Genomic DNA, 144,179 nt, shown 5'->3' on the forward strand with positions numbered 1-144,179 from the left:
AGCTTCTACTTTAGAAGAAAATAAAGAGTGAAAAAAGAGACTATGTGCATATAACAACCTATAGTTCAAGTCATCCGTGATCAAGCCAATCAGAGATTATCAGCAATTTCAATATGCCTTATTTTTAATGCTAATAGATTATAAGGCTAAATTTGATGATTTTTCTCTATGTATGAGTCATGGGAGTGGGTATTTTTACTCTACTAACCTATTTTTATAAGTAAGAAAACTAATTTAGATAAGTAACATGAGAATGTAATGTCAACTTTACACAGACGCAGACTAAACTCAGGTCTTCTCATCCCTAATTCACACCTAATTCCTTCTCAGAACTGGAGCCTTTGGGGTGAATCTGGTATGTGTGTGTGTGTTAGTCACTCAGTTGTGTCCAACTCTTTGTGACCCCATGGACTGTAGTCCACCAGGCTCCTCTGTCCCTGGAATTCTCCAGGCAAGAATACTGGAGTGGGTTGCCACTCCTTTCTCCAAGGGATCTTCCCCACCCAGGGATCAAACCCAGGTCTCCTGCATTGCAGGCAGATTCTTTACCATCTGAGCCACCAGGAAAGCCCCAAATCTAGAATAGCACGATGCTTTTGTTATTTAAGTCATCAGCCTAAAAGAATACTCGCCCATCCTGGAACTCTCACTGGGTTGATGACTACTAGCTAACTGAACTTCCGACATCACCACTAGGTGCTCATTTTTTAGCTAACATTGTGAAACTTCCTGCCATCCTGAAAAATTGTCTTCTTCCTGTTCCTTGAAAGAGCATTCAGTGCAGCTCAAAGCAATGTATATTTGGGTCTTATGGCTCTCTATTCTGATGGCATTCTATTCCCTGGACCATATACAAAGGATCAGTTTCTCTCCCTACCCCACAACTTGCCTTCTGTTCCCCAGCTCACATAGGAAGTGGACATAAGATCAGGAAGCATCTGAATACTTTTTAATATTTGTTTTTAAGCCTCAAACCAGCATCACATTTTGCAGTTGGGCTAAAGGTTCATGTTAGTGTCACTAAGTCACATCTGACTCTTTTTTGACCTCATAGGCTATAGCCTGCCAGGCTCCTCTGTCCATGGAAAATTTGAGTGGGTTGGAAGAATACTTGAGTGGGTTGCCATTTCTTTCTCCAGAAAGTGAAAGTCACTCAGTCGTGTCTGAGCTTTTGCAACCCCATGGATTATTCAGTCCACAGAATTCTCCAGGTCAGAATACTGGAATGGGTAAACTATCCCTTCTCCAGAGGATCTTCCCAACCAACCCAGGGATTGAACCAAGGTCTCCCGCATTGCAGGCGGATTCTTTATCAGCCCCAAAGTTCATTCAGTTCAGTTCAGTTGCTCAGTGGTGTCCGACTCTGCCACCCCATGAACCACAGCACGTCAGGCCTCCCTGTCCATCACCAACTCCAGGAGTTCACCCAAACCCATGTCCATCGAGTCGATGATGCCATCCAACCATCTCATCCTCTATCATCCGCTTCTCCTCTTGCCCTCAATTTTTCCCAGCATCAGGGTCTTTGCAACGATTCAGCTCTCCGCATTAGGTGGCCAAAGTATTGGAGTTTCAGCTTCAACATCAGTCCTTCCAATGAACACCCAGGACTGATCTCCTTCAGGATGGACTGGTTGGATTTCTTTGCAGTCCAAGGGACTCTCAAGAGTCCGCTCCAACACTACAGTTCAGAAGTATCAATTTGTCGGCACTCGGCTTTCTTTATAGTCCAACACTCACATCCATACATGACCACTGGAAAAACCATAGCCTTGACTAGACGGACCTTTATTGGCAAAGTAATGTCTCTGCTTTTCAATATGCTGTCTAGCATGAGTGCAGTGGCTGCGACGGGCACGAGTGTGGCCGAGAGGAGCTACCCTGGGCCGGAGGTCAGGGGCGGCAGCCAAGGTTCATCAGTTTAGTTCAGTTCAGTCGCTCAGTCGTGTCCGACTCTTTGCGACCCCGTGAATTGCAGCACGAGGGCCTCCCTGTCCATCACCAACTCCTGGAGTTCACTCAAACTCAGATCAATTGAGTCAGTGATGCCATCCAGCCATCTCATCCTCTGTCGTCCCCTTCTCCTCCTGCCTCCAATCCCTCCCAGCATCAGAGTCTTTTCCAATGAGTCAACTCTTCACATGAGGTGGCCAAAGTACTGGAGTTTCAACTTTAGCATCATTCCTTCCAAAGAAATCCCAGGACTCATCTCTTCTAGAATGGACTGGTTGGATCTCCTTGCAGTCCAAGGGACTCTCAAGAGTCTTCTCCAACACCACAGTTCAAAAGCATCAATTCTTCGGTGCTCAACTTCCTTCACAGTCCAACTCTCACATCCATACATGACCACTGGAAAAACCATAGCCTTGACTAGACGGACCTTTGTTGGCAAAGTAATGTCTCTGCTTTCTAATATGCTATCTAGGTTGGTCATAACTTTCCTTCCAAGGAGTAAGCCTCTTTTAATTTCACGGCTGCAGTCACCATCTGCACTGATTTTGGAGCCCCAAAAAATAAAGTCTGACACTGTTTCCACTGTTTCTCCATTTATTTCCCATGAAGTGATGGGACCAGATGCCATAATCTTCGTTTTCTGAATGTTGAGCTTTAAGCCAACTTTTTCACTCTCCTCTTTCATTTTCATCAAGAGGCTTTTTAGTTCCTCTTCACTTTCTGCCATAAGGATGGTGTCATCTGCATATCTGAGGTTATTGATATTTCTCCTGGCAATCTTGATTCCAGCTTGTGCTTCTTCCAGCCCAGTATTTCTCATGGTGTACTCTGCACAGAAGTTTAATAAGCAGGGTGACAATATACAGCCTTGAAGTACTCCTTTTCCTGTTTGGAACCAGTCTGTCGTTCCATGTCCAGTTCTAACTGTTGCTTCCTGACCTGCATACAGGTTTCTCAAGAGGCAGGTTAGGTAGTCTGATATTCCCATCTCTTTCAGAATTTTCCACAGTTTATTGTGATCTACACAGTCAAAGGCTTTAGCATAGTCAATAAAGCAGGAATAGATGTTTTTCTGGCACTCTCTTGTTTTTTCCGTGATCCAGCAGATGTTGGCAAGTTGATCTCTGGTTCCTCTGCCTCTTCTAAAACCAGCTGGAACATCAGGAAGTTCACTGTTCATATATTGCTGAAGCCTGGCTTGGAGAATTTTAAGTATTACTTTACTAGCATGTGAGATGAGTGCAATTGTGTGGTAGTTTGAGTATTCTTTGGCATTGCTTTTCTTTGGAATTGGAATGAAAACTGACCTTTTCCAGTCCTGTGGCCACTGCTGAGGTTTCCAAATTTACTGGCATTTTGAATGCAGCACTTTCACAGCATCATCTTTCAGGATTTGAAACAGCTCAACTGGAATTCCATCACCTCCACTAGTTGTTCGTAGTGATGCTTTCTAAGGCCCACTTGACTTCACATTCCAGGATGTCTGGCTCTAGGTGAGTGATCATACCATCATGATTATCTTGGTCATGAAGATCTTTTTTGTACAGTTTTCCAGTGTATTCTTGCCACCTATTCTTAATTTCTTCTTCTGTTATTTCCATACCATTTCTGTCCTTTATCGAGCCCATCTTTGCATGAAATGTTCCCTTGGTATCTCTAATTTTCTTGAAGAGATCTCTAGTCTTTCCCATTCTGTTGTTTGCCTCTATTTCTTTGCATTGATTGCTGAGGAAGACTTTCTTATCTTTTCTTGGAACTCTGCATTCAGATGCCTATATCTTTCCTTTTCTCCTTCGCTTTTCGCTTCTCTTCTTTTCACAGCTATTTGTAAGGCCTCTCCAGACAGCCATTTTGCTTTTTTACATTTCTTTTCCATGGGGATGGTCTTAATCCCTGTCTCCTGTACGATGTCACAAACCTAGTCCATAGTTCATCAGGCACTCTATCTATCAGATCTAGTCCCTTAAATCTATTTCTCATTTCCACTGTATAATCATAAGGGATTTGATTTAGGTCGTACCTGAATGGTCTAGTGGTTTTCCCTACTTTCTTCAATTTGAGTCTGAATTTGGCAATAAGGAGTTCATGATCTGAGCCATAGTCAGCTCCTGGTCTTGTTTTTGTTGACTGTATAGAGCTTCTCCATCTTTGGCTGCAAAGAATATAATCAATCTGATTTCGGTGTTGACCATCTGGTGATGTCCATGTGTAGAGTCTTCTCTTGTGTTGTTGGAAGAGGGTGTTTGCTATGACCAGTGTGTTCTCTTGGCAAAACTCTATTACCCTTTGCCCTGCTTCATTCCGTATTCCAAGGCCAAATTTCATATTTCATATTCCATATGAAATTCCATATTCCTTGGAATTTCATATTCCAAGGCCAAATTTCAAATTTCACCAAGGTTCATAGTGAACATTATTTCAGTCTTTATAAAATGAGTAAAGCTGTTTCCACTAGGTGGCTGTCTTTACCAAGAACTGTAAGAGCCATGCCCACTGGTAGCAATTTGCAAATTTTAAAGCCTACCTTTTACAGAGAGCTATATACAGAGCCATTTAGTAGATCTAATAATGCAAAGCTTCTATGACTCCGTTTTTTTAGCCCCCACTTTGGAAAAAGTCAGTAAATGTTAAAAACATGATATGCTTTTTAAAAAATACAGAAATTTTGTTTGTTGCTAGTTGAAATTTTTTTCTTTTTTCTAATTGAACCTAAGATACTGTGTAAATTTTAGGTGAAAGTGAAATCCCTCAGTTGTGTCTGACTCTTTGTGACTCTATGGACTGTAGCCCACCATTCTTCTTTGTCCACGGGATTTTCTAGGCAAGAATACTAGAGTGAGTTGCCATTTCCTTCTTCAGGGGATCTTCCCAACCCAGGAATTGAACTGGGGTCTCCTGCTTTTCAGGTGGATTCTTTACCGGATGGGCCACAGGGGAAGCCCAAGAATACTGGAGTGGGTAGGCTTTCCCTTCTCCAGGGGATCTTCATGACCCAGGAATCGAATCGGGGTCTCCTGCACTGCAGGGAGATTCTTTACCAACTGAAGTATCAGGGAAGCCCACCAGGGAATCCCAAATTTAAGGTGTTCAGGTCAATTTGTTATATTGATATACTGTAATACAATTGCCATTGTAGCAACAAGTTAGCACCTCTATCACATTATGTAATTATCATTTCTTTTTAGTGGTTGGATCAGTTAAATTCCAGTCTCTTAGCAAGTTCAATAATTATAATACAATATTGTATCTGTATTTACCAGACTGTGCTAATGCATAGATTTCCAGAACTTGTTTACTATTCATTGCAAGTTTGTAGACTTAAACAACAGCTGAAAATTTTCTTAAGCAAATAAGGGATTTTACCCAGAATAAGCACTGAGAGACATATATAAATGTTTTCTCTATGTAATGTTGTTCATATTCTCTGATCAAAAAATACTTGTTGATTATAGAAATTAAGTGTTTGGTATTTGGGAGAAAAGATTGGCTATTGCCATTTATAGTTGACATTCGTTTTAAGTTTCCCACCTCCCAGCCCGGTCAATAAAGATACTTTTAAGTTAAAACATAATCAATTGAGCCAAATTTATCATATGCTCAAATTTCTACACTGATCATCAGTGAGACTGTTTGTTCCCCGTCACATGCTTTGCTATTGATTAGTATTTGATTTGTTATTTGATTAGGCTAAAAATTGTGTGCCTTGTAAACTTCTTACTGAACTATAACTAAAAAGAAGTACACAAGTTGTAAGTGTATGTTCAATGAAAGTGAAAGTGTCCCACTCTCTGTGACCCCATGGAATGGATCTCCAGGGGAATCTTCCCAACCCAAGGATCAAACCCAGGTCTCCTGCACTGCAGACTGGTTCTTTACCAGCTGAGCCACAAGGGAAGCCCAAGAATACTGGCGTGGGTAGCCTATCCCTTCTCCAGCGGATTTTCCCGACCCAGGAATTGAACTGGATCTCCTACATTACAGGCAGATTCTTTACCAACTGAGCTATCAAGGGTATACTCGATCAATTTTCACAAAGTGAAATGAATATAAATGTTTTTGTTTAACTGTAGATTTTATCTTTTTAGATTTTGTTTGCTATTTGTTTGGTTATACCCGAATTATCAGCTCCTGGATCAAGAAATAGAACACTACAGCCACCCAGAAGCCATTCATTCTCCCTGCTGGTCACCTGCCCACAATGGTGACCATAACTCTGACTTCCAATGCTATATATGACTCTTGCCTGTTTTTAAAGCTTACATGAGTCTTCTCAATTCTTTTGCTTCCCACTGTGCTTGTGGGTCTCATCCATGTTGTTTCCACTGCTGTATATCACAACTTTTTATTCATTCTGTTATTAATGGATACATATGTATTATGCCCAAGTCGCAAAATCTCCCAGTGACCACCAGGGAGCCGATATCCAACGCAAAAGCAAGAGAGTTTTTATTACCAGGCTCGAGCTGGGGCTCCCACCGATACCAATGCAGCGGCTATAGGGAGGATCCCCGGGTTTTGGATTACATTGCTTATATAGGAAGTATACATGGGGAAAAAGGATTTTTAGGTAGGGGAATGTCTGATTGGTCACTTTCTTTCGAAGGGTTGTGTGTTGGTTCTTGATTGGTCCCTATTGTCTAGGCAGACCACAAGTTCCTGAGCGTTAAGTCAGGAGATTTTGGTCTGGGGTCCGATGGGCTCGTGGGTGGTGGGGTGATTTCCAAAGACTCTTTTCCCGGAATCTTACAAAATGGAGTAGCTTAGATTCTTCACTCCCCCCTTCTCTAGGATCCAGGACAGACCCAATCATGGGTCTGGGGTCAGCTCTATATTGTCTCGCGCTAAGGGGACCGTTGCAAGGCCGTATATTGGGATCTGCGCACCATGAGCTGCACCGCGTTGATGCGGCTTTTAATGAAGGCCACCAGTGTGTTTAGTAAGCATGGCCTGAGGGTGAGTAGCAGTAACAAGATAATCAGGGGTCCCACCAAGGAGGATATGAGAGTTGTGAACCAGGGGGATGAGTTGAACCAGGATTCAAACCAATTTTGAGACATTTCTCTTTCTCTTTTTCTCTGACTCAGCCCTTCTCTTATCTTGGCCAGGGACTCCCTGACTAGCCCCCGAGTGATTCACATAAAAACAACGTTCTTCCCCTAACGCAGCACACAGGCCCCTGAGAGACTTCATACTCAAGATACTTTTTGGAAACTGGGGCGGAGGTCTCTTTCTTCTGTAACTTCTTCCTCCTGTGCGTGGGCGTAGGCCTGCCTAGCAGAGCAGAAGTCTCTCTCTACCTGATCTAAGCTGGGGTTTTCCACATCTGAAACCAGCTTCTACCCTCGTAGTAACAGCAATTTAGTTGGCCCCTCTCAGAGATGAAATAGACAAGGGCCAAACAGGAGACCTAACAGGATGGTCATCTCTGGTCCCCAGAAACAGAAGGCAACATTTGGGGTGAGGGTTGCAGGGTTTGTGACCCTCTCTGATTGGTTGGTGATGAGGCAACAGAGCTGTGCTCCATGAATCTTGTGTTCAGTCTGAAGTTACCATCCTCCACCTGGGTGGGGGCTCAAAGACATTGTTATGCATATTTCTTTGAGTAGGAACCAGGACTCTGTCTGGAGGCTGTACCAACCTTTGTGCCAGTTGCCTAATCTTATAAAAAGTAAGGTTACTAGCTTCCAGCAGACATTGTTTTGAGAATGGTGGTATCTAAGCCTGACACGACTCAGAAAACTCAAGTGTTTAGCAATACAAGGTCTAATCTGAAAGTACACCCATAGCATCACCTAGTTATTTCCCAGGATATCTGAACCATAGCTACTCTATTTTGACTTTTAATTGTAAACTGTTCCTTAATAGCCAAAGCAGATTTCACCGTTAGTGATGTCAGTGTTTCTCTAGATACGAGAAGATGCAAGAATTGGGACTCATAAAATCTTCTCCTGAAAATAGCTAACTATCTGAAGCCTGTTCTGCCAGTATTTCCCAGAGCACAGAGTGCCTCATCCTGATTTTCACCCTGAACTCCTTTCAGGTCGTTGAAAGTCAGCAGTTGCAGCGGCCATGATTTAATCTAGGTAGATGTAGATGCCTAGTGTCAGTCTTCAGTTGGCACAGCCCCTTTTGCTCATAAACTTGACCATGATTATGAGGGGGGCATATCATGACCATTTTATCCCATGGTGCTAAGAATGTCCATTCTCAGGTTTGGCAAAGATTCTGTTGACAGGCCACTCAATGTGCTGTTACTTGACTAGGCCATAAAACAGCATCCAAAATTCTCTGGACCACCTGTCTTACTAGCTTCTTGGTCCAGGAAAATATTCCCTCTTGTTGCTTCTTGCCATATCTAGAGTTACACTGTTACCATCATCGATCTCATATGGGACTATATATTATTCTATTAGAGGCCTCACACACATATTTGACAGTGTAAGAAACAGCAATTTTGTAAAACAGGTGAAATACAAATAACATAGCCAGCAGTATTAGTAAAGTCACAAGTAAGACTTATGTTAAGAACTTCCATTAGATGTAGCCCAGTATATCTCAGGTCATCTGCACAGTGACCTGAATATGACTATAATTTTTTTAAGTTAATTTTCTCAGGGCCAACCAGTTAAGCGTCTGCTAGTAGAGAAATTTGCCAAGGTAACCCAGAACTAGACACAGGTAATTGGCCACAAACCCAACAATTGGATTGATTTTTAAATCTAGCATAGGATCAGGCCTATGATAGAAGAGCATTTGACTTATATGCAAAGGTCTAAGAAGTCAAGAAAACATAAATGATCATACGAATCAGGTCCCGCATCTCGGGGAAGCTGTCTCCCTCTGATGTCGTCGTCTTCTCATCCTGGTGTCGTGTAGTTTCTCCTGATTAAAAAGTCCTTCCATCCATGTTGGAGACAGTCCCTTAAATCATGTCTTTTTCCAGTCCTGGTTGCAGGTCATGAGGCATCTGACCTTCATCCAAAGACAGATTAAGGAGATAAGCTTCAGAAACAAACTTAGGGTGTTCTTCAAGAATTCAGTTAAATTTTACATTAACATCACATAACAGCAAAGAACTGTCTAAGAGATGAGTCTTACTAGATGCAGACCTCCATTAACAAACTGGTATTTAACATTTTGAAATATCTTTTTCTCCTTAAAGTTACCCTTATTTTTATTAAATATAACCAAATTAAGGCTAGTTTGTTTGCAAAATAGGTCTGTTCTCACTGATTTTGGTCTGATGATTTTTATAACCATAATTGATTATAGGCTTTTTATTTTGCTGAAACATTTATAGAGTCTCAGACTGAACTTTTAAAATAAAACAGGGCTGGGAAACGCACACCAAAGGCTTATCACAGATTTTGCCTAACAAATCTAGGTGAATTCTTCCCTTTTTAAGGTCTCAAAAATTTCTTGAGATTTTTGTACCCATGAGATAACCTTCCTAACTCATTTGAATTAGTTTGAGAGGAAGATTTTCCCTACTCCCTGAAAACATAAGATTCAAATCCATAATTTTTCAGATAGAAACCATAAAAGTTATAAGCATATTCACTGGTTCATTCAGTCCTTTTGTTAACTTTTGTGAAGTCATCAGGTTTTCCATTAGAATACCAGGACATATCAGAATGTTAAAAACCCCATATAATTTCTAGGATATCTGTATTAGTAATTTTACCATACCTTATAACATGAGCGGATTTATTACTCATTTGATAATCTTTTCCATGTAATTTAACCAAGTAAACACAGTTTAATATCTCTCTTTGGGATGTTCCAGGGGCCCTCTGAAGCACCCCAAAGTTAGTTAGAGATCAAAAGAATTTCAAAAGAGTTCTATTTAGGAAGCTTTACCAAAAAGATCAATTAAAAGGGTTTAGAACATTTGGTCAGATTTAGTCAGTGTTGATGGGTGTATCAGTTAGCTTGTTGATATGTCACAATAGGCCTAAATACCAAGGCTCAAGGTCTAGTGAAAGTCAGCTCCGCCATCTTGGACCTAGTTGACTCTAATTTCCTTGTTGACAAACTTGTAACAGATATAATATTTAACTTATATTAAACCTAGGTACAAGGAAAATGTTCTACTTAACGTCAATTACTCTAAGACATGTCTATATTAGATAGGTCAACAAACAAACATTAATATCAGGTATTTAACACTGAATATTTCCCAGTTCACATGAACCTGGAATTTATTGTTTAATTTAGAATTACTTGATTTGTAAGTGCTTACCTTTTTTAAGCCAAATAAATAGAGCTCGTATACAAATTAACCTCAAAAATATTACCCAGAGACTGAGACATACCAAGACATATTTAGACAGACAAGATCTAGCTTCAAGTCTTTTTTCCCTTTTTCCTCAGTGTCAGGAGTTAGAGATGGTCTAGATAAGTGTTCCTGAGAGCCCTGGTCTCGAGGCACAGGGAAAGAAAATCAAGTTCTGATAAAATGGCGGCCAGACAAAGCAAAATGGCCATCAAAAATCACAACACAGAACACAGAGTTAAAACATATACATATAAACCTGGCTGTCCTCATCAAAGTGAAAGTGAAGTCGCTCAGTTGTATCCGACTGTTTGCGACCCATGGACTGTAGCCCACCAAGCCTTTCCGTCCATGGGATTCTTTAGGCAAGAATACTGGAGTGGGTTGCCATTTCCTTCTCCAGGGGATCTTCTCGGCCCAGGAATCGAACCCAGGTCTCCCATATTGCAGGCAGACACTTTAACCTCGGCTCCACCAGGGAAGCCCTTAAATACAAAAATATAGTCTCTTAGAAAACCTCCTATAGAGACACAGAACTTCAGATCTAAGTACTAACATCAAAGATTTCAAGGGAGGAAAGGAAGCCAGGTTAAAAGAAGAAGGGGGAGGAGGCAGGAGAGGGGGGCAAAAGGGGTGGCCTTACAGACGTCCCCTGCCACCTACAGATACCCACGCGTTACGGGACTTTTCCCTGGGCCTCCAGAGAAGAGAGGACTGGAACTCGGCCCTACCAGAAATCAGAACCAGAATTCGAGTTCTCTGCCAAGAGAAGGGGATCAGTCTCCAATCCTCAGCTCAAGCCCTTTGATCAGTTTCCTGCATCCAGGACCGGGGGACTAGAAAAACAGGGAAGGATAGGAAGGGTTAAGGAGAGGAAAGAGAGAGGGAAGGGGAGAGAGATCAATAAAGCCTCTTGTTCCTTACCGGTCGGGGCACTCTGGCCAGTTGTCCACGTCAGGAGGAGACCAGGGACAAAAGGGTCCCAGTTGCAGCCGCTGGGTCTGGTACGTTGGCAGGCAAGCTGGCCCCTGAGTACCCCGAGTGGTCAGGATGTCAGTCTCAGCAAAGAAGAATCCCACCAGAGTCACCATTTGTTGCAGGAAGAGGGACCCCTTCCAGGGCCCGAAACTGGGCTCTTGTCTAACTCTCAGAAATGAATTGTCCAAGGAGACACATGTGCTGACAAAGCAAGAGATTTTATTGGGAAAGGGCACCCGGGTGGAGAGCAGCAGGGTAAGGAAACCCAGGAGAACTGCTCTGCCGCGTGGCTCGCAATGTCGGGTTTTATGGTGGGTAGACCTTTCCCGAACTCTTCCGGTTGGTGGAGGCTTATTAGTTCCGTATTCCTTATCAGGATCTCCTGTCATAAAACAACTCATGCGAATGGTTACTATGGTGCCTGGCCAGGGTGGGCGGTTTCAGTCAGTGTGCTTCCCCTAACAACTCCCCCCTGCAAGATGGGGTATAGCGGCGCCGTTGGTTCAGGTTCCTTGGGATTCTTCGGGTTCTTTCCTACATGTGTCGCCAACACCTGAGCAGTAGAAAATCCCTGTTGAGGTAAAAAAGGTTTTACCCAGGAGTGGGGCGCAATATGATATTTTCTCATACTATGATATAGGGAACTTGGTCAGGGTGTCCGATCTGCGGTCGGAAGATGATATCTAGGACTCGGTGTACAGTTACCGAGTCAAAGGTGCCTTCTGAGGGCCAGCCTACATGGAAGGTTGGCCATTCTGGGCTGCAAAAAGTGATTAATTTATTCCTTTTAATTTCTACACTGAGGTCATGAGCGTGCATCTTGACCTCCTTAAAATTATCAGTAACCAAGGATAGAGCTGTGGGGCTAGAATGGCGTTGCCCCATCGTCCCTGGATCAGTCAGATGTTGTTAAATTAACACAGACAATACGAACAGCCACACACACAGACAGAGAGACAGGAGAAATACACCTCCAGGAGTCCGGAGGCAAAACCGAAAGACGTCGGCCTCCCGCCGTTCAGCGTGTGCGACCCACTATCATCTACAGAGAACAGGGGCACTCTGTCCCCCTCGCCGGGGTCGGGGACGTCTCCCAACGACCCCCACCAGTGACTCGTCGGCGCGTCCGCCTGAGTCGTATACCGGTCTCAGAAAATAGGCCCTGTCAGAAACGAAAAGAAAGACAGAAAAAAGCTTACCGGCTGCAGATGATTCTCCGGATCGGTCTTCCCGTGGAGCCGGTGGGAGATCCCAGACGAGCCCCCAAATGTTATGCTCAAGTCGAGAAATCTCCCAATGACCACCAGGGAGCCAATATCCGATGCAAAAGCAAGAGAGTTTTTATTACCAAGCTCGAGCTGGTGCTCCCACTGATACCTTCACAGCAGCCATAGGGAGGAGCCCCGGGTTTTGGATTACATTGCTTATATAGGGAGTATACATGGGAAAAAAAAAAGGATTTCTAGGTAGGGGAACATCTGATTGGTCACTTTCTTTCGAAGGTTGTGTGTTGGTTCTTGATTGGTCCCTATTGTCTAGCTAGACCACAAGTTCCTGAGCGTTCAGTTCAGTTTAGTCGCTCAGTCGTGTCCAACTCTTTGCAACCCCATGAATCGCAGCACACCAGGCCTCCCTGTCCATCACCAACTCCCGGAGTTCACTCAGGCTCACGTCCATCGAGTCCGTGATGCCATCCAGCCATCTCATCCTCTGTCACCCCCTTCTCCTCCTGCCCCCCATCCCTCCCAGCATCAGAGACTTTTCCAATGAGTCAACTCTTCGCATGAGGTGGCCAAAGTACTGGAGCTTCAGCTTTAGCATCATTCCTTCCAAAGAAATCCAAGGGCTGATCTCTTTCAGAATGGACTGGTTGGATCTCCTTGCAGTCCAAAGGACTCTCAAGAGTCTTCTCCAACACCACAGTTCAAAAGCATCAATTCTTCGGCACTCAGCCTTCTTCACAGTCCAACTCTCACATCCATACATGACCACTGGAAAAACCATACCCTTGACTAGATGGACCTTAGTCGGCAAAGTAATGTCTCTGCTTTTGAATATGCTATCTAGGTTGGTCATAACTTTTCTTCCAAGGAGTAAGCGTCTTTTAATTTCACGGCTGCAGTCACCATCTGCAGTGATTTTGGAGCCCCAAAAAATAAAGTCTGACACTGTTTCCACTGTTTCTCCATTTATTTCCCATGAAGTGATGGGACCAGATGCCATGATCTTCGTTTTCTGAATGTTGAGCTTTAAGCCAACTTTTTCACTCTCCTCTTTCACTTTCATCAAGAGGCTTTTTAGTTCTTCTTCACTTTCTGCCATAAGGGTGGTGTCATCTGCATGTCTGAGGTTATTGAGATTTCTCTTGGCAATCTTGGTTCCAGCTTGTGTTTCTTCCAGTCCAGCGTTTCTCATGATGTACCCTGCATAGAAGTTAAATCAGCAGGGTGACAATATATAGCCTTGAGGTACTCCTTTTCCTATTTGGAACCAGTCTGTTGTTCCATGTCCAGTTCTAACTGTTGCTTCCTGATCTGCATACAGATTTCTCAAGAGGCAGGTCAGGTGGTCTGATATTCCCATCTCTTTCAGAATTTTCCACAGTTGATTGTGATCCACACAGTCAAAGGCTTTGGCATAGTCAATAAAGCAGAAACAGATGTTTTCCTGGAACTCTCTTGCTTTTTCCATGATCAAGTGGATGTTGGCAATTTGATCTCTGGTTCCTCTGCCTTTTCTAAAACCAGCTTGAACATCAGGAATTTCACGGTTCACGTATTGCTGAAGCCTGGCTTGGAGAATTTTAAGTATTACTTTACTAGTACATCATGTGAGATGAGTGCAATTGTGTGGTAGTTTTAGCATTCTTTTGCATTTCCTTTCTTTGGAATTGGAATGAAAACTGACCTTTTCCAGTCCTGTGGCCACTGCTGAGTTTTCCAAATTTGCTGGCATATTGAGTGCAGGACTTTCACAGCATCATCTGTCAGGATTTGAAACAGCTCAACTGGAATTCCATCACCTCCACTAGCTTTGTTCGTAGTGATGCCTTTTAAGGCCCACTTGACTTCACATTCCAAGATGTCTGGCTCTAGATGAGTGATCACACCATCATGATTATCTGGGTCGTGAAGATCTTTTTTGTACAGTTCTTCTGTGTATTCTTGCCACCTCTTCTTAATATCTTCTGCTTCTGTTAGGTCCCTACCATTTCTGTCCTTTATCGAGCCCATCTTTGCATGAAATGTTCCGTTGGTATCTCTAATTTTCAGGTCAGGAGGTTTTGGTCTGGGGTCCGATTGGCTCATGGGTGGTGGGGTGAGATCAGAGGATTTCCAAAGGCTCTTTTCCCGGAACCTTACAAAATGGAGTTTTTCTGTTAACAAAATGGAGTAGCTTAGATTCTTCAGCATGTTTTTCTGTTTGAAACTATAATGACTAGAGCTTCTATTCAGTTCTTGAATGACAATGCATTTCTTGGGGTAAGTATCTACCTAATCTACCTAGAAGTGAGATTTGCATATGTCATGGGATTTGCATGCATTCAGCTTTGAAAGACAATGCCAGTTTACTAAAATGGTTGTGCTAATCTACACTCTCACCAGCAAGATATAAGAGCTTCCATGTTCTAGTTCCTCCCCAGCACTTGGTAGTTAGTCGTTTTATAGTGTAGCCATTCTGATGGGTGATCTCATTGTGATTTTAAACTACATTTCCTAATGAAATTATGTATATGCTTATGGATTAAGAATGTCCCAATCTTTTTTTTTCATTTCTCTATAGTTTTTTATATCGTTTTATTTTATTTATTTTTGGCTGTGCTGGGTCTTCGTTGCTGCAGAAAACGGGGACTACTCTCTGGATGTAGTGCACGGGCTTCTCGTTGCGGTTACGTCTCCAGCTACCAGAGCCCAGGCTCTGGGCACAGGGGCCTCAGTAAGTTGCAGAACTCGGGCTCAGTAGTCTGATGTGCAGGCTCTGGAGCATAGGCTCAACAGTCGTGGCAAATGGGCATAGTTGCTCTGCAGCACGTGGGATCCTCCCAGGTCAGGGGCGGAACCCGTGTCTCCCACACTGGCAGGTGGACTCCTCATCACTGAGCCAACAGGGAAGCCCTATTGTCATTTTAAACATTAATTTGCATAAGTTCTTTATACACCTGAGGCTTGTCGAATCAGTGGTCAGATACAAATATATCGTAATCATCTCTTCCCATTCTAGGGTTTAACTTTTTACTGTCTCAATAATCATTGATGAACACAATCCAATTTGTCATTTTTTTTTTTTCTTTATGGTTGACACATTCTTGGAGTCCTGGTTTTAAAATTCTTTGCCTATTCCAAATTCATTAATATATTGTTCTATGATTTCTTCTTGGAGATTTATTATTTAACTATTTATATTTAGATACAATCTATCTGCAGTTGCTTTTTGTGTATGCTGCCACGAAGGGACAAAAACTCAGTTTTTCACATAGATGTCAAGTTGTCCCCACACCATTTATTAAAATGACCATCATTTCACTATTGTACAATAATTTTGTCTTTGTCACAAACAAACTATATATATCGTTGTTGTTGTTGTTGTTCAGTCGCTAAGTCATGTCCAACTCTCTGCAGCCCCATGGACTGCAGCATAACAAGCTCCCCTGTCTTTCAGTATCTCCCAGAGTTGGCTCAGATTCACATCCATTGAGTCAGTGAGTCTATCTTAACCCTCCCAGCCTCTGTCATCCCCTTCTCCTCCTGCCCTTAGTCTTTTCCAGCACCAGGGTCTTTTCCAATGAGTCAGCTCTTTGCATCAGGTGGCCAAAGTATTGGAGCTTCAGCTTCAGCATCAGTCCTTCCAATGAATATTCAGGATTGATAGCCTTCAGGATTGACTGGTTGGATCTCCTGGCAGTCCAAGGGACTCTCAAGTCTTCTCCAGCACACAATTCAAAAGCATCAATTCTTTGACTCTTGTGTATGTGTGTGTATCTGTAGACATGTATGTATATATAATACATACATTAGGTATATATGTGTGTATATTTCTGGACTTTCTATTCTCTTTCATCTTTCTATTTTTCTCTCCTTGGGCCCATTATCTTCATTATTGTAACAATAAAACAAGTCTTGATAACTGGTAGTGTAAGTCCCCAAGCCTTGTTTTTCTTCTTCTAGGTTCTATTGACTGCTCTTGGTCATTTACATTTGCAGATAAATTTTAGAATCAACTTGTCAATTACTACAGAGAGAATAAAAACAGCTACTGGGATTGTTTTTGGAATTGGATTAAATCAATAAGTCCGTTTGGGAGAAAATTGACATCTTTGGTGGCTTTATTTTTTTTTTTAACTTTTATTTTAAATTGGAGTATAGCCAATTAACAATATTGTGATAGTTTCAGGTTAACAGCAAAGGAATTCAGCCATACATATACATATATCCATTCTCCCTCAAACTATCCTTCCATCCAGCCTGCCACATAACATTGAGCAGAGTTCCATGTCCTATAAGGTAGATCCTTGTTGGTTACCCATTCTAACGATAGCAGTGTGTACATGTCCATCCCAAACTCCCTAACATATCCCTTTTCCCTATCCTTCTCCCAGGCAATTATGTTCACACTCTAATTCTGTGAGTCTCTTTCTGTTTTGTAAGTAAGTTTATTTGTATCATTTCTTTTCAGATTCTACATATTAGTGATGCTAAATGATGTTTCTCCTTCTCTGTCTGACTTGTTTCACTCAGTATGACAATCTCTAGGTCCATCCATGTTGCTGCAGATGGCATTATTTCATTCTCTGTAATGGCTGAGTAATATTCCATTATATATATATATAAATATATATATATATATATATATAACTCAGCGGTGGCCACAGGACTGGAAAAGGTCAGTTTTCATTCCAATCCCAAAGAAAGGCAATGCCAAAGAATGATCAAACTACTGCACAATTGCACTTATCTCACATGCTAGTAAAGTAATGCCCCAAATTCTCCAAGCCAGGCTTCAGCAATACGTGAACTGTGAACTTCCAGATGTTCAAGCTGGTTTTAGAAAAGGCAGAGGAACCAGAGATCAAATTGCCAACATCCGCTGGATCATCGAAAAAGCAAGAGAGTTCCAGGAAAACATCTATTTCTGCTTTATTAACTATGCCAAAGCCTTTGACTGTGTGGATCACAATCAACTGTGGAAAATTCTGAAAGAGATGGGAATATGAGAACACCTGACCTGCCTCTTGAGAAACCTATATGCAGGTCAGGAAGGAATAGTTAGAACTGGACATGGAACAACAGACTGGTTCCAAATAGGAAAAGGAGTACCTCAAGGCTGTATACTGTCACCCTGCTGATTTAACTTCTATGCAGAGTACATCATGAGAAACGCTGGGCTGGAAGAAGCACAAGCTGGAATCAAGATTGCCAGGAGAAATCTCAATAACCTCAGATATGCAGATGACACCACCCTTATGGCAGAAAGTGAAGAAGAACTAAAAAGCCTCTTGATGAGAGTGAAAGAAGAGAGTGAAAAAGTTGGCTTAAAGCTCAACATTCAGAAAACAAAGATCATGGTATCCAGTTGCATCACTTCATGGGAAATAGATGGGGAAACAGTGGAAACAGTGTCAGACTTTATTTTTTGGGGCTCCAAAATCAGTGCAGATGGTGATTGCAGCCATGAAATTAAAAGACGCTTACTCCTTGGAAGGAAAGTTATGACCAACCTAGATGGTATATTCAAAAGCAGAGACATTACTTTGCCGACTAAGGTCCGTCTAGTCAAGGGTATGGTTTTTCCTGTGGTCATATATAGATGTGAGAGTTGGACTGTGAAGAAAGCTAAGCACCGAAAAATTGATGCTTTGAACTGTGGTGTTGGAGAAGACTCTTGAGAGTCCCTTGGACTGCAAGGAGATCCAACCAGTCCTTCCTAAAGGAGATGGTGTTCATTGGAAGGACAGATGTTGAAGCTGAGACTCCAGTACTTTGGCCATCTGATGTGAAGAGCTGACTCATTGGAAAAGACCCTGCTGCTGGGAAAGATTAAGGGCAGGAGGAGAAAGGGACGACAGAGGATGAGATGGTTGGATGGCATCACCGACTCAGTGGATATGGGTTTGGTGGACTCTGGGAGTTGGTGATGGACAGGGAGGCCTGGTGTGCTGCAGTTTGTTGGGTCGCAAAGAGTCAGACATGACTGAGCAACTGAACCAAATTGAACTAAATATGTCAATGTATTTGTAAACAAAAACTACATCTCCCATGGATATATGTAAGGCTGAATCCCTTTACTATTCACCTGAAACTGTCACATTGTTTGTTAATCAGCTATACCGCCAATACAAAATAAAGTAAAAAGTAAATCTTGCTGCGATTTATGTCAGCGTATTCTGCTTATGTTTTCTTCTAGGAAAACCCAACCTTACACTTGGGTCTTCCGTCCATTGTGAGTTTGTTTGTTTGTTTGGGGTGTTGGGGAGTATTCTGGTTTCATTCTTTTACATGTAACTCTGTAATGGCATAGGGCTTCCCTGAAAATTCAGTTGATAAAGAATCTGCCTGCAATGTGAGTGACCTGGGTTTGATTCCTGGGGTTGGAAAGATCCACTGGAGAAGGGATAGGCTACCCACTCCAGTATTCTTGGGCTTCCCTTGTGGCTCAGCTGGTAAAGAATCTGCCTGCAATGTGAGAGAGCTGGGTTTGATCCCTGGGTTAGGAAGATCCCCTGGAGAAGGGAAAGGCTACCCACTCCAGTATTCTGGCCTGGAGAATTCCATGGACTAGTCCATGGTGTTGAAAAGAGTCAGACGTGACTGAGTGACTTTCACTTTCACTGTAATGGCATATATGGGAAAAGGATCTAAAGAGAGTGGATATATGTGTGTATATATGTGTGTGTGTGTGTGTGTGTATATGTATATATATAACTGATTCACTTTGCTGTACACCTGAAACTAACACAACATTGTAAATAAACTGTTCCAGTTTTTTAAAGTTTTTAAAGAAAAAACTATATCTCCCAGAATTCCCTTCCCTGATTGCTTTGCTTTTTGGTGGGAGAGAGACACAGGAGACTCTTTTTTTGGCCTGAGACTTGGAGGCAGAAGTGAAGCAGTCATATTTTTCATGTTCAAAATTACAGAGCAGGCATTGATAGAGCTCATGCACAATACCACTTATCCCTTGGCTCATTTTGTTGGGGTGGAAACAGCAGTTCAGCCTGTGATTACTCTAACTTCCTCTGAATCCTCTTCCAGCTTCTCTGACTCCTCAGCAGTGGGCACCAGTATCTCCTACAGGATGCCCACATCATCAAGGTTAGAGGCAGAGAGAGCTGAGTTCACACCTGTGCTCATGTGTTCCAGCTTGTCCTTGTTCTACCCACTTACAGACATCCTCCCTTCTCCCATAGAGATTTCAAGGTCCAGCACGAGACACAAAGACAACAGCTTTACAGAGACTCTTTAATCAGCTTCCACATCATGTAAGGTCAAATTTCTATAACAAATCTCACATATATACACATAAACATAGATACACATGTGTGTATATACAATATGTGTGTTATTCATCATCTTAGTGATTCTGCTTTTCTGATTGATCCCTGATTGATACATTCTTATAAATTGAGTCTTCCAATTCATGAACATGATATTGACTTCTATTAATTTGATCATTTTAAATTTCTTTGAATAATGATTTGTGATTTTATTTATATTTTATTATTTAGTTTTGGCTGCACTTATTTATCTTGATCTTTGTTGCTGCACACAGGGTTTCTCCAGTATGGCAAGCAGGGGCTACCCTTCGTTGCAATGCATGGGTTTCTCATTGAGGTGACTTTTCTTGTTGCAGAGCATGGGCTCATTAGTTGTGGCCCATGGGCCTAGCTGCCCTACAGCATATGGAATCTTCCTGGATCAGGGATCTAACTTGCGTGCCCGGCATTGGCAGGCGCATTCCCAACCCCTGGACCACCAAGGAAGCCCTGATTTGTATTTTTCAATTAAGGTCAATTCAGTTCACTTTTTTTTTTTTTCTATTTAAAGTAAGTTAGAAGTGTTCCATCTTTTTCTCTTCCCTGGAAGAGTTGTATAAAATAGTATGTCTTTGTTAAATATTTGGGAGAATTCACCCATAAGGCCATGTGGGCCTAAAGACTTCTTTATTGGAAGGTTTTAAATGATCGAATCAACTTGTTTAGATGTGAGACTATACAACATGTGTTGTACACATCATCTTATTATATTTTTAATGTTTATAAGATCTGTAGGAATTTATTTTATTCCTGATATTTAAATTTTGTGTTTTCTCTCTTTTTTCCCTTGATTTATCTTGATAGAAGTCTGTCAAATTTACTAGTCTTTTCAAAGGTCCAACTATTTTTTAATGTGATTCATTTATGATAAAATAACTTTGCTTCTAGGATTACCAGTGGCCCATGCTTTCTCCAATTCAGGACAATACTTGTCAGCATCTCATATAAACTCTATATTGTCACACCCCATGGTCACATCCCTGTTCTCATCTTACTCATTTCTGACATAGCAGATATTTCTAAAACTAACCTTTTTTCCTTACTTCCTTATCTATTTCTCTCCAATCTCACTCGGTGTTTTTTTCCCTCTTCAAAGCTGCCTGGGGCTGCTGGTCTCTCATCCCTTCATCTGTATGCTTTCTCGGTGAGTCGTTTCAGCCCATCATGTGCTGCTGACTCACAAATCTGTATCTGCAGTCCTACGTCTCTCTGGAGCCTTGGTCTTTTACAAACAACTGCACCCTTGGTATCTCTCCGCAGATATCAGATACCTATATCACATCTAACATACCCCATATATCTCTTGACGTCGTCTCCCAACTTAGTTCTATGTGTTAAGAAACACCAGAATTCACAGAGTTGCTGAGATTCCAAGCTTGATTCAAAAGATCTAACTTTTTGCTCTGTTGGTTTTCTCTATTGTGCATTAGTTATATATTTAATTATTTCTGCTCTTATCTTTATGTACTCTTCTACTTTTATAGATTTGTTTTGCTGTTTTTTTCTAATTTTTCAAGATAAATATTTAGATTGTTCATTTTCAGTCTTTCTTTTCTGATTATGCATTTAACATTATATATTTCCCTATAAGCAGTTTAGTAGTAGCCGTGGATAGTAACATGTAATATTTTCATTATCAGTCAATTCAAAATACTTACTAGTTTCCATTATGATTTTCATTTGATCCATGATTTATTTAGAATTATATTGTTTAATTTCTTAAAGTAGGGGTTTCTGTAGTTAACAGTTTCTTATTTCTAATTGAATTCACTATGGTCAAAGAAAACACTATTTTATTTCAAACCTTTGAAATTTTTATAAGGTAAGCTTTATAATCCAGCATATGGTCAGTTTTGATAAGTGTTCCAAATGCATTTGAAATGAATGTGTGTTATTTGAAATTTTTATAAGGTAAGCTTTATAATCCAGCATATGGTCAGTTTTGATAAGTGTTCCAAATGCATTCGAAATGAATGTGTGTTATTTGAAATTTTTATAAGGTAAGCTTTATAATCCAGCATATGGTCAGTTTTGATAAGTGTTCCAAATGCATTCGAAATGAATGTGTGTTACGTTGTCATGTGTGAAGTTCTGTGTATGTTAGTTGTTTTGTTAATCATATTATATACTTACTGATATTGTGTCTGCTTGTTCTAACCAATATTAAGAGATCCCTGTTAAGGTATTTCACTGTGACTATGGATTTTGCTGTTTTGCATTTTAGTTCTGTCAAATTTTTGCTTCAGATAATTTGAAGCCATCTTATTGAGTATACATAAATCTAAAATTATATTTTCCTGAAGGATTCACCTCTTTAAAATTATTAACTGTTTCTCTTTATTCCTAGTAAAGTTTCTTGCTGTAATGTGTTCTTGTCTGATATTGATATAGCTACATCAGTTTTCTTTTCATTAATTATTTTTAATTCTTTTAATTTCACATTTTCTGTGTTCTTATATCAAGGTGTATTTCTTTTAAGCAGCATATAATTGGATTTTGCTTCCTATCCAATATGACAATCTTTTCACTGGAACCTTAAGTTCATTTATATTTAATGTAATTAAATGTACTCTTAATAATTAATACATAATATAATGATGTCTTCTATTTTATAACTTATCATATCCAACATACCCCATATATCTCTTGACGTAGTCTCCCAACTTAGTTCTATGCTCTCCTCATCTTAAGAAACACCAGAATTCACATAGTTGCTGAAATTCCAAGGTGCTTCAAAAGATCTAACTTTTTGCTCTGTTGGTTTTCTCTATTGTGCGTTAGTTATATATTTAATTATTTCTGCTCTTATCTTTATGTACTTTTCTACTTTTGTAGGTTTGTTTTGCTGTTTTATATAACACCCAGATGGTTTTATCTTTCATTTCTTATTTTCGTTTGGTTTAGTCAAGCAATGCTATATTATTTTTAGTATTAAATAACACTATATTTTCCATCTATTAGTTATTTATACTTTTAAGCTATTCTTTTAGTGGTTAGCCTAAATATTGTGATTTATTACAGTATGCACTAGTTCCTTAGGGCTGCCATAATAAAGTACTACAACCTAGACGGCTTAAAACAAAAAAATGTATTCTGTCATCGTTCTGGAGTCTAGAAGTCTAAAAACGAAGGTGCCAGAAGGGTTGATTCTTTCTGAAGGCTCTGAGGGAGAACTATTCCACGCCTCTCCTCTAGATTCTGCTGATAGCCAGCAATCCTTGGCATTCCTTGCTTTGTAGATATATCATTCCAATCTTTACCTTCATCCTCATATGACATTCTTCTCATGGCTCTGGGTCTTCACATGGCTGTTTTCTTACAAGGATACTGTACTAGGACAGGATTCTACCGACTCCAGTATGGCCTTATCTCTGTTCCACTCATAGTTCTCCAATGACCCTATGTCCAAATAAGATCACAGTCTGAGTATCTGCAGTGAGCATTTCAACATATCTTTTTGGAGAAACACAATTCAGCCCAGAACACAGCCTAAAGATTAATTATTACTTTTATTATTTCCCTGACAATGCTAAGCCTTTAGAACACTTTAACTCAATCTACCATTTCCTGTCTGTTGTATTATTGTTACCATGGATTTAATTCCACATGTTTTCAATTGTAAACAACATCGCTATTGTTTTATACACTCATAATCCATTCATTTATCCATGTGCTTAGCTTTTTCACTGCCTTCCACTTTTTTCTTGCATTTTCTTTCCCATCTTGGAGCGTTTGTTTTTTCCCTTAGTCTGATGGAACTATAGTTATATATGTTTTACACCTATGTACTATGTCCTATAGGTTCAGCAGTACGTGAACCGTGAACTTCCAGATGTTCAAGCTGGTTTTAGAAAAGGCAGAGGAATCAGAGGTCAAATTGCCAACATCCACTGGATCATCAAAAAAGCAGGAGTTCCAGAAAAACATCTATTTCTGCTTTATTGACTATGCCAAAGCCTTTGACTGTGTGGATCACAATAAACAGTGGAAAATTCTGAAAGAGATGGGAATACCAGACCACCTAACCTGCCTCTTGAGAAATCTTTATGCAGGTCAGGAAGCAACAGTTAGAACTGGACATGGAACAACAGACTGGTTCCAAATAGGAAAAGGAGTACGTCAAGGCTGTATATTGTCACCCTGCTTATTTAACTTCTATGCAGAGTTTATCATGAGAAACGCTGGGATGGAAGAAGCACAAGCTGGAATCAAGATTGCTGGGAGAAATCTCAATAACCTCAGATATGCAGATGACACCACCCTTATGGCAGAAAGTGAAGAGGAAACTAAAGAGCCTCTTGATGAAAGTGAAAGAGGAGAGTGAAAAAGTTGGCTTAAAGCTCAACATTCAGAAAACGAAGATCATGGTATCCAGTCGCATCACTTCATGGCAAATAGATGGGGAAACAGTAGAAACAGTGTCAGACTTTATTTTGGGGGGCTCCAAAATCAGTGCAGATGATGATTTCAGCCATGAAATTAAAAGACGCTTACTCCTTGGAAGGAAAGTTATAACCAACCTAGATAGCATATTCAAAAGCAGAGACATTACTTTGCCCACAAAGGTTCGTCTAGTCAAGGCTATGGTTTTTCCAGTGGTCATGTATGGATGTGAGAGTTGGACTGTGAAGAAAGCTGAGCGCCGAAGAATTGATGCTTTTGAACTGTGGTGTTGGAGAAGACGCTTGAGAGTCCCTTGGACTGCAAGGAGATCCAACCAGTCCATCCTAAAGATCAGTCCTGGGTATTCTTTGGAAGGAATGATGCTAAAGCTGAAACTCCAGTACTTTGGCCACCTCATGTGAAGAGTTGACTCATTGGAAAACACTCTGATGCTGGGAGAGATTGGGGGCAGGAGGAGAAAAGGACGACAGAGGATGAGATGGGTGGATGGCATCATGGACTCGATGGACGTGAGTTTGAGTGAACTCCGGAGGTTGGTGATGGACAGGGAGGCCTGGCGTGCTGCAATTTATGGGGTCGCAAAGAGTCGGACACGACTGAGTGATTGAACTGACTATGTCCTATTTATTACTGGTGAAATTATCCTTCTCTCTTTAAAAAAAAAAAAAAAAATCTTTTTATTTGGCTGCACCAGAGCAAGACCTTTAGTTGCAGCATGTGGGATCTAGTTCCCTAACCAGGGAACTAGATTGAACCCGGCCCCTGCCTTGGGAGCATGGAGTTTTAGCCCCTGAACCACCAGAGAAGTCTCCTGTCCTTTTCTTAATCTAGTTCTTCCTTCTTTTTCTCTATTTTTATGACTATATTTATCAATACTATATTAAAAATTTTTACTAGTATCTATAATTCTGAATCACCTGTCTGATCCTGTCTGATTTTCCCCTTATGTTTTTGGTTATTGCGTCCTTTGTATTGGCATGCCTAATACTCTTAGTTGATGGTCAGACATTGTGTTGAGAAGTTGTAAAAATTCTGGATGATGAGGCACTCTCTAGAGAGTTCATGGTTTCCTCAGCTAGGCAGGCTGAGTTAGGACTGATCTCCTTAATCCAATCACACGTTACCATGTTAATTCACTTCAGTCGTGTCTGACTCTTTGTGACCCAAAGGACTGTAGCCTGCCAGGCTCCTCTGACCATGGGATTCTCCAGGCTGAAGTGGGTTGCCATGCCCTTCTCCAGGGGATCTTCCCAACCCAGGGATGGAACCCACGTATCTTATGTCTCCTGCACTGGCAGGCGGGTTCTTTACCACTAGTGCCAGCTGATGCTGCAGTTTTACTAAAGCTCTTCCTTCATCACTCCCACCTGAGGGCACAGCCTGCTTTTGTTGTTCAGTCGCTCATTCCTGTCCTACTCTGTGACCCCACAGACTGCAGCACACCGGGCTTCCCTGTCCTTCACCACCTTCCAGATCTTGCTCAAATTCATGTCCCTTGAGTCGCTGAAGCCGTCCAACCATCTCATCCTCTGTCTCCTCCTTTTCCTCCTGCCCTCAAACTGAGGCCCAGCATCAGTGTCTTTTCCAATGAGTTGGTTCTTAGCATCAGGTGGCCAAAGTATTGGAGCTTCAGCTTCAATATCAGTCCTTCCATGTCTATTCAGCATTGAATTCCAAACCAAATTTCCATTAATTTCATTGACTGGTTTGATCTCCTTGCTGTCCAAGGGACTCTCAAGAGTCTTCTCCAGCACCACAGTTTGAAAGCATCAATTCTTCAGTGCCCAGCCTTCTTTATGGTCCAGCTCTCACATGTGTACATGACTACTGGAAAAACCATAGCTTTGACCACATGGACCTTTGTCAGCAAAGTGACATCTCTGCTTTTTAATATGTTGTCTAGGTGTGTCATAGATTTTCTTCCAAGGAGTGTCTTTTAATTTCATGGCTGCAGTGACTGTCCACATTGATTCTGGAGCCCAAGAAAATAAAATCTGCCACTGTTTCCATTTTTTCCCCATCTATTTGCCATGAAGTGATGAGACCGAAAGCCTTGATCTTCATTTTTTGAATGTTGAGTTTTAAGCCAGCTTTTTTTACTCTCCTCTTTGACCTCCATCAAGAGGCTCTTTAGTTCCTCTTCACTTTCTGCCATTAAAGTGGTATCATCTGCATATCTGAGGTTGCTGATATTTCTCCCGGGAATCTTGACTCTAGTTTGTGATTCATCCAGCCCAGCCTTTCACATGATGTACTCTGCATATAAGTAAAGTAAACAGGGTGACAATATACAGGCTTGACGTACTCCTTTTCCTATTTGGAACCAGTCTGTTGTTCCATGTCCGGTTCTAACTGTTGCTTCCTGACCTGCATACAGTTTTCTCAGGAGGCAGGTCAGGTGGTCTGGTATTCCCATCTCTTTAAGAATTTTCCACATTTTGTCATGATCCACAGAGTCAAATGATTTAGCATAGTCAGTGAAGTAGAAGGACATGTTTTTCTGAAATTCCCTAGCTTTTTCTATGATCCAGTGATGCTGGCAATTTGATCTCTGGCTCCTCTACTTTTTCTAAATCCATCTTGTACATCTGGAAGTTCTTGGTTCACATACTGTTGAAACCTAGCTTGGAGGATTTTGAGCATTACCTCGCTAGCATGTGAAATATATATCAAGAATGTGCCCTCCTCTTCTCCTGTGAGAACAATAAAATCACCATGATTGCTGAACAGTCATCAACAGGAGGATATTGGAACCTACCAAAAAAAGATACCCCAGGTCCAAGGACAAAAAAGTCACAACGAGATGGTAGGGGAGCCGCAATCAGGTTAAAATCAAACCCCAAACTCGCCAGAGACTTTTGGAGAGCACAGACAAAACCATGGGCACACCAGGATCCAGGGGAAAGGAGCAGTGACCCCCACAAGAGACTGAGCCAGACCTGCCTGAGTGTTTGAGAGTCTCCTGCAGAGGCGTGGGTCAGCAGTGGCCTGCTGCTGGGACAGGGGCACTGGCAGCAGCAGTCCTGGGAGGCACAGCTTGTGGCATAAGGCCTCCTGGAGGAAGCTGCCATTAGCCCCACCATAGGGCCTGCAGATCTACCATAGAGCTGCCAGGCAAGCAATTCACAAAGTGGACAACAATCATACCAAAGGGAGTTCTCACACTGTTGGCAAGGTTCTAGGCACCACATCAGACTTCTCAACCTGGGGATCCGGCAAAGGGACTGGGAATCCCCAGGGAATCGGACTTGGAACGTTGGCAAAATTTGATTACAGAACTTCCACAGGACTGGGAGAAACTTAGCCACCCATCAGAGCTCCCTCTAAAAGCTTGGGTAGTTCCCCAGAGTCCCTCCTCCATGACTTGAACTCTAATCCTTGACTGCTGAGTAGCCTAGGGCAGTCAGAAACTCCACTCTGCTTTTCGGAAACCGTCTGCCCAGCTTCTTAGCCTCCTATACTTCACAGCTTCAGAATTCAACAAAATGCTTTAAAAACAAAAAAAAAAACCCTGACCAGTTGGATTCCGTTTTCTGCCCCTTCCAGCTCTAACTTGTTTCTTTAGATGCACAGGATTACCAAATACTCAGATGGTTGGTTTCTCAGCCTTGCAGCAGCTGTTCTTTGCCCAAGACTTTTATTGCACATTCAGCCACATTCCCTGAGACCAGAATTGTGAAATATCCCTTGGAAAAACATATCTGCACAATGTCAGTTCAACTATCCATGGTTTTTCCCTCTCCAGAATCTTGACCTCTCAAGTTCTAAGTTGGCTTACCAGCTTTCCCAATACCCATAAAAAGATTTTATTTGTTGTTGCTATTTTATCCAACTTCTCTCTAGTTGTTCTAAAAGAATGCATTTTTTGATGTATGGCAAAAACCATCACAATATTGTAAAGTAATTATCCTTCAATTAAAACTAATTTAAAAAAAATTAAATGTAAGAGAAATGAAGTTAAAAAAGAGCAATCAATTCTATCAATAGAAATTCTATGAAATAAATTACAATAAAATTGTGCCATAAAAAGAAAGAATGCATGCTTTCTGCCAAAGTTACTCTGTCATGCTAGAAGTAGAAGCTCCAACCAGAGTTTAAGAGCTTCCCCTTCAGTGAAGCTACGGATTATGCTTTAGAAAGTTAGATTGCTCAATAAGAGAGTGTTACTCTCTCTCTTTTTAAAATCAGATATATGATGGTCTCTAAATTTAATTAACTATATAGTAATTAGTGTGTCCTTTGGCAAAATGTGAATTTAAATTAATTAAGACAAATATTCATTGGACTATTTTCTCAAGAAACAAGAAAAATAAATATACAAAATAAAAATAAACGTAATTAATAAAGGACATTGAAAGCAAACTTTATTCAAGATCGAAGCAAAAAGAGAATTTGGCAAGGTTTTCACGGAAATGGAAAATAAATAAATTATACAGTTGGTACTCAATCGGTGTTTAAAAGAAAAAGCAAAATGTTAATTTTATTCATGTTGGTATAAATAAACTAAAATATTTATAAAACAAAAATAGAATACTTTTGAAAGTGTTATACCTTAGTAAACTAATAACAGAGGTTTCTTTTTTTACCTCAGGGATATAGAATTGAATTAATATTACTTTCATGGCAAGTTATCATTATCCATCTAAGTTAAGCCTAATTAACATTTTTAATGTATTTATTCTCTTTTTCCCTTATTTCTGTCCCCAGTCTCCAATTCTATTTTCTTTCTACATCATAAGCTCTTTCCCTCATGTATTAATATAATGTATGGCCTTATGGTCTACTTTCCATACATGTATTGTCCTTGAAAATATGTGGTACTATTTTGTGTATTTCTTAAATTACAAACACGAAACTATGCTATCAGCTGCACTCTTTCTCAGCTTTTGTACAGTCTTGTTTATGAGGTCTATCCATGTTGCCCCATGAAAATTCAGTTCATTCCTTCTGGTCACCACATCATATTCAATCGTATGCTTATATATTTTCTTTATCCATTCCCTTATAAAGGACACGTAAGTTGTCTCCAGCTCTTGGCTACCATGAACAACTGCAGAGAACATCCTGAGCATGTCGATTTGTGCATTAGGTAAAAACTCCTGAAAGGAACTGCTACATCATAGCATATACACATATTTAACTTTATTGAATATTGACAGTCCACTCTCTAGAACAGCAGCATTGTACCACCCCACCATAAACAGTTTCCTAGTATTTCCACCTGCTCCTAATATTATCTGATGATCTAATGAGTATACATCAATCTCTCATCTTAATTCACATCGTAAATGTCAGCCTTTCCCCCAATCATTAATCAATAAAAGCTATTTTAATTAGAATTCCAGAATTTTTGAGGAAACAAACATTTTCATAGCCCGCCAGCTTCCTCTGTCCATGAGATTCTCCAGGAATGACTGGAGTGGGTTGCCATGCCCTCCTCCAGGGGATCTTCCCAAACCAAGACTCAGGAGACTCATGTCTCCTGAGTCTCTTACATTGGCAAGTGGGTTCTTTATCACTAGCGCCACCTGAGAAGCCCCAATATATATGTAGAAAAATTAATTCCACATATAGAAAAATCAGTTTTATAAAAGAAAAGAGAAGAAAGTTAACCTATAAGATATGAAAGTATATTACACAGTTACAATAATAAAAACAGCTGCTTCTATTGCAGGAATAGACCATTGAAAGAGAACAGAAATTAAAAAACAGACCATGGGTATATGGGAATTTTGAAAATAATAATAACAAGAACATATGGAAGATAATATTGTCACAATTCTTCCTTTCATTTTGGCCCTTGTCATAGTTTCACTGGGCTTCCCTTGTAGCTCAGTTGGCAAAGAATCTGCCTGCAGTGCAGGAGACCCAGGTTTGATCCCTGGGTTGGGAAGATCCCCTGGAGAAGGAAATGACAACCCAATCCAGTATCCTTGCCTGGAAAATCTCATGGACAGAGGAGCCTGGTGGGCTGCAGTCCATGGGGTCATCACAAAGAGTCAGGCGCGACTGAGCAACTAACACTTACTTACTTACTTATAGTTTCACTGGGGCTTTCCAGATGGCTCAGTGGTAAAGACTCTGCCCACCAATGCAGGAGCCACAGGAGACGTGGGTTCCATCCCTGGGTCAGGAAGATCCCTTGGAGGAGGAAATAACAACCCACTCCAGTATTCTTGCCTGGGAAATCCTGCAGAGGAACCTGGCAGGCTACACTCCATGGGGTCACAAAGAGTCAGACATAACTGAGTGACTAACGCTTTCACTTTCTTTCACTGATTTGGCCATAGGACTTGCTTTGGTCAATGGAACGTGAGTGAGTGTGACATGAGCAGAGGCTTTACATGTGTTTCATGGCTTGGCTTCTCTTGTATATCTGCCACCTGCCATGAAACACACACACACAGATGATACACATATCATAGAAAGAGCTAACACAAATAGTAATAACCAATACTTACTATAGACTTTTTATTTACCAGGTACTGTTCTAAGTGCTTTAGCTGTAACAACACAATTAATTACTTACCCCAGTCACCTCATGAGGTAAGTGCTATTATTATCATCATTTTACAGAAGAGGCAGCTGAAACATAGAACTTGCATAAGATAATAGAATGAAATCGGAATTCTAGGTAATACCACAATACAGTGGGGGAAATGGATTATTTAATACATGCTATTGGGAAAATAGTTTATCCTATTAATTTTGATAATAATTTCACATCAATTTTTAAAAAGGTAAATTTGATATTGATCAAAGGCCTAAGTGTGAAATGCTAACAGAATGAAGGAGTATATTTCTATGATCTTTGAGAGTAGAAAAACTTGTTTAAAAAGGCCCCAAAAGCACAAATCTTAAAGTAAAAATGAAAGGATCTGACTACATTAAAATAAAGGATTTTTAAAAATAAGAAAACCATAGAAAAGTTAAACACCCAGGGATCCCATTTGCAGAAGATATTCGTAATATCAACAACAAGGTTTTACCAACTAGGCCAGTGGTCAGCAAGCTTTTCCTGTAAAAACCCAGATACTCAATATTTTAGGTTTTGGAAATCAGACTGTTGCAACTACTCAATTCTGTTATGGTAAGAGAATCCCATGGACAGAGGAGCCTGGCAGGCTACAGTCCATAGGGTCGCAACGAGTCAGACACGACTGAAGCAAGTTAGCATGCACGCACGCACAAAAGCAACCACAGACAAGCCATAAATGAGGGGACATGACTGTGCCCCAGTAAAAACTGAACAAGTCCCATATGATATCAGCAGTGCAAGAGGATTCTGGTTTCCGGTTTCTCCATATCATTCCCACATCGAACTTTCTACTTCTGTCATTCTGATCAATATAAAGTGGTAAGTCTGTTGTTTTAAATTTTCTAGTAACCACATTTTAAAAGTAAAATAGAAACTGGGTAAATTAATTTTAATGATAAATGTTCTTTAACCTAATATATCAAAATATTTTCATTTTAACATGTAATATTAATGAAATACATTTATGCAGATGTATTTTAGGTTTATGGCACATATCAATTCAAACTAGCTAAGGGCAACCTTAGAAGAAACTCACTGTAAAGTCAGAATTTCTAATTTCTATTACCCTGGATCCCTGAATGACCATGTGGGGAAAAAAATCCTTCCCTCCATACAGCCTGTGTATATTAGTCACTCAGTTGTGTCTGACTCTTTGCGATCCTATGAAATATAGCCCACCAAGGCTTCTCCGTCCATGGAATTCTCCAGGCAAGAATACTGGAGTGGATTGCCATTCCTTTCTCCACCATACAGCCTAATCACATAGAATTTATGTATGTAAGAAATAAATTTCTATTAAGCCACTGCAATTTTGGTTGTTTTGTATCCCTGATGAATATAGAAATTAGAACATGGAAGTTGGGTGTTGTAAAAGAAAATCTAAATTGTATGGCATTGGCTTAAACGTGGAGAGGTAGTGAGGAAAATACTACCATTTGGGGGGAGTGGATATCCCATTCATGTAATGGTGGGATCCCTGGTGGCTCAGATGGTAAAGAATCTGCCTGCAATGCAGGAGACCTGGGTTTGAACCCTAGGTCAGGAAGATCCCCTGGAGAAAGGAATGGCTACCCACTCCAGTATTCTGGCTTGGATAATTCCACGGACGAGGAGCCTGGTGGGTTACAGTCCATGGGGTTGCAAAGAGAAGGACACAACTGAGCAACTAACATACACACACATAAGCAATAGCAAAATATTTGGCAAACTACTGTCTGAGATACCTTGAAAGACAAACCAGGTATCTATGAGGTCCACAGCTTAGGGGAAGGCATTGGGAAAACAAAAAGTTAACTGAATGTTACAGTTCTCACTGATTATATTTAGCGAATTATTAGAAAACAAAATGATCTCAGGTAAAAATTAGCTAATTTCAAGCAGAAATAAAAATGAATAAAAAGAACCCAGAATATGGGGCCTAGGAGGGTTACAAAAGCTAGACAGAAGGAAATAGGATTGAGGAAACTCTTATGGAACCAAGGTAAGACTTGGCCAGGTAGCAGAGAATCAATTAAGATGGTGGTTCTCCTTTCTAAGTCTTATGGCCTTAATGTAGCTATACTTATATTAAGAGAAAGAGGCATGGTATCAAGGAAGCAGAAACTAAATTAAGGTTGAGAATTATGTCTACGAAAGAATTGGCTGTGCTTACAAGCCCAAGCAATTGACTAGAAGCAAATTGGCCAGAAACCTGCAATGTTTTGGAAGGAATTATTTGTCTAGAACCAAAAACAGAGTTAAAAATAGAATCTACTAAAAATGCATTGAAGGAGAGCTTCCCAGATGGCTCAGTGGCTAAGAATCTGCCTACCAAGCAGGAGACATGGGTTCAATTCCTGGGTCAGGAAGATCCCCTGGAGAAGGAAATGGCAACCCACTCCAGTATTCTCGCCTGGGATCACAAAAGAGCCAGACACTTAGCAACTAAAAACCAACAGCAAAAAGCATTGACTCTTCTAGTCTTCAACCTTACAGTCTTCAAGTTTACATAGCTGCAAGCAGGCAGAGAAAACTACGTAATCCCCAAAAAATGTTTACTCCTCAACTGCCTCTTCAACTACAGCTGTGAAGGAGGTCTGTGTCTGTGTGTCCTCATCTTTTCTTGTAAGGACTTAAGTGATTGTATTTAAAGTGAAAGGTGAAAGTGAAGTCGCTCAGTCATGTCCAACTCTTTGCGATCCCATGACCATGGGATTCTCCAGGCAAGAATGCTGGAGTGGGTTGCCATTTCCTTCTCCAGAGGATCTTCTGGACACAGGGATCGAATCCAGTTCTCCTGCACTGCAGGCAGAATCTACTGTCTGAGCCACCTATCCTAATCCAATATGACCTCAACTTAATCACATTAGCAAAGACCCTATTTCCAAATTAGGTCACATTCTGAGGTTGAAACTGGACATGAGTTTCGAGGGGACAATATCAGTATAGTCTGTCATCTGGTTCCCCTGAACTCACATCCATCCTGTGTACAAAATACATTCACCCATCCCACAGTCCCCCAAAGTCTTAACTCACTGCAACATTAAGTCTAAATCCAAAATATTGTCAACTCATAATGATTCCAAATCTTGTCATCTAAATCAGATATGGGTGACACTCTGGGTATGGTCCATCATGGGACAAAATCCTTTTCTGTCCACAGATCTATGAAACTAGAAAACAAACTGTCTGCTTTCAAAATACAATGATGGAACAGTCATGGGGTAGAAATTCCCATTCCTAAACTAGGGGAAAAAAATACGTTAGGAGTATACAGATTACCTCTCTAAAACAGTTCACCACCCAGAAAGACAAATTATATTAGGTTTCAAGGCTTAAGAATAATCCTCTGTTGGCTTGACGTTCTGTACTCTCAGCCCTCTTAGGTGGCAGCCCCACCCTCGCTGGCCTCTGCATTCACAGCTCTGCTCTCAGAGGCATTCTTCCTTCATTCATCCCGTCTCTGTCCCCTTCTGTCCAGGCTGGCAGTGTTTCTGTTGGTGCAAAATTCTCCAAAACTTTGTCGGTCTTCCATGAGTGTCAAGAGAATCCAGCAAACACAAGGGTTCCTGGATAACCTTGTCTCTATTGCTGGTTGCTGCTGATATGGTTGATAAGATCCATAAGTCACAGACACCTGATTGCCATAGGAAAGTGTTGTCCACTCACACCCTTGGCCCTATTCCAGAGTATGCTATCTGGGTAGACTAAGAATTTTCCAATTCATCATTTGCAGGTTCTGTTTTCCTTAACCTTTTATGTCTCAAATTTACATCTTCTCTTATTTTGTGTGTGTGCATGCTAAGTCATTTCAGTTGTGTCTGACTCTTTGTGACCCTATGGACTGTAGCCCACCAGGCTCCTCTATCCATGGGATTCTCCAGGCAAGAATAATGAAGTGAGTTGCCATGCCCTCCTCCAGGCGATCTTCCTGACCCAGGGATCAAACTCGTGTCTCCTGCATTACAGGCAGGTTCTTTACCTGCTGAGCCACCCGGGAAGCCCCTCTTTTATTTTCTGTAAGTGAAAAGGCGAAACCAGTCTCCACTTTCTACATGTTGCTTGGAAATCTACTCATGTTCACCTCTTTTTTAAAAATTTTTTTATTTTTCTTTTTAAAAATTTTCTTTATTTATTCTTTTCTGGCTGTGCTGGGTCTTTGTTGCTGCACGGGTTTTTCCTCTAGTTGCAAGTGGGGGCTACCATCTATTTGCAGTGTGCAGACTTCTCATTGCTGTGACTTCTCTTGCTGCGGAGCACAGGCTCTAGGGCATGCGAGCTCCCATAATTGCAGCTCCTGTGCTCTTGAGTGTAAGCTCAGTTGTTGCGGTGCACCAGCTTAGTCACCCCATGGCAAGTGGGATCCTCTCAGACCAGGGACAGAACCCACGTCTCCTGCGCTGACAAGCAGACTTTTCACCACTAAGCCACCAGAGTAGCCCCAAGTTCATCTCTTATAAATTATTTTCACTCAATAGCAGAACATAATTCAGCCAAGTTTGTTGTTGCTTTATTATAAGGATTACCTTTCCTATAGTGTTCAATAACACATTCCTCATTTACGTCCAGGACCTCACCAGAACTATTCCATAATTCATGTTTCTAATAACATTCTGTTAGTGACATCTGTATGCCCTAAGAGAAGAGAAGCTTTCTCTATAGGGTTCTCTTCCTTTTGGACATTCATCAGAATTATGTTTTACTTCTTTTTCTACCAACCATCTCTTCAAGGCTATCTAGGCTTTTTTCTAAGATGCACGTAAAAATTCTTCCAGCCTCAAAAATGCTGGAAGTGAAATCATATAGTCTTTGTCTTTTTGTGACTGGCTTATTTCACTTAGCATCATGTCCTCAAAATTCATCCCTGTCATAGCATATGACAGGTTTCCTTTTTTGAAAACTGAATGGTATTCTCTTGTATGTAAATACCACATTTTGTTTATCCATGCATCTGGTCATGAACATTTGGGTTGCTTCCTCCTCTTGGCTATTGTGAATATTGCTGCTATGAACATAGGTGTGCAAATATCTGTTCAAGACCCTGCTGTCAAGTCTTCTGTGCATAGGCCCAGGAGTAGAATTCCAGGATCACATTGTAATTCAATTTAAAACTTTTTGAGGAAATGTCATACTGTTTTCCTTAGCAGTTACACCATTTTACAGTCACACCAGCAGTGCACAAGGGTTCTAATTCTTCACGTCCTCACCAACACTTCTTATTTTGGTTTTTGCTTTTGGGGTTTGATAGTAATCATCGTTATCTGCTGCATGGCGAAATCATGATGGTGTGATCACTCACCTAGAGCCAGACATCCTGGAATGCGGAGTCAAGTGGGCCTTAGGAAGCATCACTACAAACAAAGCTAGTGGAGGTGATGGAATTCCAGTTGAGCTATTTCAAATCCTAAAAGATGATGCTGTGAAATGCTGCACTCAATATGCCAGCAAATTGGGAAAACTCAGCAGTGGCCACAGGACTGGAAAAGGTCAGTTTTCATTCCAATCCCTAAGAAAGGCAATGCCAAAGAATGTTCAAACTACCACACAATTGCACTCTTCTCATATGCTAGTAAAGTAATGCTCAAAATTCTCCAAGCCAGGCTTCAGCAATACATGAACCTTGAACTTCCAGATGTTCAAGCTGGTTTTAGAAAAGGCAGAGGAACCAGAGATCAAATTGCCAACATCCGCTGGATCATCGAAAAAGCAAGAGAGTTCCAGAAAAACTGACAATTCCAAAGCCTTTGACTATGTGGGTCACAATAAACAGTGGAAAATTCTGAAAGAGATGGGAATACCAGACCACCTGACCTGCCTCTTGAGAAACCTGTATGCAGGTCAGGAAGCAACAGTTAGAACTGGACACGGAACAACAGACTGGTTCCAAATAGGAAAAGGAGTACGTCAAGGCTGTATACTGTCACCCTGCTTATTTAACTTCTATGCACAGTACATCATGAGAAAAGCTGGGCTGGAAGAAACACAAGCTGGAATCAAGATTGTCGGGAGAAATATCAATAACCTCAGATATGCAGATGACACCATCCTTAAGGCAGAAAGTGAAGAGGAGCTAAAAAGCCTCTTGATGAAAGTGAAAGAGGAGAGTGAAAAAGTTGGCTTAAAGCTCAACATTCAGAAAACGAAGATCATGGCATCCAGTTGCATCACTTCATGGCAAATAGATGGGGAAACAGTGGAAACAGTGTCAGACTTTTTTTGAGGGGGCTCCAAAGTCACTGCAGATGGTGATTGCAGCCATGAAATTAAAAGATGCTTACTCCTTGGAAGGAAAGTTATGACCAACCTAAATAGCACATTAAAAAGCAGAGATATTAATTTGCCAGCAAAGGACCATCTAGTCAAGGCTATGGTTTTTCCAGTGGTCATGTATGGATGTGAGAATTGGACCATAAAGAAAGCTGAGTGCCGAAGACTTGATGCTTTTGAACTGTGGTGTTAGAGAAGACTCTTGAGACTCCTTTGGACTGCAAGGAGATCCAACCAGTCCATCCTAAAGGAGATCAGTCCTGGGTGTTCTTTGGAAGGACTGATGCCGAAGCTGAAACTACAGTACTCTGGCACCTCATGCGAAGAGTTGACTCATTGGAAAAGACTCTGATGCTGGGAGGGATTTGGGGCAGGAGGAGAAGGGGAGGACAGAGGATGAGATGGCTGGATGGCATCACCGACTCGATGCACATGAGTTTGCGTGAACTCCGGGGGTTGGTGATGGACAGGGAGGCCTGGCATGCTGCTATTCATGGGGTTGCAAAGATTTGGACATGAGTGAGTGACTGAACTGAACTATGGCAGAAAGTGAAGAAGAACTAAAGAGCCTCTTGATGAAAGTGAAAGAGGAGAGTGAAAAAGTTGGCTTAAAGCTTAACATTCAGAAAATGAAGACCATGGCATCTGGTCCCATCACTTCATGGGAAATAGATGGGGAAACAGTGGAAACAGTGGCTGACTTTATGTTTTGGGGCTCCAAAATCACTGCAGATGGTGACTGCAGTTATGAAATTAAAAAATACTTAATCCTTGGAAGGAAAGTTATGACCAACCTAGACAGCATATTAAAAACCAGACACATTACATTGCCAGCAAAGGTTTGTCTAATCAAGGCTATGGTTTTTCCAGTGGTCATGTATGGATGTGAGAATTGGTCTATAAAGAAAGCTGAGTGCCGAAGAATTGATGCTTTTGAGCTGTGGTGTTTGAGAAAACTCTTGAGAGTCCCTTGGACTGCAAGGAGATCCAACTGGTCCATCCTAAGGGAGATCAGTCTTGAGTGTTTATTGGAAGGACTGATGTTGAAGCTGAAACTCCAATACTTTGGCCATCTGATGCGAAGAACTGACTCATTTGGAAAGACCCTCATGCTGGAAAAGATTGAAGGCAGGAGGTGAAGGGAATGACAGAGGGTGAGATGGCTAGATGGCATCACCAACTCAATGGACATGAGTTTGAGTAAACTCCTGGAGTTGGTGATGGACAGGGAGGCCTGGCGTGCTGTATTCCATGGGGTAACAAAGAGTCAGACACGACTGAGCGACTGAACTGAATTGAATCATCCTTATCAGGGTGTGGTAATATCTTGCTGTGGTTTTGATTTGCATTTCCTTAACAGAAATTTAGAAATTCTGTATTTTTTAAAAATGGCGACTAATATTTCTTTGCGATACCACTTACACTCACTATATAGAAAAATTAATCAGACAATGAAAGTCGCTCAGTCGTGTCCAACTCTTTGTGACCCCATGAACTTTACAGTCCATAGAGTTCTCCAGGCCAGAATAATGGAGTGGGTAGCCTTTCCCTTCTCCACAGGATTTTCCCAACCCAGGGATCAAACCCAGGTCTCCCCCACTGCAGTTGGGTTCTTTACCAGCTGAGCCATAAATACTGAATACTGAATACCCAAGAATACTGAAGTAGGTAGTCTATCCCTTCTCCAGTGGATCCTCCTAATCCAGGAATTGAACTGGGATCTCCTGCATTGCAGGCAGATTCTTTACCAACTGAGCTTAGGGAAGCCCAGTCCTACAATACCAAGGGTTAATGAGGACAGAGATTTTAAAAAGTCCTACACTTTCCTGGTAGCCACGTACGTTATAAACAATCTCTTTGGAAAACAATTTGGCTTTATTCTGTAAAATGAGCATTTGCTGCCTATGACTGAGCGACTGCTCTCATGGGTAGTCCATTTCTACTCCTGCAGTGTTTTTCAAACCTTTTGTCACCACTCATTTGCGTGTTCTGTGATCACTTAACTGGGAGTCATAACTAGCATTTTTGTAAACATTGAAGAGGTAAATATCATTTCATTATTTTGTGAAACTTTTGTTTTATATACATGAGCATGTTTACTGGTTGAATACAGCAATCACCTTTCTTATGCTATGAATAGTGGTCAGAAAGTTCAAACACTTCTCATTTTGCACGTATGCACCAGGAGAATGGATACAAATGTTTGCAGCAGTACTTTAGAACAAAACTTGGAAACAAATCAAATAACCAGTAGACTTGTAAGTCTGTGGTATACTCACAAGACAACTCTATAAAACAATAATGACTGCTTGAGACTTACAAGCATCACAAGTGAAAAAAGACCTCACAGACTGATACTTTCAGAAAGCTCAAGAACAAGTAAAGGTGAACAATATGCTGCTGAGGAATACACACATAGTAAGGGATTAATAACTACAAATTAATAATTAGAGAATAAGAAAATTAGGGAATACACTTGGTAAGTAGATGATGGCAGCCCACTCCAGTACTCTTGCCTGGAAAATCCCATGGACGGAGGAGCCTGGTAGGCTGCAGTCCATGGGGTTGCTAAGAGTCAGACACGACTGAGCGACTTCACTTTCACTTTTCACTTTCATGCACTGGAGAAGGAAATGGCAACCCACTCCAGCGTTCTTGCCTGGAGAATCCCAGGAACTGGGGAGCCTGGTGGGAGGCCGTCTATGGGGGTCACACACAGTCAGACACGACTGAAGTGACTTAGCAGCAGCAGCAGCAGCAGCAAGTAGATGAAACATGGAAGAAAAATGATAGATTCAATACCATTGGTGGTGTACCAGTTCTTTAGGCGGATTCACAGATACTTATCATTATGCAGCATATTTTAAATCTATACTTATCATGTGCATATATAATTATGTAATTTACACATTTATAAAAATGCCCCCATCCACGTAAAGCCTCTACCTTTTAGCACAATAGTGAGTTGATGATCCCAAACAAACGAACACACACTGAATTTGAAAAAAAAAAAAAATGTTAAGAAGTTAAGACAACACAGGCAGGAGGCAAGCTGGGGAAGATGCTTGTCTGCATGCCAAGGGTCACATGTACCCGTTTAGGTAACCATTTGTTGTTGTTCAGTTGCTAAGCCCTGTCCAACTCTGTGCAACCCCAGGACTTCAGCAGGACAGGCTCCTCTGTCCTCCACTATTTCTGGAGTTTGCTCAAACTCATGTCCATTGAGTTGGTGATGCTATCTATCACATCTTCTGCCGCCACCTTATCCTTTTGCTTCAATTTTTCCCAGCTTCAGGGTCTTTTCCACATGTATGTAACCATAGTTTTAAACAGTTTCTTAAGACCAGGGCATAGGTTAGGAAATGATCATGAACAGCTGTTATCACTCACTACCTTAGGCGTGAGAGTTAATTATGTGCTTTTCTTGCTTTCACGGCAAAAAGAAAAGAAATCACAATTCATTAAACTTTGTCAGCGATGTGTATACCCAGTATATCCACACTTCAGCCAAGTCAGCATAATATATAGACTCGTGATGGGTCCTTTAGTCCTAAGCTATTAACTATGGAAAGAGTAATTCATGTAAGCCATACCTCTCAATTATCTAGAATTGGAACAAACTTTCAGTGCTTTCCTAATTTTCTTCACATTATCTTGGGGCAACTCATCCAAACTTCCCATCAAGCAACTCATTCATTTCTGAGAAGTGGCTCACAGAAAACAAAACGGCAGTTGCGGGGAAGGGAAGAGACAGTGGCAGGGAGAAACCTCCAGGACAAAGGGGTTGTGGGAGCTGAAAACATGGAAAATGTCCACAGTAAGAAGTCCAAAATAACATCCAAAATTGGGGGGAAACTCTCAAAGGTTCTTTTCTGTGCAATAAGGAAATTCAGATTAAGAAATCCATTTTTTAATAAAGACATTAAGCAAAACATTCAACTTCAGCAAAACCCACCACAAAGATGGCGATGGGACGAAGCCCCTACTCCACCCGCGGCCAGCGGCGCTCGCCTCACATTTCCCACAAACCCCTCGGCGCGGCCCGCTGGCCAAAACCTGGCCGGCCTGCCTAGCACCACCGCGCACGCGCGGCGCGACGTCACGTGCGCTCCCAGGGCTCAGCGGAGCTGGCGGGAGGGGCCTTGCCAGTTTCCGCCGCCGCGTCGCTTCTGAGCTCGAGCGGCGGGTTCTCGGTGCCTCCGCCGCGGCGGAGCAGTCGGGGGTCGCGAGGCCGATCGAGGGATGCGAGGTGGCGCGGCCATGGGACTGCGCCGAGCCCGGTGACAGCAGGGAGCCGAGAGGCCCGGGCCCTGAGCGCGTCTCCTCCGGGGAGCCTCGCCCTCCTGCTCGCGGGGCCGGGGCTCCTGCTGCCGTTGCTGGCGCTGCTGCTGGCGGCGGCGGCGGCGGCCAGAATAATGTCGGGCCGCCGCTGCGCCGGCGGGGGCGCGGCCTGCGCGGGCGCGGCGGCCGAGGCAGTGGAGCCGGCCGCCCGCGAGCTGTTCGAGGCTTGCCGCAACGGGGACGTGGAGCGAGTTAAGAGGCTGGTGACGCCCGAGAAGGTGAACAGCCGCGACACGGCGGGCAGGAAGTCCACCCCGCTCCACTTCGCCGCAGGTAAGCGGGACCAGCGCCGCCTTGCCTCGCCCAGACCCCACCTGCGCACCCGGGTTTGCAGGCCCGAAACCAGACACTGCACCTCTCCCCCCCGGCCTTTCCCCCTGGGACTCCGGTCCCGGTTCTCTTGATGTCGTCGAATGGGAGGTGAGCAGTTCCCTGGGGTTTAGGGGGTGAGTGTGCCACAGTCACTGGGAGTTGTTATTGTTTGTTTGGGTTTTTTTGCTTTGTTTTGTTTCGACAATACCTGTACCCACTTCCGGTCTTAGAACCCTAAAAGGCCTCTACAGGCTAGAAGGAGTAGGGGACGAGGTAAACCTTGTGAATTTTAAAGGCCAGTTATCTCCCAAACCTATCTTTCTTGCACTTTCCACTATAACTCTTAAAAGTCCTTTGTGTTACGTTCTTGAGGCTTTTGTCAAAGGCAGGGATGTAATTTAGGAGGATCAGCTTAATGGCCCATTGACACATTAGCATTAATGGGTTTACGTGGGTAGCACTCATTGGCAAGTTTCTGGAGACGGACTGGAAATAGTCAAGTTTGGAAGAACTGAGGTCTGACTTAGGCTGGGTGCGGGATGCGTGAGGGTAGTCTCTGCCAGACACAAGTTGGGATGGAAAGTAGTATAATGCCAGCAAAGATGGTGCAGGGACTCTAGCTTGGGTCTAGATTTTAAATCGGAAGTAATCTCGCCTCATCCTGAGATTTAGATCGTTTGAATTACACACATACACACATATTTTTATATATGTTTACTAGGTTCATTTTATGATAGGTGTATTAAGTTTAATTGAAGAATATAAAAACTAGAGATGGGACACAGCTTATTTCTATGAAGCATTTATACTTTTCTCTTGGTAGGATTGTGATTGCACTCTGGAATGATGAGCCGAGAAACATAAGAAAGATTTCCTTGTTCACAAGCATTGCTTTTACGCTTTCAGTGGGAAATGTGTTCATCTTAACCTGTACCTGATTTAGAATGTAAACATTACTGGGTTCTCCGTCAATTACAAATTTGTTGGGTTCCCATTGAGGAGCTTTGGAGAAGGTTTGGAGGACCGTTGGTGGGAGAACTAGAAACAGCCTGTGGGCAGTGGAAAGGGATGACAAGAATACTAAAGTCTCATCTCACGTTTAGCTAGTTTTGCCTAAAATTTTGATGATCACCGCTGTCTCTGACTTGAATTGTCCTGCTTGTCCGTGTAGTCAACATTTAAGCAACTGATTTGGGAAACTGTCATAACCGACTGATACATAATCCAAAGGGTAGTGTTACTCAGATTCTGTTTGCTTGATCTGTGGGATAAAAATAACCAAAGAAGATCTTAGTTGCTACCTTTCAAGAATTTGTTGTATTAATGAGTTCATATCTGAAAATAGTAATATTTAGAGACTTAAGGTTATGGATTAGCTTCCTATTGACCTTGTTCCTCCCAGCCATCCCACCGTGAGCTCTGTCCCAACATCAAAGCACTTTTTACCAAACTGAAGTGGAAAACTTTGTGGTTTGTTCAAACTGAAATGGAAAACTTATTTTAGGAATCAGTTACGCCTCACAATTTACCCAAATTATCAGGTACAGGTTATAAGATTAAGAATTTGAGATATAAAAGTAATAAAAATTACTAATAGTCTATATTAAACCAGAGTTGTAAAGCTCTGCATTTAAACCCAGGTGTATAAGAAATTTTAATTAACTCTGTAAATTCAATCTGAGTTATTACTTAAGATTAATGAGAGAGAACCTTGCTCAAATTTTTAAATAAATGCATCCAGCTGCATTTTTTCTTAATATGTGGAGAATATATTTCATAAACTCTTTGTAGGTAGTGAGTTATTATGTTAACATGCACGTCAGCATGTCATTGGAAGTTCAGTGTAGGTGGGATTATGTAACAGCCTGACGGAGCAGTGTCCTGTGTTTGTACATTATAGGGTAAGCTGTAGGGGAACATTTTTTTTTTTAAGCCAATTAAAACTTGGACATTTTATGGGAGGTGGGTAGGTATGATTTTGTCTTTTTGTTTCAATTCCAAGGAACAGGAATGAGAGATCGGTGCAAAGGAAAATGAATCACGATAGAACAGTTTAGAAAATTTGGTCTGTATTTTCATCTTAAATATTTAGTTCAGTTAAAGAATAATTGCTAGCCCTAAAGGAGTTAAGTTCTTGTGTCAAATGGAAAAAATAATCAGATAAACAGTAACTTTTATATTATCAGACTAGATTCCATTTCTTAAGTAAGTATGCTTCAAGAAGTCACTGCTTGTCAGAAGTTTCCTCTTCAATCCCCCTGCCACCAGCCCCTTACCTATCCCCTCCCCTCCACACACACACAGGATGTGAATGAGTTTTTTGTGACATATTACAAAACTTGTAGAGGCAAGTTGGTGGTAGGAAAGCTGCAGCTCTAATTTTGCTAAAAGCAGTAACATCTGAAATTCTTGACAGTATAATCCCCTAGAAAACAAGCAGGTTTCAGTAAAGGAGATTGCGTCTCTGAACTTGCTTCTGAAAAAATGAAGAGGGCCAGAATCTTTGGGAGAAGGTCATCTTTTTGTCCATCATAGCCAAAGAAAGAAATACACAGCATTCTCAAGAATCTTAGAACAGAACAGAATTTTCTGGCTTGAGAATCTTAAATATGTTTTAAGATGTGCAGAGAATTGTTCAATGGAAAAAAAATGTAAAATAACATTCAGTTCAAAGAATTCAGGTATAGAGATGGTAGAAAGAGATGATATATATGTATGGATATAGTTGTAGTTGGAGAAGACAAGTTGAAAAATAACTTGCATTGTTAGAGTTCTAGTTAAACAAAGTAAGCTTTGTTTTGTACTTAGTATGTTACTTTTCTGTATTTATAGTATGCTACTCAGCCATGTACTTTGGGCTAGTCAGACTTCAGTTGCTACATTCAATTATGTATAAAGTATGCATATGAATTGCATATAAGGTTTCCCACTCCCCCACACCAAGTGTGAACTAGAGCACCTGGAATTTATTTTACAATCAGAAACCTACTTATTCTAGAGAGAAAAGAAGACTAAGGCTAAACAATGTTGCTATCCACATATGTGGAAGAAGTCAAGTAGACAAAGTGAGAGGATATGACTTGTGTGGCCTTTGCAGTCAAAGCTAGGGGCTAGTAGGTGAAAGGTTACAAGGAGTCAGACTGCCTTTAACAATCTACTGAACTGTGGGATTGTCTGGGAGCCTCCTTACAGTGGTTGAATTGGGCCCTTTGAGAGGTGTGGAAAGGATTTCTGTCTAGGGAAGGCAATTGGACTGGTAGGTCAGAATCTGACTTGTATAAGAAAGTGAGATGATTTCTCCAGTTGAAGATGTTAATAACTTAGCTGCCAAGGGGCTTCCCTGGTGGTTCAGATGGTAAAGAATCCGCCTGCAATGCAGGAGACTCAGGTTCAATCCCTGGCGGGGGAAGATCCTCTGGAGAAGGGAACAGCTACACACTGCAGTATTCTTGCCTGGAAAATTCTGTGGAGAGAGGAGCCTGGCAGGCTACAGTCCATGGGGTTGTAGAGTCAGACACACTGAGCAACTGACACTTTTACTTTCAGCTGCGAAAGACATAATAGCTTTTGTGATTACCACTGATAGCCTTTCCCAAAGTGGTGCTATTGAAGCCGTCCATTAATGTTGCAAAAGAATTTCCTTCTTTTGGCTGTAGGCCAACATCATAATTATGGGAGATCCACAAAAGGTACCCCCCTTTCTTACCTTGGGCTAGAATTATAGACTGTTTTCTGCTGTGGGGGATAATTAAATCCTGTATCAGTAGAAAACCCCTGTATCAAAGACCAGTCTATTTCAGACTTCAGATTTTTTTTTTTTTTTTTACTACCGGATCTCTTGTTATAGTATATTATCAAGACTTGAGTTACATTTTTTTCCTCAGCTGTTGGTGGATTTACAGATAGGCAGTAGACTTCAGTAGCAACCACTTTGGAGTACTTGTTTCAATATTTCTGCATTCAGATTGTTAGACTTTCATCACCCCAGAGGCCATGGCATCCTTTCCAAAGTTTCTCCTACTCTGACCAGACTATTTGTCCCAAGTTGAACTAAACAAAGCCTTCTCCTGTGTATTCCTCATTCTCAATAAATACGTGCAGGAAGTACTTCTTTCTGGATCTTAAAGTTATTAGTAAAGTAAAGTTATTAGTAAAGTTATTAGGTGGGTACAAAAGTAATTGTGGTTTTGGGCCATGAAATTTAAATCATAACTAGGCTCAAACACATGTCTATGAATAAAAATAGGAACCATTTCAATCAACACATTTTTGCCAGTGAGAAATGTTTATTCCTGTAGTGTAAAAATCCATACTTAGGGGTTTGATGAGCTTTGGGAAAGCATTTTCTGCCTCCTGCTGGAAAGTTGTTGAGATGCTTGAAGAAGTGGTAATCAGTTGGCGAGAGATCAGTGAATATGGCGGATGAGGCAAACTTTGTCGCCCAGTTCATTCAACTTTTGAAGTGTTGGTTGTGTGAGGTGCGGTCAGGCGTTGTCACGGAGAAGAATTGTACCCTTTCAATTGACCAGTGCCGGCTGCAGGCATTGCAGTTTTTGGTGCATCTCATTGATTTGATGAGCATACTTCCCAGATGTGATGGTTTCAGAAAGCTGTAGTGGATTAGATGGGCAGCAGACCATGAAACTGACCATGACTTTTTTGGGGGCGCAAGTTTGGCTTTGGGAAGTGCTTTGGAGCTTCTTCTCAGTCCAATCATTGAGCTGGTCATCTCCGGTTCTTATATAAAATCCACTTTTTCAGTCTGATTGAGAAATGGTTCTTTGTTTTTGAGTAGAGTAAGAGAAGAAAACTCCTCACGGTGATGGGTTGTTCTCTTTATTTGCGGTCAGCTCATGAGGCACCCACTTTTTTTTTCATCTTTCTGATTTGCTTCAAATACCAAACAACCGTAGAATGGTTGACGTTGAGTTGTTTGGCAACTTTTTGCGTAGTTGTGAAAGGATCAGCTTCGATGATTGCTCTTACTTGGTCGTTGTCGACTTCTGATGGCTGGCCACTACGCTCCTCATCTTCAAGGCTCTGGTCTCCTTAGCAAAATTTCTTGAACCACCACTGCACTGTAGTTCTTGGGCCAAAGGCATTGTTGATGTTTTGAGCTGTCCCCACTGCTTTATGACCCAGACCCATGTTGAACTTGAATAAAAAAATTACTCAAATTAGTTTTTTGTCTAGCATCATTTCTGTAGTCTAAAGTAAATATAAAATAACCAGCAAGTAGTAAGTCATTAGCAAAAAAAATAAAAGAAGACATGTGCATTAAAATGATGTATAACATAACCACATTTATTTAAGAATGTATACCACTATCAAATGGCTAAGTTCAACAATGTAAAACTGCAATTACTTTTGAACCAATCTAATAATAGTAAATGAGAAGTATAAAATGATAGCCTTTAAAAAATCTGACAAGAGTCCTGGCTGTGTAAGTCAAGCTGAAGGCTGCTTGACTAACATTCCCATCTTCTGGATCACAGGAGCCTTCTCTCTTTCATGGCATTTGTTGATATTTTCTGTTTTTTTAATGTTTCCTCCTGACAAAGCTCTGTGTGATGCCTTGGGTTGGCAACATATAACTGTCATTGCATATTGGACCAGCTGTATCATCAGTGGCTCATTCTATCTTCAGGCTGTAAAAAGGGAGAGATGGGGGCTCTGAGTGAAATTTCCTGAATCTTAAGTTGGTTTCTCTGTAGCGACTTCCAGTGCTTCACAACTTTTTGGAAGCCATTCAGATGAAAGCATTTCCAGTATAGCAGGAAAATATGATACTGTTAACAGGAGTCATGGTTTGCAAGACAGTTCCTGGGACTGCAGAAACTGATGGCACCTGGATGGTAATGAAACAAAAGGGAAATTGAATAGACTACTTTCTTAGTTGTCACAAATCATCAACTTCATATTTTCTGTGGAGGTTGTTTGCTTACTGTTCCAGCCAAAGTATCAGCTATACACTAAATAAATGTTTATCAAGTCCTCCTATATATCCAGTACGGGCCTTGTCCAGTGAACAGAAATGAACAGGACATCTTGCTAGCCGTTTTATTGATCAGCAGGTTGAGTTTCCAAGTAAGCCTGTTTTGTCTCACTGTCAGGGCTCTATAGTGGATTCACACTCAATGTATGATTTCATCAGGATTTTCATGTTTGAAGATGAGTGCTGTTACATAATTGTAAAATAAAATCGCAGTGTAACCTGAGCAGCTATAACCACTGACTGTAGGCTTCTGATTCCTTTGTAAAGAGATCCTTAGGATACGGAGCTGGGTATCGACTCTTAAGGATATTCCTATTCATGTTTTACCTGGCCAGTGAGAGCGTGATCAGAACATACTTTGCAAAACTGTTTTTCTTCAAAAAATGAGTACATAACAGAAATGCTTTGAATTATTCTTGAGACTGTAAGAATGGGGATTGTATCAGGGATTAGTTCTTAGAGTTTGGGAAGCCACTAAAATCTAAAGGTTTCACCAAACTTCCAAAAGTAGATTTTAAAATTTGAAATAGCTCCCTACTGACCCCTTCTAAATAATTCCTTTCAAGAAGTGACTTCAAACACTCTAAATCTCAGACTCTTATCTACTCTCAGAATAGCAGCATGACCTCTATACACATATTATAGTCTTTACACTGTGACTTGGAAAACATGCTGATCTCTCTGTCAGCCTCCAGATGGGTTTCAGACCTCTTAATGGCTAGGAAATCATGTTGATACAGTTGTTGAGGTGAAAGTCCTCATCCGTGTCTTGGACTGTTGGTAATTATGTGGATAAAATCACCTTAACCCTTTCTCCCCATATCTCCTCCCTAGCTAAAACTTCAGTTTCAGTATTTAATCAAACACATCAGTATTGATTCTCTCTTGTTAACTCTGGTTTGAAGCAACCATCGTCTTTTCTCAGTGGTATTTTAACAAAAGGCTGCTCTTGACCTTTGTTCAGCTTGATCACTAATCCTTTGTAACAGATAGCTTCCTGACAGTGTCTCATAAAACAGCCAGATGTTCTGCTACAGCTATTTCTGCGCCCACCTCACACCCCTTTCTTGGGAAGTTACTCTGTGAGTCACCATTTTGACTACTTCAGACAACATTACCACTGAAGAAATAGGGATCCTTCTCAAGGTCCTTGAGTACATCAAGTACCTTCCCAAAGAAAGAGATATCTTTACTAACTTTTCTTTATTCTGATTCTTTTTCTCTTCAACTGAAGTCTTTAATAAAAGCTTTTCTTCCGGGTGGATGCTGAGTGGCTGAAATAGCAGAACCACTGATTGGGGCAGCTGGGGGTGGCTCACTTGGGAGGACAGTGTGATCAGCAGTGCCCAGGCTACGATAAGGAATATTCGGGTCAGAGACCTTTCTTCCTGGAAATTTTCCCTCTTGGCTTTTGCAGTGCTATTCTTTCTAAGTTGTACTTCTCAGTCTCCTTTTCTCATACCACGCTGTATTTTTTCAGCAAATATGAACAGGTTTTTTTGTTGCTGTGTGCCAGTCAGTGTGCAGGACACTGGGGAAGTAGGGATGAATTAAGATAGACGTTGACCCTCTTGTTGCGGAGTTCAGGAGATTAGTACTGAACAGTAATTACAAGTTTTAATAAGTGCCAGAGGATACTGCTGTGAATAGCAAAGGGAAAACCCTTGTGTTTTTTCTGGAGCTTGAGTTCTAATGGAGGAGAGGGGGAAACCAACTGAATTGATTGTATGACTGTGCAGAATGGACCACTTTAGATAGAATGATCAGGGATGGTCTCTTTAAGGTGGGGACATTAGACAGTGAATAGAAATGCAAAGAACATGGGAGAAGGAGGCCAAGCAGACAGGCAGCATATGCTAAAGTAAGGTTAGTACACTTGGTGAACAGAAAGAAAGCTGGATCACGGTTCAGAAAGGGAAAAGTGGTTTGAAACGAAGTTGGAGAAGTAGGTAAGGGCCAGTTCAGGCAGCAGGCCTTGTAGACCGTGGTAGCAGGATTGAATTTTATTCTAAGAGTGTCAGTGGGAAGCCAGTGGATTACTTTAAATGGGGGTATGATAGGAGGGTTGTTTTTAAAAGGTCGCTGGGGACAGTGAAAATGTGAGGCCCGATTAAGGAGACTTTTGCGGTGTTTCAGGCTGGAGACATTTGGGCTTGGGCGGGGGGGGGGGGGGGTGGTTGGGCAGTGTCAGGGGAATGGAGAGAAGCTAGGGAACGTGTTGCGTCCGAGATGCCTGCGAAATACCCAGGTGAAGGTACGTCTAGTAAACAGTCTGGAATTCAGGTGAAAAATCTAGACTGGAGATCTCAATTTGCAGGTCATGTACCTAGGTGGTATTTAAAGCCATAGGAGAAGATGAGGGGAAAAGAGGGAAGAGAACTGAGTCTTGAGGAGTCCCAGCATTTAAAAATCAGGTGGAATAAGCAGGATGCCCCTAAGGAGGTAGGACATGGCCGAAACTTGGATTTCTCACCTTCTGCCACAGAGCTCTTGAGTCTGTAACCTTCCTGTCCCAGTTGATGCTAACCCCACTCCTCCATTCCTCAGTCCAAAAGCCTTGGGAGTCAGCCGTGACTCCTCCCTTGCCCCCACCTTCTCTTAACGTCCTCACCCTCTCACCCTTAGCCTCACCCCACATCCAGGCTGAGAGCAAACTATGGTGGCTCTACCTTCAGAGTGCCCAGACCTGCCACTTCATATTCGGACAGGTGCCACCACATTATGGTCCAAACTACCATGGTCTTTCATTGGTTTCTAAGCTAAACCCCCTTAAATCTTGTCTCAACCCAACAGCCAGAGGGTACTTTTCAGATAGGTCATATCATGTAATTTACCAACTCAGACTCCTACGATGACACTCCCTTTTTCCTCACAGTAAAAAAGCCAGAATTCCTACAGTGGTCCTCAAGCCTCTGTGGCTGGTCCTCGTTACTTCTGACCTCACCTCCTCTCCTGCTACCCCTTGTTCAGCTCCACGTATTCTAGCCTGTTGGTCCGTAGGGCTCGTTCTCTCTCCTTCAAGTCTTGGGTCAGATGTCACCGTCTCCGCAAGGCCTGTGGTGACCTCGCTGTTGTACTTTATGACCCCCTCCATATACACACTCTGATCACCTTTTTTTTTTTTTTTGCTGGATCTTCGCTGCTGCTCGGGCCTTTTTCTGGTCGTGGTACTCGGGCTGCTGCTTGCGGGGGCTGTTTGCAGAGCGCGGGCTCTAGGGCCCTTGGGCTCCTGTAGCTGCAGCTTTTGTGCTCTAGAGCACAGGCTCAATAGTTGTGGCACGGGCTTCGTTGCTCCACAGCACGTGGGCCCTTCTGGATCAGGGTCTTCTGTGCTGGCAGCCTGATTCTTTACCGCTGAGCCACGAGGGAATCCACGTCTTCTCTTTTCCTAATTACCTTCTAACATACTTACTTTGTGCGTTTGTTGTTCATCTCCTCCACCTCCATGGAAGTTCCTCAGAGGCAGATATTTGGTCTGTTCTGTACACTCGTAAGTCAGAGGCACCCCGAAACATGTCATCACATGGTTGATTCCCTGATCATTTGGTTTCCTTTTTTGTTTAAGTCTTGATTGAATTTGTCTCAATATTATTTTTGTTTTTCATTTTGTTTTTGTTTGGCTTCAAGGCTTGTGGGATCTAAGCTCCCCAACCAGGGATCAAACTTGCACCCCCTGCATTGGAAAGTGAAGTCTTAACCACTGGACTACCAAGGAAATCCCTCCCTGATCATTTGTTAAATGAACAGATGAGGCACGAAAAACCAGAAAGGTGTGATGTCATGGAAACTCAGAGATATTTTTCACAAGAGAGGGATTAGTCAGTTGTCAAGTCAGTTTCCAAATGTTGCTGAGAGATCTAGTCAAATGAGAACAGACGTGTGTCCTTTGGGTTTGGCAACATGGAGGTTGTAGGTGGCCTCGATGAAAGCAGTCATAAAGAAGAAGCCAGACTGGATTTGAAAGAGGAGTAAATGCGAAATAGAGAATTGGGGACAGTCTGTAGGGTTTTCCTGGTGGTTCCGATGGTAAAGCATCTGCCTACAGTGCGGGAGACCTGGGTTCGATCCTTGGGTCGGGAAGATCCCCTGGAGAAGGAAATGGCAACCCACTCCAGTATTCCTGCCTGGAAAATCCCATGGATGGAGGAGCCTGGTAGGCTGCAGTCCGTGGTGTTCCAAAGAGTTGGATACAACTGAGCAACTTCACTTTCACTTTCCTAGAGGGTTGAATATGCAGGGGAGCAGAGAAATGGGCATGTGAATTCAAGGAGAATATTTTTAATAAAATGGAACGTAAAGAACATGCTTTCACACTGTTGGGAATGATCTGGCGGAGAGGGAGAGATTGATGTGGATAGGAATACCTTGAGAAGGTGAGAAAGTATAAGATGAGAAGGGATTGATCTTTGATACGAAACATACTTCTTTCAACAGAACAGAAAACTAGTGTTCTCTAGTCAGCTTCATTTTCTTGCATGGCTTCAAACACCATCTTTAGGGTCAAGACTTCAAAGTGTCAGTTGTTAGTTCATACTAATTTCCTTAGTTAGAAATACACAGAACCTTCTGCTTATTGGACATTTGTTCCTCAAACAGATGTCCAAAAGCATTTAAGCATTTCCCAAAACAAATAATCTTATCTTAGTAAATATCCTGTTTTCCTTTTTATTTTGGATGTCCCATTGTCATCTTCTTTCCCTAAATTAAAGAAGTTGCCAGATACTGTCAGTTTTCTCTTTTTAGTTACTCCTGGCAACATTTTATGTAATAGGAAAAGAGTAGAAACAACCCAACTATTCATGAGAAAGGAACTAGTTTAATTTTGATTGTTGTTGTTCAGTCGCCTAGCCATATCCAATACTTTGCAACCCCAGGCCTCCCTGTCCCTCAGCATCTCCCAAAGTTTGCCCAAGCTCATGTCCATTGCATCAGTGATGCCATCCAACCAGCCATCTCATCCGCTGACGCCGTCTTCTCTTTCTGCCCTCAATCTTTCCCAGCATCAGGGACTTTTCCAATGAGTCAGCTGTTCCCATCAGATAAGCAAAATACTGGAGTTTCAGCTTTAACACCAGTCCTTCCAGCGAGTATTCAGGGTTGATTTCCCTTAAGATTGGTTTTATCTCCTTGCTGTCCAAGAGACTCGGAGGAGTCTTCTCCAGCACCACAGTTGGAAGGCATTACTTATTTGGCACTCTGCCTTCTTTACTGTCAGCTCTCATAACCATATGTGACCACTGGGAAGACCATAGCCTTGACTGTCCCGACCTTTGTTGGCAGTGTAATGTCTCTGCTTTTCAACACACTGTCTAGGTTTGCCATAGCTTTCCTGCCAAGAGGCAAACGGCTTCTGATTTCATGGCTGCAGTCACCATCCATAGTGATTTTAGAGCCCAAGAAGAGGAAATCTGTCACTGTTTCCACCTTTCCCCCCCTCTATTTGCCATGATGTAATGGGACCAGATACCATGACCTTACTTTTTTTAATATTTAATTTTAAGGCGACTCTTTCACTCTCCTCCTTCACCCTCATCAAGAGGCTCTTTAGTTCCTCTTCACTTTCTGCCATTCAAGTGGCAGGTTGAGGTTGTTGATGTTTCTCCCGCCTGTCTTGATTCCAGCTTGTAACCTATCCAGCCTGGCATTTCGCATGATGTGTTCAGCGTATTGATTAAACAAACAGAGTGACAGCGGACAGCTCCGTCATACTCCTTTTTCGATCTTGAACCAGTCAGTTGTTCCATATAGGGTTCTAACTGTTGCTTCTTGACTCACATACAGGTTTCTCAGGAGACAGGTGAGATGGTCTGGTAGTCCTACCTCTTTAAGAGCTTTCCACAGTGTATTACAATCCACAAGTCAAAGGCTTTGGCGTAATCGATGAAATAGGGGTAGATGTTTTTCTGGAAATTGCCTAGCTTTCTCTGTGATCCAGTGAATATTGGCAGTTTGAGCTCTGGTTCCTCTTCCTTTTCTAAACCCAGCATGGGCATCTGGAAGTTCTTGGTTTGCATAATGCCGAAGCTGAGGGTGCAAGAGTGTAAGCATGCCCTTGCTAGCATGGCAGGTGAGTGCCATTGTCTGATGGTGAGTGCATTCTTTGGTACTACCCTTTTGGGAGAATTAGGATGAGGATTGACCTTTTCCAGTCCTGTGGCCACTGCTGGGTCTTCCAGCAGTGGAGGTAATGAAAAGATTCAAGGGATTAGAACTTGTAAGTAGTGTGCCTGAAGAGCTATGGACGGAGGTCCGTAGTGCTGTACAGGAGGCAGCCAACAAAGCCATCCCAAAGAAAAAGAGAAGCAGAAAGGCAAGGTGGCATCTGAGGAGGCCTTACAGACAGCTAAAGAGCGAAGAGAAGAAACAAGGGAGAAAGGAAAAGGCACATCCAACCAAACGCAGATTTCCAAAGAACAGCATGGAGAGACAAGAAGGCCTTCTTCAGTGAGCAGTGTATAAAACTAAAAACAACCGAAGAAAGACTAGAGAGCTCGTCAGGAAAATGGGAGATATCAAGGGAACATTTTGCCCAAAGATGGGCAAAATAAAGGACAGAAACGGTAGAGACCTAGTAGACGCTGAAGAGATGGAGAGAATTCATGGAAGAGCTGCGCAGAAAAGGTTTAAATGAACCAGGTTATTACGATGGTGTGGTCAGCCACCCGGAGCAAGACCTTCTGGACAGTGCAGTCGAGTGGGCCTTAAGAAGCACTGCTGTTAATAAAGCTAATGGATGCGACGGAATTCTAGTAGAACTCTTCAAAACCCTAAAGGATGGTGCCATCAAGGTGTTGCACTCAGTATGTCCGCAGATCTGGAAGAAGATTCATGAGAAAGGAACTAGTTTATAAATTGATTGTTTTTTTTGTTCAGTTTGCCCAGTCATGGTCTTTGCGACCTATGGACTGCAGCATGCCAGGCTTTCCTGTCCCTCACCATCTCCCAGTTTGCCCAAGTTCGTGTCCATTGCATTGGTGATGCCCTAAAACTAGTTCAATTTTGATACTTGCAGTCAATGAAATGTGTGGCTATCAGAGTTGATTTGGAGGATATTATTAGCTTTTTTAAAAGGCAGATGCAAAGCAAGGTTTTAAAATATACTTATTAGTAGGCAATTTGCTTGTCCTTCAGTGGCCATTCATATTTTACAGCAGTGTTTTTCATGCTGTTTCTTTGAGATGCCTCTGAAGTAGAGGGATAATTTCGTTTGGGTCTTTGAGGAGAAGAAGGCAGGTTCAGCCTGAATAGTATTATTTTAAATTGAATTCAGTTAATTTGCAACTCTGTGCATGCCAACTGTGTACCAGGCATTGGGTATTTTTGCAGCAAACAAGACACATATTGGGATTTTATGTAAGATTTCATTAGGAAGTGTTAACTCAGAAAGGCTTATACACCTCCATGTTCACTGCAGCATTTTTTCTTTTCTTCCTGTTTTTTAAAATTGAAGTATAGTTAATTTATAGTGGTGTGCTGGTTTCTGGTGTGCTGCACAATGATTTGGTTTTGTGTGTGTGTGTATAAATTCTTTTTAAAATTGTTTTTCCATTATAATTTATTATAAGACATTGATATAGTCCCTGTGCTATATAATAGGTCCCTGATGATTATCTGTTTTATAAATACTAGTTTGAATCTGCTAATCCCAAGCTCCTAATGTATTGATCCCCTCAGTTCCCTTTTGGTAACCATAAATTGTTTTGTCTGTGAGTCTGTAATTCTTTACAACCCCAGTGAACTGCATAGCACTCCATACTCCTCTGTCTTCCACTATCATACCATACTTTAGAAGTGATACTTGATATTTGTCTTATCCATTCCTCTGTGGACGGACATTCAAGTTGCTTCCATGTCTTGGCTATTGTAAGTAGTACCATTGCAACATTGTTTACAAAAGCTAAGACATGGGGAAAAAAGCTAAGTGCCTGTCCAGGTATGAATGGATAAAGAAATTGTGGTGTATATACACGATGGAATATAATTCAGCTGGAAAAAAATGGATATCTTGCCATTTGCAATAGCATGGATGGACTTTCAGATATTAAGCTGTGTGAAGTTAAATCCCGGGGATGTAATATGCAGCATGAAGACTATAGTCAATAATGCTGCATTGTATATTTGAAAGTTGCTAAGAGAGTAGATCTTAAAAGTTCTCATCACAGGAAAAAGTACCTATATGTGGTGGTAATGTTACCTAGATTTATTGTGTTCATTTTGCAGTATATACATGAAGGAAATGGCAACCCACTCCAGTACTCTTGCCTGGAGAATTCCGTGGACAGAGAGCCTGGTGGGCTGCTGTCCATGGGGTTGCACAGTCGAACACGACTGAAGTGACTTAGTATGCATGCATGCGTGCAGTATATACAAATCATATCATTATGTGATACACCTGAAACTAATATAACCTTATATGTTAATTATGTCTCAGTTTTTTTCCTAGGCAAAAAAGATTTCCTTTAAGTCTGTTCCCTGAAAGCAGCTTGAGAAACACTGTAGTCTGTAGGACAAAATCCAGGTACCACCTTAGTGTGGCTGAAAAGATTCTTCCTTTTTCGACTTCTGCCTGCGTGGCCATTCTTTGTCCTAGCCGCTATAATGATTTGCTCTTTCACACTTGTGTACATTCTGTTTCTCCTGCTTGAATTGCTGTGCTCCTCCCTTGTTTAGCTTCTTCCCACTCCCTCTTTTCTCCTAACCTCTCTTCTCTTCTCACCTTTCTTCTCTCTTCATTCTCCTAGTGATCTCTTCATTTTTAATGGAAGCCTTCAGCTCAGGTGTCATCACTGGACTCTTCTCTGGGATTGTCCTTCCTGTTCTTTGCTTTCCACTAATTTAGATAGTCTCTTCTTTGAGCTCTAGTAGCATTTTATATATACCTCTTTTATGAGTTATAGTATACTAAAACTACTACTTCTAATTGTTTTTCCACATCCTAAATTGTAAGCTCTTTGAAAATAGGAGATCAGTCCCAGGTGTTCATTGGAAGGACTGATGTTGAAGCTGAAACTCCAGTACTTTGGCCACCTGATTTGAAGAGCTGACTTATTGGAAAAGACTCTGATGCTGGGAAAGACTGAGGGCAGAAGGAGAAGGGGACGACAGAGGATGAGATGGTTGGATGGCATCACCGACTTGATGGACATGGGTTTGGGTGGACTCTGGGAGTTGGTGATGGACAAGGAGGCCTGGTGTGCTGGGGTTCATGGGGTTGCAAAGGGTCAGACAGGTCTGAGCGACTGAGCTGAACTGAGGATAGGAAGAGTCAAAGACTGAGAATAGGGGGAATCAAAGATATTGATGTCTCTGACATAGAGCTTAGCAATATTTAGACAAAACAAAACAGTTAATGTCTTCAGTCATCTAACTTTTCCCTCAGCTACAGCCAGACCAGTCCCAGATGTACCCCTTGGAAAGATTATATGTTTTTGCTTTCTCATTCAACTCCATTTTGGTCTTAGAAGGACTGCATTCAGTCTTGATAGTTGTAAGAATATTCTGGTAAAATTTCAGATGAGTGAAAAGGTCTTCGCTCTCTCTCTCCCAATACTCATATATATCTTCCCATCTGCTTTAACATATATCTGAAGTCCTTTTCCTTTAACAATTGTAAAAAGATTTTAGGTGCTATTATATGTAAGAGATTAAAACCCATCGGTACTAAACCTGTAAACCAATATAAACGAGTTGTCAGACTTCTTCGGGCTTGTTTGTTCTGGGGGCAGTTGCAACAGAACTATGGGACATGGGTTTTTTTTTGGGGGGGTGGACCTGGGTTTTAAAGGAGGCCTCTTGCTAGGCAGAGTTGCTTGTGTTGTGCAAGTGGCAGAGTAGGCGCTCCTCCAAGGATACTCACGTCACGCTTTTGCCTGGTGTCGCCTCTCTTTGTCTTCAGTACAAACTTTCTGTTGCTTTCTCATGGTCCCCCAATTCAGTAGAAACGTTTTATGAGATGGGATGTGGGAAAGGGAGTCTAGTGAGAGTTGGTCAGTGTATACTTTGAATACATAACAAAATATGCAGAACCCGTTATTTGTAATTAGGAATGCTGTTGTAGAGTGGGAAACATTTGAACTTCCGGCTTTCAGTCACTAATTACATAACCTTCCTCTGAAGTTAGTAGTAGTACTGCCTAATGCATCAGAGAGACCCTTTGGCTTTCTCATTAAGATTAGTGAGTGATGTATTTCGTCAGTGAATTTTTGTATCTGTTAATGTTTTGCATCCCAAAATACGTTAGTATGACGTGTATTTATTGCTTCTATCTTGGTATATTTTCTTTGGAGAACTTATATGTGGATGATTTACTTTCTTCCAGGTTTTGGTCGGAAAGATGTAGTTGAATATTTGCTTCAGAATGGCGCAAACGTCCAAGCACGCGATGATGGGGGGCTTATTCCTCTTCATAATGCATGCTCTTTTGGCCATGCGGAAGTGGTCAATCTGCTTTTGCGACATGGTGCAGACCCAAATGCTCGTGATAATTGGAATTACACTCCTCTCCATGAAGCTGCAATTAAAGGAAAGATTGATGTTTGCATCGGTAAGACTGTTTACATTCCAGAATTTTTCAGAAATAGTTTGTAACTATTCTGAATCTAAATTGAATTTATTTGTTAATGTGATCAAATTTTGCCAGACTGAATTTAAATATTTAGGAAGACTTAATGATTAACCTAGTCACTGTTTACTGAGTGTCTTTTTGAATGTGGTACTGAGCTTAAAATTTTTAGATGATAGAGTAATACAGAATTTCTCTTCTTCGGAAGTGTGGATTCTCTTGGGACTGATACCCACAAAGAACCAGATGAAGGCATGATGGAAGTGAACAGAGTGTTAGAGGATAATAGTGCAGTGAATGGGCTGGAGTTGAGTCACTCCTTTATAAGTCTTCTAGGAAGTATTGGGGAGAAAGGTTGCAAAGGGAAGTGTATTGACTATTTTATAAGGAGCTTTGAATTCCAGATTAAGGAGCTTTTTGTGTGGATAGTGTGGAATCATTGATAACTTTTAAGGAGGGGACAGTGTGATGAGAGCAGTGTATTTAGGAAGAGTGATTTGGTAGAGGGCTGAGTGGACTGCATGATATTAGGAAGACTAGGAAGCTGTAGAATAACACAAGTGAAGAAGGATGAAGGCATGAACTAGGATGGTTGTGGGAGAGTAGAAATGGTAGCATAAGTAAAGAAGTGTTTGGAGAAAAAATTGTCAATCATGTAGGATACTTTAATGAAATAGAATTTGCCTAGCAGGTTAATCACTGACAAAAAGTTACATGTGAGAAGGCTGCTGATTTGAGAGTTGTCATTAACCCAGTATTGACTTTTCTGAGCCTAAAGAGTCAGAGATTTTGGACTCTGCTACCTTACTTCTATTTCCTGATGCAAAACAGGGACATTTTAAATCCTTTCTATCTAGAAAGCCAGTTCCATGCACTAGGAAAGGTCTAGGGAACCTGTTTTGTTCTCTCTCCCCTCCAACCCAACCTCAAATCACTTTATACAAAAGTCATGAGCTTAGTTTGAATTAGGTTAGGTAATTTATAAAGAAAAGAAAAAGATTACCTAGTAATGTCTGTCCAGTTCTCCTTTCCTGTGTGTTACCTTTTTTGGTTTGTTTTTATCTTTTGTGTTATCTGTCCTCTGCTCAGAATCCTTTTCTGTTCTGTGAGTTTCAGGCCTATTGATACTTAGTTTTAATAATGTAGAGTTTTTCAAATATAGTGATGTGTCTGCACTGTCCAGTGTGGGCTTCCCAGATGGCACTAGTGGAAAAGAACCTGTTTGCCGGTGCAGAATACATAAGAGATGCAGGTTTGATCGCTGGGTCAGAAAGATCCCCTGGAGGAGGGCGTGGCAACCCACTCCAGTATTCCTGCCTGGAGAATCCCATGGACAGAGAAGCATGGAGGGCTATAGTCCATAAGGTCACAAAGAGTCAGACATGATTGAGCTACTTAGCACATACGCACACACGTCTGGTGTGGTAGTTGAAATCTTGTAATGTGGCTAATTCAAATTGAGATGTACTATAAGGGGAAAATACATACCAGATTTCAAAGTCTTTGTATGAATAAAAGGAATACGAAGTTACCTCGATTTTGTATGGATTGCAGTATTAATGTACATATTGAAATAGCAATATTTGGGGTATATTGACTTAAATAAGACATTAAAATTATCCTCTTTTTGTTTTTATAATCTGGATGCTGCTAAGTCGCTTCAGTCGTGTCTGACTCTGTGTGACCCCATAGATGGCAGCCCACCAGGCTCCCCCGTCCCTGGGATTCTCCAAGCAAGAACACTGGAGTGGGTTGCCATTTCCTTAAGTGAAAAGTGAAAGTGAAGTCGCTCAGTTGTGTCCGACTCTTAGCGACCCCATGGACTGCAGCCTACCAGGCTCCTCCGTCCATGGGATTTTCCAGGCAAGAGTACTGGAGTGGGCTGCCATTGCCTTCTCCGAATCTGGATGCTAGAAAAGTTTAAATTACATATGTGGCTCACTTTTTTTTTTCTTTTGGACATTGCTGTTAGAGATAGGAGTACAGTGGAATGAACAGGAGCTGAGCTTCCCTTTCTACATGTATTTGCCTGTCTTTCCCCAGCTTTTTTTATAGAGTGTGCTGGAGTATCTTTATATAATCAAATAACATTATGTACAGAGTATAGTGCAACTCTTCTCTTTTTGATGTGTTTTGAGTTATAATGTGGCAGGCTTTGATTGGGGGCTCATTAACCCTACAGAGTAGTTTTCTCTTTCCCTCCCTCCCCTCGTCTCTTCCTTCCTCTCTCTCTCCGTTTCTTCCTTCCTTCTTTCTCAAATTCCATAAATCCCTATTCTCGGGCTATTCATAGCTTTAGAAAATTCATTTTTGTTATTATGAGTAATCTTTCTGACTTAAGCAGTGTTCATTTGATATGAGAAAACAGAAAACAAGCTTTCAAGTAAACTTGCCTTTTAATTCTCTATCTGTCCTTGGTCATTTGTTTGACAGAGGAGAATCTGACATTAAACTCAGCAGACAGATATTTAATGTGTCTTAATACATTAAATAATGGAATCTTTTATATAGTTTTATCTTTAAAATACAGCATTTTTCTACTATCAGGATATATAAAGTCTTAAAATAACTTTGAGATGTCTTAGGGCTTCCCTGGTAGAACCAAAATTTTTGAGAAAATGATTTACTAAAATCATATTGTCAGAATTACCATTTTGAAAGATAGTGTTTCTGTTTTGCAGTGCTCTTACAGCATGGCGCTGAGCCAACCATTCGAAATACAGATGGAAGGACAGCATTGGATTTAGCAGACCCGTCTGCCAAAGCAGTGCTGACTGGTAAGTGTGCAAGCTCTCTTTGGGTTTTCCGGGAGCAGTGTGACACATGAGCTTCCCAGATGGACATTCAGTCCCTTGCAGTTACTGATCTCCATTAGACTTTTTAGATAGTGTCAGTTTAGTTGCTGTTCTTTTCTGTGTCTGAAGAGTTGACATTTGATTCTTGTCTAAGAAAAATAAAGCTTTTTTTTTTTAATAGCTTTTAAATTTTGTGATTCCTACCTTTACTGGGGCCAGAGGTGGTAGATAATCATGTGTTACTAACCATTCTCTTGCATTTTCAAACAAGGTTCTGGGTTCACCAATCTCAGAACCTTGAAGAATGGCAATTATTATATTCTGCTGGGACATATTGATGTCCTGGGAACCTGTTAAGATATATAAGACTGTAGTCCCCTGGTTTAGGTTTATTTTAGACTGTCAGGCTTTTTTGAGTAGTAATATGAGCTTCCCTGGTGGCTCAGATAATAAAGAATCTGCCTGCAATGCCAGAGACCCAGGTTCGATTCCCGGGTCAGGAAGATCTGGAGAAGAGAATAGCAACCCACCCCAGTATTCTTGCCTGAAGAATTCCATGGACAGAGGAGCCTGATTGGCTACAGTCCATGGGGTTGCAGAGAGTTGGACACGACTAAGGGACTAACACTTTCACCTTTTTTTCATCTACTTCACACATTTCTCCCTTAACAGAGATTTCCTCTGAAGCAGCAACTCTCTGCCATATTAATTTTTGGACTCTTATTTACTGTGTGATTACCATTAAAATTGTGTCTAATAGTCAAGAGCCTGAGGTGCTCTGCTGTAAGCTTTTGTGCTTGGGCTTTGTGATATTTCTTTTGGTATTACTGAGAAAATTTAGACTAGTCCCCCCAAAAAGTTCTAGAAAAGTGAGCTATTACTGTAACTGACAATTCAATATTTATTTCTTCCTTCCCTGTTCCATGCTATTCCCTATTTGCTTTTTTTTTTAAATCTAATCTTGGGGCACCAAAAAAGCCTTGCACAGCAATCAGTGTACAATTCATATTGTGGACACCAGTTTGGGTTTCATTTAAGTGAATAAATAAACACTGTTATGTTAATTTAAATTATATTGATTTTAAAGTTTTTGCTTGTTTTCATTGGTAAATATAAAAGCTGTAGGCATATTTAGTCCTGATTTTAATTTTATTTATAAATTTCTTTGATACTGTTACATTTTTATACAGATTTTGTTCTGTTTTGATTTTGAAGGAAGCTGTGGAGGCATTTTGTCTGTTAAACAAATAATACTGGTTTTAGGAAATTTGAGGGTTAAAAAGAAAAGGAAACTTTCACCCACGGTCAATCCCCTAAGACCCACTTTAGTAAAATTTTTATTTATTTCCTTCTTGGCTTTGCTCTTACTGTGTATATTGTTTTCATATAGTTGTAGTCATGTTTCATTATATAGCATTGAATCTTTTTTCTTCACCTTCATAGCAAAGGTATTCCATGTTCTTCATATAAATATTTTAAACTGCAGTGTATTCTGTTGATTAACCATTTTCCATTTACTGGAATTTATTTCCAAATTTTTGTACTTTAAACATAGGTCAATGAGCATCTTTATGCATAAAACTGATACTAGTTTTGTAATTAATTTTTTTTTAATTTCTGCTCTTCTTCACAGGTGAATATAAGAAGGATGAACTCTTGGAAAGTGCCAGGTGTGTTATAAATATGTACCATAAATATTTTACCGTATAATTTTAATTATTTTATTTTACAATAAGCAAACTCCAAAAGAGAATGAATTTTTAATAGTCACATACATGTCTCCGAATAGGATCTGATGAAGAAAACAAATTGCTAATACATTTTTTTGTATGCTAGGAGTGGCAATGAGGAAAAAATGATGGCTCTGCTTACACCATTAAATGTCAACTGTCATGCAAGTGATGGCAGAAAGGTACTTCCTTTTGCAACTAAGTTTTGTGTAACATGAAATTATGTTTGTCTTTTAACTTAAAACATTTGCTGAAAATGCTCCTTTTAAGCAATAATTTGGGTTAATTCTTAATCTTAATAAAACTTTGTTAATAATAAATGTTTAGTTAGCTTCCTGTTTGCAGTAGTGAACTTATAAACTTGTCTGCTGTGCTTTGGTATATATGTTGGATTTTGTAAAACCAAATTATTACTGTCATTTAGATAGTAATAAGTTATAAAGTAAGTTATAGAGTTTTTTTTTCAATTTCTGGTTTTATATTTGGATTTTTATGTACATTTTTTAGCTGTTGAATCTCACTGATCTGTCTGTTTACTATTTCAGTCAACTCCATTGCATTTGGCAGCAGGTTACAACAGAGTAAAGATTGTACAGCTGTTGTTGCAACATGGAGCTGATGTTCATGCTAAAGATAAAGGGTAAATCAAGCATTTGAACAAAAATGAGAATTTTTTAAATGTTTCTGTCCTCATGATAATCTCTGTAATAATCTTGTAAGAATCATATTTTTTACTAAACAGCGTAAAACATTTATTGAGATTTTGTAATATGCAGATTGCTCTGAGAGAACAGGGAATTATAAACCATTAAGGCCACCACCCATAGGGCTTATACTATGTTTTAGGAGGCATGAAAAGACACCTAATAATATAAGTTCTCTCATAAGTGTGAGGTGATAAATAGAAAGGGCTAGTACTTATAGGAGATTTTAGGAGAGAATGCTCAGTGCTGGGTGCAGTGGTTGAGAAATCTTTCTGTGGAAGGTGATACTTCACCTGGACTCAGTTCAAGAAAACAGAGAGTTTAGGAAACATCACTCTATGCAAGAGAATGAAGGATCTTAAGCAAGGGGAATGATTCTCCTAAAAGAGGAGTTTTGAGAAAAGCACTCTGGCAGCATTGTGTTGAATAGATTGAAGGAGACGAGAGGCAGAAGAACATGAGAGTGAGCATTGAGGGGGTCCAGGCGTAATGAGATCTGCAGTACTGGTAGCGGGGGAGGTGGGAGTGAAAAGAAGGCAGAGAGGCAGGAGATCCTGCAGGGTAAGAGAGTGTAAGATTTGTTGAATATCTGGATATGATGAGATAGAATAAATGAGACCATTACATTGCATCTTCTGAAGCCCAATGCATGAGACCCAATGGTACACATACTGAAATTCAGGAAAGTTGTTGGTGGGGGAAACCATTGAGTTCACTTTTAGAAGTCTTGGTTTTATGAGATGATGATGGAACTCAGGTGGCGTTAGCTAGTAGATAGGGCTCAGGTAAGAAATCATATAATCAAAATGGTGAGGAAGGCTGTGAGACTTGATGGAGGGTTCTGATAGAATCAGACAGACGTAGCCATGAGTGGCCATCTCTTAACAAAGGACATCATGGTGATTTCTGTGGTGATTAGTGAGTGATTCCCAAGGTGGAGCAGCTTAAAGATATGTCAGGATTTTAAGATTCTGTTGTACCTTCCTGTTCAGAAAATTCTTCCTCTGTTGCCATCATGAAGGAATTGGATTTATGTTAAGGAATATAGCAGTTTTACCTTACAGAATCTTTAAAAGAAAAAGTTTCAAAGAAGACTCAGTGATTGAGTGCTGAGTTTGGAAGAGATACAGAAGTCAGTGAAAGTTGTTCAGTCATGTCCTACTTTTTGCGACCCCATGGACTATACAGTCCTTGAAATTCTGTAAGCCAGAATAATGGAGTGGGTAGCCTTTCCCTTCTCCATGGAATCTTCCGGCCCAGGGATTGAAACCAGGTTTCCCGCATTGCAGGCAGATTCTTTACCAGCTGAGCCACAAGGGAAGCCCAGAAGGTTACATAAGCCATTAGCTATTTAAATTTAAGTATGTAAGCTAAAGCATGGGGAATCTGTAATAACGCAGGGTTTTTCCCCTTCTCGTATTATAGAGATCTGGTGCCCCTGCACAATGCCTGTTCCTATGGTCATTATGAAGTAACTGAACTTCTGGTCAAGGTTAGTTCTTGTATACTTTCCTTACAGTGTGTATATGTTTTTCTTTGTGTTTTTAGTGCTTGGTAGATATAGAAGAAGTATTTATAATCATTATAAAATGTGGATTACTGATAGGTCATCTGACTGCTTTGAGATTTTTAAAACACTATAAATTTTTTAAATATAAAATAGCTTTCCTGTTTTGTGAATGTCAGACTAAGTGGTTCTTTAATTTGTAGCTAAAAGTGCAGTTCAAAGTTCTTGAAAATATCAGAAAGCAATTTTTAGTGAACCATATATTATTACAACCACTAGTTAGATTTGCAGGGCCTGCCTAGGTGTGTTGAAACAGGCTTACCTGGTAAACTTCACGTCTTCCAGTATACTGGGCAGAACGATGGGCGGCTATCGTTTAACGGACAGGTTCCTGGAACTGGCAAAAAACTTCTTGTTTAGCTCCCTGTTGGATGAGAATAGAGGCTACATACTCTTTTTGAGAGTGGATTCAAGGATGTTGCTCGCACCCATTTCTTTTTGTCCCCTAATCTCTATGTATGTATTTGACCACATTCTTTAGTCTTCTCTCTGCATCCATTCTGCCGTTGAAACTTTTCCTCATTCTGTCAGCAGCTGTCATGGGAAGGACCTTTGTTTCCAACACCTCTGCGCTTCCTCTTGGGCATGTGCTACCACTAAATATATTTTCCCACAGAAACAACTTAATTATAGTAATTAGATACTCTGAGTGGTCCATAAGTGTTTATAAATGTGACCATAATATTATTATACGTTTAATAGTAATGCTTTTGCTTATTGTAAAACTGAATTGAACTCAACAGAATATTTGGAATGTTATTGTGGATAAGAATGAAGCATCAGATAGATTGCAGGTCTCCCACATTGCATGTGGATTCTTTACCAGCTGAGCCCCCAGAGAAGCCCGATGGTCTCATGGATATATACATTTGTCAAAACTCATCAAACTATATACTTAAGAACTATGTATTTTGCCATATATAAAGTATACCTCAGAAAAGGGAAAAACAGTTCTTATTAAATCTGAAGTTTCCTTTGTAACTGTTTTTTAACAATAAAAGAGTTAAATAGGTCCTTGTGGGTAGGCTTAGCAACTAGTGATTCTTTTTCTATGTGAGAGAAATGTATTCTCTTTTTGAAGTAACTGGGTTGAAAAGTAACCTTTGGGGACATAACCTTTTTAAGCTTGCATGATGTAAATTACACAGTCCTAATATTCTAAGTTCTCTTAAAAGTTGAGCGCTAAATACATGCTTTACCCACCCCACCACCAGCATGGTGCCTGCGTAAACGCAATGGACTTGTGGCAGTTCACTCCTCTCCATGAGGCTGCTTCCAAGAACAGAGTTGAAGTGTGTTCTCTTCTCCTGAGTTACGGCGCAGATCCAACACTGCTGAATTGTCACAATAAAAGTGCTATAGACTTGGCTCCCACACCACAGTTAAAAGAAAGGTTAGCATGTAAGTATAAAATGATGAATGTTCAGCTAAACTCTTATACCAGTAACCTAAAACTTTTTGCTTCTTGGGTTTTTTTTGTAGGGGAGGAATTTTTAAATCATAGGCTATTTTCCTTAGCCATGGGTATGTATCGTTGTTCTTACTAGCATATTTAATCATTAACTCTTAAGATGCTGTGAAAGGAAAGTATATTTGTATTTGCTTTTTTCAAGGCAAATGCTTTTTGTGTTGGCAGGCTTTTGGAAAGAAAGAATTTGAGTTTTGTTCCTATCTTTGATGTGACTTTCTAGTTATCTGTCATGAAGTTTTTAGGTGTTACTTGTAGGATTTCTATCTTGTAAACATAGTCCCCAGAATGTACCATCTAATATTCTTTGGTATCTGGACAATTCTGTGCTTTTCTGTTTATAACTGAAGTAGAGATAGTGGTGAGAAATAGCCACCTAATTCAGGTATATATTACTATACATGAATAGGAAACTTGTGTTAAACTGGAATTATTCTGGAATAATAAAGGAGAATGGGTAGTTTCGCAAGACTGATGAATAAAAGAGAGGAATCTTGAGAAAATGCCTCATTTCTAAGTGGCTCTTAGAAATATCCAGCTTGTTTAATCCCCAGTGTGTGAGCATAACCATCTGCTATTGCTGTAATGTTAATATGGGGACTGTGATCTCCTTTTCTTTTATTTCTTTACTGAGAAAAATTCTATACTTTTGGAAAATTCTCACAACTCTGCTCTGGGAATATATTGCAATAATCCGTATACCAGACCAAAATAGACTTTGATTTGGCCATCTTGTTACTCATGGGAATGAACTGAGTCATAACCAAGGGGCACTGGAGTACCACTGACTCCCTTTCCAAGGGTTATATTTGGAGACTATCTTTCAAGCTTCAGTCTGGCTACTTTGGTAGATAATTTTGAAAATAAGTTTAAGAAAAATACTATGTCTCTTTTACAAGGTAAGTTTCATAAATTTGATCATTTTTATGCCAATTTAAATGCTTCTTCTTCATCTAGATGAATTTAAAGGCCACTCCTTGCTTCAGGCGGCACGGGAAGCTGATGTTACACGAATCAAAAAACATCTCTCTCTGGAAATGGTGAACTTTAAGCATCCTCAAACACATGAAACAGCATTGGTAATTATTCAGATTTAACTCTTTAAAATGAAATAGCCAGAAACATTCTAAGTTAATCATAATGCCCTGCTTTTGGTGATACTGGATAACTGACATAATGCTCTACTTTTAGTAATAGTGTTATTCTAAAAATCTGTGCTTTTTAAGAATTAGTGCCTCTGGATATATAAAGAAATATTTCAAACAATGCAGAAAAACAGACAACCTCATCCCCTCAGTGGCAACCCACTCCAGTATTCTTGCCTTGAGAATTCCATGGACAGAGGAGCCTGGTGGGCCACAGTCCATGGGGTTGCAAAGAGTTGGACATACTGAGCGACTAATATATCCCCTCAAAAGGCAATACAGTTGTTCATTTGTGCATCCTTCTTGACAAAAATTTTATCACATACTGGCATATATTATATGTGACTTTTCTATTATAATCATCTCATTTGCTTTTTTTATTATAAAAAGCATAAGTGTTTATGGTTGAAAATTTGGAACTCACTGAACAGTTAATCTTGCCGTCAAGATAAAAACCACCTGGTTCTCCTTTTGTTATTGTAATTTTTTTTTTTTTTTTCAGAATTAGATCTAAGTCTGTATATGTTCCCTTTATACTTGTGAATAAACTATCTGTGTGAGTAGAGTCAGTTTCCCTGATGGAGGTAATGTCAGCTCTCTGGTTCTGTAACAAAGTAGATGAGAACTGGGCAGTGTATGGAAAAGCAGTAAGAAAAAAATGGAAGTGACTAAAGATAAGTGTTAGAAGATCAGAAGGAGAATGTGGTAATCAGAGGCTACTTTAGAAGTAGAAATTTAAAAGGAGCAAAGCTTTGTGAGTCGCAGAATGTACTTTCAATGAGGGAAGATGACAATAAGTAAATTAATGTCTTTGGGGAAGATTTAATTGTAGCTTCCTCACCTTTTATGGCTAATGTTCATCCTTATGCCATGATACAGGGCATGAAGTTTATTTAGGAACCTATCTATAAAGTATTTTAGGTCTTTTTGCTACTTTACCAAAAAACAGAAATCCATGTTTAAAAAAAAACAACAGCATAGTTGCAGACTGATAAGAAATAACAGTGCAAAATTTAAATCATGACAGCATCAAGATGGTACAGGGGAATTTGGGAAAATTGACATGGGAAATTTGCCAGTCTGAAGAATTAATTCTACATTTTGTTTCCCCTTAAGCTTTCTGCTAATAAACTGCTCATTTTTGTGATTAGCCTTAGAATACAAGGAATTAACTGTTGGTAGACATTGTATTGCAGAGGCAGTGTCTTCTGAGTTTCGAGGTCCCAGGCCCTGCCGGTAAAAGGATGAGGCAGAAGAGAAAGGGTGCAATTTGAAATGGATAAGCTCAAGAATTCTTGAATAGAAACTATTTTCCATTCTCTGTGCCATCTTGATAGATGTCCTGGGATGCTTATTCAAAACATACCAAAAGAGCTGTATTCACCAATTAGAAATGATGTTACTAAGGGCAAAGGAATGAGTTTGGTGATAGCAACAGTATCAGAATGAATCTGAAGCAAAGCCATGAAGATCAGATAAGCTTTATAATTAGCAACAAGTTAAAATCAGACACATTCATGTATACTGTGTTTAGAGGTATGTGCAAGTTTCCTTGACAGTTATCCAGAAGTTTTATTCCATGAATTCTCAGGTTTCAGTTTTAACTTAACATTCATACATTGATTAAGTCATTCACTCACTGACATTTATTGAACACCTGTTGTGTATGAGTACAATCCTGGATGTTGGGGAGATAAAGATCTGCGGCATGACCATGAGGGCTTTACTGGGTTTTTGACTGGCGAATCCCTGCCTCCTGTCTCCCTTCCTCCCTGATGCATCATAGACATAGATCCTGAAGCCTCCAGGTCAGACTGTATCAGTTTCCGCCACCAATTTTACCAAACAGGTAATCCAGGGTCCTTATGCTGCTAGAGCAACTCATTGAGAAAGAAATACCACCTAGTTTGTCAGCTATTTTGGCAGTGTTTTTGCCAAGCAGAATCCAGAGCTGACAGACACTGTGCTATTTCTTCATTAAAGAAATCCCGACCTTTGGAGTGTTTTATTAACCTTTAAAAAATAACATAAACACCATGCTCTTTGGGAACAGTTTTGAAAGGACTGTTGATCACAGTTTAAGGTTTTCATCACAGCAGTGGTAGCTTTTGCAGAGATATAGGACAACTATAAAGCTTGATCAAAATATTTAATAACATATCACCTGGTAAATAGGATTTTTAGGCCCTGTCAGAATTTGGTAATCATAGCACGTTCTATCCAATAGAAAGTCTTTGAAGAGCAAAGTTAAGTCAAAAGTGAAACAAAGACATGAAATAACTAACATCTTGATTATTTTTGGTTGGAAACACGAATATTCTTTAAAAAGTCAGTTGTATAGTCCTTGATTAATGCTGCAATTTAAATTATCTAGCATTGTGCTGCTGCATCTCCATATCCCAAAAGAAAGCAAATATGTGAACTGTTGCTAAGAAAAGGAGCCAACATCAACGAAAAGACTAAAGAGTAAGTTTGCTTTTAATAATAAAAAATTATTGACTCTCTTGTTTTCTGGAAAATACATTCATTGTCCGGCTGACTTTTTCTCTTTAAGATTCTTGACTCCTCTGCACGTGGCTTCTGAGAAAGCTCATAACGATGTTGTCGAAGTAGTGGTGAAGCATGAAGCAAAGGTATACTTCATTTTTGGTAATTTTTGGTAGTCCAGTGAGTTGTTTCTGATTTTGTAGATAAAATGCCTGATTTCCTAAACTATCTACTCTCTCCTAAGTATTAGTTTTTCCCTCAAAATAGTTCTGCAGATACTTTTTTCTGTATCTTTTTGCTAGAAAAATCTGTGGATTTACTCAAAGAAACATTATTCCTGTATATCCTTCCTTCACCCTTCCTGTTAATCACACCCCACTGGTCAAGTTATTCTTCTTTTTCTAACAGTAAACTCTTTAGAGTATCCCTAGCCAGACATATTTATTCTGGAATTCTCTTCTGGTATCTTCTGTTCCTTGCTTACCATGATAACTCCTATTATTTACCCCAGCCACAGTCTCTCTTACCCTCTGTTATTTCTGCCAGAGAACATGGAACAGAAGGAAATAAATTATTTAAATAAGTTGACTAAAAAGATAGCTCCTCACATTGTGAAGCTGCTATTCTATAGTTGGCACTTGTACAAAAAGCATTTTTTTAAAAATCAATCACAAAAGTCATTCACTCCAGAGCATTCAGGAGAGAAATGTTTTCTTTATAAGAGTTACACTTTTTATTAGGAGAATATTATTTTTCTATTTATAGAAATGGTATACTTAAGTTTAAAAGTCAAGTTGATTCCACTGTGTTGGACACCGTAAGCTTAGATAATATCATATCAGCTGTACCTCCAAAAAAAGTTAAGTAGACTTAAAGAAGATAAAGTGTTTTATTCATGGAATAGTTAGGTTTTCATCAAGGCTAAAAGTCATCATTTCTTACTCAGGAACTTTAAAAAAATGTTCTCAATAAACAATAAACATAGCATCCCAGATTGGAAGAGATAACAGTCATTTAATTCAACAGTTTTCAGTTTTCTTAGCCACAGATCTTTGTCCTCTTCAAACAAAATCTTGGTAGAAATACATTATATAATAGAATTGAGCTGCTCTGATGAAGGGAGAAGAAAGAAATAGAGATCCCTTTACCCCTTGGGGGCCCCTGAGGCTCTTCTCTAAGTGAACTTTGCAGAATGGTTTTCTAAGCTGTCCTTTCTTGTGTTTCCACTCAAGGAACCACTTCAAATTCTTCAGTTTTTTTTTAATGTTGCCTCCCAGTGTTCTAATTTCTCTCTTATTTGGGGGAATTCTTAATAATGTATAATTTCAATCTTTCCTATTGTAAAGTATTTAAAAAATAAAGTTTATTTCTGCTTGACTGCTTGGCATATCTCATTTGTCTGTCTGTTCTATAACTTTTTGTTGATTGCTTCTTTTCTTACATGTGGTGTGTTACTTGAAGACTATCTGGATGCATATTAAATTTGAGTTGCATAACTCAATGAAAAATCTTGGCTAGGGTGACCAACCATCCTAATCCTCAAACTGAGGGATTTCTGGGAACACAAGACTTTAAGTGCTAAGACCAGAAATATCCCAGCCAAACTAGGACAAGTTGGTCACCCTAATATTGACACAGAATGGCAACCAAATAAAGTTTTCAAGTGGATATAGTTCACATTTCAGTGAATGTGAGTTCATGAATAAATAGATAAGTTGCTCTGAGCATTTTAAGTTGATTTTTCTGATTCTGTAAGCATGGAAACTAGCTTTTTGTAGGTTAGTTTTAGAGTTATTGAGACAGTCTTACTATATAATCCTGTTTAGATGTTCTCCAGTTCCATGAATGTGAATTGGATAGTGAGTGTCTCAAAACACACTAGTGGTCACATAATTACTGAGTAATTTTATTTTTCAGTTATGTTTTGAAGAATTATTTTCCAGGGTGGCAGGGGAGGGAGTTGGTGGGTTGGGAATGAGATAGAAGGTGATCTTTTTATTATTACTATGAAAATTTTCAAAAATACAGCCAAGTTGAGAGAGTTTTACAGAGTATAACTATATACTTGCTATATAAATTCTACCACTAGCTTTTTACCATATTGTTTCCTTACATATCCATCAATTTTTCCCTCTTATCAGTATCTTATATTTTTTGACACACTTCAAAGTAATTTGCAAGTTACTATATACATCTCCCTAAATTCTGTTAATAGGCATCAACTAGAGGTCAATATTTGTTCACCGTTTTTCTCTGGATGTGAATTTACATGCAATGAAATGTACAGCTCTTAAATGTACATTTACTGAATTTTGCCTAATGCAAACACCTGTGTAACCAAACCTCTTGAAGATAGAGAGCATAACCACATGGCAGAGACAGTGTCCCATCCAAGGCAGTCTCCTTGCCTAGAGGCAACAGCCGTTTGGATTTTTTCTACAGTAGATTAATTTACCACTTTGGACCTTCATGTCCATGAGATTGTACAATATTCATTGACTCTTTTGTGTCAAACTTTTTTTCACTCAGGTTGATGTTTAGGTGATTCAGCAGTAACAATAATTCTTTTTATTGCTGAGAAGTATTCCATTGTGTGAATATACTGTAGTGTCTTTGTCTTTGTACAGATTGTATGTTAAATGATAAACAAGATAGACGATTAAGCCAATAGAATAAGTATTTTAATGCTAATTTAGTGTCTGACTTTGTTATCTGTTATCTCGGGGTTAGTCTCCACATTTCTGCACCTTAGTGATCCTTAAAAATATATGCATTAGACTTCCTAGGCAATGTCTGTAAATGTGATGAATCTATGAATGCTTTAATGCTAAACACAACTATTATTCAACATCTTAAACTTTTAATCCAAAATTGGGTCTCCTGATGTCAGCCGTCATGAATTGGTGAATTTGTACTCTAAATTTGAGAGAAAATACTTTCTTTGCCACTGGATAATAGTCTTTATAAGAGAATACTTGGGCATTTTTAAGTTAGTAACAAGTGTTGAACCTGAACCCATAATTAGAGCATTTAAAATTTTGTACCACAGGCTAATTTCCGTTTTTTCTGATTGTTAAGGTTAATGCTCTGGATAATCTCGGTCAGACTTCTCTGCACAGAGCTGCACATTGTGGTCATCTGCAGACTTGCCGCTTACTCCTGAGCTATGGGTGTGATCCTAACATCATATCCCTTCAGGGCTTTACTGCCTTACAGATGGGAAATGAAAATGTGCAGCAACTTCTTCAAGGTATTGAATACTTCAGTGAAATTATTTTTTCAGTTAACTTTTAAATTTTTTCATATATCATGTAGGAGTTGGTAGTAAAAAGAAGAATTTTCAAAATTATTGGCTGCTATTTCTTCTTGATCAGCTCATTGTAGTCAGTACCTCCATGTTGTTAAGTCTTTTTCCCAGTAGTGTTTGCTACTGATCTTTGCTGAGTAAATAGCTGGCTCTTAAGTTTTTATCTAGAGAGGTTTTAAGAGTGAGATGCAATAGTTGCTATTTCTTTTTAAAGAGAGGAAAACTGAAGAGGGTAGCTATCTCCTAGTAGAGCAACCAGAGCTATAAATAATACGCTTAGAGGCCAGTCCTGCCTGTTCACTCCTCTAGATCCTTTACATAAGGCATATAGAATCTGTACACAGTAACCAACTATTTGACTTATGTTTGAATACACTGATATTCATTGCATTTTAAATTCAAATCAACTTATATTCAATATCTACACATTTGGCATAGGTTAAACATTTCAGCCTAGAATTCTGGTCCCTTCCAATTAAAGATAAATAAAAGAAATATGGTCCCATAATTTCAAAGTGTCTTTGCCTACATCTCTGTATTTTACTAGACATTAATAAAACCTCTTTGACACCTCAGAGCTCAAATGAGAAGAAATGTAACAGACCAAGTGTTTTGTACCTTTAATAGTCCCCCTTGATGATCCTTATGCCTGTGGTTTAGAAGCCCCATTTTGAGAAAACACTGCTTGAATAGATAAAGGCAGATTAATAAGATCTCCTGGGAACTTCTAAAATTCTGAACTACAAGACTGCTCTCAGAATTGCCTTTACTTTCCCATCTACCATGCGTGTGTTTCAGTGTCAGAGTTGAGGGTAATAGCATTAGTTCTGCTCAGTTACGTGGTGATGGACATTTACAGTCTTGCTTCTATGCTACATGCTACACATTACCTTTCCAGTGAGTTTCTTACAGTGGAATTTCTGAGTCAAGGTTAACATAATTGTTAAATCATCTCCTAGAAAGGCTGTTAGGTACCATTTTACATTCCTATTAATAGTTTATGACAGGACCTGTTTTCCTTGTCAGCCCCAGATATTATGATTCTTTATAATTTCCTTGGGTGAGTGTGTGTGAGTGATTGTGTGTATGTTTGTATTACAGAAGTAATAGGTGCTTTTTAAAATGCAAATTATAGAAGTATTGACAGTGTAACTCTTTCATTTGCTCTTTGTCCACTAATGGATGAAAGAAAAGCCTAGTATATCATTTTAATTTGCATTTCCAACGTGTATGCTGCAATATTTTTTCCAATTTTGTTTTTTGCCTATAATTTTGTTTAGTTTTATTTTGTTGTCTGACAGATATTTTTCCAAATCAGTTTTGGTTCTGCCTTTGATGTACTTGCTTTAGGATGCTTTTCTATTTCAAGATAAATATTCACCTATTTTTTAAAATATTTTTAAGTTTTAATTTTTCATATGTAGCATCTTTAACCCATCTGAAGTTTATTTGTTCTAAGATACAAGGTATATGTTTTCTTCCTTTCTTTTGAGATTTAAAATGAGCTATAAAACAGAGTTTCAGACCTGAAAATAACTTCACTTGTTTCTAATCCAATGTCTTTTGTCTTTTTAGAACTGGAACAATCTGAGGCCCAGAAAGTTCAAATGACTTGTTCCAATTCAGATAGCTAGTCAATGGCAGAACCATGGGGAGATGTCTAGCTGTTGCTCTCCTTATTTAATACTTTACCACCAGTCACTGACTTCGTTATAGAGTAATCTTCTGTTACCTATTTTATATTCCATTATGTTGCCTAAATCTCATTTTATAGTTATTATTCATATACATTTCACATATGTGATGTTTCCAAAAAAATTTATACTGCTTTTCCCGTACTACTATGGAGATTTCCTACATAATTGCCATCAAACTGTGAAAGGAACTTTACTCTGAAATAAGATGCCTCCCTTAAAACTTGGTCCCATCTTCCAAATAGAAGTTAATCACTCTTTCCTTCTCTTTTTTCTAATTTTAGAGGGTATCCCATTAGGTAATTCAGAAGCAGACAGACAGTTGCTGGAAGCTGCAAAGGCTGGAGATGTAGAAACTGTAAAAGTAAGACATGATCTTATGGTTTTTCTAAACATTGGGTTTTTATTTTGACAGTGTTTAATGAATCCATACTGTTAAAATGAAAAAATCTAGTTATTTGTTCTGTTAAAATAAAAAAATCTAGTTATTTATATGTGCATTGTTTTAAAAGGTAAATAATGGTAATTCTGCTCTGCAAATAAGGATCATTGAGTAATGAAAGAAACTTTAGTATCACACCCATCTCAGTAAATATATCACAGTTATAAATTTAGATAATGACGTGTTTATGGAAATGCATTTTGTTTACAGCATGTTTCCTGATTAAATAATTCTTTAATAAAACAATGTTAATTTCAATTTCCAAAGCTAGTAGGAGGGAAGAAGCCCTGTTATGTCCTCCTCCCACAACAGACTTTCAAAAAAATGCTTGGTCCTATTTGAGGGATCATTGATAGGTAATAAGTTTCATTAAAAGCTAAAATTATTGATTTGATTCATGGCAGAAGTCTCCATTTGAAGCAGTTTCACTATATTTCTCTATGGTGTTCTTAATCCTGAGTAGACCTACCCCACAAAGTAAATTTTAGATTTCTTGAGAATGAAACGATGTGATTAATGGTCTCATCAGAGCTTGAGCTCTGAGGATATTTATTCACTGTGCTTTCAAATCAAGAGATTTCTGAAAGTTAATTTTAAAAGTCCATGTGCTGTTTTCCTCCTGATTTATCTGTGTAGATAGTACAGCCATCTCCAGGTAACTTCAGATTTCATTCAAGAAAAATGCTATTATGCAGTTTTATTATTTGACTTGTTTTGTAGTTATGTTCTCATGCCCTTAATTAGGAGGTTAATATGGTATTGAAAGAGGGATTTTGTTTCTCTTACTGGCTAATGAATGACTTACAGAAAAACAAAGCACTCAAGTTAAGGTTAGTGAGCTGTTTGTTCTTGGAGGAAATGATAAGTTGTGTTAGATGGGCAGGTGGAGTTAAAGTCAGGTAGCTGATTTTTATGTGTGTTGGGTAGAGGTGATGATAAATTGTAATGCTCATCCATTTACATATATTAAAGAGCATAAAACTATGTTCAGTACACCTACTATTAAAAACCAGACTTTGTTTTCATAAAGATAAAAGAAGACTGTAGGAAGAAACCGATGAAGTGAGGATGAGACTGGGTGCAGGAATTGTACTTAGAGAATGAAATAATGCCATTTAATTGAGGAGGACCTTCTTCTCTCCCTGTGATAGGCATTAGGCTGTAAGTCACTCACTGGAAGTTTATCAACCTTTCTGTTCCTTGTGCATCACCGAGACAGTGCCACCTGCATATTTCCCAGTGAACACTTAATTACGTCCTTGGCTGTGTTTGTTTACTGGTGAGCTGTCAGGCTAGGTACTTAGACACCGTAGAGAACTTCTCTGAATGGACAAAATTAAACTTGAGAGCTAGGGAGTTAGCGTGGCCAGTGATAACTACTAAATCTAGCAGCAGCACTTGACACGTGTTGAAAATACTTATTCCCTAGAGCCGACTTCAGACCCACAAAACACCCTTTCTCGGTGATGGAACACGGAGTGTGTGTATCTAACAAGCTCTCATGTGGAAAGCCGCTGAATAGCTTTATCAGACCTGTTATTAAACCCGTTGAGGTAAAACCACTGATCCTGGCTCCTTTGGTTTATTAGGCTTAGCTTATCTCTTCTTTTAGGGTAAGCTAATAAAAAAGAGAAAGGATTTTTACTCATATTCTTTTATTCTAAAATGTTCTTTTGACTTTTTTTTTAAACACCATGATTTATTATCTGCTTCTTTCTTTCCTCAGATATTCATACTTTTCATGCAAAATACCCTTGAGTATTTTGAGTGTTACAGCTTTTCTCAGCCAAGCTTCCTCATCTAAACAGCAACCAAAAAAACATAAAAACTTCAGAGGGACTTTTCTTAATTCTCCCAAGGATGGTACATAACCAATAGCATTCTGTTAATTCATTCATTCCATATAGTACAGTATAATTCTCTAGGTGTAATCCCTTGACAGCATCAGCATCATATGGGAGCTTGTTAGAAATGCAACTTCTTAGGCCCAGTCCCAGACATCTGGAGACTGGACCCAGTGCACATGAAAATTTGAGAACCACTGTTCTAGAACAGTACTCCTCAGACTTTTAATGTGCTTACAGATCACCTGGAGATCATGTCAGAATATAGATTCTGATTCAGTAGGTCGGAGCGTCTGAGAATCTTGAGTTTGTAACAAGTCCCCAGGTGATGCCAGTGCTTCTGTGATCCAGTGTGTCTGTATATATATTTGCCACAAAATGGAAATTACTGTTGCTGACTGGTACTTACATTTCCTTTATGTAAATAGTAGTAATCATAATAATAAAATTTACCCACTAGCTCTAGCGAAAGAAGATGATTCCAGATAAGAGGGCCAGAGGGATTGCCAATAAAGGACCAGATGAAATAAGAATAAATAGCAGAGTGTCTGAGAAATTTGATGAGACGAAATAAATGAGGGATTTGAAATTTCTACTAGATGAGTGAAAACGAGCAGTCGGAATCTAGCGTCATGTGTACACTGTGTTGCGTCCTACAGAAACTGTGCACTGTTCAGAGCGTCAACTGCAGAGACATTGAAGGGCGTCAGTCTACACCGCTCCACTTTGCAGCTGGCTATAATCGGGTGTCTGTGGTGGAATATCTGCTCCAACACGGAGCTGATGTGCACGCAAAAGATAAAGGGCAAGTACTAGCCATTGCTGTGGCCTTTCTGTGCCTTTATCTGACCTTCTTAGGAAAATCTGAAAACGTTTGTATGAGATGGTGGTTCTTTTATTTTCAGAGAAGTCTGTTCTCCAACATTGGCTTAAATATACTTCTTAATTTCAGTTAAGATTTTATGATTTTTATGAAGTAGCATTTTTATGAAGACTTAGTTGCTTAATGCCTTGTTATTTTATAATAGCCAAGGAGAATGCAACAGTAGTGTGATACTGATTTTTAATGTAGTAAATATTCTAGTTTGCATTGAGGATACTTGATTTCTTCCAGTTTATAGTAATTAAAAATAAAATACTTCTTGGGAATCCCCTGTTGGTTCAGTGGTTCTCACTGCCATGGCCCCAGGTTCAGCTCAGTCCCTGGTGAGGGAACTAAAATCCCATAACTGATATGTGGCCAAAAGAGAAAAATAAATTAAAGTATATAATTCTTAATCCTAGATATTGCAAAATAGATGCTTGTTATGTTCCCTGCAATTTTAACTATTTTAAAAATTTCCTCTCTGCCCCTGTCAAAGTAATTGCATTTCTGCTTACAATAAATTTATGTTCTGTAAATTAAAATCAGTAAAATTTCTTGTGCAGTTCAGTAAATTTATCGTCTCTGTGTAGTTATTTAAATTAAAATACATCTTTGTGTTGTGTTTTTTATTTAACTTTCATTTCAGAGGCCTTGTACCTTTGCACAATGCATGTTCTTATGGACATTATGAAGTTGCAGAACTTCTTGTTAAGCATGGAGCAGTAGTTAATGTAGCTGACTTATGGAAATTCACACCTTTACATGAAGCTGCAGCCAAAGGAAAATATGAAATTTGCAAACTTCTGCTTCAGGTATATTCAAGTATTTACGGACAGGGTATATACTGTGGAATATTATATTACTTGTAACTCCAAACTTTTAATAGTAAAGGGATAGGAAGCAAAACTAATTCTGTACCTAGACTTCGGAATAAATGTCATAAACAGGGAGGTGGGAGGGGGGTTCATGTTTGGGAACGCATGTAAGAATTAAAGATTTTAAAATTTTAAAAAACTAAAAAAAAAATAAATAAATGTTATAAACACTATAAGCCAGGTTTATTTAGCAATAATGAAACTGATAGTACGTTGGTATCTGCACTGGTACCAGTGTAGGTATTTTACAGTAAAAACAAAACTGTAGTTAAATTTATACTTTATACAAACATTGAAATGTTTGTGAAAACTAAAAATAGCATATGTGAAAGGTAATCTTTAATGAAATAGTTTGTTTCGAACGTAGTTTAAAATTTTGGTTATATTCTTGCATTATTAAAGCTCAGTAGCATTTAAGTGTGTATTTTTTATTGCAATTTTTTGTGTATTAAGCATTGTTAACAGTCCTGTTAACCCTTGAGGTAGAGTCTCTGCATAAAATGGACTGACCGTTCTCTCGTTCTCCAAAGGCAAACTTAAGCCAGACCTCCCCTTTCTGTTTTTCACATGCCCAGCATGGTGCAGACCCCACGAAGAAAAACAGAGATGGAAATACTCCTTTGGATCTGGTTAAAGAAGGAGATACAGATATTCAAGATCTACTTAGGGGAGATGCAGCTTTATTGGATGCTGCCAAGAAGGGTTGTTTAGCCAGAGTAAAGAAATTGTCTTCACCAGATAATGTAAATTGCCGTGATACACAAGGCCGACATTCGACACCCTTACATTTAGCAGGTAGGTGAATGAAGTGTCACAGATTTAGGCTGGTACATCTAAAATTCATTTTACCTGAGTAAAATATTTCCTGTAAGTAAATTTGAAAGATTTGACTCAGGCGTCTTCTAATACCATTATACACTAGCGTGTTTGTACAGGCCCGTGTTCTCTTGAGTATAGCAATTTGCATTTAGTAAGAATAATTGAAAGAGGCTTTGCCAGTCTCCATGTGCTTCAGAGAAGGCAGTGGCACCCCACTCCAGTACTCTTGCCTGGAAAAACCCTGGTAGGCTGCAGTCCATGGGGTCGCGAAGAGTCGGGCATGACTGAGCGACTTCCCTTTCACTTTTCACTTTCATGCGTTGGAGAGGAAATGGCAACCCGCTCCAGTGTTCTTGCCAGGGACAGGGGATCTGTGGGATCACACAGAGTCGGACACGACTGAAGTGACTTAGCAGCAGCAGCAGCAACAGCAGCATGTGCTTTAGAACCTTTATTCCAAGTCGTCATGTTGTTTGAATCATCTTTGGTGAATGTGTTTTCACTGTAGAAGCTTTAAAAATATGCCTGCTTGAGTCAGCCTTCCTGATGGGAAGTTAAAATTTTCCGTTCTTCTAATGATAGTTGTTACATGGAAGCAGAAAAAAGTCTTTAGACTTCCAAAAGTTACATAAAATTCTTGTTATTTTTTGTTTTAGTTTGTAAGGCCTTCCTTAACAGATTGCCACAGACTAGGTGGCTTAAACAACAGAAACGTATTTTCTCAGCTTTGGAAATGTTGGCAGGATCGGTTTTTTCTGAGGCCTCAGTCCGTGGCTTGCAGATGGCCACCTCTGTCTGAGTCCTCACATGGCCTTTTCTGTGTATATGTGCATCCCTGGTGTCTCTCTGTCCTGACTTCCTCCTCTTATAAGGACAGCAGTCATGCTGAATTAGGGCTAACCCTCACGGCCCTGTTTTAACTGAATTATCTCTTAAAAGGCTTTGTCTTCAAGTACAGTCACATTCTAAGGTACTAATGATTAGGGCTTCACCACGGGAAATTTGGGGGATATAGTTGAGTACCTAACTTTTGTTCTGAGTTTTCACCCATGAAACTGGCACAGTCTGCCTTTGTCTTCCCTGCGTGTAGTGCAGCACTGTGATTTCAGTACAGCTTTCTGAGCTGCACTGAAGGTGCCAGCAGGACTTCCCTGGCAGTCTAGAGGTTAAGACTCTGTGCTTCCACTCCAGGGGCATGGGTTCAGTCCCAGATCAGAGAACTAAGATCCCACATGCCTCGTGGCCAAAAAATTGTACTAATTTTTAAATAAAAATTCATAAACCTTTAAAAAAAGAAGAAAAAGTTGCTAGGGAATGGGTCATTAAAAGCACTGAGTTTCCAGTCTTTTAGTGGAGTTGCATCATAGGCATGTTTGACCCATAGAGATTCATATAAATATACATGGTTTAAAGAGAGAAAAAAGGAATGTAGGTGTTTCTGCCACTTTGTGTAATGTGGGAAGTACTCTTCTCTCACTTCCTTTCAGTCTCACATCGTGAGCAACTATGTTCCTAGGGAATTTTTTTATTTTTTGGCCATGCCTGGTGTGGCATGCAGGATCTTAGTTTCCCAACCAGGTATCAAACCCAGGCCCCCTACAATGGAAGCACAGAGTCCCAGCCATTTTCACCAGCTAAATCCCATAAGAGATCATTTTAGAGTTTATGGTTTAGACCTTTAAACCCCGTGTGAGTTGGGACCCCACAGGCCAAGGGTAAGAATTACTCCATCTCTGTGTCTTGTAGAGCATTTTGGAAGTGATAAACCACAAATGCTAACAAAGTGAGGTAAGACTTTTCTTCCTCTGGCAATCAGGAGTCAGTAGTCCATGTAAGAGAAAATGTGGCCTGATCTCAGATTTGGATTGTGCTGTGCATAGTTATTTACATAGGCTTTGAATCTTTATGGTAGCTTATCTAGAACACTGAGTATTACTTTGTAAGTCGGTGTTATCTTTGTGAGTGACAGATACATTGTACACACAGAATGTTTCTTGCTTATGTAGCAGTACGCTTTGAGACATGGAAGGACTTTGGATTTGGTGTATTTAGCTTATGGTAGCTTTGTTTTTCTTGATCTTACTGAAATTTTTTTTTTTGCTTTAGATATCTCAGCAAAGGCTGAAAACTTCAGTAAAAGTGAATGAATTATATACTTTGAACTTTTTAAAGTATCAAGTGATAGCTGATTTTATGTTGGCAAAGTTAAATTCCAGATTTGCTTTCAAACTATGATTATGTGTCAAATACAATATATCAATACATACTTTTTTTTTTTTTTTAACCAAGAACACGTACTAAGATAGCTGTCGGTTCCCCAGATGACAGCTGGGGGATTATAGTACATTTATAAAATACTCAGCCTTACTACTTCATGGCTTTAGCAGCAGTGGATTCTGCTGCCCACAGAGATGTGTTCCCTTACATTCTCTCTGGCAAAAATGTGATCTTCTGAGGAAGTGGGACCCCAAGACCCACTGATGTGTTGTCTTCTGCTCTGCCAGCCACTTCTGTTCCTAACTTCGTTTTTGTATGATTGGATGCCTTTTGCTTGCAGCCTTGAGACCATTTACCTGAGTTCAGGAAGTTGTATATACAATAACCATGAAGGCAGGGACTTTGGTAAGAAGGTTTTAAAAGAAACGATTTAAGTAAATCAACCACTATAACTTTAGAATCTCAAAAAGAAATGAATTTCATCTCTGAAAACTTCCAACTTGAGGCCAGTGGGCAATTTTTTTTCATAAGCTGAATCTTTAATAGATTCCATTGGAGAATTTCAGACTTCTATAAAATCTCTTATTTTAAAAATCCTATCTTTTAGAAATAGATATATACATATATGTAGCTATTTTTATATTAACAAGTAAAAGTAATTTTACTTCTTTTCTAAACTAGCTGGTTATAATAATTTAGAAGTTGCGGAGTATCTCCTACAACATGGAGCTGACGTGAATGCTCAGGACAAAGGAGGACTTATTCCTTTACACAATGCAGCATCTTATGGCGTAAGTTCTTTCATGTTAGCTTTTAAAATGTCGGAAGTTTTCTCAGTGAAAATCAGTATTACAGTGCAAGGGAAATTTAGTTTTACTTTCTCGTTTTACAGAGAAGTAAATACGAGCGCTAAAGATTAAATAACTTCTAAGTTTCAATGCTCAGGCAGTTGTAGCTTGCTGGGAGCTTGCTGTGTAACATGGAACATTTGTCTTTTGCTATTTTACCTTCCTTAGCACACATCTCTTATTTTCAGTGAGATGTTAATGATTTTGTTTGTTTGTTGGTACCCAGAAAATCCACTGGGATTCATATAAATCTGTTGAGATCAGATACATTGTTTCAGACTTATATTTAATAGCCTTGAATATTAATCATCAGTATTGACCATCTTCAGTTGATTAATTAAGGAAGGCTGCAGGTTTATAAATTGATGTTTAGCCGTTATAACACTTAAATGCGATATTGTTAAAGTTCCATTAGTTTAGTTTCTTTCTGTGTAGTAGTAGTGTCTATTTTCTAGATATTTTCTCAAGTTATATGAATACCTACTACTGTAATTTCTAATCAGTAGCCCATAAATTTTGATGGAGAAAAAACACAGTTTTTCATTTCTAGAGTATAGCTAGTGTCTTTTTAAGAACTACAATATAATAAAGTAATAATTCAGACTATAACAGGTTCATTTTCTTTTACAGCATGTAGATGTAGCAGCTTTGCTAATAAAATATAATGCGTGTGTCAATGCTACGGACAAATGGGCTTTCACACCTTTGCACGAGGCAGCCCAGAAGGGACGAACACAGCTTTGTGCATTATTGTTGGCCCATGGAGCTGATCCAACTCTTAAAAATCAGGAAGGACAAACACCTTTAGATTTAGTTTCAGTAAGTGATGGGATTTTTGAAAAATCTCAGTGCTTTCCTGACGTTTTGAAAATTCCCTTGGTGTATATATATATAAAATGTCATCATGGTGAATGTGGCAAAATCTGGCATTTGGCTTGGTTTAAATTTTGGATCTCTTTGGTATTAAAATATAATGAGTAAATAGTAGAATTATCAGTTATTGTGAGCTGAGTACTTTTAGAAATGGGAGAAAGAAGTGTAAGGTATACTGCTTACGTTAGTTGGGAAACACGCAGGCAGGGCGCTTCATGAATGCCGTCCATGGGGCACAAGATAGTATGGGCCCAGGGGTCTTTATGAACTACCAGCTGGGAACATTGCCTTCAGCATGCAGCTGCAGAGCCTGGTTTATAGAGATTTTCTTCCCTCCAAGTACTGTCTCATCTCAAAGGTTTTATTACATACCCCGCCAAAACCGTTCATGAAACAAGTTTGTTGCTCCAGTTTTCTGCGGGAAGTCCTTTTTCCGTTTCCTCTCCTGAGAAAATCCCTATAGGTGTCTTCATTGTGGCCTCCAGCCTCTGCTGTGGCCGCTGTGACGCAGGTGCCTCTCTTGCCTCTGCCGCTGGGGACACTGACCCCGAGCAGCAGAGGGAAAGGGAGAGGAAATTCTTCTTGAGATGGAGAAGGAGAGTCTGTCCTGCAGATTGCTTTCCACTGAGAGATTCCACGGTTGCAAGTTACATTGAGAAACTGAAATTTAGTTCAGCTGGTTGGATAGAATTTTCTAAGCAGGCTGACAGCTCAACTGTATTTGCAAGATTATTTCTTAAGGGAAATGTCCTTCCAGTTCCAAACTAACTTAGAAGTGAGCATTTTTAATTCAATCCACCCATGTGTTAGTCCACTAGATATAACTAAGTGACATTGAAACAGGGTGCCCTAGAGAACATGCTTGGGCTTTAGAGTCCAACAGACCCACCTTAGAATTGTAGCTCTACCACTTAACAGTTATATGGTTTTGCAGGTTGCTTAACCTCAAAGCCTCAGTTACCTAATCTGTAAATGGAGGTAAAATGTATTTGGTTAATATGAGAATTAAATGAGGGGATGTACCTCATGCTCTTAGGTACATAAGAGGCATCCAATAAATTGTGCTATTATTATTTTTAAATGTTACATACCGACTATGAGTGTCATGGGAGTCCTCAGATTCAGGGAAAGAAGGTGAGGATTGAAAAGGCAGTATAAATGACAAGCCATGAAAACAAGTACTGATTTACTTCTTGCTAAATGTTAATTACTTGATGTCTTAATTGAGTATTGTAAAAGAATAGTTGTTGTTTAATTGCTAAGTCATGTCTGACTCTTTTGGGACCCTGTGGACTATAGCCCACCAGGCTCCTCTGTCTATGGGATTTCCCAAGCAAGAATACTGGAGTGGGTTCCATTTCCTCCTCCAGGGGATATTCCCAACCCAGGGATTGAATCCACGTCTCCTGCTTGCCAGGCTGATTCTTTACCACTGAGCCACCGAAAGAATAGTATTTGTTACTAATTAAATTAATATACCAGTAAATTTGGGGATTTTTTCCTTTCTGGCATATTTGATTAAAATTATATCCTTGTTCCCTACCCTTCCAAATGTTCTATTTTGAGAAACAAATATGTTGCTGAAATTTTTCCCAAAAAAATCAACCATCATTCTGTTTGCTAAACTTCTACATAGATCAAATTACTTCAGAATGCCTTTAAAAGTTTTCAGATCTTTTTAAAGTTTATATTTCTAAAATTAATTTCAGTACTTTTCAATCATGATGTCTTAGGATTTTTTTTCTTGCTTTACCACATTTTACATTTTGATTTTGTATGCCTCAGAGTATATGTTCTATATTATGTTTCACATTTAATAACAGTTTAGCTGCATATCACTTATTTGCTTCACTTTTTAAAATAATCGTTTTTATATAAGCAATTGTAGTGCAAATCTGCTAGGGTTTTGTCTTTTTTTCTTTTTTTTTTTTAATGCATTCTGTTGGGTATAGTAGAGTTTTACAACCTACTTACTACGGATTTCCTCTCTCTCTGACATATTCTCCAGGCAGATGATGTCAGTGCTCTCCTGACAGCAGCCATGCCCCCTTCTGCTTTGCCTTCATGTTATAAACCTCAGGTGCTCAATGGCATGAGAAGCCCAGCAGCCACCGCAGATGCTCTGTCTTCAGGTCCATCCAGCCCATCAAGCCTTTCTGCAGCCAGCAGTCTTGACAACTTAACTGGCAGTTTTTCTGAACTATCTTCAGTAGTCAGTTCAAGTGGAACAGAGGCTGCTTCCAGTTTGGAAAAAAAGGAGGGTGAGGCATTCAGCCGAAATAACTGATACTGGATTGCTGAAAAGTCATTTTTAATATTATTATTGGAGTTCTAATGAAACTTTCTCCCTCCCAAGTTCAGACTTGATGAGGTTCCAACCTTTTTGAAAGCTATAGAAGTCCTTTTGGTTGAGTACTATGCCTTTATTTATCTCTTCCAGTGTATTATAATTTTGAGGTTTTTTTTTATTTTTTGAAAAGGAACGGAATTCTGTGGTAGTCCAGTGATTAGGACTTGACATTTTCACTGCCATGGGCCCTGTTTCAGTCCCTAGTCGGATAACTAAGATCCCTCAAGCCACATGGTGCTGCCAAAAAAGGAAAAAAAAGACACGTATACCTACAGTCTCTTTACCTTAAGTTAGGGAAACTTCATTTTTACATTCAGATATAATTGACATATTGTATTAGTTTAAGCTGTATGGAAACTTATTTTAAAGATACAATTAAAAAAAATATTTTTTTTAAGAAAAGATTTCTTTGTAACATGTGAGTGCCTCCTTGGTTAGCCCTTTCTAATGATGACATTTCATGCCTTTTTTCACTTTTTTTGGTGTGGCAGCACATGTATGGGCTCTTAGTTCCCTGACCAGGGATTGAACCTGTGCCCCCTGCATTGGGAGTGCAGTCTTAACCACTGGACCCCCATTGAAGTCCTCTTTGTAATTTTGATACTAAGTTTAATATTATATTGTGATGGCTATTACATTTTGTTTCATCTTTATATTCTTTGTACATATAATATCACAAAACTTTGCTGTTCTAATGTTGATACACATTATTCCGATGTGAAATTCTGTTGTTGTTTTTTTTTTCCCCCAGTTCCAGGAATAGATTTTAGCATAACTCAGTTTGTAAGAAATCTTGGGCTTGAACACCTAATGGATATATTTGAGCGAGAACAGGTAAGTACACGAGTTGTTTCACTTGGTTTGCTGTTTTGGGGAACCTTAAGGGAGAAATAGAAACTTTTGAAATGCCCTGAACAATTGAACATACTGAGGACTGAAAAGGATGTGTGTTTTTTTTAAGGACTGGAAATCAATCCCTCTTCTAATTTGGCTTGTTTTTTTCCCATTTAGTTTGTTGCTCTTGTTGTTTACTCACTAAGTCATGTTTAGTTTATTAGCACGTGAAAATTGTTTTTTGTGTGGTAACAAAATAGCTGCTTGAATAAATCTAGCTTATGCATTTCTTAAAGGTAAGTTATCCTTGACCTCAGTTTGTTCAATTCTCTTACATCAGTCACTACCCACTCTAAGCCTGACACGTTGCTAACCACTTCGGGAAGCTATATAGAGACACAAACTATATATCTGGGCTTTTCTTGAATAGTCCTAATTTAAGTTTTCTGCAACTTTTCAGTTTTAGTTTAATAGCTGGTATGCTTTCATTTCTGTGTTGTGTTCAGAAGTCATTTGAAATAAATATATAAGTCTAATAACATTGTGAGAACACCAGTATATGAATGTCTTCCAAACAAGTCTTCTAAACAGTTTCATTCTCTTTTGTAAGATCACGTTGGATGTATTAGTTGAGATGGGACACAAGGAGTTGAAAGAGATTGGAATCAATGCTTATGGACATAGACACAAACTAATTAAAGGAGTTGAGAGACTTATCTCTGGGCAACAAGGTATTTCATTTTAAGTCATTGCTATCGTCAATTTAACAGCTTGCATTAAGGCAGCCCTCAACTTCCTAAAGGATAATTTTAAAATCTGTAATTTTAAAATCTTGATAAGAAGAGTACTAATGAGGATTCTGGAAACCTGGGGTCAAATCTTAAATCTGCCGCTGTTAGGCTTTCTGAACTGCTACCTTTAACTCTGTGAACCTAAGTGAAGTGTCTGGGCCATTCAGAAATATGGGTGTTATTTTAGCTCTGAAGTTTTTTCTATTATTTCCATTCACTCAGCTCAAAAATTATATGGTTCTAAAAGATCTGAAACTTGGATATCTCATATGGTAATATAATAGGTAATGGCTGGGTGTTCAGGCCTGCCCATAAAATAATGTTGTAAATCTTTTTTGCTGTAAATAGTTACATTTTAAACACTTACTGTAAAAGTACAAGGAAACAGTAATGTTGCAACTAAGGAAACGTAGTGAAACCAAGTTGAATAATATTTTATTTCTCTTGACTGTTGATACATAAGGAAAATGCAAATTGCATTTGTTCTGCAAATGTTCACGCTTCCTGTATATCAGGTCTTGGTATAAAAGATGAGTTATTTTAGTTGTCAGACCACATGTTAAGTTTCTTGTTCAACTGAGAGAGTGATATACCCTGAGATTAGACATCCTATAATTGAAGACCCCAGGGGTTCTTCACCTGTACACCTGTACACCTGGGGTTAAAGACAAACCTCCATTAGCAAAACTGAGGGAATTTTGAGGAAAGAATGTATGCTATCCAGGATAGGGTCTATCTCTTGAACAAAAAGAGAACTTTGAAAGTTCTGTGATTCAAGCTAAGGAATGCTTTAAACTGAAATTCTGGATTGGGATTGATTAAAGGTAGACGCACATTATTCGCCTGATAGGAACTAGGGCAAAGGATTTAAAAGGTGAGATAGTCTTAGATATTGCTAGTATAGAAGACAAAATTTTATAAGATAAAGAAGAGGGCAGACTCAAGGCTTTTTGGAATGTTAGTATGAAGAGGAACTGGAACCCTCAGTTTTGGACTGCCATTGTGCCTCAACTAGAAAACACTGTGAATCTGGTAGGGAGGCAGTTAAGACTGTTTAAAGGCTCAGGAAACAATGATAGAAACAGATACACTGCCTCCAAGTGGCAGAGGTACGTCCCTCCCTGTCGCCTTTGGCCCTCTGGTCATTCTGATGACATCCCGCTGCATTGAGTAGGAACATTGATTCCTGCGTGGAGGAGAAACACCACAGCAACACAGAATGACTGTGTCTGATCTAGCACATCAGGGTCACTTTTCTACATAAAGTTACCACCTGCCTTATCTTCATTTGCAGCTAGGACTCTGTATAATACCGGCATTATACCCAGTTTGCAAATTAGAACCAGTGGCAGACTTCTGACTGTCTCTTACCTTGCTGACAGCCTTAGGTATTATTCAGTGCATCAAGTCAACAGATTACATGTTCTGATCTTTTAGCACTTATGAATATCTTCTTGGGGCATTCGAAGATGCCTTAGTCCAGTGTCTGTCACAGACTTTATTCTGTTAAGTGTTTTTCATATAAAATGGCCTCCTCTGTGTAGTTGCCATACTTCCCGTAGATATTATAATGCAGCCATACCTATGCATTGTTATTAGGGTTTGGCATGTTTGTGATAGCTCTGTTGTTCAGACCAGAACAGAGCTCTTAGTCTCCAGAGGGAAACTGCCATGCATTAACCCGGCAGCAGAGGACTTACATGCAGAGCACATCGCGTGAAGTGCCAGGCTGGATGAATCACAGGCTGCAATCAAGATTGCTGGGAGAAACGTGAGCAACCTCAGGTTGCAGGTGATACCACTCTAATGGCAGAAAGTGAAGAGGAACTGAAGTGCCTCTTGATGAAGGTGAAAGAGAAGAGCGAAAAAGCTGGCTTAAAACTCAGCATTCAAAAAATGAAGACCATGGCATCCATTCCTATCACTTTATGGCAAATAGATGGGGAAAATGTGGAAACAGTGTCAGATTTCATTTTCTTGGGCTCCAGAATCACTGTAGACAGTGACTGTAGTCATGAAAGTAAAAGACGCTTGCTCCTTGGAAGAATAACTATGACAAACCTAGACAGTGTATTAAAAAACAGAGACATCGCTTTGCCAGCAGAGGTGCCTATAGTCAGAGCTATGGTTTTTCCAGTAGTCATATATGAATGTGAAAGTTGGACTGTGAAGAAAGCTGAGTGCCAAAGAATTGATGCTTTCAGACTGTGGTGCTGGAGAAGACTCTTGAGTGTTCCTTGGACAGCAAGGAGATCACACCTATCAATCCTAAAGGAAGTCAACCCTGAATATTCATTGGAAGGAATGGTGCTGAAGCTGAAGCTCCAATACTTTGGCCACATGATGCGAAGAGCTGACTCACTAGAAAAGACCCTGATGCTGGGAAAGATTGAAGGCAAGAGAAGGGGATGACAGAGGATGAGATGGTTGGATGGCATCACTGACTCAGTGTACATGAGTTTGAGCAAACCCCGGGAGAGGGAGATAGTGAAGGACAGGGGAGCCTGGCATGCTGCAGTCCATGGGTCACACAAAGAGTCGGACACGACTGAGTGACTGAGCAACAACAGAAGAGGACTCGAGTCCTACCTGAGAAAACAGCTCTGGAGATCTTGGAGATAACAGGGGAGTTGTGTTAACAGATACAACAAAGAAGTTAGAAAGGCCTGGGTAAGATTGCATTTTAAAAGCTTTTGTGAGAGTAAAAATACGAAAGTATATATGATCTTAACTGTTGACATTCAGAAAATACGATAAATTCATTGCTGAAGTGAATCTATTATGGGTTAGAATAAGCATTCCATCATTTGTAAGCTTTATGACTTCTTATTCTTGGATAATTTAAAATTACCTGCGGCCATGCTAGTTTCTTCTCAGTTTTACAAAAAATAAAGGGACCAAATGCTGAAAGGGCTGCTTAGTTAATAAAGGAAATAATTTGAAGAAGAAAAAATATGACACATATGAGATAAAGAATAGAGAGATTTTCGGAGCTTTTCTCACAAAACCCTTATGACTTGTAAGGTCAAAAAAATAGTCATCTAAATGCAGTGTAATTTTCTGGTTTGGATCCTGGAAAAGTAAAAGAACATTAGTGGGGAAAACTGGTGAAATTCAAACAAAGTCTGTAATTTACTCAGTTTTGATAAGTGTGCTGTGATTGTATAAAATGGGAACATTAATGTTCCTGATGGTGACTTTAGAGAGTGGAGTGAGGGCACGCAGGAACTCCCAGTGCTCTCAGCTTCCCTATAAATTTAAACTGTCCCAAAATAGAAAACTTGTAAGAACTAGTAATAAGCATCAGATAAATCGGGTGGTTGTATTGGGTTGATGTTTATTGTGGGCTGGAGGCAGGGAGGAGGGTTCTGGCAAGTTTTGTTTTTTTATTTAACCTTTGAATTTCATTTGATAGGTCTTAACCCATACTTAACTCTGAACACCTCTGGAAGTGGAACAATTCTCATTGATCTGTCTGCTGAAGATAAAGAGTTTCAGTCTGTGGAGGAAGAGGTATGTTCATACACCATATAAATGTTGGGTCAGCAGCTGAATTTCCAGAAGTTCCCAGCTCTATTTGAACATGTATGTAGCAGGAGTTTTTAATTGTCCCTCACTCGACCACCTGAAAACTTACAAAATCAGCGTCTAAGATACACTATCTCAGTAAGCTTTAATTCTGATAATTTGGTTCAGCATTTCAATTAATATACTACAGAATTCTGTTGGAGAAGAGGTGGCTAATATTCCCTTCCTTCATGAAGGCAATTGCAAAGCCCTGTATCTTAGACAAGACCCAGAACATGTGGATGCTACTTATCTAGGAAATGTTTTTCTAACTTTCTTTCCATAAAACTGTTGTATCCACCAAAGTCTTAAAATGGCGCCCTGCGCTTTGAAGAACACCATACCCTATATGTGTGAGCTGAGCACAGAGATACAAAGTTCAGTGAGGCTTAGTTCTAAATCTCAGGGAACTCCAACTCCCGGTGAAATATAGATTGTGCTTGATGAGAGCAAAACGAATGGGAACAAATAAGTCATTGTTCTGTTTTGTTTGTTAGCGTGTCAGCTGCTTGGCTTTGCGTGTTTGGCTCACCTGTGCGTTTGCTTGTTTCCTTTTGTTCCAGTAGTTTGCATTATATAATTTTCACCTGTAGGTATTTCTGGATTGATTGTATCAACTATGCACTGTCTCTCGAAAGTAGTATAGAACTCATTCCTTAAACAACAAAAATAGTAAAAACCTAATTTGTCTTAAGAGTCATATGAGTCAAGAACCGTGTTCCCTAAATCAGAAAAGACATACAAGCTAACGCACATCTTTCTGAAATGTGTTTCCGTCAGATGCAGAGTACAGTCCGAGAGCACAGAGATGGAGGGCACGCAGGTGGGATCTTCAACAGATACAATATTCTCAAGGTAATAAGTTAGTGAAAATAGAGTTCACTGTGACCATAGTTTTCAAAAGCTTGAAACCGTGATTAACTTTCATGAGAACATCATCTGTCCAGCCCAGTAAGTCTTTTGCATGGCATCAGGGGTGTTTTGGGAAAGAATATATCTTTGGCAGGTTAACATCCTCAAATCTCTGTATTAACCACTAATTCAGCCTCTGTTGAACATATTTAAATTTAGAGATTATGCTTTAAATAATCTCTAAACTTAAAGATTACTTAAGTTTAATCTTTAAACTTAAATAAGTTTAAATGGCAAGATACATGATTATCTTAAGTGTTCACATTCAGCAAATATGACATTCATAGCTGAATTAAGGAATCTATTATGGATTCCATTGTTAGTAAGCTTTATGACTTCTCATTCTTGGATGATAAATCCTGTAGGCTTAGGATTTTAAATATGGACACTACTATTAAGGTACTCTTGCTGACTTTTTTCAGTACTTTTGAATTTTTTATGGCTCATGGAAGGACTCCCATCTTTACAGTTACACCATGGTTTGTTTGTTTCTAGTTTGTCCTAATTGTGTCTATTCCAGGTTTCTGTGAGTCCTCACACATAATACCATTTTTTGGTAATTTTAGTAGTACTCCCTCTGTACCTTTCACCTTTCCAGAAATAATCATTTAAAAAAATATGTTAAAGAGAATACTGACTCTTATTAATATCAGGTACTCTTCTCAGGGCCTTTTCAGCTTTGCTAATTTGCTTGGTGTTTTTAAAAAGCTGTATGGCAACCAAACTATATACTCTACTTGAGATGCATAATGATTTTCTGTTAACTATTCTTAATCATTACAAGATTTAGAGTTATAATGTGGGAAGTATCTCTGATACCTAAATTTTGAACTGAAAGGTGAATGGTATGAAATCTTCCAGTTGTGTTATATTATTGTCTCACAATAATACACTATTCTGAGTATACCAATAGATCTCATATTTTAGAGTTACTCATCAAGATAGAAAGTCGCTCAGTCATGTCCGACTCTTTGCGACCCCATGGACTGTAGCCTACCAGGCTCTTCCGTCCATGGGATTTTCCAGGCAAGAATACTGGAGTGGGTTGCCATTTCCTTCTCCAGGGGATCTTCCTGACCCAGGGATTGAACCTGGGTCTCCCGCATTGTAGGCAGACGCTTTACCATCTGAGCCACCAGGGAAGTCCATTTAGAAATAAGATGACATAAAGTAAGTACACATTATTCAGGTGCAAGGCTTCTTTTAGGAGCTGTATTTTATTAGTTCGTATCATGGTATGACCTGAGTGACATCTTGAGTTTTCTTTTCATGAACTCATGTATAATAATATTTACTATAACAAATAATTATTCCTATTATAGGTAGATTTTAGTCAAGGGCATTTTGTATGCAACCAGCAACAAAATGTGCTAAGGTTTGTTAAGGGTGAGGGCAAGGAACAGAATATGGGTTTGATTTCTAGAGTTACTGAATTTGGGGGGTATGCTGTTTTCTTTCTCTAGAAATTTTAGTACAGTATCTAATACAGCTGTTCTCACTGATAAAACTTTTGGTTTTGTTCTCTTTTTTTTAAAAAATTAATGAGCTCTGTTTATGCCAGTCTGTGTGCTTTGATTATGTCTTTGATGGTATTTTGAGTTAATTTGAACCTAGACTAAAACCATCAGCTCCCAGATGGGTTCTAGGACCAGCAGGGGGCTGTAGCACCCTTAAATACAGCTGAAAAGCAGCACTAGGGCTGTGAGTTTTGACCTTAGAAATACTCCTAGAGAAACCAACATCTGTCGTAAAACTTTTCTCCAAACAAAAGTTTTAGGAATTGGAGGGATAGGGAGCAATAGAGGAAATATTAGGGTGTGTGTCTGTGTGTGTGATTGTTTGGTGTGGCTATATCAAATATTTTAATTAAAAACAGATAAAGATGTTACTTTGAGCCAGAAAAAGCAGTTGGGGGAAAGACAGTATTTTCTTTCTTACACTTCCATACAGAACTCAGCATGTCTGATTTGGAGATGTTTTAGTAATAATTCTAAAGTGAGAATAGAAGTATTTTAATCAATTAATAGTACTCTTGACCTTTACATATAGCCATATGTAACTTTTTCTCATCTGTAGTTTTGATTTCTAAAATGTACATATATTTTCATCTTTACGGTTGTGACAAAGTTTTTTAGTATATTTCAGAGAAAAGTTTTGCCTCTCTTCTGGTCCTATGTAGCCCGTTTTTGGTTAAGGTTAACCGGTAGGTAAGTAAGTATTGAGATCCTGAGATTTTATTTTGCTGGTTTCTTTTTATAGATTCAGAAAGTTTGTAACAAGAAACTATGGGAAAGATACACTCACAGGAGAAAAGAAGTTTCTGAAGAAAACCACAACCATGCAAACGAAAGAATGCTGTTTCATGGTAAGATTCCCCTCCCCCTACCGGCCATCATCCTCCACATCTTTTGTCAGGTTTGAGATCATGAATCTGTACATTTTTCATATCATTTTTTGAAAGCAAACATTATTTCTGTAAATCTTTGCATTTATATTTGTGTTTTCAATCTTCTGAATTTGTATGTTTTGAATGGATATAGTTTATAAATAAGATTACCATAACAGAAAAAGTATAGAAATGATAATACTGACTATTCATATTTTCTCTTTATATATATATGTATGTATGTATGTATGTATCTGTGTATGTCCGTCCTTTATTGACCCCATCTTTGCATGAAATGTTCCCTTGGTATCTCTAATTTTCTTGAAGAGATCTCTAGTCTTTCCCATTCTCTTGTTTTCCTCTATTTCTTTGCATTGATCACTGAGGAAGGCTTTCTTATCTCTCTTTGCTATTCCTTGGAACTCTGCATTCAAATGGGTATATATTTCCTTTTCTGCTTTGCTTTTCACTTCTCTTCTTTTCACAGCTATTTGTAAGGCCTCCTCAGACAGCCATTTTGCTTTTTTGCATTTCCTTTTCTTGGGGATGGTCTTGCTCCCTGTCTTCTGTACAGTGTCATGAACCTCCATCCTTAGTTCATCAGGCACTCTGTCTATCAGATCTAGTCCCTTAAATCTACTTCTCACTTCCACTGTATAGTCATAAGGGATTTGATTTGGGTCATACCTGAATGGTCTAGTGGTTTTCTCCACTTTCTTCAATTTCAGTCTGAATTTGCAATAAGAAGTTCATAATCTGAGCCATAGTCAGCTCCTGGTGGTGTTTTTGCTGACTGTATTTCATGCAAAGATGGGCTCAATAAAGGACATAAATGGTGGGGACCTAACAGAAGCAGACGATATTAAGAAGAGGTGGCAAGAATACACAGAACTGTACAAAAAAGATCTTCACGACCCAGATAATCACAATGGTGTGATCACTCACCTAGAGCCAGACACCCTGGAATGTGAAGTCAAGTGGGCCTTAGGAAGCATCACTACAAAGCTAGTGGAGGTGGTGCAATTCCAGTTGAGCTGTTTCAAATACTGAAAGATGATGCTGTGAAAGTGCTGCACTCAATATTCCAGCAGATTTGGAAAACTCATCAGTGGCCACAGCACTGGAAGAGTTCAGTTTTCATTCCAATCCCAAAGAAAGGCAATGCCAAAGAATGCTCAAACTACTGCACAATTGCACTCATCTCACATGCTAGTAAAGTGATACTTAAAATTCTCCAAGCCAGGCTTCAGCAATACGTGAACCGTGAACTCCCAGATGTTCAAGCTGGTTTTAGAAAAGGCAGAGGAACCAGAGATCAAATTGCCAACATCCATTGGATCATAGAAAAAGCAAGAGAGTTCCAGGAAAACATCTATGTCTGCTTTATTGAGTATGCCAAAGCCTTTGACTGTGTGGATCACAATAAACTGTGGAAAATTATGAAAGAGATGGGAATACCAGACCACCTGACCTGCCTCTTGAGAAACCTATATGCATGTCAGGAAGCAACAGTTAGAACTGGACATGGAACAACAGACTGGTTCCAAATAGGAAAAGGAGTACGTCAAGGCTGTATATTGTCACCCTGCTTATTTAACTTACATGCAGAGTACATAATGAGAAATGCTGGGCTGGAAGAAGAAGGACAAGCTGGAATCAAGATTGCTGGGAGAAATCTCAATAACCTCAGATACGCAGATGACACCACCTTTATGGCAGAAAGTAAAGAAGAACTAAAGAGCCTCTTGATGAAAGTGAAAGAGGAGAGTGCAAAAGTTGGCTTAAAGCTCAACATTCAGGAAAACTAAAATCATGGCATCTGGTCCCATCACTTCATGGCAAATAGATGGGGAAACAGTGGCTGACTTTATTTTTCTGGGATCCAAAATCACTGCAGATGGTGATTGCAGCCATGAAATTAAAAGACGCTTACTCCTTGGAAGGAAAGTTATGACCAACCTAGATAGCATATTCAAAGCAGAGACATTACTTTGTCAACAAAAGTCCGTCTAGTCAAGGCTATGGTTTTTACAGTGGTCATGTATGGATGTGAGTGTTGGACTATAAAGAAAGCTGAGCACCGAAGAATTGATGCTTTTGAACTGCGGTGTTGGAGAAGACTCTTGAGGGTCCCTTGGACTGCAGGGAGATCCAACCAGTCCATCCTAAAGGCGATCACCCCTGAGTGTTCATTGGAAGGAATGATGTTGAAGCTGAAACTCCAATACTTTGGCCACCTCATGCGAAGAGCTGACTCATTTGAAAAGACTCTGATGCTGGGAAAGATTGAGGACAGGAGGAGAAGGGGATGACAGAGGATAAGATGGTTGGATGGCACCACTGACTCAATGGACATGGGTTTGGGTGGATTCCGGGAGTTGGTGATGGACAGGGATGCCCAGCGTTCATGGGGTTGCAAAGAGTCAGACACAACTGAGTGACTGAACTGAACTGAACTGATGTATGTATGTATGTAGTTGATTTTGTGTGTTAGGGTTGTTCTGGAAAATTGATGTGTGCTACTTTTAACTGGTTGATCGAATTAAAGGAAGATCTGAAAATTGCCTCAGAAGAATATGTACATCCTCATGTGACTGTGCTTCTAAGTGTCAAGGGTGCAAAAAGATAACTGTCATTGAATCTGTGGAGTTTTCTGAGAAGTTTTATTGAGAGCACTATTACTTGTCATTTTTGAAATTTCCTATTTATGTTGCAGCATGGCAGGTGGTGGTAGTTGATCTTTCCAGTTTATAGCAAAGATGAATATAGATTTTAATGTAGTGTTTATCAAGTCTTTAAGCACGTTACCCATGATAGTTCCAATCTGTTCCTTCAATTGGCTTTGATTGCAAAAAATTTTGAGAGACTTGGTAAAGTTCTATAGAACACAGTATTTAAATTCCACAATCCCCTGGAAGAATGGCTATAGCAGACTGAATTAGTATATAATATCTAAATGGTACTTCTCATTTCAACACCCTAAAAATTGTCATGATAATCTCTTGGCACAGAACATGATATTTATTTATGTATTGACTTAAGGGTTGTAATGTATGACTTTTTCTATTTTATAATAGAAATGGTTTTTCCAAGTTAATTCAAATGAGTTATTCTATTCTTTAGTATTTCTGTTAAAGCGGAATTCAGTGTATTTCCCTTGTCCCTTTATGAAAAGGGACACCAATCTTGATGAATCAGTTAGCTGTGTCATGTTGACTTTTCCCAAGCCCCAGCCTCACAGCATTCCCTGGCCTGATCTCCATGCTTAGTACCTCCTGGTCTTTGGCTGAGCTCCTTCTTGGCATGTATGCAAAGGAGGAGGAGAAAGAAGTCAACATGTAGGGAATGAAGGAACACACCACATTTGCAGATGGAATCTGGTACTAGCAAGTGATAAAAGGCAGAGAAGTGGAAGAATAGGAGAGAAGTATAAAGAAAAGCATGAACTTGAAAAGATCACTTTAGCCGCTTTGGGTATCTCGGAAAAGTACACGGATGTGGATGTCATTGCATGACCTAGTTGCATTTAGCCTGGCCATAGGAGGTCAGTTATGAGACTCTTGATTCTGGGTTGGTATGAACTTGGAGCCGGGAATTTGATAACTCTAGCATTGATGTTTCTTTCAGGTGATCTGTACGTTTTTCCTAGTTGAATCTGTATGTGTCCTTACTTTGGCATCTGAACCACCACCCTGTTAGAAACATTCATTCACATTGCCAATTCTTATTAAATAACTATTCTAAAGTAGTGAGCCAGCTGACAGTTGTGTTTCGGTTTTGCTTATCATGGTGGTGATATATATATGACAATTCAGAATGTAACTTCTGATGTCTATTCCTTTCACTGCTTGGGAGCCTTAGGTAGTGGGATTTTAGTCCATCACGTATCTAAGCTGACTTGTTTTCCCTCAGGGCACCATGGGAATGGGTTGGCTGTAGTGCCTTCTGATTTTTGTGGAGTCAAACAATTGAAGAAAAAAAAAAGAATTTAACTTCTAAGACGCTTTAGCTTTAATTCCTTTACTTGTGATTTAAAAATGTTACCTATTTATATGTATTTTTAGGGTCTCCCTTTGTGAATGCGATTATCCATAAGGGCTTTGATGAAAGGCATGCCTACATAGGTGGCATGTTTGGAGCTGGGATCTATTTTGCTGAAAACTCTTCCAAAAGCAATCAGTATGTATATGGAATTGGAGGAGGTACTGGATGTCCAGTACATAAAGACAGATCTTGTTACATCTGCCACAGGTAAGAGATCACTTTTCTCATTTATTTTGATAAGAATCAGATAAGAACTGGTTTCATATTGAATTTTTGGGTAAGACATTATGTTGGACAACTCTAGGAATCCAAATGAGGCATAGTTCACGTTGCTTTGGCAGTCTCACTGGTTCTAATAGTAGCTGGTGTTTTTTAAATGGTCTGTAAGAGCCAAGCACAGTTATAAGCATTTGATCTGTTCACATCATTCAATCACTAGAACACACAGTGCTTTCAGAATATGGAGTAGAAAATATTGCTGGGCATGAAAGAGATTTTATTGTGGACTGTTTCAAAATCTAGTATTCAAATGCTATTAATAAAATGGCATTATTTGCTACACCTGATCATTTCATGGTAATGGATGAGAGAATCTTTCCTCCACTGTGGTATGATTTTAATTGTCAGTTTGTGATATTACTATCCAGAAAAAAGTTATAATAAAGCATATCAGCATGTCCTTTTAGAAAGCACATTATCTAAGAATTACTTTGTACTTCTTTTTTCCCTACTTTTAGTTACCCTAGTGGAACTTAGTTATTAAAATCATTCAAATGACTTGGTCCTAGTTGATAAAATCCTTGTAGGTAAATAGTCTTCACCATTTGAAAAATCAAGATTAATTACTGAGATTTATTCTGTGGTTAGAGCACTGCTTATAAAGACCTAGAACAGTAGCTATCAAACATTAGCAAGTTCAGAATCACGTAGAAGCTTATTAAAACACAAATTCCTGTGCCACGCCTCCTGATAGATTTAGTAGGTCTGGGGCTAGGGCGCTAGAATTTGCATTTCTGCCGAGTTCCTAGGGGATGCTCAAGCTTCTGGTCACAGGCCTAGAAATCCCAGAGCAGTAGTCCTCGGCTGTGGCAGCATGTTGGCATTACCTGAGGGCTCTAAAACTGCTCACCGTGTCCTGCCCGCAAGAGATTCTCACCTGGGCAGTAGTCCTCGGCTGTGGCAGCATGTTGGCATTACCTGAGGGCTTAAAACTACTCACTGTGTCCTGCCTGCCAGAGATTCTCACCTGGGGGTCTGGTCTGCGCATGGGATTTTTAAAAGCTTCCCAGCTGATTTTGAAGGGCTGCCAAAGTGCAGGACTGAAGTCCTAAAGGGAGACAAAGACTATCTGTTTATGTTTTGTTCTTACTGTTTCCCCCCCTAAACTTAGACTCATGTAGGTGTCCAAAGCCAGACCTCCTGGGTATGACTCCCACCCGCTTCTACTTCAGATCATAGGTTGGAATGGCTAGGAGGCTTGTAATTTCTTGAGAGTCTGTAAATTGGACACTGCTATCTTTACTTGTCATATGTCATCTGGAGGCTAAATAGTTCTGACTATTAATAGTAAGCAGTGTTCTAGTACCTCTTCTCAGTTGTCTTTGAAGTACAATGCTTGTATGTCTGGAAATAAATTTATTAACTTAAGATTTCTGTGTGCTGAATTATCATGGATTGATTGTGACTATAATAGAAACTCTATTAGAAATGCTAAGAAAATTTGCAAAGAGCATATTTAGAATAAAAAATATAGCCTATCTTCTTTGGAGACAGAATCATCAGGCCATCAGATCTCCCTTTTCTCCTGTAAAAAGAAAATTAGCTTAGAGAGAGAAACAGTTCGTTGGACCTAAGGAAGGCCAATCATATGCCCTTGGGGAGTGAGAAAGTAGTACAACCTAAACTTCTGCTGAGGAAAGACATATTTGAAGAAGAAACATTTCAGCTGAACTTGAAAAATGACTGTTAGCCAGTTGAAGAGTGGTAGGACATACCATTCTAGATGGTAAAAGAAACAGCGTGTCTGATGGCCTTGGGGCAAGAAAGTTTGGCCTGCAGGAAGAAAAACTAATGTGTCTAGGTGTAATGAACACGGAGTAAAGTTGGAGAATTTGGGGTCATTATAAGAAATTTGGGTTTTCTTTTAGGCACAGTGAACAGTCTCTAAAAGGTTTTAAGTAGAAAAGTAGTGTCATCTGATTTATGGTTTTGCTGTTTTGTCTTTTTCCTAAATCACCAGTAGCTTAGATGGAAAATAATTTATTAGAGTAAAAACAGAAAAGGTAGCTCAAAGGCCACTGTTATAGTCCGGGTGAAAATTTGGGCAATTTGGCCTTAATAGCGACAGTAGAATTTAGAGGAAAGATATATTTTGAAAGTGGAATCAATAGGACTTATCTGGATAAATGTTCAGCTTTGTAAGACACTTCATGGAAGTCCCTTAAAACCTCTTCCTCCTCCTCCTCACTTGGGCTATGATTTGTACTTTTGCTGGGATACAAGCAGGATGGCAGAGTCAGTATCACTTAAAGATTATTATAATCTCTCTAAGATAGTATTTTATAGTTATAATGAGGATTAATTAAAGTGACAAATTATTTCATTAGAGTAGTGGAAAATATTCTTTAAAAACTCTTTGAAGGGTAAAATAATGAAAACAATTGTGTTTATGTATAAATGCATTCAAAAGCTTATATAGTGTACATAAATAAAACTGTCCTGTGTGGCCTTGTCCCAGGGAAATCTTTTCCTTCTCACTGTTATAGGCAGCTGCTCTTCTGCCGTGTAACCTTGGGAAAGTCTTTCCTGCAGTTCAGTGCAATGAAAATGGCGCACTCTCCTCCAGGGCACCACTCCGTCACTGGTCGGCCTAGTGTGAATGGCCTGGCATTAGCTGAGTATGTTATTTACAGAGGAGAACAGGTAATTCAGTTTTATTTGTTCATTTTCAGCAGTACTTTAGAGCTGTACTTCAACCTTTTACTAATCTTTTAAATTAACAAGGTAGAGTGCCTTACAAACTGGATTTCTTTTTAACTTTTATTTGTAAATTATTTCAGACTTAAAAGTTGCAATAATAGTAAAGAGAATTGCCTTAGACCCTTTACCCAGATATTAAAAATGTTAATACTTTAGCATTCTCTCTCCTTTATCATAGTCTCCCTACTATATGTATATCCTTTTTTTTTTTTTCCCTGAGCTGCTTGGAAGTAAGGTGTAAGCATCTTCCTTTACACTTAAATACTTCAGGATGTATTTCCTAAATATACCTTTATTTTAAGGACATTGTCTTAAAATTGTTAAAATCAGGAAAATATCATTGGTGTAGTAAATCTAACCTACATACCTTATTCAGATTTTGCCAGCTATTCTGAATTTATTTTAAGCTTCTGTAAAATGTAATTAATTAGAATCCTGTATTTATTTTAATAGTTAACCTCTCTGTAGCAAAGAAATGTGTCACTCCCGCTTGCTCTTACTGGCATAGATGCAGTCAGAAGCATCTCTAGAGCAGCATTATGTTCTGGGGATATGTATCAGGATAACCTCAATTCCTAAAGACAAACACATGCTCAGTAGTCATCCTAGACCTGCTGATTGAGAATCAAAGGGATTGCAGTCACGTAAAACTGTTTTGAGAAGAGGCCCTTTGATTCTGATCTACAACACTAATTTAGAGCTTCTTCCCTGAAGATAAGGAATCCTTAGAATAAGTCTCCATTCAAAAATTTTATTTACCAATTTTTGAATTAATCTTTCTCTTCCAGGCTTATCCTGAATATTTAATTACTTACCAGATTATAAGGCCTGAAGGTATGGTTGATGGGTAAATAGTTGTTTTAGGAAACTAGCACCACCGAACCTAAAATCATCTAAGCAGCTGGTGGCCTCGTAAGTTTTACTCCTTTGCTGAGAAAAATCATCTTGTCCACAACCCTGTGGCGAAAGGTTAAAAATGTGAAAGGGTTTTAACATTCTGACTTGATAAAGCTTTAATAATGTACAGTGTTTTCTAAATATTTCCTGTTTTTCAGCACTTTAACAGATGCCATTCCAGGTTAAACTGGGTTTGTCTGTACTAAATTATAAACAGAGTTAACTTGAATCTTTTATACATTATACATTGATTCTAACAGAAACTGTTATTCCCCTCAACAGAACTCATTTTACTAATATAGTACTGTGTTCTTCAAAGCACAGCATTTACACTGAATACAGTTTCATTTGTAAAACTGTAAATAAGAGCTTTTGTACTAGCCCAATATTTATTTACATTGCTTTGTAATATAAATCTACTGTTTTAGAATGGCAGCGGTTTACAAATTTTTTTCATATGTACTGCTCATCTGTACTTCATCTTGAATCATCATGATTGAGTGATCTTTGATGTTTGATTCCAGAGGCTGTGTTGAATTGTTAGCAGACACCTTATCACTTGGAAAGATTGATCCCTCAGATTTAATTTGCTGATGGAAGCATTTATCTCTCATAGATAATCTTTCCCATTTAAGAACTTGTTTCATAAATACTCTGGGAGTTTAATTTATGATAACTTTGTATGTATAACACACATTCCAAAGAGCTCTTAACTATCACAGTCCTGATTATTACAGACACTTCTTTACAAGCCTCACACTCTGGGTTTCACATGGAAAATTTTTCTCATGTTATTTTGTGAAAATTAGAGCAACAGCTTCTGTCTTTTAGAGAACAATTACAGTGTTGTTTTCATGGAATGTAAATAGGAGGTTGAATTTCAGATGTGGGAAGGGTAATCCTGAAATTTTTCGAATCTGTTCTAATTACCTTAAATTTAAAGGGAAAAAAATAGCAGATGGGAGTGGGTAGTTTTTCTCCTGTTCTTTTTCTTTGGCCTTACTGTTTCATGTATAACCAGTGTATACACCATAGGTAAGCGCAACCCAAGACCCTGACACGTGGGTGTCCCAATTCTCTCCTGGCCTGCTGAATAGGCAGGTGCCATGAGATGGGTGCTTCCGCTTCTGGGTTGCCTCATTGTGACATGTTACACCCACTTGGAAATACACTCTGTGCATCGCCTGGTGACCAGGCTTGTTTGGCAGCTGTGGAGGGGAATACCATCCCATAAAATGCCATTCCTACTTTTTAAGGTAAAACTACTTTTCCACGAAATAATGCTAATGCATCTTGGTATAGAGACATGAGTTACAGCTTGGCATTTGTTGACTCTCATTCTCTTGGAAGTCAAGGCAAGATTGTTACCCACTTAAACCTCTGTTAATGAGGCTGTTCCTGTTCACTCTCTGTACCAATTCACATTTATTTTACATTTTATTCAGTCTCTAAATTAACTGGGCCTTTGCAGTAATTTGTACATAAAGTGCTAGAAAATCATGTTTCTTATCTTGAGTAAGAGTTATTCACAGTAAATGCATATCTGGAGTTGTTTCTATTGATGTAAATTGTGATCATTATTTAAGAGGTCAATTCCTGACCATAAAGTGCTTTTTATACAGCTCTCTAATAATTGCAAATATGATCCTAAAGTCGTTTCTTGAAACACAAACGGAGTATGCCAAATTTTATATAATTTTTCAGGTTCTGGAAGCTTCCAGGTTTTATAATTAGAAGATAATGAGATGAGTTAGTGGAGTTTATATTTACATACCTTCTCTCTCAACATTTAGCTCGTATTGCTCACCTTATGAGTGAATCTGGAATTGCTTATCATGTAAAACCATCGTGGTCTATGAGTTTACGATTTTGCAGCCTGTGTTGTTTCATCTAATTCATTTCTTAATTAGTGTGTTGCTTTTCTATGAATGATTATATTGTGGTTAATATGTTAGCATGGCATATTTCAGATAGCTTTTTGTTAGGAGCTTAGGGGTGGGGGGGGGACTGGGGATTTCTTTGAAGTTTTTGCATGAAATACTTTATGATGATGGAATTGCTTTTTCTTCTGTCTTATGATTTTTTTTTTAAGAGATTTAACTTTTTGTGTGAGTAGTACTATTGTATCCATCTTGAGTGTCTTGTACTGTATCACATTCCATACGCTCATTTAATTCTTAATAAACTGTTCACTTGTTTTTCTTGGTAGCATGGTAATTACTGGAATAGTATAAATGTATTGAATGGTCTTTGAAAAAAATGGATTAAGATTACAATAAACCACAATTGCAGGAAAATAACGTAGTTTTGAGTCTACTAGTGATAGAGACTGCAGTTTAAAATTTGAAATACTGAACGCTGTGACCATGCCTCCTCAGATGCTTTAAGATGAAAGTAGCTGTCATATGCTTTTAGACATTTAGTCTACCCAGCATAAGTTTTGGCAAACCTTCAAGCTCTTTCCTGGAAAATCTGTCTCTCTTTTTTTTTTTTTTTTTTTTTTGCCACATTGTACAGCTTGCAGGATTTTAATTCTCCAGCCAGGGATTGAACCCAGGCCCTCAGCAGTGAGAGAGCAGAGTCCTGACCCCTGGAGCACCAGGGAATACCCCCGGGAAATCTGTCTTAACTTATAAAAGAGGCATAGGAATATATTTCTGTCTTCTGTATCATATGGAAAATTTATGAGTTTACAAACCTTAAAAGTTAGTGGTATTTATTACTCTTAAATGCTAAATGTCTGTGTGTATGATCAGTTCCCTGCTTTCGATAGTAAGAGAATAGTGGTGCAAATAACTCATAAGTCATTTAGCTTTGAAATACTTTTCAGCAGCTTTCTTACTGCTTGAGTTGGGATAATGTTAACGTGTCCGCGTGCTAGTTCCTAAGCATGTGCGATCCTTTTCTTTGCACGTTGATGAGGAAAGAAAATTTGCAATAAATTTCCCTAAGCTTTTGTGATTAGTATTCCTGACTGGCCCTTTTCCTACTGTCCTGTCTTATCAGAGGAGTAGAGTAACAGAGGAAGCAAGTGGTGGTATACATTCTTCACTAGGAGAACGGTCAGATTTGTATAAAGTTAGCCTACTGAATCCGTACCCACCTCCTCCTCCTCATGCTTTACTAGCTGAGGAAGACTGTGACCTAAAATCTCAGTTATAGCTTCTTAGAAGGTTCTTGCTGTCCACATACAAACCATCATTGTCAGAAGTGTCCTCTCCACTTTGTTACCCATCCACAGTTGTTGTCATCACCATCACAAAGTCTGCACAGAGCCCTCCAGATGGCCTTCCAGTACACTGTAGAGCAGTGCTGCGTGAAAGTGGCCTGCAGACTGTTTGTTTCCAGCCCGTGCAGAGATGAAAACAAAAATTGAGAGGAGACTTTGAGAGCAGTTTGACATTGATACAGTGTTTTAAATTTCTTTCTTTTTTTTTTCTTCAAGGCCGCGTCATTGCAGCATATAAGATCTTAGCTCCCTAACCAGGGAATGAACCCATGCCCCCTGCATTGGGAGCACAGAGTCTTAACCACCGGACCAGCAGGGAAGTCCCTTAAATTTCTTTACCTAAGATTTTGGTCTGCAACAAACTGGAAACTAAGAGGAAAATGGAAACTCTAGTCCCTCACAGATAATTTGCAAGGTAGAAGAAAAATAATGTTTGCTTTACCCCTTAGACCCATCACTTAGCACATGCTGACACATAATAGTTCCTCAAATAAGTTTTACTTGAGTGAAGAGTTATTAAGTGATTGGGCTCTAGAGTCAGATGAATGTGGATTTGAATTTTAGCCTATTCCATACCAGCTGTACAACCTTGAACAAATTACAGTACTTATAGGTTTGTTGCAGAGAAGGCAATGGCACCCCACTCCAGTACTCTTGCCTGGAAAATCCAGTGGACGGAGGAGCCTGGTGGGCTGCAGTCCATGGGGTTGCGAAGAGTCGGATACTACTGAGCGACTTTACTTTCACTTTTCTGCATTGGAGAAGGAAATTGCAACCCACTCCATTGTTCTTGCCTGGAGAATCCCAGGGATGGGGTCGCACAGAGTCGGACACGACTGAAGCGACTTGGCAGGCAGGTATAGGTTTGTTGAGGAAACTAAATGATTTTCTGTATGTACTAGTAAGTACTGTGACTGGCAAAAGCTGGTTATTGTAATTATATTATTATTATTTCCCTGAATTCCCAGGACCGCTGCTTGGGGTTTTTCACTTGTCATGGAGCTGCAGAACATAGAATTTTAAAACAAACAAAATTGATTAGCCACTGGTTCAGATGAAAACCTTTTTTTTCATCTTTGTTCGGATGAAACCTTAAGAAGCTCACAGTGTGAGGTATGTATGTCACTAGGTGGCTGAAGATCTTAGTGTGAAAATGACTCACAAAAGCACACAGACAGTACAGGAGCCTGGTTGGGGAAAGAATACATACCCACAATCTTAACTGCATCATATTGCTACAGTACAGAAGAAACAAACTCGGCTCACATGATCAGAAGTCCGAAACAGTCCACTGTGAGTACAGGTCAGCAGATAACAACCTTAGAGGTTTAGCACCCCTACAAACTTAATATAGGATAATTACGGAATCAGTTCAGTTCAGTCGCTCAGTCGTGTCCGACTCTTTGCGACCCCATGAATCACAGCGTGCCAGGCCTCCCTGTCCATCACCATCTCTCGGAATTCACTGAGACTCATGTCCATCAAGTCGGTGATGCCATCCAGCCATCTCATCCTCTGTCGTCCCCTTCTCCTCCTGCCCCCAATCCCTCCCAGCATCAGAGTTTTTTCCAATGAGTCAGCTCTTCCCATGAGGTGGCCAAAGTACAGGAGTTTCAGCTTTAGTGTCATTCCTTCCAAAGAACACCCAGGGGTGATCTCCTTTAGAATGGACTGGTTGGATGTCCTTGCAGTCTAAGGGACTCTCAAGAGTCTTCTCCAACACCGCAGGTCAAAAGCATCATAACAATATTTAAAATGATTGACTGGGAGAGGAAAATATAAAAACCATTAGGAAAGATGACACTGAAAAAAGGCAGAGTAGATTTGAAAGACTAAGTCTTTTGGAACTAAAAAATGTGTGATTAGTGAAAGAGCTTGGTGGACAGATTAAACCACAAATTGGGCATATGTGAAGAGAGAACTGGTAAACTAGAAGATAAATCAAGAAAGTACCCAGTTATAACAGAGGAGGGGATGGGAATAGGAAAAAGCTAAGAAGCATGGAGAACAGGATGAGAAGATCCAACATAAAGAATAGGGGAGAGAAGAGGTTTGAAGATTTTTTTTTTTTTTCAGAATTTATAAAAGAGATATAGATCTTCAAATGAAAAGACATAACATATTTAAAGTGGTGAATAAAAACAAGTACGCTTCTAGACATATAGTACAATTGCAAAAGATGAGAAAAACCTAAAAGCAACTAAAAAGACATTATCTGCAAAGGAATAATTGCACTGGGAGCAGGCTTTCTCAGTGGCAGCAGTATGGACCAGAAGGAAACAAAATAAGTTATAAGTGATGAAAAGAATGGGTGATAGCCTTGAATTCCATACAGAGATAAGTTAGCATTCAAAAGAGAGGCTGAAAAACACATTTTCAGATTTTGCTGGAAGAACTCAGGGTTGTTGTTAAGGAAAAAAGGTAGTTGAATCCAGAAAGGAAGGAATGGACTGCAAGAAGCATGATGAACAAAGAAATTGGTAAACAGACTGAAATTACACTTGTGTAAAACGAGAAGAGCTTTATTAACTGATACGGAATAATCTTCACGATACAATAAATGAAGCAGCAAGTGGTTGGCAGCTGTGTTTGATTTGTTACTCTCGTTTGTATAAAATAGGAAAAAGTGCAATATACGTTAGCTGCTTTATGCATGAAATGCCTGCAGGATACACACAAACTATTGGGAGGGCACCTGGGTACCAGGGGAGAGTTTGTTAAAGAGACTTTTTACTGTATATTCTTTTATTATTTTTGAGTTTTCTGGCAGGACTATAATCACTTAAAGTAGAAACAGAACTGGAAAGGCGGGGGAAGAAAGGTAAAAGAGCACTCCAACAAAAATGGGGATCTTAGGTGACGTACGTTTTTCTCTCCCAAAACATGAAAGAATCTAGAATGAGTAAGAAATAATCTGTGAAGGGCTAAGAATAGGCAGGACCTTCCTGAAGAGTAAGAAGACAACCAGGAGGACCAGAGGTCAAGAATAACTTTAAGGCTGTAGTAAGTAAGCATAATAATGGTGCAGGGACACACTTACCCGACCAACTGAGCAGAGAATGAATGGGGTTTTTGTATACGCCAGAGGTAGCATTACAGATCATGTGGGAAGAACGAACTGTTCAGTAAATTGTTATGAAACAACTGGTTATGCATATGGGGAAAAAAATGTATATCTAGATGCATACACAAAACCACTTCCAGGCTTGATACAAAAATCGAAGTATTTTAAATGTTAAGAAAATATAGAAGACTTCCTGATTGGGGATAACAAAGAGCTTTAAACTGAGCTTCAAAAAAGATGTCATCCTAAAAGAAAAGATAATAAGTTTGACTATATTAAAATTAAGAACATCCTTGTTATCAAATGATTTCTGTAAAGAAAGTAAAGAGGCAAGTCACAAAGTGGGAGAAAAATATTTGCAATACATTTAAAGGGCAAAGGATTCATATCCAGAATATATTAAACTACAGAAAAAGTGAGTTAAAAACAGGCATTTCTCAAAATGGAAGACCCTAGTGGCTACTGAGCAGTCAAAAAAATGCTTAGACGTATTGGTAATCAGAGAAATTCAAGTTAGGTAACATGTAATACCATTTTACACCTGCTGAAATTGACAAAAATTAAAAATTTGACAGTGCAAGTATTAGAGGATGTGGATCTCTTACTGCTGTGGGTCTGAGTGCTTTGAAAAACAATTTGACATTACCAGTAAAATGAAGGAGTCTACTTCTGGGTATATGAAGAGGAAACAAAAAGAAAATAATGTTGCTGCTGCTCAGTCACTTTAGTCGTGTCCGACTCTGTGTGATCCCATAGACGGCAGCCCACCAGGCTCCCCCCGTCCCTGGGATTCTCCAGGCAAGAACACTGGAGTGGGTTGCCATTTCATGCATTTCAATGCATGAAAGTAAAAAGTGAAAGGGAAGTCGCTCAGTCGTGTCCAACTCTTCGCCACCCCATGAGCTGCAACCCACCAGGCTCCTCCGTCCATGGGATTTTCCAGACAAGAGTACTGGAGTGGGGTGTCATCGCCTTCTCCAAAAATAATGTTATGTAGGGATAAAATAAGACTGGCACAAATAGAATACTATATGCCATTCCTGGGCAGAAAAGTTTAGTATTATAATGATTTTGGGTCACCTCAAATAAGTATATACATTTGCCATGATTTAATATGACACCTGAAGCGACTTAGCAGCAGCAGCAGCATTAATAACATATGACCCCTGGTGGCTCAGACAGTAAAGCATCTGCCTACAATGCAGGAGACCCGGGTTCAATCCCTGGCTTGGGAAGATCTGGAGAAGGAAATGGCAACCCACTCCAGGAAAATTGCATGGACAGAGGAGCCTGGTAGGCTACAGTCCATGGGGTCGCAAAGAGTCAGACACGACTGAGTGACTTCAATGTCAGTAACATACTGGATTTACATATATGCATTACTATATATAAAATAGATAACTATTAATGATAAGAACCTACTTTATAACACAGGGACCTCTACTCAGTACTCTGTAATGACCTGTATGGAAATGGAATAAAAAACAGAATGGATACCAACTCCAATATTCTTGGGCTTCTTTTGTGTGGCTCAGCTGATTAAGAGTCCGCCTCCAGTGCAGGAGACCTGGGTTCGATGCCTGGGTTGGGAAGATCCCCTGGAGAAGGGAAAAGCTACCCACTCAAGTATTCTGGCCTGGAGAATTCCATGGTTTTCAGTCCATGGGGTTGCAAAGAGTCGGACGCAGCTGAGTGACTTTCACTTTTGCTTAACATATATGTATAACTGATTAACTTCTCTGTACAGCAGAAACTAACACAACATTGTGAATCAACTAGACTCCAAAATTAATCTAAAAAATAACATAACCCTTTTGAGGGAAAGGGTGGGAGACTGCACACTGATTGTAAGGCTACTGTGGAAAAGAAATGTACAAGGATTCTTATAAAAAGTTGCTGAGAAGATTTCTGAAAGGCTGCTAGCTGTATCACTTATTAAAAATATTTTAAGACTATCATTAAAACAGTAATACTGGCACATAAACTAATCACTGAAATGAAATACAGAATCCAGAAATGGTCTGAAACCTACAGTATATGGTAAAGGTAGGATATTGTGAGACTGGGAAAGATAATTGTCTTGGCGAGGGGCCATCTGGACAAAATAAAGTTGGACCCTTGTTACACCAAAATACTTCAGTTGAGTCAAGTATATAATGATAGAAAAATGAAACTGCAAAATTACAAGAAGAAAAACATAGGACAGCGTTGGTATAGTAATGCCTTTCAGTTATAACAAAATCCAGAAGTTCTGGAGAGAAAGATGAAATCCAGCTTCACAAAAGTTTTGTCTGCAAAGTGAAAAGTGAATGGCAGACTCTAAGAAATGTTTACAACATACAAGGAATTTTCTTATTTACATTAAATGTTTGAAAATCAGGAGTCAACACCAACAACCTAATAGAAAATGAGCAGTATAAAGAAAATTAAAATAGCATTTACAGAAGAGAGATACAGGTTAACTATATACTGCGATACCAATTTTCACCTCTCCTACTAGTAGACAGGGAAGAATATTCAGAGTATTTAACACTGAGGCACTGGCCAGTCAACGGACTGAAAACTGCTTCTGCCTGGTGTTAGTGCTTTAGTTGCTGGATTTGGGCAAGTTGTGGAGGAACTTCTCTCTTTTTTCTGTGAGAAAAAGAGCCCTTGGGATTGGGGCCAGCAGCTAGTTACCAGTGGGCACAGAAGGATGCTGATAGCGACTAGTAGAGTTCCACTGGTGGTGGAGAACATGTCTCTTGCTTCATTGAGAAACATCATCTAGAAGGAAAGTTGAGCAATACTTGTCCAAATTTTAAATGGGTATACCCTCTGAGTAACAGGACCTGTGATAAATACATTGCGGCATTACTTGGAAAGACAAAGTTATAAATAGCACATCGCATCTGTATGCTAGAATGTCTGGAATCATGAAGAGAAGGAGCCAGATCTACGTGTACTGATCAAGATAGATTATGGAGTGGAGAAAAGAAAAGGTTCGGAACTCTGGGTAGTAAGTTACTGATGTAAAATATAGAGAAGAAATATTTAACACAAGCATATTTATGCTGAGGAAGAGATCTGAGTGGCAGGAGATTTCGGGGTAGAATGAGAGTGAACTTTCCATCCTGTATTTCAGAAGTTTGTACTTTGTGCTCTCGTTTAAAAATTTTGTTTGAAGATAAGATTTGAGTTAAATAATATCTAAGTGGTTTGTTTTTTTTTTAAGCTGTATAAGTCTGCAAAAGTGTGACCAAAACAGAACTAGGAAATCCCCCCAAGACATGGGGATGGATTGGGGGATTGGGATTGACATATATACACTACTGTGTATGAAACAGACAACTAATGAGAAACCACTGTATAGTACAGGGAACCCGGTGTTGTGTAGTGACCTAAATGGAAAGGAAAGCCAAGGAAGAGGGGCTGTATGAGTGCGTGTAACTGATTCACTTTGCTGTACAGCAGGAACTAACAGAACATTGTAAAGCAACTGTACTCCAATAAAAATTAATTTAAAAAATTCTTCAAACCTGCTCTGCCATCAGTCTTCATAATGAAAGCCCTTTCCATTCTAGTTGTAAGTCGGACGTCCTCTTCCCCTCACTGCCTGCTTAAGTCAGTTGGCCTCCCTGCTTTTCACCCTTGTCGGCTAGCAACCTCTCCCTAACCCCACCCCCGCATCTGTTAGTCTTGCAGTTCGGAAGCCACAGTGATCCTGTTGAAGCATCAGTCAGCTATGTCACAAAACTGCAGTGCGTCCCCACTTAACAGAGAGTAAAAAGCTGAAGTCCTTGAAATGCCCAGCTTGACCCTTCGCGACCTGCTGCTGCACCACTGTGATGCTGTTTCCCACTCTGTTCCTGGCCACTCCAGCCGCCTTAGCGTGGGTGTCCCCACCCTCAGATCCTTGGCAAGGGCTGTTTTGCAACTCAAATGCTCTTCCCCAGCATTCTTGCATGATTCATTTCCCCTATTTCCTGGTTGTTCAGATGTCACCTCAGGAAGTTTCTCCAGAACCACCTTATTTGGAATGCCGTTGCATACTCCCCCTTCTCTCCCAGTTCTCTCCACATCCTCCTTACCCTGCTCTAGTTTTCCCTATTAAACTAAGACATTCTAGATGATTTAATTAACAGTTATTCCTGGTCTCCCCACACTGAAAGGTAAACTTCACAAGGGTGGATTCCGTCAGTGTAGCACCAGTGCCTCCAACAGTCCCTGGCACATAGATGGGCCCAAAAAACAGTTGTTAAGTGAGTGAACTGGCTTATATGATCTTCACTCATTCTGTTAGTCTGTCTTGTATGTGCGTTAGTTGCTCAGTCATTTCTGACTCTCTGTGACCTTATGGACTGTAGGCTGCCAGGCTCCTCTGTCCATGGAATTCTCCAGGCAAGAATACTAGAGTGGGGACATCCCTGGCGGTTCAGTGGTTAAGATTTTGCCTTCAATGCAGCGGTTGAGGTTTTGATCCCTGATGGTGGAGCTAAGATTCCACATGCCTTGGGGCCAAAAAACCAAACATTAAAAAAAAAAAAATGTAACATTCAGTAAAGACTTTATTTTTAAAAAATACTAGAGTGAGTTGCCTGGAGAAGGAAATGGCAGCCCACTCCAGTACTCTTGCCTGGAAAATCCCATGGACGGAGGAGCCTGGCATACTAGTCTATAGGGCCGCACAGAGTCAGACCCAACTATAAGTGGCTTAGCATGCACCATTATATGAAGAAATGGCTAGTAGTAGCATTATCAGCAGCAACAATAACAAGTTATTTATCAAATCCATTACTGACAACAATAATCAGTTATCATTTTTTAAATTTACCACCCATAATAATACCAGAAATCACAGTTATCAACTCACCATCAGTTCTACCAGTAACCACAGTTACCATGTATTAAATGTCTGCATCATAAACCAGATAATCCCACATGAAGGGAACTGGAGCTCCAGAGTTAAACTTGCCCAAAACCATGGCTGGTAAGTTTTTTCCGATTTCCTTTCGCCTGTTTTCTGCAACCCTCCAAAGGTGCTGTGCTCTTGGCAGCCAGTGAATCAGCTCAGGGGAGACAGGAGTTTCTCATCTAGGTTCTGGAAATATCACTGGTTGCTTCTACCATGTGGAGATGCAGAACCGGTAGGTCTTTGCTGGTACTTTGTAAGTTTCAGGGGAATTAACTGCCTTGTGCCTCTCCTGGAACCAGCTCTCCTCACCCTAGTTGATGTGCAGAATCTGTCAGAGGAGCTTTATAACTCTGAAGGCAGAAAACTGTGCCAGTATGCCTTCAAAGAGGCTTGGACCTAGAAGGAAGTTGAAATTCTAACTGCTTGCCTCATTGCCTCCCCTCTTGAAACAGACACTGGAAAGGATGTTTTTACTTAGAATTTCAAATCAGCCCAATTGTGAACTGACCAGTTGGAGGAACAGATGAATTCTGGATGAAGCTGTAATCCAGAGGTTGAAACTGATTTATTAGTTTCTTCCCTACCTTTGTAAAGAGAAAATGGGGGGATCTCTTCTGGGGCAATGTTCTGTCCCAGAAAGAGGAGAATGTTTCTGTTCTGAAAACTAAATAAAGGGAGAATGAATCTAGACAGAAACGATCTGCCTGAAGTTTAGTAGATTTCAATGTAAAAAGGCTAGCAGATTCCCTGGTAGCGAAATTAGTTTGTGTTTACTGACAGGGATTAAAAAAATTTATCTGACAGGAGTCTCTGCAAGCAGTTGTTTGGGAACAAGATAGATCCATCTGTGTGCAAAGAACAGTGAATGAGGATCATGGCTCAGTGGGCAGGCGGGGCATGGGGGAGACCACCAGTCCAGATAATCAGAAGTGCACATTTCCCACAGTTTTGTTCCTTTGTATCAAAACGTGAGCGCTACTTTCCAGTCCCCCACATACAAAGCTCTCTATTGGACTTTATTGAGGCACGGTCTGGGCTGTTTTACTCCCAACTGCCAACCTCAGAAGGCGTTTTGCTTGATGGCATCTGGCAGCTCAGCTTTGCCCCCAGCTAGATTTATGAGCTGTGAAACATGGTCAAATTAACACCCTAAGCATCCCTGATAGGATTAGAAGGTCAGAGGCATGCCAGCATTTGCATACCTCCCTGATGCAGTGCACCATCTCTGTATCCGCCTAGCCCTTCTGGGTGGGGTTCGGAGAGGGGAGTAGGAGGTGACACCCGCAGCCCTCTCCCAGCTGGCAATACAGAGGATCATGGGGAGATTTTAGGTGCTGTTATTTCGCATTTAATGTGTTGTAATGGCAGCGTCTCTGATCAAGAGGTTGAGCTCTTTCAGGGCTGGATACCATCCATGACTCCCTCTGGGGAGAGAGAGCCAGTATCATCTGGGAGTGGAGGTGAGGGGGATTGACGACTCCAACCTTCCTGACCAGTACTGGGGGTGGACCTTAAAACATTTCAGTAATTTTAATTACTAATTGTTTTGCTTGTAACAGTAAAGCACATTCACTGTAGAAAATTTGGGAAAGGCTGAAAGATACAGCTAAGATACAGCTAAAAATTGTCCTGTTACTTATAAACAGCTTGCCACTAAGACTGTAGTATATTTATTTACAATCTGTGTTCTATGCATACAGACAGGTAATTTGTTGGTTTTAACAGTCAGATCATATTATTTAACCTGAATCTTTTAATGTTATAGCCAAAGTATAACTCCTCTTGGAAAAGCTTTCTAATGACTGCATTCTGTTTCATCATATAAAGTATCTCAACTTAGGTTGCTTTACCCAAAGTAGTATGTTTTACTTAAGGCGACAGTGTGCACAAACAAGTGGGTGTCACACAAACAAGATGGAGTATCAAGATTTTCCCCCATGAATTCACATTACCTGATACTAAAATACACTACAAGGCTATGATAATTAAAACGTGCTGATATTATAAGAAGAGATGGTTAAAGTCATCGAAAGAATGAAAATGGTATTTCCAATCAATAGGGAAAGAATGAATTATATAGAACTATATAGAAGGAATTATATCTTCCTAGTAGAAGAAATTAAGGAAAAGTTAAATTAGATATTTTACATCATAGTCAAAAATAAATTCCATGTGGATCTAAAAAATACTTTTTAGAAATAGAACTAAAAGGTGATAAAGGTGAATATATAATCTCAAGACAAGCATAAAAGCAAAAGTTGTAAATCAAAAGGCAATTATGTTTAAAATTTTTAATTTTATATGTAAAAAGTAGATTTAGACAAAATATAGACAAAATAGAAATATGGGGAAAAGTTCACTAGAATTAATAAAATGAAAGAACAAAATGAAAGTTAAAATAACTTTATATCAGTTTTATCTATCAAATTGTCAACTTTTAAGAATGATGCTCTGTGGTGGAGGAGCTAAAATTAGGTATTCTTGTGGACTGCAGATGGGAGTGTGCATTGGTACAACCTCTCTGGAGATTTATTTGTAGATCTGTGAATCATAAAACAGCATTTTCCAGCCTTTTCAGAGATTAAAAGAAATAATAAATGCCACTTATTGTGTGGTGTTACATAACCGGCTTTTTACTGAAGTAACCATTAATTTTCATAGCAGACTTTGAGGTTTTATCTATAATGATCCCATTTTATAGATGAGGAAAGGGAGTTAAATATTTGTCAGCTGTATGTATTTCATTGTTCTGATGCTAGTTCCCATGTGTTGTTTTTTTTTCTTTTGACCTGATTAGACCCCAATACAGATAATAAAAGCATTAGCCCCCACCCCCACCCCCCAAATAAAGTTTAAAGGAAAATCCTTGTTCACAGTTCTTCATTTGCCTTCTGAAGTCTTCAGAGCTGCCCACTGGTGAGAGTGTGCGGGGAGTGATACTCTGCACTGTGAGACCCACTGACTGCAGCCATCATCGCAGCACCACATACCCATTCAGGCCCCAGTCGTAGAGACAAGGAATGGCAGAAGGTTATCTGTGTAGTTGAAATTCCACAGGAGTCCTCTAAGGAATGGATGGAAGGCAAGAAATGCTATGAGAATAACCCTGTGAGTTAAGAAGCTTGGAGAATACCTCTTGATTCCCCAGAACTGGCACCAAGATATTTCATCCCATGTCATGGATAAGCCCTGATCTAATGTGCATCCAAAGTTGACAGCTACGATGTTTGATCCCTTGTTAACTGCCTTTCCAAATTGGCTACCAACTGCATATAGACAGGAACCATATCAGTGTTACTCATGACTGTCTTCCAGCATCCTGCCCAATGCCATGGACATATGTTTGAGATGAGTGCAGTGATATCCCTGAGAGTTCATTGATTCAAGGCCTGAGTGGATTTTTGGGGGGATGCTGAAGGTTCTGAGACCCAGTACAGTTCAGTCGCTCAGTCATGTCCGACTCTTTGTGACTCTGTGGACTGCAGCACGCCAGACCTCCCTGTACATCACCATCTCCTGGAGCTTGCTCAGACTCATGTCCATCAAGTCCGTGGTGCCATCCAACCATCTCATCCTCTGTTGTCCCCTCCTGCCTTCAGTCTTACCCAGCATCAGGGTCTTTTACAATGTCAGTTCTTCGCATCAGGTGGCCAAAGTGTTGGAGTTTCAGCATCAGTCCCTCCAATGAATATTCAGGACTGATTTCCTTTAGGATTCACTGATTCCTTTAGGATTCACTGATTCCTTTAGGATCATTTATCTTGCAGTCCAAGGAAGGGACTCTCAGGAGTCTTCTCCAGCACCACAGTTCAGAAGCATCAGTTCTTCTGCATTCAGCTTTCTTTATGGTCCAGCTCTCACATCCGTACATGACTACGGGAAAACCATAACTTTGACTAGACGGACAGTTTGAGCCAAGTTTGGAGGTACCTGGAGGAAGCAGGCGAAGATGGCACATGATAGGTGACCAGGGTATCTGGGGGTTTTAACAAGGATTAGGGGCAGGCTCAGTTAACCTTGAGTTCGAGAAGACTGATTCAGTGTGAAAGGCAATTGTTTATCCCTTGAAGGACTTGGGATGTCATCTGTATGAGGGAAGTGGGTTGTGGGGCCAGTTAAGAGTTTGCAGTTGAGAAAGAAGCTGGCCAAGCCTAGGGAGCTGTTGAGACACCCATGTATAGAGCTGTGCTTATGGTTTCCTATAATTCCAAGCATGAAATTGTGCTGTAAATCAGCTCTGGTGGCTCCAGCAGTTGGGGGAAGGCCCAAGGAAGATTGGTGAGAGTTGAGTAAGGGCGGTAGGTAGGAGAAAGGGGGATAAATAGCATGGGACAATTCCGAAGACTAGGATGCTAGAGGAAAGAGACGCTGCCTTGGATTTTCTGCAAATCACTGTTTGAAAGGATGAAGGGAGGCCCAAGGGCTGCCTTCTTTTTAAAAGAGTTGTTCTGGCCCAGAACCAAGACCATAATGGCCATGCTGGGATAAAGGAGGGGGAAGCCAAGGAGTAATTTTTATAGGTTCATTCATTTTAAAACATGAACTGTTTGATTTGTGGTGCAAGACTAAGGAAACACTAGACCCAAGAGCTCACAGGAAGTGCGAACCAAAGTGAAACCCTCCTGGGTCTTGTCTGGGTGACAAGCTACCAAAAGTGATTCTTAGCAGAATCACCGGGGCAATCTGCAGGTTAAAAATAGTCTTCCCAGTGCTGCCCCAGATCCAAGTGAAGTCTAAAAATCTGTATTTTTCATGAGGTCTGAGGGTGGTTTAAAAAGAGCTACTGATGGTGAGCCTGATACCCAATACTAATGGTACTGAAGAAATACAGTGAATAGAAAGAGCACTGTAAGTCAGACAGGTTCAGAGGCAGCTGTTCCCTACAGGGCACTCACCCTAAGCCTTAGTTTCTCACAATGTTAATTGTGGGCGGCAGGGAAGAGGCGGGTGGAAGATCATGCGTGCCCTGCCAACCTTACAGGGTGGCTGTGAGGCTCAGATGAGGTCATGTCAGTGAAAACACTTGGCAAATTACAGACTGCATATAGACAGGAGGAGGTGTTCCCTCACTGTGCTCAAGAGAAAAACGATCTTTGGAAGAGCCTGCCTGACTGATTTTCAGGGCTTAGCAACAGCTCCCAGCTACCCTTTGGAAGCCTGCTGCAAAATCCACACTTGTTTTCCTCCATTCCTTCTCCTTCCCTGTCCCTGGGCTTTGCCTGGAACTGGCTTCATTTCAGGTCAGCTTCCACTTTGCACAGATTTATGCTGATTGGTTGGTTTCAGAGACTTGGTCTCTTTATTGCATCACGTATGGAACAACTAATGAAAAGAGTGCTGTCTCTCCAGACCATTCCCAGCCCTGACTGAGGAGCACCTTTGTGACTTGAATCTAGGTCACACGGATTTTTAATCCCATGGGGTCACAGTTGCAACCAGTGCTTGGTGGGGGGGATGGGTGGGGGAATGGAATAACAGCCCCTCGGGAAAAAAAAAAAAGTTCATATTCTGTGGTAACTGATCTACTGAAAACGCCGCCTGCCTCAGTCTGGATTACAAGAGGCTTTCTTTCCCCCCGCCTTTTAAAGTGCTCTGGGCTCCCTAGGCAGCTCGGTAGTAAAGATTCCAACTGCTAATGCAAGAGATCCAGGTTCGATCCCTGGTTCAGAAAGATCCCCTGGAGAAGGGAATGGCTACCCACTCCAGTATTCTTGCCTGGGAAATCCCATGGACAGAGTAGCTTGGCAGGCTACAGTACAGTGGAGTCGCAGAGAGTCCCATGCACCTGAGCACACGGGCACAGCATGCAGGCATGGAACTGCCATTTATATCAGTCAGTCAGTTCAGTCGCTCAGTCATGTCTAACTGTTTTTGACCCCACAGACTGTAGCACACCAAGCTTCCCTGTTTGTCACCAACTCCCAGAGCTTACTCAAACTCATGCCCATTGAGTCAGTGATGCCATCCAACCATCTCATCCTCTGTCATCCCCTTCTCCTGCCACCTTCAGTCTTTCCCAGCATCAGGGTCTCTTCCAATGAGTCAGTTCTTCACATCAGGTGGCCAAAATATTGGCGTTTCAGTTTCAGCATCAGCCCTTCCAATGAATATTCAGGACTGATTTCCTTTAGAATTGACTGGTTTGATCTCTGTTCGTTTCCAAGTCATTTATATAGCAAGAGGTAAATTCCAAGAGGCTATTTCATGCCCAGGTAGAATAGCATCTCAGAGCTTAACTAGGAGAGCTTGATGGGCAGATCCTGCTCCTAGAGCAGTGGGCAGAGAAAGTGGCCCCTGGGTGGAAGAGCCCTAGCTTCTGCTCCGCATGGTTTACCTCCACTCACTTGGAGGAATATTCTTTCCAGTGGCTTCTTCCTCAGGTTTTTCTTGACAGTTCATGATTAATGTACCCATAACAGCAGATGTGGTGCTTTTTTTTAAAAGGGGACAGCCATTTTCAAGATAGAAACAGTAATCCTGTAACTTGTCTGAAGTCAAAGTGTTAGTTGCTCAGTTGTGTCTGACTCTTTGCAACCCCATTGATTGTAGGCCACCAGGTTCCTCTGTCTATGGGATTCTCCAGACAAGAATACTGGAGTGGGTTGCCATGCTCTTCTCCAGGAGATCTTCCTAACCCAAGGATCAAACCTAGGTCTCCTGCATTGCACGTGGATTCTCAGCCACCAGGGAAGCCCAACTGTTGCCTGCAGTCACTCAGTCGTGTCTGATTCTTTGTGACACCATGGACTGTAGCCTGCCAGGCTCTTCCGTCCATGGGATTTTCCAGGCAAGAATACTGGAGTGGGTTGCCATTGCCTATGAAGTGACAATTACATATTTCCCCCCTTTAGTTGTCAGAATGTTGCATTTTACCTTGTCTTTAGGGGAGGACCTAGCATTGTAAGTTTCAGACCCTAAGGAGTGACAGCTGGCATTCTTTTGGAGTGCCTGGTTTTCTTATATATCCAGATTTTGATTGGCTTTTTCTCCAACTTCAATAACATTTCCTGAAATGTGTACTAGAGGCAGGCGGTACAGAGGAGAAGCTGGAAGCAAGAACAATGAGTAAACTATTACGTGCCTCCTGGGCAAACGTTTTCCTTCAGGAAACTGAAAAATGTCGGCTTCCCTCCATTTGTCTTAGTAATTCCCACAATTTTGCTGTACGTTGGGGTTACCTGGGTTTTAAAATACTTGTTAAAAACACTGTTGCCAGGTTCTCACCCCTAGACATTCTGATTTAATAGGAGTGTGACCTTGGCAACAGGGATTTTTTGAAGCTCCCCAGATGACTTTTTTTTTTTTTCTTGGGGTGGGGGTGTGCAGAGGCTGCTCTGGGTCTTAGTTGAGGCATGTGAGATACTTAGATGCTCTAATTTCCTGACTAGGCATGGAACCTGGCCCCTTGCATTGGGAGCCTGAAGTCAGCCTTTGGACCACGAGGGAGGTCCCTCCCCAGGTGAGTCTAATGTCCACAAAGTTAGGGAACCACAGACCCAACTTCACTCTTCAGATTTCAGCTCAGTATTTCTTCCTCCAGGGAGCCTTCACTGATTCCCCCTTTCTGTCACCTCCGCACACATCCATGAGCCTGACCCAGTTGTATGTCCCTCCCATGGGCTCCTGCAGCACCTGGTACTTAACTCTTTAATTTCTGGCCCCCTCATTCAATGCTCTTCCTCAGGAATACTGGGAGATTCTGAAGCACAAGACATACTCTGAAGGGCAAGGGTGTCCCACACACTCTTGAATCGCCAGAGCCTGGGGCCTTGTGGGTTCTCTACTAGTTGAAGGAGTGAATTGGGCATTTCCTTTTACTCATTCTGTACACGCCAGTTTACTTTCTCTAGTGATAATAAATGTCACTTTGTATTGCCACTTAATCACACTTTCTCTAGTTTTCATGGTTGTTGGATAGGTGATAAAAATGAAGCATTCACATTATTTTATGTTTCATATATTCTATAAAATATTTTAGGAAATATACCCAGCTGATGGTATCAAAAATATGGTTATTACAAAAAGAATAATTATTAGATTTGGTGGAGCACGATATATGATCATAATATATTATTCTCATTTAGGTCTCTCTAGACTTAAAAACTGGTTCTTTTTTTTTTTTTAAGTTTATATTTTATGAGATGGGCTGCTGTCTATGGGGTCGCACAGAGTCGGACACGACTGAAGTGACTTAGCAGCAGCAGCAGCAGAGATGTGCTCTGTAAAGTTAGACAAGGGCAAATCGAGAAAGATCTCTTTTGTTTGGTTCATAGGGACTTAATGAAAGGGCACACACACACACACATTTCTCAAATTGTAACACGCTTTCTTTCCAAAATTCAGGCAAAGGAACAGATCTGCAAACACAGGACTCCCTGTCACATCACGGAAGGGGTTAGATTACTAGGCTGGTCGACAACGGGGGCCTTCAGAACCCTGGTAATTGTCTCCACGTCTCTAGCCCAGCATTTCTAGATTCTGAGACGACGTCCTCAGACTTCTTAATGTCCCGCTTTGTAACCCCCGTCGGGCCGTGTGAATGGTGGTGAAGATAACGTGACTGCGGAGCACAGGGTCGCCCTGGGAGGGGCTGGGGGCCTGGCCAGTGGGAAGGTTGTATGCGGAGCGGCGAAATCACCCCCACCGGAATCAGACCATGGCCTCCATTCAGTGGCGGAATGTGGGCGGGCATAGGATGCACGGGCCCCTCGGCCTGCAGTTAACCCTGTGCGCGCCCGCGGTGGAGCATTCCCAGGGCGCGGAGCATCGCCGGACACGCACAATATGTCACCCGGGGTGCGGAGCATCCCTCGCTCCCAAGGACCATGCTCAGTACTTTAGTTTGCTAAATTTATTTTCCTCTAGATATACTCGTGGCTCTTTTAGTGTTGCCGCCTTTTTTCCCCCACTCTCATCATTAAATCACCATAGATAGTTATATTTCTCAGGACCACATTTTCTCAGTGCAGTTCAAATAATTTAGAAAACATTTAAGATAATCATGGGGCAGGGTTAGGGTTAGAAAAGTTGAAAATGTAATACAAGACAAATGAACGTTTTTCTACCCTTCATCTGCATTTACCATTTGTTAGCATTTTGCCATTAGCTTTATCATATATCTGCATAGAGGTTTCTCTCTCCTGAATTAGTTACAATTTCAGATCTAACATTTTGCCCTGAAATAATTCACATGAAGGAATTGCCATAAGGACGTTTTTCTTCATAACCACAATACTGTTATCACACCTAAGATAATTAACTCTGCTTCACTAATGCCACTTAAAATAGAGGCCATATTTAAAATTTCTCAATTGTTCACAAAATACCTTTAAACTGAATTTTTTAAAAATCCAAAATCCAGTAAAATTTCATGTTTTGCGTTTTTTTTCTTTTTACAGTAATTATGTTATACAGTTATTATTTTCAACCTCCCTGGCATATTTCTGCAGTTTAAATTTGTGCACTGTGCCCAACAATGCACTGTGGATATTGACCATAGTTCTGTATGCTCTGCGGTAGGGCCTTGTTGTTTATCCATATTACACTTTATTTTTTAATCCCTTAGATCACTGAGAATGAATTACTAGTCAAGATTGTGAGAGAAAATATCAAATGGAACTCATAGCAGGAAAAAAACTGAAGGAAAAAAGGAAATAGAACATTTTCAGAGCGATCTTTTTATTTTTTTAAACCCTAAACTGTAGGTTAAGACCATACAGAATGTGAAAAAATATATATATAAATTCTTTAATGAATATTTCACTACTAAGTGCAGAAGTAGTGACTAATCAAACCAATTAAAAATTTTAAAGAATTATCCCCTTTAAATCACAAATCAAAACCTCAAATGCTATTTTGGACTACTACCTGATAAAGAAAATTGCATCCATGAAGTCAGCAAGCTAGATGAAAAAGAGGAGACCCCTGGAACTTTTGGGGTTGTAAGGGAGTAAGGATCCTTGAAAATGACAATTACATCTTTCCAGCATGAAGATGTTCCTTGCATTACATTTTTTAAACTTAATTTTTTTTAAAGTATTTTCTTGGCATGGCATGTAAGGTCTTAGTTACCCAACCAGGGATTGAACCTGCACCCCTTGCATTGGAAGCACAGGGTCTTAACTCCTGGACCACCAAGGAAGTTCCTTTTTGTTTTGTTTTGTATTAGCCCGGCTATTCGGCATGTGGAAATCTTAGTTCCCCAGTCAGGAATCAAACCTGTGTCCCTGCAGTGGAAGGACAGTCTTAACCACTGGACCACCAGGAAAGTCCCACATATATGTGAATTCATTTTCTTTGATATTTACCAACTTTCAATCATATAAAAATTATAGTTTTCATATGTATATATTAAAATTTTTTGTTGTTCAAAGGTATAGTTGAGACAGGAGGATAGGCTATTTACTAGCTTGTGTCATGATAATTTACTATTCAGACATACAGTAAGTGGGCTTCCCTCCACTGGAACTCCTGCTCCAGACTTTGCAACTGTTGGAGGAGGACCTAAAGAAGGAAATGCTACTTGGTGTGATGTCTCTGCCTAAATAATCCTCGTATTCCCATCCCTGTTTTCACAGCTCTGAGAACCAATTCCTTACCCCCCGTAGCCTCCCCTGGCACATTTCCAAAGAAACTCTAGTGGGACAGACCTTCCTTCAGATGTGCTTCTGGGTTTAGCACAGCCTACCACTCCCTGGGGACCTAGCAGGCCCCTTTTCCTGGGGGTTAAGTGGGAAGTCAGTTTGAGCAAAACCACACAGTGCAGGGTGCCTTTGATCCCCACCAGCTGTTCACCTGGGAGGTTAATAGGCAACCATTGTTCCCCAACACATGCTGGGTTCAGACTTGGGAACAGGCCACCAACGCAAGTTCACAAACTCATTAACCCTTCTCACTCTTAGAACTGAGCTCTCACTTTCAGTATTTAACAAGGACCAGGAAAGAGTATGAATTTCAATTAGGATCTAATGGCAAACTTTGAGATAAGACAATAGAATGACAAACAAAGAAACTTTTATGCTATTGATACAGAATTTTGTGAACCGGCATTCATTACCAAAATAACACACCAGTCCTGGAAATGGCAACCCACTCCAGTATCCTTGCCTGGAGAATCCCAGGGACGGAGGAGCTTGGTGGGCTGCCATCTATGGGGTTGCACAGAGTTGGACACGACTGAAGCGACTTAACAGCAGCAGCAGCAGCCTGTCTAAATGGTTATGTCTAAGTTATTTTCAAAATTCAAGAAGATCATTGACATTAAACTATAGTTATTATTTAAATGGCAAATGAAACGTCATAGCTATTAAAAGAGAAGGCCTCCTCTACTATTTTGAACAAATTTATCATTAAACAGTAGCCAGATTTTGAGGGTGCAGTCCAATGCCGCTGCTGGCCACTTCCAGCCCCTGCCCTGTTACATGCTACCAGCTGGTCCCATGAGGCTAATTATCCCTCCTGCAAATAACTTCAGCTCTCCCAACTTCAGTCCGCCCCCAGCCTTCCTAAGCCAGCCAACCTGCTTTCAGGCAAGCATGCTGTCATCTTGCACTGAGGTCCTCCTTCATTCTCAGTGACTCACTCGAAGTTTTTATAATGGTGTAGGTGCCAGCCATTCACAGTTACTCAAAATGATTTCACCCTCCAGATTTTACTGAGGGTTTATGTTGTGGATTTTAACAGGGCTTTGCAGGAATATCCAAAGCCATCTAAGAAGCTGGTTGCCTACCCACATGGTAGAGACTGTTGGTGTGAGCTCAGGAATAAAAGATGTGACTGTCCTAACCAGCTTCCTCCTCTGAGGCACACTGCAGCGATAAGTTTTGAAAGTACTCCAATCCTCTGTGTGTGTGTATTCTGTTGTGTTGTATGTTCTTTTGCTTTGCATTTTTAAATAAAATTGAGAGCCCTCCCAAGCCTTGAGCAATAATCAGAAGGGAGAAAAGAGAGAAGGTAAAGAGCTGCCTCTAAATGCTGGAAAATATTTCACCCTGTGACACTCCCAAGGAGTACTGACACTTGATTAAATGTAAACTGTGACCCCTCACCCTTCTGGGGATCCCACACTAGTCATCTTCCCTTCAACCTCTCTACCTACATCTTAAAATCAATGCACAAGGGCCCTCTCCCTGTCTCCATGTGGAGAAGAATCGTCCTCATTGTGATCATTATGCGTGGGAACAAGAGAACATACGGATCAAGCCAGGATCACATGACCGCCCAGCTCAAAGGCGGCAACTGTCAACTGAAGTGCTGGTTGGTAGTTTCTGGCCTTTTATGGAGAGTCCCTGTGGTTACCTAGAAACCATGCCCTCACGTCATTTACACTGTTTTGCACTGTGCTGCTGACAGCCCTTTGGGAGATTCTGTATTTAGCCATTTCAAGCTGCGCCCTTAATGAAAGCATTCTTTTTTTTCTCTTCCTCTCTGAAACATACAACCCTGCACCCGTCCAGTCCCCAGATTCATTTTGGTTTTCCTTTGGAACTTTAGAATCAGTCTATGTAGTTCTCACACCACAAAATCCTTTCGGCATTTTGTTGTTACCATGTTTAAATGTGTAGATTAGTTGACATTTTTAAAATATTAAGCCTTCTTTAATAATAGTCATAATCACAATCCATATATGTTTTAATTTACTCAGGTCTTTCTGTTCTGCCCTCAAGTGTATTTCTGTGTTCTACATGTAGTTTTTGCATATTTTTTCATTGAGTTTATTCTTTGGTATTTTACCTTGTGTGTGTGTGTTAGTCACTTAATCATGTCCAGCTCTTTGCAACCCCCCAGGCTACTCTGCCCATGGGATTCTCCAGGCAAGAATACTGGAGTGGGTTGCCATTTCCTTCTCCAGGGGATCTTCCCAACCCAGAGATTGAACCCAAGTCTCCTGTACTGCAGGCAGATTCTTCACTGTCTGAGCCACCAAGGAAGCCCAAGGTATTTTGCCTTGGCTAGTCGGAGAAAGCAATGGCACCCCCCTCCAGTACTCTTGCGTGGAAAATCCCATGGACAGAGGAGCCTGGTGGGCTCTAGTCCATGGGGTCTCGAAGAGTCGGACAGGACTGAGCGACTTCACTTTCACTTTTCACTTACATGCATTGGAGAAGGAAATGGCAACCCAGTCCAGTGTTCTTGCCTGGAGAATCCCAGGGATGGGGGAGCCTCGTGGGCTGCCGTCTGTGGGGTCGCACAGAGTCAGACGCGTCTGAAGCAACTTAGCAGCAGCAGTCATTATTAGTGGCACTTTACATTATCTTAGTTCTGCTGTTGTCTGTATATAATGACGGCTGAATAATTTTAATATGGCTGAAGCAGCTGTCTTGCTTTACAAAGGGGAAAGGAGAGCTCTGGAGCCTGTTTTAACAATTGAAATGGGGAAGAGTTTGAATGTGGTGAGTCACAGGTCACAGGAGAGACGAACTTGGGGTAAGTTCATCAAAGCTCTGAAGTCCATAAGCATCCGGTGGGAAGTAAGAACTGCTCTTTGAAGTTGTAAGAGAGCCATGGAGCTGGGAGGGCAGCTGTGGTCCCCAAGCCTCCAAAAGCAGAAACATTCTCATCTCCTTTCAAGTCGTTGTCATTGAAAGACATCTCATCAATCTCAATGTTTTGCCAACTATGTGAAGAATGTACAGAACAGGTAAAAGTTTACATTTTCTAGGGGCTGTTCAAGGAGGGGGAAGCTCGGGAGATATTCAGTATCGGTCAGATTGTTGCATTTACAATTGTTCTTCTCACAGTTAGGTCAGCCAAAAACCCTTCTATCTGGTGGTGGCTCAAATGTCTCAGAGGTTGAGCCCTATAATATAAATGAATAAAGTCAACTGAGACGATGTGCAGGAGCAGTGGAAAAACTCAGGAAAATATATCTAAGTGCTTCCCTGGTGGTCCAGTGGTTAAGAATCCACCTAGCAATGCAAGGGACACCAGGTTTGATCACTGGTCTGGAAAGATCCCGCATGCTGCAGAGCAGCTAAGCCCAGGTGCCACAACTACTGAGCCCTTGTTCTAGAGCCTGGGAGCCAAAACTATTGAGCCCACTTGCAGCAACTACTGAAGCCCACACTCCTGCAGCCCAGAGCCCTTGCTCTGCAACAAGAGAAGGCACTACAGTAAGAAGCCCTTGAACCACAATGAAAAGTAGCCCCTGCTAGGCACAACTAGAGATGTGGGCAGATGAAGATCCACCACAGGCAAAAGTAATGAAATAAATAAATCTTAAGGAAAGTATATCTAATGTAAAGAGGGCAGCCAACTTCAGCATCATGTTGCCATGTAGAAAGGTGTGTCGAATGTTGTCAGATCTAATTTTACACAAGAATTCAAACATCTGGCTTTTTATATGAAATTATTTAATTTTCAATGCTGGCAACAAATCCCAATTGGGAGGAAGGGAGGAAGAGCAAAAAAAATGCTATAACTACATGTAGGGCAAACAGAGAAATGATAGGGCCCAGGTTTGCCAGTTTGTGATTTTTCCCTTATGCAGACTTCTTACTTCTTGTCTTCCCCCAGCAATTCAAGATATTTTTAGGAACTTCAACGTTTAGTCAGAACTAGATCAAATGCAATCAAAATTTCCATTGTCCTGCCAGTTCTTTAAATCTAGCCATACAATTTCTACTGAGCACCTAATGTGTGCAAAGTCTATTATTACATCTTATTTAAAATGGAATATGTTAACAATTACATGAAACAGATATGACTGCCATTCTGAGATGTGTGCTTACATTTTAGCTGTTTTTAAAAACACGATCAAACAAAAGAGAATTGTTTTTTAAAACCAACTTCTATAATTCACTTCCGAATTTGGAAGGTTAATGGGGAAGTTTCAGAATACCAGGCATCACTCTGTTTAAAAGCAATACTTCTAAAATAATTCAGAGGCAAATCATCTCGAAAATCTTTTCACTGGAGTCAAGTTTGAGCTCCCATTGGCTTTGATCCCTATAGGGATCATCTATGACTGGAGACAGCACCCAAGTTCATTCTAATTCCTAAAGAGAGAAAAAGTTGGTAACCTTGTCAGTCGAGTAGATGAGTACATGAGAAGACACTGAAAATCAGTCTGGCTCAGGTTATCAATTGTAATGTAAATGTGTTAAATAGTGTACGTTGTATCCTGCTTCCCACAGGAGTCACAGCATTTTAGTCACTTTTTCCCACTTCCTTTTTTCAGCGTCTCTCTGTACCCATCTTTCTCCCCAGTCTACAGTTTTTGCACATTTAAGGTATGCCTACTTACGTCTGTTTTCACTGTTTCGTCTGCTCTTAATCAGGCTCGACTCAATAGTTTTTAACTTCTCTGCTGTCTCAGGGGCTGTCCATACCCTTTACATTCCCATCCCAAGCCCCCCACCCCCACCCCCACCCCCACTCTACCCCCAGTCCCCTTCTAGAACCGGTACTCTTCACCCACTCTCCTGCATCTCCTGGCCTAGGATGCCCTTAGTTTTCCCTCCCTGGCTGGGCATAGACCCTCCCTCCCTCGCCCCCCCACCCCTCTTCCCCAGGGTTCCCCAGGCCCTCATCCTCAGCCATTCCAGAAATTGACAAAGAAGTTGCAGAGAGAGTGCCACTTCTCAGCACAGTAGGTGTCCGTGAGCTTCGCGTTCTCGTCCAGCCCATCGGGATCAGGCCCGGTCCCCAGTGGTCGCTCCTCGTCTGGGTCCCAGGCCGCCTTCCTCTGGCCCCCTTTGGGCTTCTGCTCAGAGGGCTTCCTTTTGGGCGGCGCGCTCGGGAGAGGCGGGGCCCCTGCCACCGTGCCGAGCGCGGGCTCTCGGGGCTGCCCCCGGCTCCCGGCCCGGGGCTTGGGATCCCGGGTTAAGCCCGCCGCCGCTTTAGGGGTGACGACCGGGAATGCCTGGGGCACCAGGCGCAGCTCCGCGCCACGGCCCTTCTTGCCGGCGCACAGGCGGGCCTTGAGCGGCGCGGGGTCGTGGCAGGGCCGCCGCTTCCTGCGCAGCCGGCTCAGCACCTGCTTCCAGTAGTGCGAGCGGCGGGCGGCGTAGACAGCGCAGCGCCCGGGCTCTCCGCGGTAGGCGCACTGGTGGCGCGCCCCGTCCGGGCCTTCGCAGCGCAGCGCCAGCTCGCTGCCGGCTTCGGGCCCTGGGGCGGGCGGCAGGAGCTGCCAGCTGCACGTGTGCCGCTCGGGGCTGACAAAGCGGCCGGAGGAGCCGCCTGCGGAGCCCGAGGCCGATTCGGCCGCGATGCCGGCCGCCCCCTGCTTTCTCCCGGCGGCCGCGAGGAGGCAGCCGCCCAGCAGCAGCAGAAGCGAGAGCGACGCTCGCCACCTCAGAGGACTCATGGCTTGTGGTGTCTGCGCTCAGGTCGGCTCTCCAGGGACCCCCTGAGCGCTTCAGCGGTAGCGGGGCCAGGAGAGCAGCATCCTTTGGTCCTGGGGACAGAGGCAGAGACGGCTACTGACAGAGTACAGGCATCTGCCAACCCGCCTCCCCAGACTCCCTGGGCGCTGGTTTCCAGGGGGCAGTAGCAGCTTGCGAAAGGCCCTTCTGCAAAGTTTTCCTGAGAAAAAGCCAATTACTATCTAAACAATCTTTTTGGAACTATTTGCGCATTGAGGTTATCTCCCCAGTGCAAATACTGTAGCAAAGCGACGCCTGGTGATTACCACCTTCACCCATTCCCACCCTCCAGTAATCATATACAAAATCGTTTCAAATTATTCTTTGGAAAAATGCACTTTTACTGCACTTTGAACTTACCGAATTCTGGGAGAAGGTAGGACGAATTACTGCGTGAAGGATTAGTCTGTTTTAGCCGACTCCCAGTGAATGAACGGAGTTATCAATGGAACAGAAGGGGCCTCCCCCACTACGCCCCTCCCAAACTTCTCTTTCACTGGGAGATTTCCCATCACCGCGCCACACACACACAGACACACACACACACACGATGGAAGTGATGATATAACATGAAATATAAATCTTTTGATTTCAGGGTTTAATCACACGAATTTTAACGTCATTCTTTTCTTTCCTCTTACATATTTTTTCTTAAACTGTATTTATTTTAATTGAATTATCGTTGATTTACAATACTGTATTAGTTTCAGGTGTACAGCAAAGTAACTCAGTTATATGTATATAGCGATATTCCTTGTAAAAACTCTTTTCCATTATAGTTTATTACAAGAGATTGAATATAGTTCCCTGTGATCTACAGTAAACCCTTGTTGTATATCTATTTCATATACAATAGTGTGCATCTGTTAATCCCATACTTCCAATTTATCCCTCCCTCCAAATCAGTTGTTCTCAGTACTCTTTTAAAAATAGGCATTCATAACTATATTTGCAGTAATAGAAAAAAAATGTTTGAATAGCGCTTCCTTCATCTTTTAATAACAGCTTTATTTACCATTTTGCTGTGCTTGGTTGCTCAGTCGTGTCCGACTTTTTGCCACCCTACTGACTGCCAGGCTTCTCTGTCCATGGGGATTCTCCAGGCAAGAATACTAGAGAGGGTTGCCATGCCCTCCTCCAGGAGGTCTTCCCAACCCAGAGATCAAACCCAGGCCTCCCAAACTGCAGGCAGATTCTCTACTGTCTGAGCTACCAGGGAAGCCCTTTTATACAGTTCACCCATTTAAAGTGTAAAATTCAGTGGTTTTTAATATATTCACAGGTGCAACTATCACTACAGTTAATTTTGGAGCATTTTTATGACCACAAAAAGCAACCTGTACCCTTTAGCTACTATACCCGCTCTCCTTTTACATATTTAATCATTTGGAAACGAAAGTTAAAACAGAAAGATCTGAGTTTTAAGAGTTAAATAAAATGAAATGAAGCAAAAACGACTGTAAATAGCCTAAACTGGGCACTGTTTACACTCTGATTTTTGTATCATTCTGAATTCTTTATTTTCACCCACCATTTCGAATCATTTTTCTCATCCTAATAATATTAATCCTAATAACTGTTACTACTGATAAAAATGTAATATCCTAGTTTACTGACTTATTACATTGTCCAGCATTTCACCCAGGGGTGAACATTGATCTTTTGATTATTTTTAGGTATTATAAATCAAACTTAACTTCTTACAGAAATTAGAAGTTTCAGTTCAGTTCAGTTCAATAGATCAGTCATGTCCAACTCTTGGTGACCCCATGAATCGCAACACACCAGGCCTCCCTGTCCATCACCAACTCCTGGAGTTCACTCAAACTCATGTCCATTGAGTCAGTGATGCCATCCAGCCATCTCATCCTCTGTCCCCTTTTCCTCCTGCCCCCAGTCCCTCCCAGCATCACAGTCTTTTCCAATGAATCAACCCTTCTCATGAGGTGGCCAAAGTGCTGGAGTTTCAGCTTTAGCATCACTCCTTCCAAAGAACAACCAGGACTGATCTCCTTTAGGATGGACTGGTTGGATCTCCTTACAGTCCAAGGGACTCTCAAGAGTCTTCTCCAACACCACAGTTCAAAAGCCTCAATTCTTCAGCGCTCAGCTTTCTTCACAGTCCGACTCTCACATCCATACATGACCACTGGAAAAACCATAGCCTTGACTAGATGAACCTTTGTTGACAAAGTAATATCTCTGCTTTTGAATATGCTATCTAGGTTGGTCATAACTTTTCTTCCAAGGAGTAAGCAACTTTAATTTCATGGCTGTAATCACCATCTGCAGTGATTTTGGAGCCCAAAAAAATAAAATCTGACACTGTTTTCACTGTTTCCCCATTTATTTCCCATGAAGAGATGGGACCAGATGCCATGATCTTAATTTTCTGAATGTTGAGCTTTAAGCCAACTTTTTCACTCTCCTCTTTCACTTTCATCAAGAGGCTTTTAGTTCCTCTTCACTTTCTGCCATAAGAGTGGTGTCATCTGCATATCTGAGGTTATTGATATTTCTCCCAGCAATCTTGATTCCAACTTGTGCTTCTTCCAGCCCAACGTTTCTCATGATGTACTCTGCATAGAAGTTAAATAAGCAGGGTGGCAATATACAGCCTTGACGTACTCCTTTTCCTATTTGGAACCAGTCTGTTGTTCCATGTCCAGTTCTAACTGTTCCTTCCTGACCTGCATACAGGTTTCTCAAGAGGCAGGTCAGGTGGTCTGGTATTCCCATCTCTTTCAGAATTTTCCACAGTTTATTGTGATCCACACAGTCAAAGTCTTTGGCATAGTCAAGAAAGCAGAAATAGATGTTTTTCTGGAACTCTCTTGCTTTTTCGATGATCCAGCGGATGTTGGCAATTTGATCTCTGGTTCCTCTGCCTTTTCTAAAACCAGCTTGAACATCTAGAAGCTCATGGTTCATGTATTGCTGAAGCCTGGCTTGGAGACTTTTGAGCATTACTTTACTAGTGTGTGAGATGAGTTCAATTGTGCAGTAGTTTGAGCATTCTTTGGCATTGCCTTTCTTTGGGATTGGAATGAAAACTGACCTCTTTATTGTTGTGGCCACTGCTGAGTTTTCCAGTGAGTGATTACACTGTCGTGATTATCTTGGTCTTGAAGGTCTTTTTTGTACGGTTCTTCTGTGTATTCTTGCCACCTCTTCTTAATATCTTCTGCTTCTGTTAGGTCCATACCATTTCTGTCCTTTATCGAGCCCATCTTTGCATGAAATGTTCCCTTGGTATCTCTAATTTTCTTAAAGAGATCCCTAGTCTTTCCCATTCTGTTGTTTTCCTCTATTTCTTTGCATTGATCACTGAGGAAGGCTTTCTTATCTCTCCTTGCTATTCTTTGGAACTCTGCATTCAGATGCTTATATCTTTCCTTTTCTCCTTTGCTTTTGGCTTCTCTTCTTTTCACACCTATTTGTAAGGCCTCCTCAGACAGCCATTTTGCTTTTTTGCATTTAAGTTTAAAAAATTGTTATTATAGTATAATATTACCAATTCAAATGATTAATCTTTAAGAATTAACATGTTCTTTTTTTTTCTTTCTCCAATCTTAATTTTTTTAATTTATTGATTTTTTAATTGAAGGACAATTGCTTTGTAGAATTTTGTTGTTTTCTGCCAAACCTCTACATGAATCAGCTGTAGGTATACATATTAAGAATTAACATGTTATTGAATCTTAAAAATATTTACATTTAAACAAAGCATTTTTTTCTACATTTCAGGATACTTCATTTTCTTTTTAAAACTGTTCTCAGTAATACATGTGATAGTTTTTAATTCAAGAGTTTATACCTCTGACTAATTGATACAAGTAAGTATTTTCCTGAAATACTCCTTCAGGAGGTCAAGAAGTCTCAGTGTACTTCCTAATGTCTTCTTGTGGACAGTATTTTCTGTTGCAGAACTCCCACTGGTATTATATCTCAACAGTTGCAATTTGATTACTACTATAAAAATCAGAATATTTTAGTATTAGAATGTATTTAAATATGTTTTTGCACAAAGTAAACATCCAATAGTGTATGTTGACCTAAGGAAGGACATTTCTACCACTCTGGTGAAATGAGAGAGATTAAAGGACTTACCCACTGTCACACATCATTTAGTGTTAAAGCCAGAAGCCACCTGACTTTATAAATGATCAAAGATCTTTACATTTCACCTTTAGATTTCACTACTATCACTTGCAAAGTTAGTTAGGTCTTGATTACACCAATTCAATTTAAACTGAAAAACAGTACCAATGAAGTTAAGAAATATTAATATAGATTTTATAAACAGTAGCTTATTAATCCATTTCACAGATGTAAAATGGATTCTCTTTCCCCGAAAACCTTATTTGTACAAGCAAAGTACTATATACAGGTTTTTATCTGATGCTCTGGTGTTACGTATAGTTACTGGCTACTGAACCAAATAGGAATAATTTTTCAGCTAAAGAGTGACATCTTGTGACATTTTTCACTAATTACAATGAAAAGTTTGTTACTGAAAAGTCCTAATTATTAAGGGAGATAGATATCTGCGACCACTCTTCCTGTCAGAAACATTGCCTGCAGAGCAGAGGGGGCACATAGATGTGCCCTGCCATGTCAGAAAGGGGTAATTTCTTGTAAATTGTCATTAAATACACAAAACACAAAATTTAACAATTTAAACCATTTTAAGTGTACAATTCAGACATTAGGTGCATTCACATTGTTGTGCAACCATCACCACCATCCAGCCCCAGGACTTTCTTCTTCTTCCAAAACTGAAATTCTGTACCCATTAAATGCTAACTCTTCATTCTTCCCTTCCTCCTCCCCTGCAACCTTCATTCTACTTTCTGTCTCCATGAACTGCCTACTCTAGCTACTTCATGCAAGTGGAATCATACAGCATTTGTCCTTTAGTTTGTTGGGTTTTGTTCTTGTTTTGGCTCCGCTGGGTCTTCGCTGTGGTATGTGCGCTTCTCTAGTTGTGGCTCAGAGGCATTTGTCCTTTTGTGACTAGCATATTTCACTTAGTCTAACTTCTTCAGGTTTCATCGATGTAGTAGCGTGTGTCAAGACTTCCTTCCTTTTTAAGGCTGAATAATATTCCGTTGTATGTATAATCCACGTTTTGCTTATGCATTCTTCAGCTGATGGACGCTTCGGTTGCTTCTACCTTTTCGCTATCGTGAATAATGCTGCTATGAATATGTGTGTACAAATATTTGTTTGAATTTCTGCTTTCAGTTCTTTTGGTCATCTACCCAGAAGTGGAATTCCTGGATCATAGGTTAATTTTTTTTTTTTTTAGCTTTTTTAGGAAACTCTGAACTGTTTCCTATAGTGGCTGCACCATTTTACATTGCAACCAACAGGGCACAGGGGTCCCAATTTCTCCAAATCTTTTCCAATACTTGTTATTTACTTTTTTTTGTTTGTTATCTTGTGTGTGTTTGCATGTGTGTCTTATAATAGCCTCTCTGCTGGGAGTGAAGTAATTTTAATTTACATTTCTCTGATGATTAGTGATGTTGAGCATCTTTCCATGTGCTTCTTGGCCATCTGTGTGTATCTTCTTTGTAGAAATGTCTATTCAAATCCTTTGTTTCTCAATTAGATTGTTTTTTGTTGTTATCAAGTTGTAGGAGTTCCTTATATATTCTAGATATTACCCTCTTATAGATGCACTATGCAAATATTTTCTCCCATTTTGTGGCTTGCATTTTTACTCTGTTCATAGTATCTTTTGATGCACAAAAGAGATTTTTAAGCAGATTAATCTCAAAACTATAATGTTGAGCAAATGAAGCCAAACACAAAAGAGCCCATATTAAAAGTGAACGTTGCTCAGTCATGTCTGACTCTTTGTGACCCCACGGACTACACAGTCCATGGAATTCTCCAGGTCAGAATACTGGGGTGGGTAGCTTTTGCCTTCTCCAGGGGATCTTCCCAACCCAGGGATCGAACCCACGTCTCCCAAATTGCAGGCACATTCTTTCCCGGCTGAGCCACCATATCTATTTTAAGTTCTATATCTATATACATTTCAGGAACAAGCAAAATTAATCAGTGGTGGGAAAAGATCAGAACAGGGCTGCCTCTAGGGCATGAGTGACGCTTGCATTAACCAGGAAGGGATTAAAAAAAAACTTCTAGGGGTTATGGCAATATACTATATCTTGATAGAGGCTTGGGTTACATTTAAGATTTGTATATTTCATTGCATGAAAAATTTCCCAAAGAACAACCCCAAGCCTCTAAACAATGATTAAACCCAAGTTGTTTATATCCATGCTAACGTGTTTAGGGGTGAAGTATACAGAGTACATAATGAGAAACACTGGACTGGAAGAAACACAAGCTGGAATCAAGATTGCCTGGAGAAATATCAATAACCTGAGATATACAGATGACACCACTCTTATGGCAGAAAGTGAAGAGGAACTAAAAAGCCTCTTGATGAAAGTGCAAGTGGAGAGTGAAAAAGTTGGCTTAAAGCTCAACATTCAGAAAACGAAGATCATGGCATCTGGTCCCATCACTTCATGGTAAATAGATGGGGAAACAGTGGAAACAGTGTCAGATTTTATATTTTGGGGCTCCAAAATCACTGCAGATGGTGACTGCAGCCATGAAATTAAAAGAGGCTTACTCCTTGGAAGAAAAGTTATGACCAACCTAGATAGCATATTCAAAAAGAGAGACATTACTTTGCCGACTAAGGTCCATCTAGTCAAGGCTATGGTTTTTCCAGTGGTCATGTATAGATGTGAGAGTTGGACTGTGAAGAAGGCTGAGCACCGAAGAATTGATGCTTTTGAACTGTGGTGTTGGAGAAGACTCTTGAGAGTCCCTTGGACTGCAAGGAGATCCAACCAGTCCACTCTGAAGGAGATCAGTCCTGGTTGTTCTTTGGAAGGAATGATGCTAAAGCTGAAACTCCAGTACTTTGGCCACCTCATGCGAAGAGTTGACTCATTGGAAAAGACTCCGATGCTGAGACGGATTGAGGGCAGGAGGAGAAGGGTCAACAGGGGATGAGATGGCTGGATGGCATCACTGACTCGATGGACGCGAGTCTGAGTGAACTCCGGGAGTTGGTGATGGACAGGGAGGCCTGGCGTGCTGCGATTCATGGGGTTGCAAAGAGTCAGACACGACTGAGCGACTGAACTGAACTGATACTTATATTTGCAACTTATTTTCAAACATATAAAAAATTAATATGGATGATATGAATAGACAGAAATGAGTATTAGAGTTATATGATAAAGCAAATATAGTGAAATATTAATTGTAGAATCTAGGTGGTAGTTATATGAGTGTTGACTGCATAATTTTCTTCAACTTTTCTGTATTTTTAAAAAAATTCCATGATAAATGTTGGAAAAAATAGAAATAGGAAATAAAACTATTTTGAAATTACCGTTAAAATTAACTATCATTCCTATAGTTAAAATTAATGTATATTAGTATCTTTTCAGATTTGCATTACATAATTTTTTAAAGGAAACGAAGGTCATGTAATTCTTACATTTCCATTACCCTTCACAAATTTCATTTTGCTCCCCACCCTACTTCCACGCAGGGGTAATCAGCATTTTATCATAAGTTTGGAGTGTATTCTTACAATCCACTTGTAAAAATTTTATACTTGTCTATGCATGTATGTAAAGCTAATGTCAAGTACAGTCATTGTGTCTTCATTTATAATAATGAAAAATTCGAAAAACCTAAATGTCAATCAGTGGAGAAATGAATAAGCTATGGGTTTTCATATGATGCAATCGATCTTGGAAACAATGTTAATTAATGAAAGCAAGCTTATAAATTATACTTTTATTGTTATACACATAAAAACATGGGCAGGAAGTACACACACAAACTTTACAGCAAGAGTCATTTCTGGGAAGGTAGGGAGGGGAATGTGATTAGACAGGAGTAAAAGACCTCAGTCACACCTTTAGTTTTGAAAATTTATTTGATGCAAATATGGTAAAACATTAACATTTGTTCAACTTGAGCAGGGAGTACATATGGGGATTTATTTGTTGTATTTTTCTGTATGTTAGAAATAATTCATAATTTGAAAATACAACAGTGTAGCTTTGTAAATATAGTTTTTAGAATTTTAGAAATCATATGATAGTGTAAATGTTCTGCAGCATGCTTTTTAAAATTCAGCTTATGGTTTTAAGTTTTGTCCCTATTGGTATATACATATCTGGTTATCTAATTGCTGTTCTTGGTATCCAGTCATACAACTATATCACATGCAATTTAGCCATCACTCTGCTGATGGACATTTAGGTCATTTCCATGAATATTATTATCAATACAGTTTTATGCAACAGACTCTGCTTACTATAAATCTTTCTTGACAAGATATACAGACTGTATTAGGAGGATGAAGAAAGAAAAGAAGCAGAGGAGACTCTTGGAAGCAGCATATGTGTTCCTCAAAAGTCAAAACAATTGCCTGGTGATAATTAATGAGATATTCAAAGCAGATTAGCTTTCCAAGTGATTTGGATACCACTCTACAAAGAATGGGCTCCCCAGGTGGTGCTCGTGCCAGTGCAGGAGACATAAGAGATGAGGGTTCGATCCCTAAGTTGGGAAGATCCCCTGGAGGAGGGTATGGCAACCAGCATTCTTGCCTGGAGAATCCCATGGACAGAGGAGCCTGGCGGGCTACAGTCCATAGCATCGCAGAGAGTCGGACATGACTGAAGCGACTTAGAACACAGGTTTTCTGAATAAATAACGCTGCAGTGAACAAGATCTTGTGTACAGGAGTGTTCCCTAGAGTGGTGATCTTTAAACTGCAGTGTGTGTACTCCTGAGAATACCAAAAACTTTTCAAGAAGTTTTTAGGCCTAAGTTGATATTTTTAAAACTCAATTTCAAGATCTTCAACCTCCATATGTGTGCTTTCCTCCATATGTTTATTTAAAGCAGTCCTGGGTCTAGGCCTGTGGTTGGATGCTGTGCAGGTTGTCATTTTCCACCTCCATTCACAATTGCTCTTCTCTCACCTGACTACAGAAAAGCGTAGTTCTCATCCATATCACCTTTCACTTGCTATTTTATGCATACAATTTAATATTTATGTGTTTTATATTAAATTTTTATTTTGAAAATTTAACCTATTTATCTAAAATATACTTTTGTTTTTAGCATGAGACAACAATGTAATTGTAAATCTAATGACTTTGACATAATAGTCTAAATAATACAACTGGACACTTTATACTCTAATATTCATATCAAAGTCTCTTTGATCTTATGAGAAGTATAAAGTTTATGGAAGTATCATTCCACTATCTTCCTAGAATTCCCTGAAGTTATGGTGGCCATATAAGACAGTTCTGGTCATGAGATATAATTCTGTTAAGAATTGGTGGAAGCTTTCTGCTTTCTTGAAACAAGCACCACTCCATTTCTTTCTTCTTTTTGGATGTATGACACCTGGTAGCAAAGGAGCCATCTTTCCAGCTCATCTTTCCAGTAGAGCTGTTATCTCAGGGGAAGCTGACTCCACTCTCATCTCCTGGATGGTCTAAGGATAACTCCGTCCCCATTGCCAAAGGTTGGTTTAGTTTTAGGTGTGACACAATTCTGTATACTTTGTCCATGTTTGCAGTCAGCTTCTGGGAAAGTTTTTCCCTGTTCTTAAAAGAGATTCAAGGAAAGCCAATCTTCCTCCCCCTTCCCTTGGATACTTTTCTTTTGCAATATACAAATTTTACAGTTTAGTCAGTTCAAGTTTATGGGTTTTTTTCCTGAATGTTAAGGATTTTTTGTGCATTAAGAAATCCTTTTCTACCCTGAGGTAAAAATATTCAACATAGCCTCCTAATAGTTTCCAAGTTGTACTTTCAATTTCAGAACATTAATCCATCTAAGATTTATTTGGGGATACGATATGAAGTAGGGATTTGATTTTCCCCTCCACATGGAGAGCCAATGGTCCAACATTCTTTATTTAATAGTTCTTTTGCCTTTGATCTTTGAAGCCACCTTTCTGGTGATAAAAAAAAAAAGCTAAAATTTATTTACCACTTAGTATTTTTTAAGCATATCATGTATCAACTCATTTGATCCTTACAACTACTTTATAAAGTACAGGTTCATGATCCATTATTTACAATTCTGGAATTGAAAAACACATGAACATGATACTTTAAAAAAATTCATTTGGGAGCAAAACCTGACCTAAACTTCCATGCTGCTATTTATTTATTTATGTTGTTGTTTTTTAAAGATATTTTCTGTTTATTTACATTTGGCTGTTCCTTATGGCATGTGAGATGTGAGATTTTAGTTCCCCATGGAACCCATGCCCTCTGCATTGGAAGCACAGGGTCTACCCACTGGCCCACCAGGAAAGTCCCTGCCGTGCAGCTATATATAGTCTCTTATTTAGTCCTCTTAGTATGGCTATTCATACATTTTGCTGCAGAACTGTAAATATTCTTGATTATTGGGTGCAGCCCTAGAAGCTTTTGGGGTGCAACAAGGTATATGCATTGGATTACTTTTCAAAATCTAAAACATTCTAAATTCAGAAAACCATTTAACCAAGGACTCAGATAAAGGGTTGTGGTGGTGTTGTTTAGTCGCTGCTAAGTCATGTTTTTTCCAACGCTGTGGACTTGTAGCCCACCAGGCTCCTCTGTCTATGGGTTTCCCAGGCAAGAATACTGGAGTGGGTTGCCATTTCCTTTTCCAGGGGATCTTCCCGACCCAGGGATCGAACCTGCAACTCCTGCCTTGGAACACGGATTCTTTACCACTGAGCCACCAGGCAAACCCCAAAGGTTGTGTACTAGTACTATTTTTATCCCCATTTCACAACTGAGGAAACTGAGACATAGAATTTAAGTCATTTGCTTAAGGTTGCATAGTTAACAAAAAGTTTACTCAATGGAGTTAATAACATTTTTGAGTGCTTAAAGTTATAGTCACTTGGTTAAATGCTTTATATCCATTATTTCCTTTAAACCTTGGCCAATAACCTCAGATATGCAGATGACACCACCCTTATGGCAGAAAGTTAAGAACTAAAGAGCCTCTTGATGAAACTGAAAGAAAAGAGTGAAAAAGGTGGCTTAAAGCTCAACATTCAGAAAACTAAGATCATGGTATCCAGTCCCATCACTTCATGGCAAATAGATGGGGAAACAGTGGAAACAGTGTCACTGCAGACTGCAGCCATGAAATTAAAAGACGCTTACTCCTTGGAAGGAAAGTTATGACCAACCTAGACAGAATATTAAGAAGCAGAGACATTGCTTTGCCAACAAAGGTCCGTCTAGTCAAGGGTATGGATTTTCCAGTAGACATGCATGGATGTGAGAGTTGGACCATAAAGAAATCTGAGCTCTGAAGAATTGATGCTTTTGAACTGTGGAGTTGGAGAAGACTCTTGAGGGTCCCTTGGACTGCAAGGAGATCCAACCAGTCCGTCCTAAAGGACTGATGTTGAAGCTGAAACTCCCAATACTTTGGCCATCTGATGTGAAGAACTGACTCATTTGAAAAGACCCTGATGTTGGGAAAGACTGAAGGCAGGAGGAGAAGTGGACAACAGAGGATGAGATGGTTGGATGGCATCACTGACTCAGTGAACATGAGTTTGAGTAAACTCTGGGAGTTGGTGATGGACAGGGAGGCCTGGTGTGCTACAGTCCATGGTGTCGCAAAGAGTCAGACACGACTGAGTGACTGAACTGAACAACCCTATAAGGTGCTATTATTGTCCCCATTTTCCAGAAGAAGCAGTTGAAGCTTAGAAAGGTTATACAACTTCCCTGGACACACAACTATTAAATGTGGTAAGGAAGCATTTAAAAACAAGCTATTCTGACTTCAATATATTTATTACACTATGCCTTACCAGTCTGTAAACACCTCTCTTCTATATGTCATTTAAAACTACATATCGTATCTAATTACCTCTTGGATATTAAAGAGTAAGTTTTTTTAAAAATCATATCAGATCATTTTACTCCCATGCTTAAAACCCTCCTATGACTTCCTATTGATTTCAAATGCATGCAGCAGTAATTGGCAGCTTGCAGCGAGCAGTAGCTGGAAGCAAAATCTTAGTATCCCAGACTGGGAGTCCTAACCACTGGACCACAGGGACCAGCAGTTAGGGCTAGAGGCCCTAGTCCTTGCCTGCCTAATAAAGAATGAATTCAGGCAAGAAGGCAGAAGATAAAGAGTAAGTAAAAAGTTTATTTGAAAAGAAAAGTATGATCAAACTCAGAAGAGATTCATGCCTTTGGGAAGTTTAAATCCTTTAGGGGACAGTTTTCCAGGTCTTTGTCTTCCTTCAGGCCAATCATCTTGCTTTGTTCCCCCACCCCTCATGGGTTAATCTGTCTCAGGACCTTCCCCTGAGGTGTGCATGCACCGCTCAGCCAAGGTGGTCCTCAAAGTGAAGGCTTCTCGGAGGAGCAAGACTCATTATGGCCTGGAATTATCCCCTGACTTTTGACCCCAGTGAGCCTTTCTGCACATATGTAGTGTTTCCCTTGTCCCCAAAAGGGGGGAATGGAGATCCCTTAATCCTTTACTCAAACAGGGATTTGTCCCTGTTTGTCCTTGCTATGGGCTGAATGAAGCACAAGCTGGAATCCAGATTGCCAGGAGAAATATCAAGAACCTCATATATGCAGATGACACAACCCTTATGGCAGAAAGCAAAGAAGAACTAAAGAGCCTCTTGATGAAAGCGAAAGAAGAAGACTGAAAAAGCTGGCTTAAAACAACATTCAAAAAACTAAGATCATGGCATCCGGTCCCATCACTTCATGGCAAATAGATGGGGAAACAATGGAAACAGTGACAGACTTTATTTTCTTGGACTTCAAAATCACTGCAGATGGTGACTGATCCGTGAAATTAAAAGACGCTTGCTCCTTCGAAGAAAGCTATGACTAACCTAGACAGCATACTAAAAAGCAGAGACATTACTTTGCTGACAAAGGTCCATATAGTCAAAGCTACAGTTTTTCCAGTAGTCATGTATGGATGTGAGAGTTGGACTATAAAGAAAGCAGAGCACCAAAGAATTGAGGCTTTTGAACTGTGGTGTTGGAGAAGACTCTTGAGAGCCCCTTAGACTGCAAGATCAAACCAGTCACTCCTAAAGGAAATCAGTTCTGAATATTCTTTGGAAGGACTGTTGCTGAAGCTAAAGTTCCAGGACTTTGGCCACTTGATGTGAAGAACTGACTCCTTGGAAAAGACCCTGATGCTGGGAAAGATTGAAGGCAGGAGGAGAAGGGGAAGACAGAGGATGAGATGGTTGGATGGCACCACCAACTCGATGGACATGAGTTTGAGCAAGCTCCGGGAGGTGATGATGGACACAGAAGCCTGGCATGCTGCAGCCCATGGAGTCGCAGAGTTGGACACAACTGAGTGACTGAACTGAACTGTCCTTGCCATGATTATTACCTTGGCTATTGCCACGACTATTACCTTAAGGTATTTACAAGAGAGAAAGACTGGTTATTTACCCTGTTTCTGTTGTTACTTCCATTTTGGAGGGCAAAGGAGAGGCTGATTGTAAATTCCTCAACTAGAGCCCCTCTATCTTGTCTCAGGAAATGTAAACAAGAGGCTAGTTTTAAGTATCCAGTCTGAAACCCACTTCTTCGTAACCCATGAAATGGAAACAGGAGGCCAGTTGTAAATGTCTAACCTGGAGCCTGTCTATCTCCTACTTCACTACTGCTAGACGAAAATCCAAATTCCTTACAATGGCGCCTTTCTACCTCTCCCATCTTGTTCTCCAAGACAGCCAGCTTCTTTTAGGTTTTTACCTGAGGTGTATCCCCTACCTGGAAGACTCCCCAGGTTTTCACATAGCTGACTCCCTCCTGTTAGGCCTCAGATTAAGCTCCTCCTTGGTTTTTCCCTAATTATCCAGTTTGGAGTCTCTAATCATGCTCTGTATCCTATCATTCTGTTTTACATAGCATATAAACATGATATTTTCTCATTTACTTGTTCACTCTCTTTCCTTCCATTAGA

At 40.1% G+C, this 144,179-nt stretch overlaps 2 protein-coding genes, 1 long non-coding RNA gene and 1 other non-coding gene across 5 annotated transcripts; 3 read left to right on the top strand and 1 right to left on the bottom strand.

Annotated features, from left to right (window-relative positions):
• Positions 1-41,007: 41,007 nt before the first annotated feature.
• Positions 41,008-104,771, top strand: TNKS2 (tankyrase 2). Of its 2 annotated transcripts, XM_069567509.1 has the most exons (27): positions 41,008-41,538; positions 57,891-58,115; positions 60,815-60,910; positions 62,562-62,598; positions 62,765-62,840; positions 63,204-63,298; positions 64,788-64,854; positions 66,144-66,330; positions 67,355-67,476; positions 69,917-70,008; positions 70,097-70,175; positions 73,108-73,279; positions 75,315-75,394; positions 77,976-78,121; positions 78,828-78,993; positions 79,632-79,851; positions 82,774-82,883; positions 83,571-83,759; positions 85,822-86,074; positions 86,915-86,997; positions 87,608-87,728; positions 91,204-91,301; positions 92,136-92,210; positions 94,527-94,632; positions 98,718-98,904; positions 101,463-101,619; positions 102,465-104,771. In XM_069567509.1, exons 1-27 carry the CDS (start codon positions 41,340-41,342, stop codon positions 102,525-102,527), a joined length of 3,501 nt encoding a protein of 1,166 aa, XP_069423610.1. In that variant the 5' UTR covers positions 41,008-41,339; the 3' UTR covers positions 102,528-104,771. The 2 variants fall into 2 exon arrangements, with proteins under 2 accessions (XP_069423610.1, XP_069423612.1); XM_069567511.1 differs by lacking the exons at positions 69,917-70,008; positions 70,097-70,175.
• On the top strand, positions 98,480-98,623 carry LOC138428023 (small nucleolar RNA SNORA79). Its single transcript, XR_011252261.1, has one exon. It is a non-coding gene; the product is annotated as a small nucleolar RNA SNORA79 (small nucleolar RNA).
• A 283-nt stretch (positions 104,772-105,054) lies between the features above and the next one.
• Positions 105,055-108,384, top strand: LOC138427695 (uncharacterized). The gene is made up of 2 exons (XR_011252142.1): positions 105,055-106,217; positions 106,771-108,384. It is a non-coding gene; the product is annotated as an uncharacterized lncRNA (long non-coding RNA).
• Positions 108,385-129,290: 20,906 nt separating this feature from the next.
• Positions 129,291-130,066, bottom strand: FGFBP3 (fibroblast growth factor binding protein 3). The gene has a single exon (XM_069567251.1). The coding sequence runs from the start codon at positions 130,064-130,066 to the stop codon at positions 129,293-129,295; it is 774 nt and encodes a 257-aa protein (XP_069423352.1). The 3' UTR covers positions 129,291-129,292.
• Positions 130,067-144,179: the final 14,113 nt, after the last annotated feature.

This window comes from Ovis canadensis, chromosome 22, assembly GCF_042477335.2.
Source record: "Ovis canadensis isolate MfBH-ARS-UI-01 breed Bighorn chromosome 22, ARS-UI_OviCan_v2, whole genome shotgun sequence".
NCBI classification, from domain to species: domain Eukaryota; kingdom Metazoa; phylum Chordata; class Mammalia; order Artiodactyla; family Bovidae; genus Ovis; species Ovis canadensis.

Bases quoted from the DNA above. Each gene is read 5' to 3' on its own strand.
- FGFBP3 (XM_069567251.1), bottom strand. From the start codon at position 130,066: ATGAGTCCTCTGAGGTGGCGAGCGTCGCTCTCGCTTCTGCTGCTGCTG.
- TNKS2 (XM_069567509.1), top strand. From the start codon at position 41,340: ATGTCGGGCCGCCGCTGCGCCGGCGGGGGCGCGGCCTGCGCGGGCGCG. The intron at 60,911-62,561 runs GTAAGTGTGCAA...TCTTCTTCACAG, and splicing joins TGCCAAAGCAGTGCTGACTG to GTGAATATAAGAAGGATGAA. The intron at 78,994-79,631 runs GTATATTCAAGT...TCACATGCCCAG, and splicing joins TTTGCAAACTTCTGCTTCAG to CATGGTGCAGACCCCACGAA.